At 36.5% G+C, this 144,179-nt stretch overlaps 1 protein-coding gene and 2 long non-coding RNA genes across 3 annotated transcripts; 1 reads left to right on the forward strand and 2 right to left on the reverse strand.

Moving 5' to 3' along the window:
- The first annotated feature begins 25,303 nt into the window (after positions 1-25,303).
- LOC135153496 (uncharacterized) lies at positions 25,304-44,157 on the forward strand. Its single transcript, XR_010292871.1, has 5 exons — positions 25,304-25,548; positions 31,944-32,143; positions 34,310-34,429; positions 37,976-38,118; positions 40,788-44,157. It is a non-coding gene; the product is annotated as an uncharacterized LOC135153496 (long non-coding RNA).
- A 9,003-nt stretch (positions 44,158-53,160) lies between these two features.
- Positions 53,161-61,269, reverse strand: LOC135153497 (uncharacterized). Its single transcript, XR_010292872.1, has 3 exons — positions 61,011-61,269; positions 55,290-58,244; positions 53,161-54,328 (listed from the first exon to the last, which is right to left on the reverse strand). It is a non-coding gene; the product is annotated as an uncharacterized LOC135153497 (long non-coding RNA).
- Positions 61,270-63,679: 2,410 nt separating this feature from the next.
- Positions 63,680-117,218, reverse strand: LOC129257961 (plexin-A4-like). Its single transcript, XM_064097899.1, has 31 exons — positions 117,205-117,218; positions 116,558-116,663; positions 107,535-107,639; positions 106,371-106,472; positions 103,065-103,158; positions 102,174-102,364; positions 100,315-100,469; positions 98,977-99,094; positions 98,185-98,318; positions 97,139-97,306; positions 89,078-89,180; positions 88,342-88,575; positions 87,563-87,730; positions 86,664-86,895; positions 85,913-86,055; positions 85,259-85,380; positions 83,803-83,868; positions 82,987-83,058; positions 82,297-82,363; positions 81,061-81,207; positions 80,134-80,287; positions 79,409-79,512; positions 78,224-78,326; positions 76,748-76,822; positions 72,359-72,453; positions 71,455-71,571; positions 71,009-71,178; positions 70,049-70,196; positions 69,190-69,330; positions 68,393-68,467; positions 63,680-67,311 (listed from the first exon to the last, which is right to left on the reverse strand). Exons 1-31 carry the CDS (start codon positions 117,216-117,218, stop codon positions 67,270-67,272), a joined length of 3,765 nt encoding a protein of 1,254 aa, XP_063953969.1. The 3' UTR covers positions 63,680-67,269.
- Positions 117,219-144,179: the final 26,961 nt, after the last annotated feature.

Here is a 144,179-nt window from a genome sequence, read left to right on the forward strand (position 1 = left end):
TGACAGAAATATTCAGTCAAAAGCGGTTTCTAACATAACAATGTCTTTAGTTTGATAGGATTATCATTATCATCAGCCAAATAAAGTGATTGAAGAAGTCAAAGAGACATAAAGTAAGAAAGTTCGGCTTCAATTTAGAGATGTCCCGTACGACACATTTTGAGTGTCCCGTACGCCACAATGTTCTCGAAAATTGTAATTTGCTTTATTTATTTATGAATGTTTATTTTGCTTTCTTTTATAGATGTGTTTGTTCTTGGGTAATTGAATATCAATTTGAGTTCAGTTTCTATGAAAATTATCTGCCCAACTCACAGACTTTAGAGTACAAACTTGAGGTTTCTAAAAAAGCCACTTTTTCTGCGTCCGTACGACACATTACTATTTTAAATCTGTATTATACAGGATGTGAATTCAAGTCATGTTAAGTCTTGGTTTTCCTAACACTCTGGTAGTACTTGATGATCACCTTTAGTTACTGGAATATTTTTTGTTTTTCTTGTCAAAAAACTGTCAAATGTTCTCTAAATGTCCCGTACGACACGTATGGAATCACCCCTTAGAAGATGTTATGCTCATGAATGATTCAAAGGCATCATTTGCATTTTCTATAGTGTAGATTCCAGACCAGTCTGTGTTTTCTAGCTCTTGCATAAAATGTTCTATATTGTTTTCAGAAAAATCACGTTGTATGTGAAAAGAAGCCGAGTTTGCCGAGAAACCATTATTGAGTTGGAAATGGAGGAATATTGGAAAATGGTCAGATAGATCGGAAAGAATTATGCCAGATGACAGTGCAAGTCGTACATTTGTAAAGACATTATCAATAAGACTGGCCGAGTTGGTAGAAATTCTGGTAGGTTTAGTAATTGCTGGTAAAAAACCCGCAGTAAGAAATGAATCCATTAATTTTTGTATGAATGCATCTGAATCATATTTTAAGAGGTCTACATTAAAATCCCCTAGTAAAAAGCAGTTTTTATGAAGCATGATGGGGTGATTTAGTAATTCATTGAAATTGTTCAAAAAGCCATCACGAAGATAGTTCGGAGGTCTGTAAATAACCCCAATTACAATGTTTTTATCATTTGGAAGAACTACTTCAATAAATAAACTTTCTATAGAGTTATTCATGCGGTTCAATTCTGTCCTCAGTCTATACTCGTACCGTTCAGAAATATACAAACATATACCGCCACCTGTTTTTTTCTGTCCTATTATTCGTAATCAAATTATAACCAGGAAGTGAAAAAAATGTTAAATCAGTTTCAGAAGTAAACCAGGTTTCTGACAAACCTATAACTGAACAATTGAGTTTCGAATTAAGTAAAAGGGAATGCAAAGCATCAACATTTTTATTGGCACTGCGAATATTGCAATGTAACATCAAAAAATCATCTTTACTGTTGTTTAAATGTTTACTTGCAACTTGACTTGTCCTATATCAAACTATATTTTTTTATAACTTCGTATTTATTTTGTGAGTATTATTTCTCTCTCATTTTTTTTCTCATTTGATTACATATATCGGTATTTGTACTTTGTTATTTGTTGTGTTATCTATTATTGTACAAGCATTGCTTTTTAGTGGGTCCCTCCATTTCCATCTTAATTTAAATTCTATTGAAAAAAGTATACATATTTGAATCCTACAATGTGTTGCCCAAATTGTCTTTTTTTTTACTTAACATATGTATTATATATTTTTTTTTGCAACGGATACAAATATTTATGTTTATATATGGTATACAATTTGTTTTTGTTTGATGGAAGTGAAATAAATAAATTTGAATTTGAATTTAAAATTTGAATGTTGAGTGTGACTCGAAACACGGGATCTCGGAGTGTCAGATGGTATTAAACTCCCAGCTCCAAATAGATCACGTATACCAACAACGCCCAGTTTTATATGTAAAAAAAAGATAAGAAAAGTAATGTTATCACATTAAAGTCAAATATATACTTACGAATTCGAGTTCGTCATTTTGATGTTCTGGCTTTCGACAAAAAGATTTTTAAGAAATGCAGTGTTTAACTGAGAAAATGATTACAAACGTATTTTTCCACCTGATTGCAATGGTGTTGATCAGCGATGGAATGAACAAAAGGCACTTGCCAGAAAATTCTCGATCAGACTAAAAAGGTAGATCACTTCAAACGGGAGCAGTAAACGGTAGTTAGCAGTATACGGTATTTCGCAACAAAACAGTAGTTCACGACTAACATGTACGGTAGCGCAAAAGGTTAGTTATAGGACCAGTATCACTGACCTTTGCTCAGTAACCAGGTGACCACTCCAGTATATAAAGCTGATACAAAGCTACTTTGAGGTAAATTAGTAGTTGTAGTAGTTGAGTATGATGGCGCTCTTTCAACTGCGTAGCCAGGGTTTAATTTTGGAGGGGGCGGTAAGGGCGCACACCACTAATAGGATCCGGCAATTTCGGGAATCCCCTTTGATGACGTAATGGTTGGAAAAATATTCATATAAAATCAACGGTGCATATCTGAACAATTTTTTTCATATGGGCATAGAGAGGGATTACTACTGGATCTGTTCAGTCCCATTAGAGCAGTAATTTGTCAATGCTGGGTTTTATGGGAACTTAGTTAGTTGCCCAAGAAACCCTGTGAGCACTGTGACTGCAACCAAGTTTGCATGTAGTCTTGGTTTGAGCCCCTGTAGCGCGAAAAATGTTGAAAAACACCTTTTCATATCTTTAGCGTTTGAAGGATATTAGATGAACTACCAAATGATAAAGGCCCGGGATAAAGGTGTGGATGATGTCATTATCAAGACTTATTTTTGGCGATTTTTCAAATCTCATTTTTAACACATGAGTCTATGGGAAAATAGTTAGTGGTGTGTGCCCGTAAGTGCACGCGAAACGTGCCAACACTTCACAGCACGCGAAGCGGGCTCCCAAGGGGGGAGGGGGGAGCTAGAGGAATTTTCCCCCCTCCCGCGCGGAGCGCGAAGTTTTAGATATCTCATCAAATTGAAATTTTAAAAAAGACGTCTCTTGCGTCTCTAATACCCTTATCAACACGAATTCAATTGACTTGCTGTGATTAAAAACAAAACATGTTTTCAAAAGAAACGATGAGCGCCCCCAAAATGCGAAAAGATTGAGGAATTCAAAATAATTCCTCTTACCGCGCGAAGCACTAAAGCTAAAACGTTTAAAAAAATGAGAACACAGAAATGGTATGAAATGCCTACCTTATTCACATGCATCAGATTTTATTGTAAAAACTTTAGCCACATTAAAGTTCTTTACCTTGCAAAACAGAGTAGAAAGCGGGTATATGCACGGAGGAAATATTTCTTCCCGCGAATGGCGTTCAAGCTCAGAATTTTATAAATTTCTTTGAAACTTTAACCTGCTCTTATTTTGATATTTCTTAGATAATACGGAGAAAAATATAGCTCAAGATGTGAAAGGGATCAGTGGCGTAACTACGGGGGGCATGGGGGGCACGTGCCCCCCCCCCCCCCATCGGCTGGCCAAAAAAAAAAAAAAACGGGGGAAAGGAGAATAAGAGGGAGAAAGAAAGAGAAACGTATAGTGGAGGAAGAAGAAATTATTGTATATTTTATTACGTAATATCATATTACATAATAAATATTTTTTTCATAACTTTATGAAACATAATTTGCGTAGGCCATATGGCCTATATATGTGTTCATCATTCCTGGTGCTTGCATTGTCAGTTTAAGATAAATATAACCCTGTTAACCTAAAACATCCCGTTTTCAAGTCAGTATACACCATTATATTTCCTCACACTTCGAGTCATTATTGCTTTATTTAGTGACATATGCTTCTTTTTCATGACTAGGCCTACTTAAAGTAAATGGCCCCGGCTTTTTAAGGCCAGTCCTCGCTTACGTTCGCATCAGTGGATTGGTGAGATATGTCTGCTCTTCATGATTTCCTAAAAACAGTCAAAATTTCCATTTTTTCTGGTCTGAATATCAAAAATTTTCAGCTCGCACTTCGCGCTCGCATCATTTAGTTGGTGAAATACTTGGTCTTAGTGGGATCCCACAAACAAGCCTTAGAATGCCCCTCTTTAGTTCTGAATTTCAAAAATTTTCAGCCCTCGCATTATTTAAAGGTCAAGTCCACTCCAACAAAGAGTTGATTTGAATAAAAAGAGAAAAATCAAACAAGCATTAGGCTGAAAATTTCATCAAAATCGCCGGGATGTAAAATAAGGAAGTTATAACATTTTAAAGTTTCGCTTATTTTTCACAAAATGCAAATGAGACAGTCGATGATATCCCACACTCACTATTTCTTTTGTTTTGTATTGTTTGAATTATACAATATTCAATTTTTTACATGTTTGACAATGAGGACCAACTCGATTGAACCATATAGTATTAAACTATGCTCATTTACATGTCCAGGGAGGAATTAATCGTTGTTTCATACAACAACATGGAGTAAATGGGAATATTTCATATTTCACATAATAAAATACAAAATAAATAGTGAGTGATGTCGTCAGTCTCCTCATTTGCATACCGACAAGGATGTGAATATAACTGTTTTGTGAAATTAAGCGAAACTTTAAAATGTCATAACTTTCTTATTTTACATCCGATTTTGATGAATTTTCAGTGTTATGTTTGTTGGATTTTTCTCTTTTTATTCAAATCAACTTTTTGTTGGGGTGGACTTGTCTTTTAATGAGATACGTATCATGTTCATGATTAAAATGACTACAAAAAGTGTTTCATGTGTTTAGGTTGATTTTTCATTAAAATCAGCAAGTACCTCGTAGGCCTGATTGCACATGAGTCCCATAAGCTTGAGTCTAAAAGGCGATCCTATTCCTACACAGATATAGCATATGGCTTTCAATATTCAAATACCAAATAGCATAATTGTATACTCGGGTCCCATATAAGCTTGTGCACATCCTACCCATAGGTTTGAATATGCAGCCTAAAGCTTTTGTCAATTACTTTGTAGAGAGTGTCCTATTAATCCAGTGCTATAATCTTTTGTAAAATAAGAAAGTTATGACATTTTAAAGTTTCGCTTAATTTCACAAAACAGTTATATGCACATCCTGGTCGGTATGCAAATGGTTGAGTCAAGTTGGTCCTTATTGTCAAATCTGTAAAAAATGAAATATTGTATAATTCAAACAATAAAAAACAAAAGAAATAGTGAAATTAGAGATTTGCCTTTGCCCAACGATCTGCCTGAGCTGAGTGAATGCAGTTTCGCTTGACAGCTTCCAAAAGCTTCTGCAAAATCACCTTGAAAATATTCCTCACTCCTCCTCATAATAACGTGCATCCAAGTTTAATTTCATTTTCGAGATAGGCTGCAGAGCCCTTTGAAGATTACAGCAGATGATGATGATGATGATGATGATGATGGACATCATCGGCTGACTCATCTGCATGTCACTGAGTTGTGCATATCGTTTTTTTGTGAAAAATAAGGGAAACTTTAAAATGCCATAACTTTCTTATTGTACATCCGATTTGGATGACATTTTCAGCGTTCTGCTAGTTAGATTTTTCTCTATTTATTCAAATCAACATTCTTCTGGGGTGGACTTATCCTTTAAAGTTCACTAAGTATGTGCCAGCAGACAAATATCACAAGTACAGTACCGCAACAAGCAAGGGGGGGGGGGGGCACTCAGTATATAATGCATAGTGGGTATGTGCCGCGGAGGGGACCCCCATTTTTACACTCAAATTTCCGTTCCGAGGCATAGCATTTTTGTCTTATTGAGAAAAAGAACAAAGAAAGCCGCTCCAGAGCATAGCACTTTCTTCTTCTCGAGAAAAAAGAGAAAAAAAATCCGCTCCAGGGCTTCGCATATTTTCTGTTACGCCGTTCCGGTCGCAATTTTGGTGAAAAGCGGCCGCAGCTCGCTGTCTGACCATCGCCTCTGCGCTAGTGCGCCCGTCAGTCGTGCCACCGAGCTTGCTGCAAGTACGTTCCATAGGGTTGCATACGCACTCGCACGCAGGCGACCCGTTCCAAGGACCCCCGTTTTCACAAACATTTGTAGTTCCGAAGCCCGTTCCGAGGACCCTCCTTTTTACAATCAGCCCGCTCCAAGGCCCCCGTTTTTTGTCTCGCCCGCGGCACACCCCTACCACTTTTTTGGTCGAGTGCCCCCCCCCCCCGGGCAAACACGCTTCGTTTCTACAGATGCTAGATGCGACCCCCAAAACCCGGATAATCTTCCTCAGAAGACGGGATTATTAGTAAACTTGTTAACTGCAAAAAAAGGGGTGAACGCTGCATTTTTTTAGTACAAACGTGCCTCTTGGCATGTATATTCCTTGAACTCAATGGAAAATTGTTATTCAAAGAGACACTCTGTATCTATGCAAATTAACCCTAATTAGCATAAATTATGTAAATTAGCCTCTAAAATGAGTAATTTACTAAAAACACTTGTAAAAATGTAAAGCTACTTCATAGAAATGTCAAATTTGATGCAAAGCGTTTATGGAAGTAGCAAAAGAAAACTAATGAAAAAAAGAATGCGGTAACCATACATTTCATTACCTAATTTGCATAAATTATACACATTTTCAATAAAAAGTGCCTCTTTTTCAAATGGTCCTGGTTAATCTAAATTGAATACAAGTATCAATAAATGTGGTATGTAAATAATAAATAATAGAAATGTGTCTAAGGGTTTGGGAAAGACATTGGACAAACAAACTTTTTTTTTAATATGCAAATAATCCCTAATTACCATAATTTATGCATAAAACTGCAAAATGCTCTGAACATTAGAAAAACCGCTTTAATAGTAAAACATGTCTCACTCGGGGCAATCTAATGATGATGAAAGGAAAAGAAACTATATATGAGAAAACTATATCTTTTTAATACTCAATATTTAGGTTAAATTCATTTGTTTGTGATATAGTGCATAATTTGCATAAATTATGCAAATTAGTACTATATTAAGCTTTTTTGTGATTTTGAATAATCTAAACTTAATAAATAATGATATATGTGTTAAATAGGGTTATTAGAAAGTATTCGGGCACAAGGAATTCACTACATCTATGCAAATGACCACTTATTACCATAAATGCATATTAATGAGTTTACTTATACTAATTCCCTGAATAGTGTAAAAAACTTCAATCACCAAAATTAGGCATTTTAAACAGTATTAATGTTCTATGGATGGAGGAAAAGAAAACATTTATCCATCCATATTGTCGTCTAATTTGCATAAATTATGTATATGAAAGCATGCATAAATTATCATACATTATGCAAATTCGAACATAAAATGGCTAATTTTCGCGGTTTATACCGGATTCCCAATTAAAATTGTGGCACAATTAAAACTAACGTTCATTATGACATAAAGAGAAAAGTAAATACACATAGCACACTTTGTTGGGTGTAGAACTACACAACTTTTCATATTAAGCTAATTACAATTGGTATAATTATATAGTTCCAGACAGTATTATTTAATTGCTTGTATCAACTAAATTGATTCTCTTCTAACATATACATGGGGGTCATATTTACAAAAGTAGGTCCCACATGCAGTGAAAAGAAACTTTTAGAGTCTTAGAGTTCACAGTCTGAAACTTTTTAGAGTTTCATAAACGCTGCGATAGTTAGCAAAACAACTTTTATATTTATGAAACGTCCTCTGCTCTTGGTAAAATTAGAGAAAGACGGAAAAGGGCATTATTGTTCAATTCGATTCAATTCAAAATGGTTTATTTAGATAAAAACTTCCATTGCAACACAGAGCCGAATTACAAAAAGTTTTTACAATATAAAAGATTGAAATCATAAGGAATAAGCATAGTGTGGAATATAACAACATAAACATAACACAATAAAGCAACAAATATGGTACATAACATAAAATATATAAAAATTATCACAAGACAAGATGTGTTCAATTACAAGAATCACAGAACTAAAACAAAAAAAATACAAAGTCAGAGAATCAATGTGAGAAAAAAAATGAGACATACAAATTATGCAAAAAAGTACCATATCGTGTACAATTAAGGATTAAATTAACTTAATTCAATTTTTGGTCTGGCTTCTGGGAATGCGTATTTTAAGCCATGTTTTTGTCAAATGAATCACTTACATACGATGTTATATAAGGAACTCTGCACTTCAAACATTTTCTTGTTTATGCTTAGTTTCTACTTTGTATTATATGTAACACTATATTTTGTCAATTTATTTCTTGTTATGCATGGAGAAAAATAAAACATTGCTATGCATTTTACATGCAATGACGTTCTGGTAACCAAAGCCTAACCGCATGGGAGCCTCTGGAAGGTACTCCCCACCCGTTTCTCAATATCAAGAGTTATATAATTTTTATTCGAAATTATCGCTATCATTTCCACTGATCTTTTGGAAAAAAGACAGAGGATACATTGTTCTAAAGGTTGCATTTAATGACGTCCTGGTACATTGAAGCCTATACCCTTTACTATTTTATGTTGCTTGTCAAAGTAGAGCCCCGTCACTTCGTTTGACTATATTAAAATATCCATTTAATAACGCCCCTTCTGTAATAGGGGCGCTTTTGCTGAATATTAAATCAGCTTCTATTTTCATTAACGTCCTAAGATAAAGGAGGCATAGAGATTACATGAAGAAAAATCCTGACAAATTAAAGCCTATCCCCATCGAAACATATAAGAAGTTACACGACTAATTATCTTATTAATTAAATTTCTGCAAAATTTCTGTAAAAACCACTTCAATAATTATTGTTCTCTTGGATAAGAAGACCCTACTCTACTAGTTACATTAGCATTTGGAACATCAAAGCCTTTCCCAATGGGAGCCCCCATGGCATTTCAAGTACACGAGCACATCAAAATATATTATTGTTCGTAACATAGACTTGTATTCTTTCATTTATAGGGGTATTGGTACATTTTCCACTATCTTCTTGTAATGTAATACTAAATATGAAGAGGTTCCATTGGAAAAGGTGCCTTTACTATCATTAGCTAGCCATGGTAACTATTAAAAAGTAAGAGGAATGCTTTTTGCCCCAAAGGGGTTTAAAAAGTGTATATGGAAAGGAGTGGGGAACCATGAAGGTACGCTCTGTACCATGAATAAAATATTTTATAAATGCAACTTGTGAAATTTATAAAATCCTATATTATCTAATATGTAATGTAATTATGTAGAATATTGTGTGTGGGGGGATACTTCGACAGGCACACAATGTTGGATATGCTTCAATGTGCCAGATTTTCTCTACCTGTATCTTGCAGACAGGCAGAGTGTCCCCTTTATGTTTTTTAAGAAATCAATAAAAAATGGAAGTGACTTTTCCTTTTCATGTAGAAAAAAAATGACGTTTTGTCCCGAATGAGAGTTCCAAAAGGACGCTGGTTCAAACATAGAGTCAAATGCGGAATAAGATGTGATACTTTCGACATGCAGGCTCCTTTGTGGTATAGGATCTAATGAACTTAATAACATGAAATCGACAGAGCAACATCTCCTCTATCTATTAAACAGAGGTTAAAACTGAAATTTGCTTCACTAGGTGTTAAAGACGCATTTTTGCCACCGTGGGGGCTACATAAACATGAAATATTTCAATATAGTCAAAATATGGAAAGGGATGGGGAACTAGCTCCCTTAGAAGTAAGCTTTAATTTTCCAGAATTTCTTATTAATATGACCTGTGCACAAGAACAATGCCTCCTCCAGGGCACTGTGAACGATTTTTACAGGGGGTGCTGATGTAAATTTGAAAAGCAAAAAAGGTTCAATATAAAATGCAGTTCTTTTTGGTCCCAAGAAATATACAAGCAAGGAAACAAAAAGGATTGCACTACAAAATGAAGGTTATTTTGGTAACGTTTAATTTTTTTTGGTTTTGTCACATCTGCCGGAATTTCAGGGGGTGCTTTCGATGGAGAATAATACACGCAGCACCCCCCCCCCCCCCCGAAAATCTTGGGGGTGCTTCAGCCCCCGATTCCCAGTGCCAGGGCCTCCTCTATAATATGTAGATGCTGCTTTTAATAAGTGCCCTTTTCCAGATGAGGGCTTCATTTAGACGATATTCTCAATATACATGTATATTGTCAAAACAAAATAAAGAGTGGGGCAACTTCGACAGGCCCCGTCATATACACCGGTCATGCGATATAAAACAATGCCTTCTCTGTTTTTTTCCAAGAGGAGAATGTAAAGTGGCTTTACTGTGTAGTAGAAATGCATCTTTCTTCCGATGGGGCACTAAAAATATTTCATTTTAACATAGAGTGGAATCAATAAAGGGGTTTGGGTAGTTTAGAGCTTACGTGTGGCTGTTCTTCAATGTACCACAGCTCCTCTACATGTCACTTGTAGAGTATCTTCTCCTCAATCTATTCCAAGATATCAATACAAACAAAAGTAATCTTTTTGGGAGTTCTAAAGACAATAAATTATTTTTGAATACATAAAACCAAAAGGTGGCTTTAAAATACTATATTTTTTATAGAGTGTCGACATACGGAGAGGGGTGGGATAAATTCGGAGGGCTCCCGTGGGCGTAGGCTTAAATAACAAACTCTCTACCAGAGTCTATCAAGAAATGTTCATCAGTCTCTTTACTCATTCAAGGCAAATGTTAAATCCATGTTATTATTAGAATATTTAAAGTAAATTTTCTGTGTCAGTATTTCAGTTAATCATTAAATCACTTTTCCTGTGATTTAATCATCACCAAACACTCTCCCATGACCATCATCATCAACTCCATCTCCATCATGGTCTTCATTTTCACCATTATCACCATCATCCTCATTCATCTCCATCTTCATCTTTATAAAATTATGAACAAAATAACATTTCCATTCTGCTTTATAAATGTATGTATTAATTTAATGAGTTTTATTCCGGGGTTGTCATTTTTTTTAAGCAGTCTGCTTATAATGACAATCCTTCTCCTGCATATGCAAACTGTAAATGTTAAATTTTCTTTGTTGGTAGTAGATCATATTTTGTATAAAATAACTTCTTTATTTTTATTTTTTTTCTTTATGATTAATACCAACATCAATTACTGATATATTATGTTTGTTACGCAATGAAAATTGTATTGTATATCATTGTTATGAATGCAGAAGAAAAATAAATCAAATCAAATCAAATCAAAAACTTTCTTCAGGAAACATGTTGACTGATGTCTCATACATCTGTGTTTTCCAAGTCGATAATACAAGTCAAACTGGTTTTGTAAAGTAGCGGGAATGCAGTTTTGCCACTTCGGGGTCTCCAAAAGTTAGATATTTTAATAAAGTTAAAATGTATGGATTGAGGTGGGGTACATTCATCATGATTCATCATGTGTTTATATTTTTGATGTGCCAGAGCTTCATTAAAGTAAACTGCAAAGTAATGTCTCCTCTAAATTTTCCAAATTAAAGAAACAAATTAGAAAAAAAACAAATGGTGTTAACTGATACCGAAATGCATTTTGCCCGTATATACCATACATTCAGACACACCAACAAAAGCGATACGAGAAGCCGATGGAAGCTGTTGACATATATATATTTGCCCTCTTTCTATATAAGCAAATTAATTAAGACATTAATACTGTCATGAAGCATATCGATGTTTTCGCTAATATATTATATTTCATGTAGAATGTTGACATTGTGCATTAATGGCTGTTATCTATAAGACAGTTCAGGATTCATGAAAAATTACTCTGTTTTTAATTATGATTTGCATAATTAATGTAAATTAGGTAATAGTAAACAAGGATATCCCAATCATATATGACATTTTTCTTCCCTTTCTTACCCTACTAGTCTTTGTTTCCAATTTTACAGCAGTTCTTGTTAAATTGAATATATAGTCTTAAATACTGTTTTTCACTATATCGACATAATATGCACATTTATGCAAATTACTTGCTTATTTGCATAGATACAGCGTGTCTCTTTAGCTTTAGCTTTGGATGAATTTTTTTCTTTTGACTCAAGGAACATTTGTGCCAAGTGGGACATTTGTACTGAAAAATGCAGCGTTCAACCTCTTAACGAGTCTACTATATGACAGAACTGGGCATTATCGTGGTCACGATAAAGGCCCAGAACTGCAGAGGACAAGGATGATGTGCTACTGCTAGTTATTTGACTCTAAACAGGAATTTGCAGCCACTCATACTGATAATTTCTGATGGAACCAAGAAGGTATCGTACGATTTTCTTTAACCCACTCATTCAATGCTTTAACCCACGGCCACGCCAAAGGGATGACAGGGCGGCTTTATTGGCGCGTACGATTTTTTGTACGTGCAAGTGTACGGAATTTGACACGTTTCCGTGATGGATTTATCCGTCTTGGAATGGAGTGACCATTTGGAGCACTCACACATTCTCGAGGTCGGACATCCTGGGATTTTCACACGCTAAAGTAACTTCCGCATAGCAACCGATCGCTTAGACAGGAATAACCGTCGTTTCTGGGGATTTATTCAACAATTTCTGACATTTTACTAGTATCATCCCCATTCACCGATGGTAGCACTTGTTCACTGCAACCATCCTGCGCGCCTGTGGGGAATCTACAGGCAGGACTATGGCATGCCAATGCTGTACAGAGCACACACTTTAAAAAATCATTAAAATATCACTTTTGTGACCAAAATTACTAATTTCCATACAGTTGCAATTTATTTTTCATTAGTAACTTGGGAATAATTTTTGTATTCACTAGAGCGCTCAAAAACTTGAATTTTGGGCATATTTTTGTGTACGCCCTCTATTGGTGGAAAGTAATATGGCAAGAAAATTTTCATTATTTAATCTCTATATTTAATTAAGAAAAAAATAATTTAAAGAATCAAATTTACTTAAGCCGCCAAGTTGTATGACGAATAGGTGTAATGGAAACTGCCAGTGTAAAAATATCAAGCATTTGTCCCAGAGAAAAATAGAAAATAAGCCAAACATTGCCACCCTTATTTTGCCACACATGGAGATATAACTGAGAACAAGGTTATATCATAACCTTGTTCATTGAATGAGTGGATGGTAGTGTGTTTACTTAAGTTTAGTGTTAGTGCGAGTCTGCATGTGTAATCATTTCTTCCAATTCGGGTGACCGGGTTTATAGATTTTTAATTTTTTCAAATTCAAAATGACATTACCGTATGAGCACTAGTATTCAACCCGGCATAATTCAAAGATTTTGACAAATTCCCCCAAATATTTAGAAATCAGGAATTTATCTCAACTTCATCATACCTTTGTCATGTTTGTTATTTCCAGGGTTAATTAAGTTATATACAAATAATGCGTGCAGCCAAGTGCGTTAGTGGAAATGCAGAGCACGCGAGGTTTCTTTAGATAGGTGCCGCACTGTGCACGAGCCGCTGGCGGCGAGTGCCCAGTGATGTGCACCATCTGAAGAAACCGAGCTTTCTCTGCATTTACTTTTACGCACGACAGAGCAAGTGCATTATTTGTTTTATAAAATAGCAACACAGAAACAAAAGTTACAGTATGATGGGGTGTCCAAACTTCGCGCACTTTTCAAAAATATTCATCAGGCTTAATTTTGTTCACAAAATATTCATAATTTATACAAAACCAATTCAAGAAATAGTTACCACATTGACGGCAAGATCGTAAACTATAAAATCATGGACGAAAATGTAAAGTAGGTCAAGTGGTTTCGCCGGTATCGCGATCTCAAAATTCTATTCCGATCGGCGAATGCGGGCTGTGCTGGAAAACAGTTCAGAAAAGTGTGACCTAACTTCGCGCACCAAAGCTTTTGTGGAGATTTAAACAAAAACTCAAGTTCAAAAAGTGAAAAATTAAATCAGATTGATGGCAAAATGCTATGGAATCGGTTAGTACCACATTTAACTCACATTTTTGATGATTTCTGCTTGCAAAATGGTGATATCGTGATGCTTATGATTTCTTCAAAACGGGCGCTAGCGGTGACAAATTTGCCGATCTTTTGCCAATATTTTCATGAATATTGAACTCATCCTAAAGAAATTTTCATTAAACGGTAATTTTAGGTCGCTTTTCACGTTGATGATGTCAGATTTTAAGGATATTGGCTAGTTTTTTAGATAAGGACCGTCCGCGAAGTATGGACACGCGCGAAGTTTGGACACACTGCCATACAGTTTTGTTGGACTTCTACCGCACTGGTTTGCTTGAGCGTGCAATGTCAATTTTTGTTACGCACATTTTGCACTGCCGTGCAGTGCACCAAAATAATTGGATGTCATATGATGCGTATTGGCCAATCGCGATGCTTGAAATAATACACCTATTTTATAAAATCTGTTGTCAGTATTTTCTTTTTCAATCTGTCAACTGTATGCGCGGAGGATCGAATTATGCGGCGATGACCTTTTGGAGTTTTGCATTGAATTGCACTAGTATTCAACCTAGTGATGATAGATAGCGAATCTCAAAATGGTTTAGATTGCTAACTAGATCTAGATCTATGTAAGTCTCTGGCTTTGACTAACTTAATTCCCTGTTTGGTCTCATCTCAAATGGTCTAGTCCATACTCGGATGGGACAAGGGCAGATTGAGAGACGGGGCCATCTTTAATTGCTAGGTTGAATACTAGTGCCGTCAGGTTGAATACTAGTGCCAAAAACCATCGCCGTATAATTCAATCGCCCGCGCACACAGTCGACGGGTTGAAGAAAAAATTAAGGCAAAAGAATAACTAGACCAAAAGCTTCGGACTCTGTTATGTTGGTTGTTCCGCTTAACTCCGTTGGCTCTACTCACCAAATACAGAGACCGAAGTTCTAGCGCGATCTGTACAGGGGCTCAATGGCCATATGTTTAATGTATTAAAGGGTAATCCAACCCAAATAAAAATTTGTTTTTATAAGAAAAAAAAAATCAGACAAGTTGATAGGTGAAAGTTTGAACAATATTGGACAAACAACAAGAAAGTAATGAATTTTTAAAAGTTGTAAATATTGGTAATCACTATATTCATGGAGACTTCAAATTGGCCGTATATGGGATGTCATAGTGATGTAAGGCAAGGACTACTCTTCTATGTACTCCAATACATATTATGGCTAAAATGTCATTTTTCCCCAAAGTTGTATTTCAAATTATATTTTTCTTTCATGAGGACATAAAACAATATACTACCTGGGTTATATTTAGATTACTGCCCCAGGGGAATGGGTACTTAGGAGAAAACCACAAATCCCTGATAATAAAGTACATGGCCTATGGGAAAGTTGTCCTTGCCCCTTGTCATAATTTACTTAGGCGTGTTGTCAAAAGTGTGTGTGCGTCTTTTCCTTTATATTCCACAGCGAAACCGCTGAGCGTGACATTGTCCTTTTATCTTACCTACGGGTCAGTGCTCTTGCCATTCAAGACGCCAGCGTGCCCTTTTGCAGCGAAAACGGAAGCGTTCGCTTTTATCTTTTCTTTTGACGCCCCCGGTTGGCTCTCCGATAAGATGTTTTTGCATGAGCGCCCTCTATGTCCACGATATCGGCGTTTTAGGCAAACTATTGAACGCCCGATCTCTAGTCACTGATCTGAATATCGTTGTGTCCTTGTGTCGGTGTGCCTAGTCGCAGTGGGGTATATATTTTCCAAAGTTACGCTTTCACAATTTCTTTTGATGATTTTTCGTTTCGGGTTTCAGTATATGACAAAGTTCAATTAAATTTAGATTTCATTTCTTTAATAGAACAATAAAGCTTTAGCCCTTTAGCACGAGTATGTTGCTTTATTTTGAAGAATATACCGTTAGATATTGACTTTCTAAAAGTAAGTATTCAGGCGCGGGTAAGATTTTTTTAAATCACCCTGAGCCCACACTGTTAGCATTGTCGGGTGGAAAAATTGTCCTTCATCTTTGTAAACGAAATGCAAATCCCCTCGTAAATGATGCAATATAAATCATACCTGGGTCCAAAAATGATGGCATTTAAATTTATACATTGAAAAGCTACTGTGACAAAAAAAAACAATACATCCACAAAATGCAAGCGTTTTTTGTGGAAAAAAGGATGAAAACTAAGGCCATCGTTTAAATTCAAATTTGAGCTAAACAAAGGCCTATGTCTAATTTAGCCAAAGTGCACATCAATTTTACTCTTATTATACACATGTTTAAACATTGACATGTTGGAAACTTATATATTCACACATAATACAGATGCCGTGCAAAACAAACGAATAAAGTATCATTAATTTGAACTTTAAAAATTTAATTGGATGCTCAAGCAGTCACATCGGTCATTGTAGCTTAAGTGCACAATTCTTGAATTTCATTGCCCGAAATTCAGAACAAAAAGTACTTTCGTTACTTTGAAGGACCATTACAAACATCTTTGCCTTCGAACGAAATCAAAAGCACTTAAAAAATAAATATTGAAATTATCAAAGAAGTTGAGGTAGTCTTGACCATGAATTGAGTTGAGTGTTTATAAAGGAATTACAGCGTCTTCTAAACTTTGAATGACCGATGAAAAATGTCGCGTGAATTAAAATGCAAATGAACACATTTAAGTGACTCCGACATGATATTGGACAGGAAAACCTATATTATCTTTTTACCTGGGATCCGTCTTTATTCCCTTATATAAATTTCCCCTGTGATCTAGAGTATTATGTGACCTAGTGTTCTTGATTACCACCCAGGAGCCACAGAACCGAAGGGGGTCTGGGGCTGAGGCCTCCACAAGTACCATGATTTTATGCATGGTGACCCCCACCCCCCTCAAACCAGTCCGCTGGGGGGGGGGAACTTAATTATTTCTTTTAATTTTCCAGTTCTACTTACAATATCCAATTTTGTCAACTTAATTCTAATGGTTCCTTTTTTCATCCAACTTCATTTCTTCCTTGAATTTTTCTAAATCTTTTCTATACCTATTCTTTTTTTAACCTTCACGTTTGACTTGTACAATACGTGTATATTGCCGTTGATTTCTTCTTCCTATCAAATATCTGAATTAATCTGCAATGTGTGTATGTCAAATTATTGCAAATTAGATTCCCAGTGTCTAAGGTAAACATAGTAATACGAAAGCCTCTTTGGCCTAGTTTCCCTTCCAACTTTGTACTTCACCTCTTAATCGTATAGCTGCATTCTGTAAAGCTTGCATGTTTGAATATGCACAAAAAATCAATAAACGTACAGGAAATGGTAATAACTCGGTCACATTTGCTCTATACGGCGGCCATACGGCGAGTCGAAAACAGCCGTTTTATTCATTTTATTCAAACCTCCTATATTTAGCTGGTACAAAAACTGTTAAAACGACTGTTTTCGACTCGCCTTAAAACAAATGTGACCGAGGTATTTGGCATACTAGATCAACAAGGATGGGGTGCATGCTGGTGCGGATCCTGCCGGAGTAACACAATACAATCCAATAGGCGCCGTATTTATTTTGAACAATAGTTGGGCTCTCAAAAGTATTGTGGTCTATTTTGTGACCTCTACTAAAAGAAGTCAGTGGTTGTATATTCTGCACCTGGAGGGTACAGTTATGTAGTGAATCCCGCCCCCCCCCCCCCCTATGAGAGCCATTATCAATTTTGTTGATATAAATATGCCATTTTTACACAAGTGTGCCCCCTATAAAACTCACAGCATGTATTTTAATGAGAATATGTCGTTCATAGACAGGTGAGGACCTTCACTTTAGCCTGATAAACACCCCTTTTCCAAATATATTTGGTTATTAAAATGCACAGAGAGATGGTAGGCAAAGAATATAACTCGAATGTTCATATTAAGAGGAGACCTATATAGAGGGAAGTTACATGGTTAATTAAAAATGTGTTGATAAAATATCAGTCGAATGTTATGTTATAATCTGCTTCGCCAAACAGGTTTTATGTAATATTGCTCTTTATAAAGGCAAGTATTAATTAAACTACATTAAATGTCGAAATGTTGAGAAATATAATGGAAACCATATTAAAATGCACATTACGAAAAGAAACAAAATCAAGGTTCTAGTATGGGGACAAAACGAGAACAAGAAAACTACCCATTTGATGCTTATTTTAATTCCCCGAAAGCCGGACGTTGAAAATGACATGGGCCAGCGCATTGCAAGCTGTATTTAACGGCTTACCCCATTGTCAAGGTAGACCCCATTCTTGATTGGGGAGATTACCCTTTATTCTTGAACATAGAGGTGGTCTGACTGGTGGCGGATTTCAATAGAAAGATGACCTCTTGATTGGTGGGGTATTTCAATCGGAGATTATCACTTTGTCAGCGCTGATGACTGTCTTGATACTTTGATGTTCCCCGATGTGTCTTCTCATCGAAAACCGTGTTTGCAACTAATCCCAATTATGAGACTATTTGGCATCAAAATGAAAGCCGAACTGTACCCTTTTTATAGATTTCTTTTGAAAATAAGATATTTACGTTTAAGGTAAAATTGGAATATGAGAAGGCGCTTTATAATATGTAAACCAATATGATTTGTTCATAAGCATCTTTATAATAAATGTTACAAAATCAAGTTTCATAGAACAGATGTTATACTCGATTTAGTTACAGCCAAAATATTTCAAAGTCATCGAGAGGGTAAGTATCAGACTAAATAATGCAAGCGTGAATGACGAGCTTGAAAAGGGATCATTTTTATCAGGGCGGATCCAGCTTTCGTCAATACAGAGAGAGGACGCAAAATCCCCCCCTAAGCTTATTTTTGTTGGTTTCCTCAAGGGGGAGTCCAAACAGTGAAAATGTTTGGAAGTTTCCTTTTTTGGGCTCTGGAAATTAAACTATATTTCAAAGTGAGTTTGTGAAAAAAAAAGATATGCGTATACATAATTTTCTTTTATTGGCATGATCGTTGGCATGACCCGTTTGGCACTGGTATGCGAGCGCGCAGCGCTTACGGTTTAGATTTCTAAAAAGTTTAGACTTGCAGTAAAGCGCTGTAATAATACGCCGCATGTGAAGCCCCTCTATTATTTACAGCCTACTGTGAACTGTGCAACTATTTCAATTTTGGGTGAAATTCCTTCTCACTTTCTATTTTTTCCTTAGCGTTTAGATACATATTTTGCGCTTCACTTGTAAGTGGTATACAAATAATGTAAATTACTATTAATCGCGTGCGTTCCCGATCTCCTTATCGAAATCAATATTAATGAGCTGAAAGCACGATATTGTTCTCGCTCTAATGGAGGCGGGGGGGGTCAGTGTTCTATCAAGCAAAAGACGTAGGCCTATATGCGCATACGTTCATATCATTGGTGTAATGATAAAGAACCTGATGAATTCTGTTTTTGTATGTCGACGTTATTATAAAGTTAATACAAATGACAATCAATATGATTCAGGCGTACACCGGTTTAACTGCAAGGTAACATGCATCCAGAAATCGAAATATCCGATGAATTCAAAACGTACGTAGCCGGAATGGCATGTAGTTCGGATGTTCCAGACTCTAACTAAGAATAATCTCGTATTACAAATGTTAATCTTGCTAAAAATGCACACAAACTCACAACGTGATAGACTCTGGGGATGATGTCGTTGATATAAAATTCACATCGACCTCGACATGCAATCATTTTTTATACTGCATCGGACTTGACAACTCGCAAAATCTTTTCCAAAATTAGATGGCCATCCATTCTCTCTCTTTTTAATCTTAATATAATCTTTGTATTTCAGGATCATGATATGAAAACCCTTTAAAACAAACATGATAAAGGAAAAACGCGTCTCAAGTTATACATGGTTCATTGCCGCAAATATACAAATCATCTTCATTTGTTGATTTTAAATCATCAACATTATCACTGATATTATTATTCGTATTATCATGTCCGTTAATATCACTTCAAAGTTATGATTATCACTTTCATCATCACCATCATTCATTATCTATTTCCAGTCGTTCTCCAGTATTAATTTTATATTCTATATAATTAAAAATATATGAAAGATAATGGTAATGATCATGGTGATGCTGGTAATCATGAACATTAGATCCGTTATGTGAGATAATTAATGCGATTTTACACGCTAATCGCTATTTGATGATGGTGAAAGAAATCTTTTAAATGGCACAAAAGAAGTCGGGACGGTAGTTCTGCATACACGTACTTTAATACACTATATATTACAAAAGATTCCCCATCGGACGGGCCAACGGTCTTTTGAAGTAGGTTCATCTATTGAAATTACGACAATAATCACGACAGCGGATATGCGGGGAATTAAAGTCTGTGAGCGTCTTTCTGTGGCACATGCTATTGTGAATGATTCTCTACTATACGGGTGAGTGATCTTGCTTTTTCATGATCATAGGCCTGGGCAATGACTAAGAACAGTTCGATGAGTATCAATGCCAAGCAATCCTGAAAGGTCAATAATGTTCAATTCTCTTGATAGAGGAGACTATATCATGGCCCTATTTGCTTTTGCTTTTAGGCCAGTAAGTGTATAAACTAACATAGATAATAAATAATTATTACATTCCATCTATTTTAGAGTAATGATCTAATGTTAATATTATTATACATATCTTACGGCCCCATATCTTCACCCGTGATCGATACTGAATTTTGAAGCTTAAATTATTGAACATCTTGGCATCCTAGTATTGTAATGATGTTTACCATCACTGCAATGTAGATAAAAACATTAATTTAATTCTACTCACATTGATTTTACTTTAGAACAAACTCACACCCCACCCCTTCCCGCTACAACCTTTCTCTCATTTTCATTATTTCCTTACCAAAATTATCAAAATTTCAATAACTACGATAATGACATAGATGGTTCTGCTGACATCACTAGCGTACCTACGGGGGGGGGGGGGGGCAGGGTGGGCACTCTGTCCCCCCTGACGAGTCAAAACCCATGGAAAAACGTATCTTTGCCCCCCCCTGACGGGCTTGAAAAACCTTTTTTGCCCCCCCCCCCCCTGACGACCTTTAAGACCTTCAATGCCCCCCTGAAGAGCTTGAAAAAAACTTTTTTTTTTTTTTTTTTTTTTTTTGCTTGTCAATTTTTTTATGGTACGAAATCATTAATTTGTGATCGAAGCTTTTTTTTTTTTTTTTTTTTTTTTTGTTTGCTTGTCAATTTTTTTCTGGTACAAAAACCTTTATTTGTGATCGAAGACCTTTTTTTTTTTTTTTTTTTTTTTTTGCTTGTCAATATTTTTCTGGTACAAAATCCTTTATTTGTGATCGAAGACCTTTTTTTTTTTTTTTTTTTTTTTTGCTTGTCAATTTTTTTGGCGGACGGTTTTGCCCCCCCTGTGGAAAATCCTAGGTACGCCACTGGTTGACATGATTGACTATAATGATCCTACTGATGATATTGACGAAAATTAACACTGATGATGATGGTGGTGGTGGTAGTGAATGTGGTAGCGGTAGCCTTGATGATTATAATAAATGAAAATACTGAAAGTTACGAAAGTCACACATTCAGTGAATAATACCAAGAAACATACTTTTTGATGAAATAAAATTCACACACACTTTATGCTTCTTGTAGGCCTCCTATTTAATTTATTCTTATTTTCTGAACTGCAGTGTGTCCGCTTATATTCATTTTGTATGATTTACAGCTTTTAAGTTTAGAATTATATTGGTAAATCCCGGTCAGAAAAGTTCATGTCACCATTCCATTCCAGATTACTATATTATATGAGCATGGCCCTAAAATGAATATGATGTGATAGGTATGAAATCAAATGTGTTTTATTGGAAAATTTAGCCCTTTTACACATCCTTTTTTCCAGCGATTTGGCGACCGATCAAAATTTACGCGTATTTTGTATTGGAAACCATCTATCGGGACAGACTAACATTGCAACATACTTCGTTTGGTGCTCAAAAGGTTATTTCTAAAATAGAACATCATCGAGAAATGGTGCTTCATTCATGACATCTGAAAAAAATTCCGATGACCACTGCACTGTTGTAAACAATTTAGAATGCTTGTTAATACTCGACAAAATTCAAAAGACAAAATTACGTATTATTTACCAAAGTTAATCGAAGAGTTTTAACATGACAATTAGAACATTTTGGGGTGGGGTGACAAAAATGTATTTAGGAAGAAAGTATGAGCGTCAAAAAATTGGAAAAGATTGAGTAATTTGAAATAAGCCCTCTTCAGGAAATGGAATTCATTGAGTGGTATAAAATGCCAATCTTGGGCGGATCAGATTTTATATCAAAATAATTTAGCCTTATTAATAATCTTTAACTCGCAAAACAGAGTTGAAAACGTGTGCATGTATGCAGAAAAAACACTCCTTCCTGCAAACAATGTTGGATCTCTGAATTTTCGAAATTATTCTGAAACCTTAACCTGCTCTAATTAATCAGATTTTTCTGATGTACAAGGAAAGGACAGAATCATCTGTTTTATTATTTTTTTGTGGGGGGGGGGTGAATATTCGAATTTGCTAATATTAAGAGCTTCCTATTGTATGATTAAAGAAACTTGAGCGATATTCAAAATTAAGTTAATACTCTACAAAATTCACATTATTTACTACAAACTAAAGTTAATCGCAGAGTTTTAACATTTAGATTCATTTATTTCCGTTCAACAAATGATATAATCGAAGTAACAGGGTAAATACATGTACACAATAATACATACAGTTCAACGACATTTTATAACAACCAGTATTTTCAAAAGCAGAGGGGGGGGGGAGGGGCCAAGTCAGAAAATTGTGGAGGCAAAACATGGTTTTTCGGAAAAAAATTATGAGCGTCAAAAAATGGGAAAAGATTGAGGAATTTGAAATTATCCCTCTTCAGACAGGGGCATTCATTGGAGAACATCTTTTCAATTGGCGAAACGCTATGAAGCACCGCCTTCTGGTGGCAACGGCATGGTCTTCTGTTTCGTGTGAAATGAAATCGACGGGTTGGTTCTCCCACAGTCATTCCAATCAGGCGGAACGGGTAAATATATCATACATTTGTAGGTCCGAGATCTCATGAGCAATGACAGAGCTAGGGAAGCGATCTGCACATGAAACAGGGTTTCCTATTTGCAATTCTCCATCTCCATTTTTGTCACCTGTCTTTCTTTTTAATCTTTTCACCTCCTCATTTCTTTATCCCTTCCCCTTGTCATGTTTCCTTGTATTAATTCTTCTTCCTTTTATCTTTTAATCCTTAATCCATTTTTTCGCCGCAAATAGGAGCCCATTCAACACCTATAATCATTTTGCTTTTGTTATCTTTCCTATCCTGATAATTACTGATGTGGTATAAGTGCTTTAGGTTCCTACATTAACAATTCGATAAATACATTTCTTCGATACACGATTTTCCCTTTCTCTTTCTCATGATTTTTCTGAAATCTTCTAGTTATTTATTTCGTTTTCTCTCAATTTCTTTTCACTCATTTTCCTTCTATCTTTCCTTTTTTATTGAAAGGTTTTACCGTAAAACCTTTCAATATTCTCTCCACCATGGAAACCTTCAAAGGTCATCTTTCCTTTTTTATTCACTTATTTTGCTCTGTATATCTTTTAATGAAATATTGGTAGAAGGGGTTCGCAATCAGATTAAAGTTGCGGCCAATTTAACTCCGAGTTTTGGGGTTTCATTTTTTCTTCATTCTCTTGTTGTTACCTGAATGAACATTTGAACAATGAACAAAAAATAAAGAACCGTTTCAGCATGGCCATTGCATGTCTTTCCCTCTGTTCCCCTTTCACTCTTCCCCCACCCCCTTTATATCTCCCCTCATCGTCCACCAGCTCTCTCTTCTTCTTTCCCCTTATTTTCTGTCTCTATCCATTTCCATATTCCAATTCCCCCCCCCCCTCTACCGTTGATTCTCGATCCTAAATTTCTTCCCCTCTCAAATTTCCTATTTTTTTTCTCTTTCAACTGTTTTTCCTCCATATTTTTTTCACCCTTCCTCTTCTTCCATCGCAATATTATTTTCTTATTTTCTCTCTGTTCCCCCTTCCTTTACTCTCCCTATGAATTCTTAGTTTTCTTCTTCCTCTTGTCACCTTACCTTTCGGTCCCGCTTCTTTAAAACAAGGAGATAAAGAAAATTAAGAGACAATATGTTATCCTGGGGAAATGGTTGCCCGTCCAAAAATTGAACAAACTGTTTAAAACAGCTTCTAATAAATCTTTTATCTATCTATGCCTAATAGTGTCGAGCTGTTCCAGTCATATTTATTTTTATCATTCTATTTCCTTCTATTTTTTAGGGGGGGGGGTGAAGGGGGGGGGCTCCCGACACTTGTTTCAGATGTGAGTAATAATGAATATTCCAAGTTGACGTGAATTCTACGAATGGCTTGGGCCTACGAAACGAAAATGTATGGAATCTTATTTTCCCACCTAAAACATCATGAATTGACTCTCTTCCAATTGCAAAAAAGAGGTTTTCATGGTTATTGCAGTAAATTCGAAAGATCAGCAACGATTTATGACACGTGCGTGATTTTTTATTAAGCCACCGCTTTATGAATGCACCCGAACTTCCATTATAGATGCGAACCACAGTTCAGAACAGTAACCCGAACTCTCCGATCCGACAGTCAATATGAAGGCACGCATTTGTTTTGGTCGTAGAGGGAGCTATTTAGAATAGTTTCTTCGGTCTTTCGACAGAACTTAAGACATGCAGGAAAGACGAACAAAAGAACGGTGGCGTCAATGGGCCTTTGATGGCGGCCGTTCCTTTGAAGACAAGGGAACGTTGGGCGGGAAAGCTGAAGCGAAAACCCGGATGCGGTAAAGACGCTATAGAACGGTACATGGACTTTTGACAAGCTCCCTTACCCAGTTGCCAATTTGAAATCTACATACAATTAGTGATCTAATTTTAAAGCAGCTATAACTTTCTTATTGCTTGTCTGATTTCTTTCAAACTTTCACCATTCTGTTTAAATTATTTTTTTCCTTCCCAACACAACATTTTATGGCCAAGGCTGGATTCCCCTTTAATTAAGTTCGGATAAAAAGGGGAAGTGAAGTTGCGCGACAGCCAAAGTAAGTCACTTTTTTTCCCCTTTTAAGTTTATTTTTCCCCGTTTTGATGCATTTCATGCCAAAACGGAATAATCTTTAGTTTGGTACAGTTCTATTTATATATTTTTATGAAATAAAGACAAAAATCGACGAGCCCCGACGGGGGGATTTTGCATAATAAATCCAGTGCTCGTTAACAGAAATTTTGTGCAGTCAAGTATGTAACTGTCAGACTACATGTATGGCACACAAATTACAAAAAGTTACGATCAATAATTCCCTTTATGATACCCCCCCCCAGGTTTAACAAGTTCAAATCAACGATCAGGCAGTGGAGCAGTTGGTACGAGTTCAGATGTCCGCAGGGACGACGGTCACCACGATAGATGCTGCAACGGCCGAGAGGCTGGTGAAGTTGGGAGAAGACCTCATCAAATTCTCTGCTGATCAGGGCATGGCACAAGTTGAGATGATGGCCACCAAACCGTCATTACCGCATTGCAACCTCTTCAATTGTAAGCAGTTTGAGACGATAACTCACCAGGTTTGTGTTTCCTTTTGGATTATGAAATGATAATATTGTTGGTCAGATCAGTTGGGACATCTTTCTCAGACCAGGAGGCCGTTTCATAAAGCTGTTTGTAAGTTAAGAGCAACTTTAAGAACGACTGGTGAACCTTTCTTATGCGCTTAACCATCGCCAATGAACATTTTGGTGTACGGTATGCCATTTACAAGAAAGGATCACCAGTCGTTCTTAAAGTCGCTCTTAACTTACAAACAGCTTTATGAAACACCCACAGGTTCATAATGCCATTTTCCTCCTTACTGCCTCATTACCCCCTTTTCCCGCCTTATTATAGGACTTATAACCAGTTTTGTCTCACCTGCATTAGCAGAGTGAGACTATAGGCGCCGCTTTTCCGACGGCGGCGGCGGCGTCAACACCAAATCTTAGCCGAAGATTAAGTTTTTGAAATGACAGCATAACTTAGAAAGTATATGGATCTAGTTCATGAAACTTCGCCATAAGGTTAATCAAGTATTACTGAACATCCTGCCTGAGTTTCATGTCACATGACCAAGGTCAAAGGTCATTTAGGGTCAATGAACTTAGACCATGTTGGGGGAATCAACATCAAAATCTTAACCTAAGGTTAAGTTTTTCAAATGTCATCATAACTTAGAAAATATATGGACCTAGTTCACAAAACTTGGACATAAGGTTAATCAAGTATCACTGAACATCCTGCATGAGTTTCATGTCACATGACCAAGGTCAAAGGTCATTTTATAGGGTCAATGAACTTTGGCCGAATTGGGGATATCTGTTGATTTACCATCATAACTTTTAAAGTTTATGGATCTGATTCATGAAACTTGGACATAATAGTAATCAAGTATCATTGAATATCCTGTGCAAGTTTCAGGTCACATGATTAAGGTCAAAGGTCATTTAGGGTCAATGAACTTTGGCCAAATTGGGGGTATCTGTTGAATTACCATCATAACTTTGAAAGTATATTGGTCTAGTTCATAAAACTTGGACATAAGAGTAATCAAGTATCACTGAACATCATGTGCACATTTCAGGTCGATTGACCAAGGTCAGAGGTCAATGAACTTTGGCCATAATGGGGGTATTTGTTGAATTACCATCATATCTCTGTAAGTATATCGGTCTAGTTCATAAAACGTGGACATAAGAGAAACCAAGTATCACTCAACATCTTGTGCGAGTTATAGTAGTTTTCAAAGTCAGCACTGCTGCTATATTGAATTGCGTGATGCAGGTGAGACCGCCAGAGGCATTCCACTTGTTATATTTTTTGTTCCCTCTTCACTGCTAGTTTGTTGTACAAACCCTTCACAAAAGATAAGTGGTCTAAATTTGTATTCTGAGGTCTCTTCCAACTTTTGCACAGAAATAATTGTAACAGCAAGTTTTACTTGTGCTAGTCTTGTGTAAAAACCCACTTGTTGATTAAGACTTTATCAAACCGGGCGGTCCACTGGTGCATGCCCGATGATGGTGGTTACCGGGGCAAATTTGTGGAGACCGATGCGCCGTCAAAGTAAAGAAATAAATTCACTGTCACCAAAGACTGAGAATGTCAACCACTTTAAGACTTATATATTTCCTTATCTAGATCTATATACAGTCAAACCTGTCTTAGCGGCCACCTGTCTATAGTGGCCACCTGCTTATAGTGGCCAAATTCCCCCCCCCCCCCCCCGCAGGAAATTTATGTGTTGTAGACCCTGTCTTAGAAGCCGCCTGTCTAATGCGGCCACTCATTTTGCGTCCCTTGGTCAATATCCCCCCCACCCTCTATAGTGGCCTCTAAAAATCAGCTTCACTTTTGACCCCGACAGTAGTTGAATAGCTATTTCTTGCACTTGAAGCTGCATCTAAACATGAATCTTACTCAGAAAATAATGATCATACAATCAACCCAAGTATCTGATGTTTTGAAATAGATACTTCTATGTAGGCCTATGCACTACTATAAAAAAAAATAACTCATTAAAAACACATACTGTATGATCAGTACATTGTACAGTATATACAATATATAAATTCAAAATGGCCGCCAACCTGTCTATAGTGGCCAGCTTACTGTTTCCCTTTGGTGACCACTATACACAGGTTTGACTGTATCTTTACTTTCACATGATACTATATTTCCATATCTTTAATCAACTAATTAGAGCTATGCAGATAATAGTACAAAGTATGATTTCTCAATTTTCTTGCTTGAATTTATCAGCCTGGACATTTATAATCCCGGTGCGTGTATGCAGCCGTATTATTTTCTTTGCGACCAATGAACGTAGAGGGCGTTGACACTTTGCAGAGTTATGAGACCAACGTTCTCGCCAGGTTTACTCTGACGCTTGGCGGCGCGAAGCGACGCAAGCCGCGCAGCGGCCTCAGTGCGTGCAAAGCACGCACGGGGGGAGGGTTCGGGAGGGGGGTGTCCCCCCTCCCGCAAAGCGCGGTAGCTATCGAAAATATCAATATCGACGAGCTTAGATTGCTGCTAAATGCACCACATTTTATGTCTATTTAAATCAAATTAAATTAGTTTTGGATCCCATCTAATTTTGGAAGACTATCGGATCCCCGGATCAAGGATTTTGATGCCATGTGCGATTTGTATTATGAATGTGACCGTTGCGAGCGCAAGTGCAGTGGCACAGAACTTGGTAGACACGCCGTCGCGAAATTAATCAACAGTTTCAAAAGATCGATGTAGAGATCAAGACTTTGGAAATAACGGCGTAAAATCGGAATTTAAATGTGAATAAATCATTTTGATGTAAGTAAATGAGTTGGACATTATATCAATCCATTCCATTGGCTTTGTCATTATTAATGTGATCTTTGAATAGTTTTCTCAATTCGCTCTACGGCAGTGTCATCAGAAATGCATTCAATGAATTCATGTAGATGTAGCTATAAAGGCTGGGGCCTGGGACGAGATAAAACTATATTTCGATCGAATTTTGATAGTAATTTTGACACACTTTATTTTTGACATAATAAGTGACAATATCAACTGAAATTTGTAATAATCTAAATTACATTGCCCAAGCCAGTAACCCACGATACCCCTCTCCCCTCACTTGTTTTTGAGCGTATTTACTACCATTTTAAAGACGTAAATAATGTGAGCAATGCAATACGCAAATGCGAAGTAAACATCTTCGCGCTTCCCACAAAAGAGATTGGGCCTCGAGTCGAGGTCGTATCGTATATAGCGCACTAGTAGTAGTGAGTGAGTCAAAGAAATCGTGGACGAAATAATCGACAAGTTTATTTTAGGATCTGAAAAGCAGATTATTTTTTAAATATATTATTCAGTTTTTGTGTAGATCTAGGCCTGCTTTACAGTTGTCGGCCATGGTTGTCGGGGAAGTTCACGGTTGGCGGATTTGCCCTGAAAATTTTCAGGGTTGGCGGCGCCCGCCAACTGTGACGCGTGGTAGCGAGAACGTTGTATGAGACCAAACAAAGCTCAGAGGACAAAATGGCTGCTAAAAATCATAATATACTTTGTGTCGAAAGGTGTAACAATTAAAACTGCCTATCTTGACTTGACAACCACATCTGTCAATCTGCCATTTTAACAAACTCATTGCAGACATAAAATCTGCCGTTTAAGCAGATAATGGAGAAATTGATATCAATTTTCAAACATGATCATCTTGTTTTTGTCTCGCCTGCATAGCGGAGCGAGACATACGTATCACTATTTCCAACAATTTGTCAACAATTGTGTTGTACACCCAATAACTTTCTATAGCTTCGAGGTGGGATCACCAAATTCATACCAGAGGTCCATCTCCTGAAGGCACAGGTCAAGTTCGAATATGAGTCGAAATGTGAATAAGGTCAAAGGTCAATGAACTTTCCATGACTGGCACTGTGCTGTGTTGTACACACAATAACTTTCTATAGCTTCGAGTTGGGATCGCCAAATTCATACCAGAGGTCCATCTCCTGAAGGCACAGGTCAAGTTCGAATATTAGTCGAATGTGAATAAGGTCAAAGGTCAATGAACTTTCCATGACTGGCACTGTGCTGTGTTGTACACACAATAACTTTCTATAGCTTCGAGGTGAGATCGCCATATTCATAACAGAGGTCCATCTCTTGAAGGTGCAGGTCAAGTTCAAATGTGAGCCGAATTTGAATAAGGTCAAAGGTCAATGAACTTTCCATGACTGGCACTGTGCTGTGCTGTACACACAATAACTTTCTATATCTTCGAGGTAGGATTGCCAAATTCATACAAGAGGTCCATCTTTTGAAGGTGCAGGTCAAGTTCAAATGTGAGTTGAATTTGATTAAGGTCAAAGGTCAATGAACTTTCCATGACTGGCACTGTGCTATTTTGTACACACAATAACTTTCTATAAGCTTCGAGGTGGGATCGCCAAACTCGTAACAGAGGTCCATCTCTTGAAGGTGCAGGTCAGGTTCGAATGTGAGTTGAATTTGATTAAGGTCAAAGGTCAATGAACTTTCACACTAGGGTCATTCCATCTGGATTCACCCAGTGGTTGCACCCGACCGTCTCAGAATTGGTTGTAATTTGGTACACATAAAATTCACCATGGCCCACGTACAAAACAAAAAAAATAAGTCCAATTTGTCCTTCGATTCTCGCGCTACGGCCCGCCCTTTTCTCCTTGTTTTGACAAAAATGGGCGTGACCTTCAACTTTAAATGGCCACTGCGTCGTAATGTGTTGACCAATTTTCATGAAACTGGTACCATTTATTAGGAAATTTAGAGAGGAATCCAAAACATGCATCAAATAATGTATTGGAGCGATTTATAAGGTCGTGACCTTTGACCTTGAGTTTGACCCCCGGACAAATAATTTTTTAACTTGATTTTCGTGTATGTTAATTATTTGTATGATATTGGCAAAATATGTTAAAACCAATGATGATATTTTATTTCTTCACCTATTAAAACTCTTCCAAAGATACCATGAAATTTCACTCAAGTCCCACATACTAATATTCATGTTAGTAAAAGTGTTAACCAGTTACATGATTTCTTCCAATCTTAAGTTACAGTATGCAAACACATGAAAAGAAATTAAGCTCATCAGTTCACAAATGAAACATTAAACATTTATGCTCATCTGTTTAGGCATTTTTATGTTCAGCAATATATATCATATATATATATATATATATATATATATATATATTCTTGTTAGTAAATAGGCATATATACTCAACAATTTGATGATAAAACACTTTACTAACAAGAATATATATATATATATGATATATATTGCTGAACATCAAAATGCCTAAACAGATACCTATTCATGAGCATAAATGTTTAATGTTTCATGTGTCAACTGATGAGCTTAATTTCTTTTCATGTGCATGCATACTGTAACTTAAGATTGGAAGAAATCATGTAACTGGTAAACACTTTACTAACATGAATATCAGTATGTAGGACTAGAGTGAAATTTCATGGTATCTTTGGAAGAGTTTTAAAAGGTGAAGAAATAAAATATCATCATTGATTTTAACATATTTTGTCAGTATCATACTAATAATTAACATACACGAAAATCAAGTTAAAAAATTATTTGTCCGGGGGTCAAACTCAAGGTCAAAGTAAAGGTCAAAGGTCACGACCTTATAAATCGCTCCAATACATTATTTGATGCATGTTTTGGATTCCACTCTGAATTTCCTAATAAATGGTACCAGTTTCATGAAAATTGGTCAACACGTTACGACGCAGTGGCCATTGAAAGTTGAAGGTCACGCCCATTTTTGTCAAAACAAGGAGAAAAGGGTGGGCCGTAGCGCGAGAACCGACGGACCTATTGGACAAATTTTTATGTTTTGTGCGTGGGCCATGGTCAATTTTATGTGTACCAATTTACAACGAATTCCGAGAGGGTCGGGTGCAAAATTGCACATTCATTGGGTGAATTGGCATACTTTGTTCCTCTAGTGACATGAACTTTATAATTTTATACTTTTTAACACTAACATTTTACTTGTTTATTCTTTAAAAACTGTTATTTATTTAATGAGCTATAGTTCTTGGCACCATTTATAATATTCACACAAATTTGCCAATGGTACAATAGAAAAGCTGTCAAAGTTTCTAAAATGTTACCCTTCAGATTTGACATGCAGTCTCTTCATGACTGCAATATGCAGGCGAGACAACGCTTGGCGTTTGCCTTGTTTTGTATTCAGAATCTGTTTTCTTTTGTTTTAAGTGTCCCCAATTATATTTCCTGTTCTGAGAATTTCAGAGTGGACGTGTAGGTTTAGTCTCTTAGCTGAGCACCACATCATTGTATCACTTATTTTCAGTGTATTTAGATGCTTCAGGAACTTGTTTTATCTTTTTATCTCTCCATTGTCTTGTGTCTCATTAGGTGATATGAAGAGTCCACAGAGCACATGGCAAGGTCTCTTTGATCTAGGCATCCTCTTGAATGTTCAGACTACCCCTACAACGTCACTGTGGGCTTCAAACTTGGATTCGACCATGGATCTCAGCACTTTGGCCAGTGTCGTCAGATCCTTAGCCAATTTGAGCAAGAAGACGGTAGAGGGCCCTAATCATTCACAACAGGTGAGATGATATACCGCCCTTTCACACAGTAAAAAAAATTACAATTTGAATGATTCCAGTGAAAAATATGGCTAATGACGAATTTTTAGCATGTGTGAAACCATGGACCTATTACAAATGGACATTCAACGAGAGCATTTTATGGCCACCACCTGTTTCCAGCTGTCAAAATTGCTGTCACACAGTAAACTTTCTCTTTGCGCTTTTTTTACGATGAGCACCCGGGGCGATTGTTTACTCAATCCCTTCTCGGCCCATGACAGTCACCGCTCGATCTCTGGCCCTCTTTCGACCAGATGCGGTCATGTAAGCTCGATATCTGCGATCAGGGAAAGTCCCTGCATTACCTATAATGCACTGGGCAATTTATTTCCGGTTTTCAATACATTATTTCATGCTGTCAATATTGTGCAATTGTCGTCTGATCATCAGAAAAAAATCCTATTAAATTTCGCGAATCCTCTGGAATTTTACGCCCAAATGAAAATCAACTTCTGACCGAAGGTAAGCGCGACTATAGACATCAATACTGTCCAAAAAAGATGCATTTCTAACGTCTTTCCACATATTTCTCCCTCAAATTTTAACTGCTTTTTTGCTGTAGATATACTGATCTGCAGACGGTGATGTCAATGCATTTTGTGAGCGGTTGTTAGCGATGTACGTAAAAAATATGTTTATGCACGCCTGTTTTCTTGTTTCTGCGATCATTTTCATAGCGCTAACGTTCGCTGCTTTGTGTTGCTTTTGATAAAGTGAACGAACAACATAGCAATGTGTAGGAGCAGCGCACAATTGATTTCCGCTGTCCATCAGTGACAACGTGTTTTATGACCGGCTTGATGGGCGTGAGCTGCCAGCGCTGTTTATAAAAGGATTAGCCGTGGACGGTCTTGGAGGTGATTCGTTGAATGTCCAGTCGCCACTGGTGCCACAGCCGCCACACGTGAAGAAAAGGAACAGAACAACAATGTGATGACAATAATGAAAGAGCCCTCTATCGGGGTGGAACTGTTTTGTGAAATAGATTTAAAAATCCCTCGTCAACCGCCACAGATGCCACAGCCGCCGCAGCATTTTGAAGAAAAAGGGAGAGAACAAAAATGTAACAAAAATGAAAGAGCCCGGCCTCTATCGGGGTGGGACAGGTTTACCTCGTTAGTCGCCACGGCATTTTTGAACATAGTTAGAATAATTGCCTTTGGCTTTGCAGGATAACAAAATTAAACTAGTATATCCTTCAGTAGGGAAAATGCCTTGCAAATTCAGAATTTTGTGCTTGCTTACACTAAGGATGAACCGCCTTACATGTAGTTCTGCTAGTGCGCTTGCGCAGTACGAGCCGATTTTGATCGCTAATTTAAGTATTTGCGAAATCTGGTTGGAATCAGTTTGTGGACCAACGCACTGTAGATGCGCAGCACGGCCAGTGCATTCGCATTCCCAGCTGATCAAACCCATGCAAGCGTAAGATTTGTAGGCGTTAAGTGTATGTGCGCGTCATGCATGATGCGCGGTAACAATTTACGTCACAATAATATTGCTTAGCAAGGTTTACTTCGCCAAGTTTGTGAATAACCTGACATCAGAAGTAGTGATAAGCTGAGCAAACAGGCATCTAAATTATTCCAAATAAGAATAGCTTAAATTACACATTTTACAGCTGTAGGTAATAATAATAATGATATTGACTGGCTCTTCTTTCGGGAAACATCAAATCTATTGCCCTTAAAAGAACCATATTGCCCTCGTCTAAAGACTTGGGCCAATATGATTCTGTTGTGGGCAACTATTTGATGTTCCCCTCAAGGCCATACAAAATTATATAAATATTAACATATTTACTGAGAAATAATTTCTTTGGTGTGGACACTTTAGATGCTATTCTTCGGGAATTTTTTAACTCGGGGGTTTCAAGTAATAATAATAATAATAATATAGAGTATTTCTAAAGTGCCAAATCCACATTGATTATGTACTCGCGGTGCTGAGAAGAGGAAATAAGAAAGATTACATGGGGCATGCAAAGACAAAAGAATAAAGAAACACAATCATGACAATGCGAGGAAACTACTTGAAGGCAATTTTAAACAAATGAGTTGTTTTGGTACTGCATTAATGCACCTGACTCGTCATGTATTCCATTGAACCTGCTTTTCTTTTTAGGGCCTACATGTATCAATTCAGATCTAATCGGATGTGTGGAGGTTTTTCAACTTACTCTACTGAAATATGGTCATGAAAATTCTGAAGAAGACAGAAGAGGGCGCTAGTCATTCACAGCAGGTAAGGGATCATGGTGCCTACATGTATGAAGAGAAAAGATGCATATATTAGGCCTGTCGATACTTGACAGGAATTTAATTAGTGACCTGCCTGAAAGCTGTTTTGTTTTTACGTTAGCTTTCTCACAATATTGAAATTCATAATTAATATAGACATCACAATGATGAAATTTTATCATTAAACTTGGTTCAGCATGTTATACATGTATATCCTTGTCTAGGTTTGTTGAGCGGGCACAATACAAGAAATCTCCATCATGGTCATGGACTTTAATTTTTTTCTTGCCTGCGTAGCAGAGCAAGACAAAAGGCCCCGCTTTTCCGACTGTTGCGTTGGCGGTGTCAACATTGATCAACATTGTATCACTGATCACCTTGCATGAGTGTTAGGTTACATAAGTAAGGTCAGAGGTCATTAGGGTAAATTTTAATTTCGACCATGTTGGGGATATTTTTGAAATGTCGATCATCTTAACTTTGAAAGCTTGATATGGATGTAGTTCATGAACCTTGGACATATTTAGGGTAATCAGGTATCACTGATCAACTTGCACAAGTTTTATATCGTAACCATGCAAGGTTGAGTTTTTGAAATAGTGGGAGTATGAACTATTGCATAAAGGGTAATCAGGTATCACTATTATTATGTGGGGGCGTTGTTGTCTAGTGGTTAAAGGGGTACTGCAGGCTGAAATAAATATGATTCGAACAGGTAAAGAAAAATCAGACCAACAAAACACTGAAAATTTGATCAAAATCTGACTAGGAACTAAATAACAAAGTTATGACATTTTAAACTTTTAAATTTTCCGGTGAAACAGTTCTGGGCATGTCTTTAATGAATATTCAATGAGCAAACTGATGATGTCATATCCCCATTTGTTCTTTTTTATTTTATTATATGAAATTAGGTTTATTCAAAAAAATTTCCTCCATGAACTAAAAAAATTGGATTGACAACTGATTTAGTGCATTAGATATTCATTGCTGCAACTTATTTGATGTAATAACATAAGAAAAAGGAAAGTGGGGATGTGACATCATCAGCCCACCTAATGAATATTCATGACGACGTGCATAGAGCTGCATGATTTCACAAAATGTTGCTAAACATTAAAATTCAATAACTTTGTTATTTGTTATCCGATTTTGATGAAATTATCACCATTTTCCTTTGTGAATTTTACTCTATTTATTCAGATGTAAAATATTTTCAGCCCGGAGTTCCCCTTTAAGACGCTTGTCTTTCAATCTGAAGGACGTGGATTCAATTCCAAGCCATGATGTGTTTTCATTTAGCAAGAACTTTACCCACATTGTGCTGCACTCAACCCAGATGAGGTAATGGGTACCGGCAGGAAGTACATGTAATTCCTCATTGAGGTTTGGTGTCCCACCATTATTAGACAAATTCCTGAATGCACTTATCCATTGTTCAGCATTTGTTTTGAGAACTTTTAATAGTAGACAATTATGAATGGTGGAATATGCCAACCATCGAAATTCAACTTACAACTTTTAAATACCTTTGTAAACTGGTCACCATGGATCTGAGTACAATTGAAGAGAGATTTATGTCATGAATTCCTTATTTGTACCACCATGAATGCATGACAAAAGTTTATCACCTCTCTGCCTATTGGATGATAGGTCTAACCAAGGAGGTTTCAAATGAGATAGAGTAACAGCAAATAAAATCTCTTTGAACAAGGTTAAAAGCCGCCAGCAGAAAGTTTGTCAGGCATGCACTTTGCTCAACATCTCTTGCAATTGTGTAGACAAATGATTCCCGCATGACTCCGCAGCTATAGGTCATACATAAAGGGAAATATGCTTTTGTGATGATAATTACTTTTTCGCCGCATCTTGGTCTGGTTATATGTGTAGTACATAATTCGGAGGCATGCGAAAATAAACTATGCAATATGTCCTGAAATATGACTCAAATTTGCTCGACTGGGCATGTGCGGGCACTCATCTGGCATATACAGTAATGAACAACAATATTCTACAGACCACATTTGAAATTTTCATTCGCCGCAAACGATCGGAAAAGTGTTAAAATCTGGTTTCAGTAAAGGTCAAATTCTTTCTTTTTTCACTAATTACAGGTTAATTGATATAATCTGGGCAAATATCTCGTCGTAATAGTGCTTGGTTATTGATGTTTTGTCATGCATTCAAATTTCAGTTTGTTTATTAATATGAAAGATGGAAAATTGATACAAATGGATATTCGTAAAATTTCACCCCTCTGATTTCTTTACTGAAACTGGCGGCTTCGAAGGCGGACATCAAAAGGTCCTTATTGCCGTTCTTTCTTTTGTGCTTCTTTAGAAATGAACAGCTGCTTGAATAAATTTGTTGCCTGTTGGAACTCCAGTCATAGAATTTTCTTGGTCTAACGTCAATTGTCAAATATTATGTTTATCATGAGACTTGAGAAGTTAAAACCATGAAGTGGTGGTTTCTTCACTAACCATCAAAAAGTTGGCTTATTATTGACTGGTGTATATACACTGTAAGAAAGGCCTTGCTTGCTTGCTCATTAACTGGGTCAAGGGTCATTTGAGGTCATCAAACCAAGAAGATTCTATGACTGGAGTTCTAACAGGCAACAAATTTATTCAAGCAGCTGTTCATTTCTAAAGAAGCACAAAAGAAAGAACGGCAATAAGGACCTTTTTGATGTCCGCCTTCGAAGCCGCCAGTTTCAATGAAGAAATCCGAGGGGTGAAATTTTAAGAATATTCATTTGTATCAATTTTTCATGTTTCATATTAATAAACAAACTGAAGTTTGAATGCATGACAAAACATCATTAATCAAGCACTATTACGACGAGATATTTGCCCATATATCAATTAACCTTTAATTAGTGAAAAAAGAAAGAATTTGACCTTTACTGAAACCAGATTTTAACACTTTTCCGATCGTTTACGGCGAATGAAAATTTCAAATGTGGTCGGTGGAATATTGTTATTCATTAATGTATACGCCAGATGAGTGCCCGCACATGCCCAGTCGAGCAAATTTGAGTCATATTTCAGAACATATTGCATAGTTTATTTTCGCATGCCTCTGAATTATGTACTACACATATAACCAGATCAAGATGCGGCGAAAAAGTAATTATCATCACAAAAGCATATTTCCCTTTATGTATGACCTATAGCTGCGGAGTCATGCGGGAATCATTTGTCTACACAATTGCAAGAGATCTTGAGCAAAGTGCATGCCTGACATACTTTCTGCTGGCGGTTTTTAACCTTGTTCAAAGAGATTTTATTTGCTGTTACTCTATCTCATTTGAAACCTCCTTGATCAAACCAAGGATATTATCAAATGAATGTTTTTTTTGTTGTATTTCTCAAAGAAAAAATGTTCCTCTTGTTTAGATAAATGGTGCATCATATGGTGACCTCCATTGTAGACTTTAGCTGTTTTGGACCATTGGAAGCTACTTGTATTTTTCTTTACCAATGTTTTCTCTCCAAATCTTGCTCTTAATTGTTTGTTTCTATTTTTGACAATTCTTCTCCTGCAGATAATATATTCTCCATCTCAGACCCTACAAATTGTATAAATTGGTGACCAGGATGTTCAAGGAGGGGACAATGTCTCAAAGGCTTTTGATGCTCTTACCAAGGGACTCAATACATCAGGGGACTCGGAAGCAGGGGGTTTAAGGTAAGACCTTCATTAAAGCAACTATGCCACACCCACTTTAAACAGCACCATCTCAAGGTCTCCACTACCAATACACTATCAATAAAATCAGAAGTAATCTCTTATTTGTGAATTTTAGCTGAAAACACATTTTGTAATCATGTTTTTGAGCAATTTTGGGTCTGAAGCACGGGTGCAAAAGAAGTCACACTTTTATAATGTTCCCAAATTAAGAAAAAGTATGATGCTGCAAAATGTGTATATGTCTGAGTATGTAATTTAATTAAACCTTCAAAACACACCCAAAAAAATATAAAATTTTCATGCTTCGGCAAGCGCTGCTCACTGTTAAGTAATGAAAAATTGCATTTGGATTAGCCTCCTGGGCCCTGTCTTACAAAGAGTTATGATTGATCCAATCAATCGTAACTCTAATGGAAATCCATCAGTGTCATAATTTTTTCTACAGGAAATTTGCACAATGTCCCTTGTAAACAAAGAGAAGCACAGTGAATTTTCAAGAAAAAAATGGAATGCATGAATATACATCATAGTTAGAAAATACTTTGAACAAACATGCATAATAGATGTTGACGTTGCTGGCCGTCCATAGTTGTGATTGATTGGATCAATCGCAACTCTTTGTAAGACGGGGCCCTGGTTGGTGAGAGATGAATCCTGTGAAGCTTGAAAAATTGAGGGTGATATGATACATTCATGATCAATAAATCTGGGTTTTCTGAGGGAATTTTCTGGTGTCTTAAATAAATACATAAGTATAGATAAATATAAGTGATCAGGAATTTGCATTTATTGTTGTAGCTTTCCCTGGTAGACTCAGTGGTGTGTTCATAGGAGTCAGGATGGGGTGATAGTACATTCATGTTGTATTGTGGATCAAGCATTGTGGATTTTATTAAGTTAAGATATTCTTTTATTTGATTTTTCCATTGACATCAACGTTTACAAACATAGAAGTCAAATTATTATACAATCATAAACTGACAAATAATTTCATATGCATCAAGGAACCAGTAAAATCAAAGAATTTCTTATAAAACAGATAAATCAGATAACAAAATTTCTTTAAACATAATCAGTGAATAAAGCTGGTACTTTTTTGGGGTTTTCACTGCAAGAAAGAAAAAAAGCCAGACATCTGAAACACATTATTTAATTCATCTCCTTCTGTGCCCATTCCTTTTCATTTTCTTTTGAAAAATGCCACAATTTTTGCTCACCCTCTTTTGATATTTTTTGTGTGTGACAATTCCCCCTGTACGCCATGTGTTGCTCCTTCTAAATGTTTGGCTGACTATCCACTAAACAAAGTCCTACAAAAAGAAATGAGATCTGAGGCCTGTAACGTCAAAGTTTAGCAATGATCGTACATCATTTTTCTATGATTGATTGCATCGACTACAATGTACAATTAATTGTGAAAATCAAGTGTATGATTAATCGCTAACCCTTGTGTTACGGGACCCTGATGACTGGTCCTCACCTCCTCTGCATCACGTAACATCACCCTCCCATGATTCGAATGAACAACACAGAGTGCAAACCTACATGACACATAAAAAATTTTGATTTAATAAAGCATTTTGTTCAGCAAATCCATAGTGATGATATCAATCACAACTTTGTAAGGAAAGGACTCACCTGTCACAAACTGGAAAGCCCTTTACAAAAGTGAGCAGTATTCACTCAAGCGTGAACAATTTTCTGACCTTTTGGTATCATATGAAATTGAAGTCCATGAGCTGTTAATGCACATTTATCCTATTCAATTCAATTCAATTCAATTCGGTTTATTAGATATAAAACAGAATACAATGCTGTAGTCCGAAGACTAATTGTGCAATGTTTACATTGATTATTATTTACATTTGAAGATTGTATATACACTTAAAAAAATTATTCACATATAAATGAGAAACAGCAAGGGATTCTGATAATTGTGTATTGGGGAAAAACCTGTTTTAAACTTACAATTATACAACAAAAAGGTCAGAAAATATAATTCAGATTTGATATTCATTATGAAGAGATTTAGAATCAAGTTATTGCAACAGGATTAATCATAGTTATAGAACATTTAAATAATAATAATAACCTTTGAGATATGAAATCCATTAAAGATGGAACCAAGATTACATTGAGATATGCGATTGAGGCTGATAAAATAATTCATAATAATTTTAAAGAAAATCAAAATTAACAATTAATGAGAACAAATACATGCATATAAATATAAACAAATCATTCATATATAGCTAAACATTTACAACTGAGCATTGACCAGTTTGACAAGTGAGGGTACACTTGATTTCCTATATCGTTCAGTTCTAGTATAAGGAAGGTCCAAGTGATGGGAATTCCTCAGTCTACCTCGCGAGACATGCTGCCGTTCAGCAGGTAGCAAATGACGATGTCGCGATGAGACAAGGATTATCATATATTTGTTGTGTGTGTATTTGAGTTTTGTCAGACGTGTATCAATCAGATATGATTATTTACGTCTGGGACCGACCTTTAACGTCACCATCCGAAAGACGTGACCAGGGCTCGAACCTCTGCATCAATTTATAACTTCCCCACAGCTTGGATTACAGGCGCACGCCACAACGCCCAGTTGGCAAAGTGGCAGCCTATTTCAAAGTGTTTTTGTTTTTTCTTTCAACCTGCAGTTTTGGCCCAGCATGAACGAGACATTGGTCGATATAAACAAGCCATAATGACATGATGCAACTTCTTTCAACCTGCAGTCTTGGCCCAGCTTGAAGGAGACATTGGAGCAAGCCAGGATGATATGATCAGAGGTATGCAACTTCTTTCAAACTGCAGTCTTTGCCCAGCTTGAAGGAGACATTGGAACAAGCCAGAATGACATGATCAGAGGTATGCAACTTCTTTCAACCTGCAGTCTTGGCCCAGCTTGAAGGAGACATTGGAGCAAGCCAGGATGATATGATCAGAGGTATGCAACTTCTTTCAAACTGCAGTCTTTGCCCAGCTTGAAGGAGACATTGGAGCAAGCCAGGATGATATGATCAGAGGTATGCAACTTCTTTCAACCTGCAGTCTTGGTCCAGCTTGAAGGAGACATTGGAGCAAGCCAGGATGATATGATCAGAGGTATGCAACTTCTTTCAACCAGCAGTCTTGGCCCAGCGTGAAGGAGACGTAAACAAGCCAGGATGATGTGATCAGACGGATGCAACTTCTTTCAACCTGCAGTCTTGGTCGAGCTTGAAGGAGACATTGGAAAAAGCCAGGATGATGTGATCAGAGGGATGCATTTTCTTTTTACCTGCAGACTTGGCCCGGCTTGAAAGAGAGATTGGTTTGTACAAACAAGCCAGGATGACGTGATCGGAGGGACGCAGCTTCTTTCAACCTGCAGACTTGGCCCGACATGGAGAGAAAAACTTGAGGGGGTATCTCACTGAGCGGCAAATGCTTCTGAATGTTGTGAATTTGTGATTCACCAGCTTTTCTGATGAGTGATGCAAACTCTTACAAATGTCTGTTTGTGATATCAATATTTATATTTACAAACTGCTTCAAAACAATGTGGTTGCTAGCATATGCGAATCAAAATTACAACTGTTTTGCAAAACATCTTCAAAATTTCTTTTTGACAAGAAAAACTGTTCGCAACAATGAAAAAATGTTTACAAACTTTCTTGCAATCTTTTACAAGCCCTGGTAAAATCTCAATTTCGATACGTTTGCAAGCATTCGCTGCTCAGTGAGATACGCCCTTTATTGAGTGCATTCAAGATAATATGTGACCTGCCACCACAAAAACCCAATATGAATTTTGAGAATTTTCTCAAGCTCGGAAAAGCACATTCAAAACTTTGATATGATCTATAACTTATCAAAATTGATCAAGAATAACCCTTACAAGTACTTTAGTATAGGAGAAGTTCATTGAGAGCTTCCAAATATAAGGGGAAAAAAGGGTTTGAAGTTCAGGATTCACTCAAGCAAGCATGTTACAATCTTGGGTAAACTTCATGGTAAAAACTTTACAATTTCAAAATTTGACAGGATGAACAAGAATTACTTTTCAGATACGCCAATTCTTCAGTATTTACTTTTTTAAGACCAAATTATTATTTTAGCTATATACAGAGAACTTTCCCTTGTGACATATTTTTGGTTTTTTGGTTGGCTGGTCATATATTATGTCTGGGCCCATTTACTCTGCCATTATGGTAACTACCATGGTAACTTTGATTATGATTGGCTGTTGAGCCCTATTACCATGGTAGTTGGCGTAATAACAAAGTTTCCATGGTTTAATTCTTTATGAAATGGGCCTTTCAATTATTTTACTTTACCCTCACTTGTCATATGTATTATCCCATTTGCACAATTTATGACGTGTGAAAATATGCGTTTTGATTATATTGGTTTTTTTTTTCTTTAATAGAAAGATTTTATTCAAAATCAGACACGAAAGCGATTCAATTGACAGAAAATCATGAAGCGAACCATGTTTACAACAACTGTAAATGCGTACTATTATCTATTGATAAAACAAAATTATGATGTTTTTGACTAAGAACCCTTCCAATTTTACAATAGCGTTTCAATACGTTCTTAAAAGAACTAAAACACAACAGTATTGAGCGTCAGGGCAACCAAACAAAAATAAATTCTTATTCAAATACATGTCATTGTTCAGATAAGAGGTTTGGAAGTTTTGAATGAATTGTTGAGTTACAGGGCAGTCCCAAAACAGATGTGAAATGCTTTCAACAGATGAAGAACAAAATGTGCATAGAGTAGATTCAGACAAGCCAATATCGTAAGGATGTTTGTTCACCCCCATTATCCGATTGAAAAGTTTATATTGAAAGTAGCGGAGTTTTGTTGAAAGACAGCATTTGAAGGGAATCATATACAATCTATTCCAATTATTAACCGGTTCATTTAAATGGATGCCCATTTTGTTTGCGAAGTAGGGGACTTTAAGATTTTATCAACAGAAATTCTATGGATAAACTTGACTATATTGTATATGATTTGAGAAAGTGGGTATTTTCCACCTCCCTTTTATACTGAAATTATGGCCACATTTGAAGGATTCAAAACAGAATGCTGCAACAACAAAAAATTTCATTTACCAAAAATCAGTGATTCGTGTAAATAGGACAATATACATGGCAAGGGAGGATTTTTTTTTTTATGATGACTCTTGTGTAGCTCCAAGGAGCAGGTCCAAGCTATCTGTTTGCTGACAGTTCAAAAGTATCTGTATAATATGTTGTTTCATTAATAGATGCATACTACATGTATGTAGGGCATAGATACTAGGAGTAAAATTTAATTTGTACACAAGATTCGAAATATTTTGGAAATATTTTGAGGCTTAGAATTACGATGGTGTGGTAATTACTCCTAGTAGATATTTGAGGATTCGACTTAGTGTGCATTTTATCATGATGAATATAGTGTTTTTGTTAACTTTGTGTTGAGCTATTCTGCAAAAGTGGATCCAAAGGTTTTCCAGAGTTTTTGCCAATTGAGTTTTATCTCTGGTTTTTTACCCTGGACCTACTTGTCGTAGAATTGTTCAACACAAAAGTTTACCCCCCCCCCAACATTTTCCGATAGTTCTGCAGCGCGAAATTGTTTTTACCATTGTGATATACTCAGTAAATCAGACACACATTTAATGCATTGTACAGTTCACAGCAACACAACTTGCTCGTTTAATCATGACTCTGACATGTTCGGTGATGTGGTCAATAGTATGGTCGTTTGTTACGACCTTACAACCATGCATAATTTTTACTGAATTTTTTATTCAAAAACTTGCACATCTTTTTCGAGACCAAATTTACTATCCTCTGGTACGTGATTCCGAAATTATACAATATTTTTTAAGTGCGCATCAGACAAAATTGCTCAAAACCTGATTTTGAATACAAATTCAATGCTTAAGGAATCTTCTTACCTTATTAATTAAGATGCGATTACATTCACTTTCATTAGCTGAAATTGATTTAGCATCATACACATCAAAGTGTTTCTGCACGAGACAAAAAAAATTAATGAAATGATATGCTGGCTGCGTTTTCATTGCAACTATATTTGCAAAATGTTGAGGGGGGTTCAGTGGTCATTCAATGACTGATGAGGCTTAGTTTTCTGCACCGCCAAATTATCCCGTTTTTGTTGTCGCAATAACTTGACAATGGATCAACTTGAAACTTGGTTAAAGTATGGATATGGGAGTGATGATGGTCAGAGTAACTTTTGGGGTCAAAGGTCACAGAGGTCATTTTATCCATTAAAAGAAAAACAAATATTTAGGGATCATCTTCATACTTTAATACATCATGTAAGTATAATTGAGGGACATTATTTCGATTAGATGTTTGGGTCACAAGTTGGAAGATCACAAAGGTCTTCTTCTTTTTTACCTGAAAATATCTTGTTCTCTCAATTAGAACCATTTGATGGTTCACCTTCAATCTTTTTTGTTTGTGAAAATGCACGTGACAAAGATCTGATTGGATTTGTAGGTCATGAGGTCAAAGGTCAGAGAATTTGAATATCTTGTTCTCAAAATGATTGAAGAGCGTATTTCCTGTATGCATATTGGAAGTACAATATGAGGGATCGATTTCAAACTTGGCTCAAATGTGCATTTATAAGTAAGGGTCTGATCAGGTTCAAGGTCATGCAGGTCATAAATTGAAATTTTAGAAGTTAGATCTGTAATATGTTCTTGGTCAGGCATGATGGAGGCATAAATTTTTACTGCCTGCAATAAGAATCTATCTAGTTTCCCTCAAATTTTCCATAGCCCCAGTAATAAGTGGTGCCAGTCAGGTGTTTCTCTTTTTTATTAAGAAAATATATCCACAGTGTATAGGCCTAGTGTTAGAAGGTGTTTGAAAGTGCTGTGATACTGTCAGATTGTTTAAGATTTTTGAAAAAGTTTATAAATCTAGCAAAACGAATCTGGGAAGTGTTTCACAAATAGATCAAACATTTAGTCGTTGATGCACACATGATGCGCGTGTAGTCTCATTGACTCATACGCAATTTAGCACGTCTTCTGAGCATGATCCAACCAATAATATGGTGATCCAATATTTTTCACATGCTATTAGAAATTTAAGAGCGATCTTTAGTCACTCTTGAAATCTTTGTGAAACACTTCTGTGATATGTCTCTTACGGTACTTGTAATGTCTGATAGCTTGGACCTGCCCTATAATATATTATTGTCTGTACTATACACTTGTTTTGTATTCATAATTGTATTTTTATTTTTTGAACAAATTGTAAGACCAGCAGCCAAGAAGATTCATTCAAGTTGGAGGACCATAGCAGCTGACCTCATCCCATTGATGGCAGTAGGCCCTGATCACCTCACAAACGTGGCTTCCCGTCTGGTTTGAGCTGGGATCTTCCTGCCAGAATCACACAATAAGTGACGTCACTGCCAAGAGTTTTATTTTTGAGTGTGCAGAGAAGGGCACTGGACACTGCTGTGCATGATATACAACTTCCATAATGTAAGTGCTTTATTGATGATTTCAATGATATCTTGGGTAGCCTAGAGTATGTGAGACAATGCAAGCGGTTTTCCAGCAATTATAGAATTCTGAGGGCAACTACTATTTTGGAAATATTGGGCAGAAATATTTAAATTGCACTTTTTAAATTCATGACATTTTCTTTTTGGAATGAAATTCTTTTCATGAAAATCCATCAAAACAATACCATTACTCCACCCTCCTACCCTCAGGTTTCACTTTCCTCTTTGGTTTCTCCTAGAGAATACTAGCATTATCTGTTTATCCATGAATTGCAGTCTCTCTTTTACCTCCCTGTCCTATCCACTCTAGCTGTCACTCTGAATTCATCTTTTTTACACCCTCTCAACATGATATTCACCATGACTGATATAATAATGTGCTATAAATACATATGAACATTCTTTAAAAAGGCAATTTGTGATTATATTTACATATTTCAATCACATTATTTGTTAATTGCAGTACCACATGAGAAAGTGGTAATCATTTTACATTATAATTCCCTTTTCTGTACATGTTAATTTTTTGGGACGTACTAATTGGAATGAATTTTGTCGATCCTCTCCCTGTTTGCTATAAACCTCATGTTTTTGCAAGCTTGTATTCATCACGTTATCACACAATGTGTAGAGATAATGGACTGCTGCTTGGAATGATGTGATTTGTGACCCAATATCGGTTCGTCTGCCCAAAAATATGTATTCACTCAAAATCAAAAGTAAAGCATTGAGTTTTCACCCATTGTTATGAGGATTGTGCACTTCAATGGTTGTTCCACAATGTGTAAAAAGGGGGGACAAAATGCTAAATCAACCATACCAATACATGTTAGTCTTGAATCTAGTTTCAAGAGCACAATGTCAACTTGTCAGATGCTTTTCAAGGAATTATACAGGAGTGTTGCTTATTCAGTATTTCGTGCTCACCCTCATCGATATTCGCAATTGGTCTTTTACATGTTTGTCAAGTTTCATCAATGGAGCAGTTTAGCCAAGACGACTTTGGGGCTCGGAGGCATTGATCAAGACTGATGAACCCTAAAAGAACTGGGGGGAGCATGATGGCCCTCCTCAACGCTTCGCGCGATATTTCCAAAACACAAAAAAATAATGGCGCAGAATTTTTTTTTTTTTTTTCTCGCGCAACTTTTCAGACCAAATTAGCAGCATACGGGTATAGCATCATGACTTTTTACGAGACAATGTCATGCCGAAAATGGCTTATTTGTACACTTTGTGTACAAAGTCAATGGGAGATGAAATTCATAAGAGGATGATTATTTTTCATTCTAATTGGTCGTCGTAATTAATTTCAGATTTCCTTTAGTTGTTAAATGGTCTGTAATAATTTCCATTGAAAAAAAAAGATGAAGAACAAAGAAATACATAAATTCTTAAAACAAAGAAATACTTGTACATCAGGAAAAATTGGCTTTTGCAATATTTCTTTATGGAAACCTTTAAATTAGATTACAAAGATGACATCTGAAAAAAAGAAAATTTGAAGGGAAATACTGGCTTGTACTTTAATGTGGTAAAGAATGTGCGTGCCAAATTTTGGCGCAATCGCGCAAACGGCAGCCGAGATCAGAGGAGGGGCCATCATATGCCCCCACTCCCCCCCCCCCCCCCCCCGTCCTTATAGGGTTATGGACTGGTTGCACTTTGAATTGACCCAGGTCTAGTCAACCATTTGTGTCTGTCTGCACAAAGAAGGGCAGAAAGAAAATGTTTGATGAGTTCTTGAAAAGAGCATACCTGAATTCTGAAAATGTGTTTCAGCCGCATGTGAAATATTATCTTGTGTCTGGTAATGTGAAAATCACCAAGTACTGACTGAAGGAATGGAGTTTTTCCAGCTCATGCTTAACATTTTTTCTATTGGTCATTCGAATGGTAATATTTCATGAGTTGTCTGTGTATTTGATTGTTGTGCCGTTACAAGTGGTCTGAATAATAATTGAGACATGATGGTTCTCTGACATATATGGCTCATGCCATCTAATCTTTTGTCTTCTGGAATTGACTTCTTTGCTATTATAATAATAATAATAACGGTATATTTACCCAGGGTAGCCACTTCAGTTCAGAAAACTGTTCTCCCAGCGGGCCCTGCTATTATTATTACCCCACTAAGCTAGGCTACCTATTCAGGTGCACACAGCTTTTTGAAGAATTATTTCCTGCCAGTACCCATTTACCTCACCTGGGTCGAGTGCAGCACACTGGATGAATTCCTTGCTGAAGGAAATTACGCCATGGCTGGAATTTGAACCCACGACCCTCTGTTTCAAAGTCCGAAGACTAATCCACTGGACCATGACGCTGTTCTTCTTGTACGATTGTTTTGGCCCATTTGATGTGTCATTAGAAAAAATTTTGGTGGATCTAGATCTAGTTGATCATTTCTAGTCTCATCCCCAATTTTGACCTCACATTGAAACGATCCAGTACGACATCTGTATCCCATCATCTAAAAATCTTTCATGGGAACTTGCATGTCTTTCACCTCAAGGAAGTTGGAGTTTCTTAACCAGGTCCTGGGGCTTGACTTGAGATGGTGTTTGGCTATTATTTTGCCTTTTGTATGTGGATAGGGCAGTGATCTACCTGATAGTCAGCCTTCTGAATTCTCCAATTTATGTTTTGTCCACGTGTTACTCAATCATTGCTCGTCTGGTACTTTTTTAATCGGAACATTTAATGTCATATCCTGTGTCGAGAATTTAGATTTATTCACTTGGTTAGAGTAGTTGCTTTATTTTGGAAGGCATTTGATGTGGAAGCGCCGTGGTGTAGCGGTTCTGACTCTCGCCTTGTAATCAGAGGGTCGTGTGTTCGAATCCCACCATGGCCTAGCGCCCTTTGGCAAGGCGTCAATCCACACTTTGCCACTCTCACCCAGGTGCTAATTGGGTACCGGTAGGAAACAATCGTCATTGTTGTTGGTTTAGCAGGTTTGCGCCTAACCGGCTGCTTAGAATGCTATGAATCCAGTGACCGGGTAATAATAATTGTGAAGCGTTTTAAACAGTCGTAGATTGATAAAGCGCTATATAAATGCCAATTATTATTATTATTATGTAACTTGGCATGTCTGATTTGGGTAATCAAGGTGTCTTTCAAATTTACACAAGTTCTCTACTGGGCTTAGATCACTTATTTCATCCAAAATGGCTCTGTTTTATGGAGAAACCTAAACAAATTGGTTCTAGTTAGGGATTCACTCACTGTGAATAAAGGATGGTGACATTTCCTACGAGGAGCCAGAGTGGGAGGTTTCTCTGAGCATCAACAGTATCCTCACATAGATTGAAAGTGTCGCATGGTATTCTAGCCTATTGTTTTTGTAGATAAGGAGTGTAATTGGATGACCTCTCCGTGCAGATTGTTCCAACTGTCATTGTCCCATTTGCAAAAGAAATTGTTTCCTTACATCCATTCAGAACCAGTCTTGGAAATTTTATAGGGCGCTGTCTCTGAAAGTTGATATTGCTTCTCAATGACCCTTTTGCCAAAGACGTGGTTTTCTACATCCCAGTGTGAAAGGAAAGGACTTTTTATTATGTCATTTTTGAAATGTGACATTGCTTTTTATTGACCCTTTGGCTGAAGGAATGATTTCCTACATTGGAAAGAATGTAGACATTTTATTAGGTGGCGTCTCTGAAATTTGACATTGTGCTTCACAACTAGAATACATGCATTGTATTGTTATGATTGATGGGCCATTATTAAACCATTGTGGGATTATTAAGTGCACATCCTCTGGATGAGCCTATGTTGAGGATTAACCCATTATGTCTAGATTCACAAGCCATGTCTTTCCAACTGCCCCTTGCCTTATCTCTCAGAGTTGTGTGAAATACGTGATGAATACTGTAAGTACAAACATTAGGTGTCCCTTGACAAAAAAACAAAGAAAAAAAAATATCAAATTGTTCTCCCTTTTGGTTTCTTTCTTTTCACCAAAATGAAGTTCATACGAACACAATTGCATCATGTACAGAAAAGTGTATTTATTTGTAAAATTGTAAATTAGCTCAATTGAAAAGAACCCCCCCCCCAAAAAAAAAAAAAAAGTAAATAAATAGATCAAAAAGAATCATGAATAAATAAAAAATTATAAAACTTAGACAAAGATTAATCATATTCATCTTTTTTTATAAATTTAATAGAATTACTTAGAACATATCAGTCATGGAGAATAAATGTTGAAAGGATGTGAAATGAAGAAAGATTCACAGGATATGGAGAGCATTTCATGAAGAGTTTTTGTCAGTGATTATCACTAATTTGCTCTCAGCCAATCAGATGCATTGATTTTCAGTAGCTTATAACATCTGACTGTGAAATTCACTGATATGAATATTCGTGAAATGCATCCCTTGATGGATAGTACAGGGAGGTATGTAGAGAGAATACAATTAACTGGATTAACTGAAATGCCTGTAGAAAGGAGAAGAGGGGGAGAGGAGACGGTAGTGAGGAAGGGAGTAGCCTATAATCTAGGCAGGGGCTACGACTTTTGTCTTTGCCTTTACAAGTCTGTACATCGGCAATACTGTATACGTCTGATGTGGAAGATAAAGCACGTAAGCGCCTTTACACTCTGGTCGTACGTTAGTTATTGCAGTTTTTAATCGACAGATGTCCGGTGACAGTAGGGAATTTTTGCGCTGTGACGCAGAACAATTTCAAGAACATAGAAAATGTATTGTCACATCCCTTCATGACAAAGAGCAACCAAGAAGTCTTTCTCGAAAATTAGTGAATCAAAACAGCAGTTTTGTCCTGGACTCTGGACAAATGACATATTTGCAATATTTTTGTCAGCTCAGGAACTGCTGTTCTGGTTCACGAATTTTCGACAAAGACCTCCCAGCTGTTCATTGTCATTTGACGGGCATTTTCAATACATTTACTGTGCTTTTGAATTTGTTCTGCTTTGCGGTGCAAAAAATCCCTAGTGTTTCAAACCGAACAACCTTCTGCAAATCCTAGTCGATTAAAAAAAAGGCAAGAACAAACGCAAGACTGGAGTGTCAAGGTGGTGACGTGCATAGTCTTCCACATCAGACGCATTGCTGTTCTTTAGCGTTAAAGCATCAGACTCGTAAAGGTAAAGACAAAAGCTGCAGCCTCTGCCTAGATTATAGGCTAGGAAGGGAGTAGATTGTTCAAGGATTAAATAAGAAGACTACAAAGGAAGAACAAAGGGGGAGGGGTTTAGGCGAAAAAGGAAGTGGGATAAACCTTGCATTGTCTTGCTACACAAAGCTACACAAAGTCTCATTGAAGTTGCAAATAAAGCACCTGCATTACAGATGTGGTACTTCATGCATGGCAGTGTCAAGTGCCCCACCCTGTACATTGAGAAATAGGACTCTTGGTGGTGGCGTCACATGTGTGATTTTGTCAAGAAGGCCTCAGCTCAGATCAGACTGGAAGTCATTTTGTGAGGGTTAGGGTTTGCTCCATTGAATGGAGGTCAGTTGCGATGGTATCCTTCCAACTTGGATGAATCTTCTTGGCTGCTGGTCATTTTTTTTTAAATTGTATTTTTTACAGAAAAGGCAGTTAAATAAATCCCTTGAAAATTAAAACGATCTTTCAGTTTCCTAATTTTGCACATGGAGTACCTATGTCGATGAAAAGAACTTGCACTGTCCCTGTGTTATCTATGATACCCCGCCAGCCCCCCCCCCCCCCCCTCCTTGCATTTTTCCCGAAACCTGTCATGGGGAATAAACAATGTGTAGAAAGCCGACATTTATTATTGTACAATTCCCATTGCTTTGACAAGGGGAAAATATCTGGAATATGTGCTTTTATTAACCCTCTTTTTTCACTGTTCAAGCTAAATAATTAAGCACATACAATGTTAAAAAATTGTACAATTATAAATGTCAGCCCTACACATTGTATATGTAGGTTATTGAGAGTTGCACATCAACAAAGGAATACAAAATTAACCCAAGCCAGGTTTACCCCCCCCCCCTTGAATATTGCAAATTGTTTGAATATATCATAAGTTTCTTTTAAATGATGGGTTATCTGCCTTTTCACTCAACTTTATATCCCTTTGTTGATGCATGCCTCACAATTAACCATTTCCCCTAATCAAGTTTCAGGACTTGGTAAAATGTTGCAAAATGGATTGATATTTAGGGCAAAGTTCTCCTCAAAAATGGGTCAATTAATACCATAACAGCCAGTAGTGCCTTATTCTTGTTATTTTGAGATGGAATATTTGAATCTCCTTCCAAATGATTTTTTTTTCCATGAAATGAAAATTTTTATTCAAAGTTGATAACTAAATAACAATGCACTTTGCAACATTTGAAATTTTTTTATTAGTGAACTTCATAAAATGAAAATAATTTTGTTCAATAACCTTTTAAATCTGTTTGAAGAATAATTTCTGACAATGTTATTTTGTCACACATTCAAAATGTGATTTTTGATTTCTTTTGCAATAATCATTAATGCAATAGAGAATTAAATTTACAAAAGCAAAAAAAAATTACTTCAAAATTGGAAATATGAATGGTGTTATTTCTACCTTGGATAAAGTTAGATTTTAAAAATGTTTCTTACATCTGCCACAATAGGCTGTGGATCTGAGGATAATTAGAAGTTAATTATATTCTATTGTTGAAATGATTGGATCAGGTTTATTTGCATTTCATGAAGTTCACTTTATTTTCCAATATAAAGGGGCTTTCACATTTGGTTGCTTGACTGTGAGCATTGCTATCGTGTGCAATATATATACTGTAACCAAATGAGGCTCGGGGGAGGGGCGGAAGGTGCACGGTGCCTGTAAAATTGAAACGTTATCTTTCTTTTTTTTTTGTCATTTTCTTCTGGAGACCAAACATCCCATATTTTTGAGTGATGACCCTTTTGTTCTTTTGATATGCTCTTGGCTTGTCAAATATTTAAATAGGACAAAATGCACTTCTTTCAGAAAAATCATGGATCTGCACAACCAATTTTGAAAGTCCCTCCATTGATCACTTTTCTCTGCTAATGTACAAAGAAGGACCACACGGGTGGGGGTAGAAGAGAAAGCGTGAAGGAAAGAGGGAGAGACAAAGGAAGAAAGTGGAGGAGGGAGAAGAAAGTGAGGAAAGAGGTGATAATTTAAAAAAAAGGAGGAAGGGTGATAGAGAAGTGAGAAGAGATGAGGAGGTTGAGAGGAATGATCATCTTATGAAAAGGAGAGGTGGGCGTTTGTGATGGGTCGAGAAAGAAATTTTGAAAGTTTAAAGTAGGAAAGTGTTAAGATGAATGAAAATTAACAGAGAGATAAACGATTAAGCAATATAAGTAAGCGATGAATGATGATGATGAACATGATGGTGTAGTAATTCAGAGAGAGAGAGAAGATGGAAGGGAGAGAAAAAAAAGTTGAGGGTGAGAGGGGAATGAAAGAAGAACAAGTCAAATATGAAACTGATACGAGAATAAACACAAGTAGTCAAAAAGGAGGAGTAACAACAGATCATTTAATGGTCCACTCTCTAAATACAAAACAAAGCTAACCTGGTCCCAAATCACACTCCTCGAAATAATCACTCTCTTTTGGAGTGAGATTGGCATCTTTTTGAGAGTGGATTTTACTTTGGCAAGTGAAAATGTCTTTATAAAATACACAATTTATTCCACAAAGAGCTATAATACACTCTATAAGGATGTACAGGGATTGGTACCTCGCATCACCCCCAAGAAGAGTGAGATTAGGAACCAGCGGCCGGTTTCATGTAACGTTGCCTTTATGTCAACTACCATGGTAACGGGGCTCAACAGCCAATCACTATCAAGATTTCCAAGGTAGTTGCCATAATGATAAAGATATAATAGATAATAACTCTTGATGAAATGGGCCCAAGATTAGCTCTTTTGCATTGAGAGAGAAGACAAAATTAACTAATTCTAAACTAATTCTAAAACTCTGCCCAAATAACATTGTCAGAGGAACTTACAATTCGTATAATTTACCAAGTGCACTTCAGAAAAAAAAATTGGCCTACCACTTTCACTTTTAAAAAAAGGTTTCTGGGGAATACATTGGAAGCATATGATGAAAACAGAAGATACTACTGGGCAATTCCATGGGCCTTTTCACACGTGAATCTTGAATCATTGTAATGATGCTATTGTAATACTGGCTGTGATTAGCGTTCGTAATTCTAATCATTTTTTAGTTTTGTTTCACACGTGCTAAATATTCGTCATTGGCTTTGTTTTTCACTGGAATCATCATTCAAATTACGATTTTTTACCGTGTGAAAGGGCGACATAAGATATGTACGTCAGACCCCATGTATGTGAGACCTTCATGAAATTTTCTGTCTGCGAATTCTGGTTCCTCAATGACAGGCTGCAGTGCTCTCAAATGACCTTGATTTAGTTAAGTCAGTTTGTAAAGTGAAGTAAAATTCGAAAAAATGGGGGTCGGATTATCTTACGGAATTGCCCTACTTATATTATTACGGTATGCTGTTTATTAAATAAGCTATGGGAAATGATAGTATCCTAAAATCAAATTAACTACATTGTACATTTGAAACGGTAAAATTTGAATTTGGCGTTGTTTCAGCCATCAACTTTCAAATATGGAATTTATTTTTGTCCTCCATTTGTCGTTTTTTGTCTCACCTGCATAGCAGAGTGAGACTATAGGCGCCGCTTTTCCGACGGCGACGGCGGCGGCGGCGGCGGCGACGGCGGCGTCAACACCAAATCTTAACCTGAGGTTAAGTTTTTGAAATGACAGCATAACTTAGAAAGTATATGGACCTAGTTCATGAAACTTGGCCATAAGGTTAATCAAGTATTACTGAACATCCTGCCTGAGTTTCATGTCACATGACTAAGGTCAAAGGTCATTTAGGGTCAATTAACTTAGACCATGTTGGGGGAATCAACATCAAAATCTTAACCTAAGGTTAAGTTTTTGAAATGTCATCATAACTTAGAAAATATATGGACCTAGTTCATGAAACTTATACATAAGGTTAATCAAGTATCACTGAACATCCTGCATGAGTTTCACGTCACATGACCAAGGTCAAAGGTCATTTAGGGTCAATGAACTTTGGCCGAATTGGGGGTATCTGTTGAATTACCATCATAACTTTGAAAGTTTATGGATCTGATTCATGAAACTTGGACATAATAGTAATCAAGTATTACTGAACATCCTGTGCAAGTTTCAGGTCACATGATCAAGGTCAAAGGTCATTTAGGGTCAATGAACTTTGGCCAAATTGGGGTATTTGTTGAATTACAGCCATAAATTTGAAAGTGTGTTGGTCTAGTTCATAAAACTTGGACATAATAGTAATCAAGTATCACTGAACATCCTGTGCGAGTTTCAGGTCACATGATCAAGGTCAAAGGTCATGTAAGGTCAAAGAACTTTGGCCACGTTGGGGGTATTTTTTGAATTGCCATCATATCTCTATTTGTGTATTGGTCTAGTTCATAAAACGTGGAAATAAGAGTAACCAAGTATCACTGAACATCTTGTGCGAGTTATAGTAGTTTTCAAAATCAGCACTGCTGCTATATTGAATCGCGTGATGCAGGTGAGACGGCCAGAGGCATTCCACTTGTTTAAATCTAAAAATAACTCCTTTAGAATATTAGAAAGATACAGGGAAAAATTTATAGGACACGCATTGAAAGTAATTTTGGGATATTCACATCCTAACCGTCCATTTCTCGTGCATTTACTTTTTGTATTACAAAAATTCTGACTTTTCTTTTTTGTGATTTTGAGGGAATTATTTTTGCGAGGATCGAAGTTTTTCGAGCTTTGCTTTAAAGACTAGATTTGAAACATTCACCTTCAATGAGTATTCCCTAATTATTTTCACAGGGCTTGCGAACATTTAAGAAGATTTTAAGACGCGAATGCAAAATCGCAAGCATTTTTTCTATTAACATTTCTAGCAAATAACAAGATAAGATTCCAAGTGACTTCCGCGAACGATTTGCGAGCTTAATTAATCGCGCTCGTTTGGCGCACAATTAATTTGAACGAAATTTCCCGCATTCCGGAAGATTTGGAGTTTAGATTCGGGAAATTTGGTTTTAAGTTGTGGAAGCACCGATGCAAATGATGACATTCGTTTCCTTGCAAAAACCCCCGCAAAAAGTCCATAAGATCCCTGTGAAAATAGGTCTTTATGAGAAAGGCCACAACTTGTGTTTCTGCCCAAACTAAAAATATAAGCCTTAAACGATAATATGTTTGACGTGGAAAATGACTGAATATCTCCCCCTTATAAGGAACATTAGGTTAAACCATACTAAAAGAATGCAAATTTTCCCTAAAGGCCACCGCACACCTGACGATTGGTCTGCGACCCGATTTTGGAATAAAACGTAGTAAAATTTGATGCTGATATTGAGACATGAAATATCTTACTAGCTGTGTAATGTTCGCAATCATCGTACGAATAGCTATGTTCAAATCTGTGACTATGCTATCATCCTTATTAGAATAAAAGCGAAATTTTAACATCTAGTCGTAATGGCGTCATCACAATCGTACAATTGGCTAGGAATTGAAACTAATTTGGCCTTTAATAAAAATTAAAAAAAGCCTTTCGATCATCCAAAACTGTTATATTAGTATTCTTTCAGTTAATTCGAACCTCAAATAAAAATATATTTTTCATTATATTTTCAGAAAATGAGCAAAAGGCGATTTATTCCAAAATAGGATCTTGGACCAGACCGTAAGGTGTGCGGTGGCCTTAACATGAAAAGTAAAGGAATGTACTGTTACATGTACCTCGCTCTTTATGTTGATTTAAATAACGCAATAAAACAAAATAGATAAGGAGGTTTGTTAACAATATCGCACATGTGAAAAGCGGATCTGACTTAGTTGAAATGTTTTCGATTCCTATTGTAGTACAAGGGGAACATTCCCGTCACATAACGTAAAGTCCATCGGGCTCGATCCGATGGAACCAACTGGATCAACCCCTCAACATGATGGAACTGCAACAGGTGAACTGTCCAACCATGGTATCGGTATGGGAGGGCATTATATTGGTCGACCTAACTCCCATCATACACATTCTAATCCTTCTCATGATAAATGAGAATTGACCGGTCAACACCAGACTTCGTCTCACAGTAAGCATGGCATAAGATCATAATTATAGATGTTATACAATCATCATTGTTCGCCTATCCACCTGACCCGCGCTGTCTGATGAATCCTGAAGCTGATGAATCCAAGCAACATTCTCCTATCCTCCTGATCCACCATCACCTACTGATGAATCTAAGCAACATTCTCCAATCCACCTGATCCGCCATCACCTACTGATGAATCCAAGCAACATTCTCCTATCCTCCTGATCCACCATCACCTACTGATGAATCCAAGCAACATTCTCCAATCCACCTGATCCGCCATCACCTACTGATGAATCCAAGCAACATTCTCCTATCCTCCTGATCCACCATCACCTACTGATGAATCTAAGCAACATTCTCCAATCCACCTGATCCGCCATCACCTACTGATGAATCCAAGCAACATTCTCCTATCCTCCTGATCCACCATCACCTACTGATGAATCCAAGCAACATTCTCCAATCCACCTGATCCGCCATCACCTACTGATGAATCCAAGCAACATTCTCCTATCCTCCTGATCCACCATCACCTACTGATGAATCCAAGCAACATTCTCCAATCCACCTGATCCGCCATCACCTACTGATGAATCCAAGCAACATTCTCCTATCCTCCTGATCCACCATCACCTACTGATGAATCTAAGCAACATTCTCCAATCCACCTGATCCGCCATCACCTACTGATGAATCCAAGCAACATTCTCCTATCCTCCTGATCCGCCATCACCTACTGATGAATCCAAGCAACATTCTCCTATCCACCTGATCCGCCATCACCTACTGATGAATCCAAGCAACATTCTCCTATCCACCTGATCCGCCATCACCTACTGATGAATCCAAGCAACATTCTCCTATCCACCTGACCCGCCATCACCTACTGATGAATCTAAGCAACATTCTCCTATCCACTTGATCCGCCATCACCTACTGATGAATCCAAGCAACATTCTCCTATCCACCTGATCCGTCATCACCTACTGATGAATCCAAGCAACATTCTCCTATCCACTTGATCCGTCATCACCTCCTTATGAATCCTGGGGGTCGTTTCATAAAGCTGTTTGTAAGATAGGAGTGACTTTAAGAAGGATTGGTGATCCTTTCTTGCGGTAAATTATATTATTTAGCGCGTAAAAGTGTTTCACCAGTCGTGCTTAAAATCGCTCTTAACTTACGAACAGCTTTATGAAAACAACCACCCGAAGCAGATGCCATCCAAGCAACAATCCTTTTCAATCCCTCGCTTACCAGGCCGGGTGGATATTGATGTGTACTGAGCGTATAGGCCTATATATATTCCACTTGCAATCATAGCTCAGGATATTTTTGGAATAGGCGGTAGTCGGTCGTGTGGGGTGGGGTACGTACAAGGATTGATCTACATCAGATTAATTATTGCGCTGATGGAGAAAAAAGAAAGAAAATGAAACAAGTTTAACGGTCTATACATACAGTCATGTTCCATTTCTCTTTTATGCCATCCAACAAAATAACAAAGAGCCCGTTTCTTAGAGAGTTGCAATTGTAACTTTTTTCACTCTGACCATGCTGATGACAGAAATCAACAGCCAACTTACGATCAAGATTTCCATGATAATTACAGAGTTAAAGGATCTTTTAAAAGATCCCTGCAAACCAATTGAAATCGATTCCTATGGTACTGCATTGGGGAATACAATTCAAATGCACGAGATTTTTTTCTTGTTGTTGAAAATATCCAAATATTTTGGGACATTTTTTTAACTTGCAAAACTTCATATCCCTTAAACGGCTCCAGATTCCAATCATGCAACGAAATCAGCCGACAATCAGAGTGAACATAACTAACATTTTTATAATAGAAATATGCCTAGCAACATAACCTAAGAATCCTATGCTTTCTATACATTATTTATGCACTTCATTTCCTCTAGCAGCTGAAGCAGCTGATGATGGTTCAGCATGTCTGACATTGCAGCTTTCTGGTGAGATCTTTAAAAAATTGTACAGTGTTTACATAAGATTTTTTGTCACTTTGAAAGACTGAATAAAAATATAAAACACCGGTTCATCCGAATTGAGAGACTTGACGTTTAATACACACTCATTTTATCTTTTTTATTCTGCTGTATGATTCATAACAGAATTGAAATGTCATTGTTTATGAAATAAAAAATGTCACTTTTCAGGGTTTTTGTATATTTCTCTTTTTAATTCAGATCAACGTTTATTTGGATGGACTGCTAAAAACAAAAGCTAAGAGGATATACTTTTAACAAAATGGCGTACAGATGGGGGGGGGGGCTTAAGGTGCTCACCCCTTCCAAAGTTTCATGACCAATAAAAAAAATTAAAAGGGGAAACAGAAAGAAAAGGAAAGCGAAAAGGTGAAATATGATATCAATAGTTCAATATTAGTTTAATTTTCACTTAAGGCAAAAAATTCACTTGCTCGCTTCGCTCCCTTGCAACTTTGTAGAATTTTTTTTTCACATACGCTTTGCTATGCCCCCTCAAGCTTTTGGGTAATTGTGTCACTGTTTTAACCATAACCAGGCTGGGCTTTTGGGACCGGGGAGAGGATTAGATCACCGTTTGAGATCTCAGTCTATCGGGCGAGCGCTAATTGGCATAAGAGAAGTGTGGGATGTAATCTACAAGGCTGCATCTACCCGAAGTTATTAGATTTAAAAAATATTAATTCATTATGCTAATTGGAGAAAATATTGAAGACAATTTTCAAGAAGCTTTGAGCGAGAGAACTGAGGTAGCAAAGGTGTTATTCTTTTTTTTTTACAAGAATATAACTTTGTGATAGAATGTAGCATAATATTTAGAAAAGGATATAAAATTTCACGACCAAGAAAAAAAAAGAAAATTAAAATAGAAAGGGTGGATTATGATACCCTATATATCAAAGTTTATCACAAAATTTGATTTTTTTTTTTTGTATTAAAAAAGGTTTAAATTTTGCCTCAAATATGTCTGGAGCGATGGAGCCCTCAAATTTTTTTGGCTCATTACGCTTCTGTCCATCATCCATCATTATTAATTCAGCTGTCGCATCTTGAGCTCCATTTTTAAGCTAATATTACACAACCTGAAAACATTATCTTGATAGACTTATGGTTTGTTTGAATGTCCAGTCCATCCCAGCAAAAAGCTGATTTGAATAAATAGGGAAATATGAAAATATATAATGCTAACAATTTTATAAAAAATCGGATGTAAATAAAAAGGCATGTGACATTAAAAACTTTTGATTATTTTCACAAAATAGTTAGCAGGTTAGGTTATATATGCACATCAAAATAGATATTGGTGAAGTAAACATTCACAATATTTTGTTGCATGTACACAAGTGCTGTAATAGAACAAAGGACATTATCAATCAGGTAATGTCTAACTCTGCGTAAAAACAACAAATCCGGAGAGTACATTTTTGGCACCTCGTTTTGGAGTTGATAGATATAAAAAAACAAATCATCTTTTCTGTATTTACTAAAGTTTTTATTTTTTGACAATCTAATTTCAATACTCAATTTTGAACGGTTAAAAATACCTACAATTGCTAATTATAAAGATGTGTTGGCTCGGGATGGGGAAGCGGAATGATACAGTTGATAGGGTCCTAAAAGTTTAGATGTGGTCAATTTGAGAAGTAAACGTGAATTTTATTTATATATTTTTTTCACATGTAGGTTGCTCTAACAGTATCCAGTGGCTTGCCAAGTTTATGCCAAATGCTTGCCATTGCCATTCATCCCAAGACCGAGGAGTTAGATTACAGTAGGCCTACACATATTCAACAACAATAACAACAACTACACATATTCATTCAATGATGCACATAATATAGCCTTGAGGACTCCATGTCTGATATTTTTAATATTTTGACATAATTATAAATATCAGACATGGAGTCCTCAAGGCTAGATGCACATGCCGTTTCTGGATGGATAAACAACAATTCCGTATAAAGAGTTATCCTTAATCTCGTTAGATTTTCTCAAAGTTTGAATAATAGAGAAATATACACTTTGAATATATCTTGGTCAACACCAATACCTGTTATGATTTGACTATATATATATGCATTAGCAAACACCCATTTCTTTGAGGCATCAAAAAGAAGTTGAAACTGTTTTCTATATAGCATTTAACATTGAGATGATTATTTCACTTACCTGGTAATGGTTTTCATCACACCAATGTTTGAAATCACTAACTGCAGCTTCCATTGTTTTCTCCCATGTAAGCAGTAATATCAGGAAAGGAAAATCCGTCGGATGTCCAGTTATTTGATAACACAAATCCGTTGTTTATAGATTCTGCTGTCCTCATGGTCGTTGTGGCGCCTTCTCATGTACGCCATTGCTGTTGTCACATGGCCTGCATTCATGTCAGTTAAACGTGCATTCACTCTCGCCTGCCCATCAGCTTTTCAAAAAAATTCCCGCCATTGTTCGCTCGTTCGCCTCAGTGCGTTATCATGAACCTCTACGAGCGGGCATTGTCGTTTTGTTAAGGATTCATTCGTAGTGATTGCCTCTGTCACTGTCGTTTCAATAAATTTCCATGCTGCATGTTTATTTATAGTTTGATAAATGTAAACAGGCCTATTCATCGCGAAGGAGATCTTAATCATTGAAATCATCGAAATTCGATATGTAGTGTGTTGATCAGGGGCGTCGGCCCATGTTTCGGATTGGGGAGGGGGTGGGAAGTGAAAATTGATGTCAAGAATATAATACAGAATTTTGCGCCGAAAAATACAGTTTTGTAAAATTATGTTTAATAGCATTTTTATGCCAGGTTTAATGGCTTTCAAGTATCTTCCGATGCTTTTAAAACATATATTGGCATCACATATCACAAGTTGTCAACATTATTGTGTGTGTGGGGGGGGGGTGGGGTAATCGATATGCTGCCCCCAATATTTTAATAGCTCAGTCTCCAGTCTATTAGGAAAGGGCGGGTTCAGCTTATAATTATGGGGGTTGGTAAACAAAATAGAGAAAGACTGTGACAAAGGGAGGGAGGTGATCGAGAGAAAGGAAAATAGGAAAGAAGAGAAAAGGGGAGGTGTGGATGAGAACACTAGTCTTTCAATGTTCTTTAATTTTCATTCGCACTCATATAATATATATATATATTGTTTCATTTTAAATACTTTATATGCAATGCGCTTTGTATCTTTCCAAGAAGAGGTGCTATATAAATGTTATTATTATTATTATCATTATTATTATTATTATTCTTATTATCATTATTATAATTATTATTATTGTGAGGGAGAGAGAGGGGGATAAAAGAGGAAGAAATAGTTATGAGTTTGTATTTGCATTTAAAGTTTGATTTTTTTTTTTTTTATAAAACTCCACATAATTTTTCGTTTACTTCACGAAATGCCTTTTGTTTATAGCCTCTGTTGTATCAGAAATTATAATTGGAAGCGGATAAGAGGAAAGAGGGAGGGGTGGAAGTCCGTGGAACCCGCGAGGGGCCCCCTCCATGATCTGCCAATACAGAGGCCCGTAACACAAAGCTTAGCAATGATCGTAGATAATTTTTGATTGATTGCATTGACTGCAATGTACAATCATTCGTAAAAATCAAGTGTACGATCAATCGCTAACCTTTGTGTTACGGGAGCCAGGAATCACCTTTCACAACCCCTAGATTTGGCAATATAAATCGTTATGACAATAACTTGGTGTCAGAGTGGCTTGTCATTTTCCATTACAACACACACCCCCACGCACACAAAATGATCATCACAAAAAAATATGTTCTGTAAAGAATGGGAATAAAATGGAATTATTTTCAGGGTGCCGTAACACAAATGTTAACGATCAATCGCAAAATGAAATGGCCTATCTAGATCATCGTTGCATGTGCATTTTGCTCGATAGACTGACTTGGAACCAATCAGAATTGCTCTTTCAAATAAGTGATAAATCATTAACCTTTGTGCTACAGGAACCATGCAGGTCTCAAGCGCAATCACCTCACCAGTTTCTCACACAAATATTGTCAATAGTCAATGTTGGTCTGAAACATGCACACACATTGAATTTTGACATCACTGATCACACACCATTAAAAACAGGTACTTAAAAAAATAAAATACCAATAAAAAACATCCCTAAAACATATTTTGAAGATGGAAAGTCCATGCATCTCCTATCTTATATTTCATGCGATGACTTTGTAAAAAAATAAATAAAAAATAATAAGCCCATGACCCAGCGTGCAAGTCAATATTTTCCAAATATGAAACCAGAATTTTAGGGTAGAAATAACAAAAATAGTAATATATGCAGCATTTATCTGCTTATTTATCCAGTATATCAGATGAAACTCTATCAGCTTTAAAATGATAGGTCTGTCTGTTGTATTTTTGATTAAGTTATATAATTATTATGCAGTGCATCCCTGACTGAGATCCCATATCATATTATATTTATTGAATTAGAAGCATTAACTAACACTTTAATTATGTATGTTAGAGGTATTTTTACTGTGTGAAATTAGATTTTTGTGAAAAAAAAATTCTTCAGAATTTAATCATGATCTGCTTTTTATTATTACTGTAATTAGAAACATCAAGTTTAGAGGGTAATTTGTATGTGGCTATTAGAATGTTGGAATTAAACATCTTGCATACGGTGACCTCCAAAGGACAAGACTTGTTATTACAAATAGCAATTTGATATAAAAATTAAAATGTAAATGTGTAATAAGCAATGAGCAGTATTGGGCATAGCTGAGAAACTGAAAAGGATGAGACTGTCACAGTGATTGCGTCTCTGTGACTCAAAATTAAAAAGGAAATACAGACAATGCAACAATATGATCTGTCCAGTAGTACTGGTATATAGTAATTTATTCTTCTGTACAAATGACAATTTCTGTAATAATATACAGTATTACACAATAAGAATAATAACATCATATCATGTATATCATATCTAAACATGTTCATTATAAAGCCTCTTTTTAGAAAAACAAAAATGATTTCAGTAATATATTAGGTAAATAGGATAAACATAAATATATCATTTCATCTATAACAGGACATTTGAAAAATTTGTGACATGAAAAATACATTGATTTGATCTGTTCACAAAATACCTATAAAACAAGACGTTTTGGTTCTAGAAAGGCCCATGCAGCGTTTGGAGGCTGCATTTTTCAAATAAATAACATTCACCATACAAGATTAATAGACTCATGTACAAAAAGGCTGTTACATTACTATTTACATATACAATGTTTTTTGACAATTTCTTCGAAGATGTCTTAAGTACTATTTTATGTCAAGTACAACAGTCTAAAATAAATGAATTACCTTTCTTATAAGAATAAATGGATTAACTTTTTTATTTTCATATCATGACGATAAATACATTTCTCTAAATCATGCACAACACAGTCTTACCCTACTTTAATAGGTTTATTCCTCTCAGATAACCAACCCATTTTTTCTGCTCTTGAATGAAAAATCAAAGCTCCCACTGTTCCCATTACAATTTTTTCGGGGGGGGGGGTGGGGGGGTTGGGGGTATGTATAAACATATTTTCTAAACAGTTGGGGGTTGAAAAGAAGCAAGTACTGAATCTGAATAATAGATCAACAATTCTCAATAACTTTTACAATTGTGAGTTTAAAAATTTGAACATTATAAGATCTGACAATATAATAATATACTTGTGTGTATATACATATCACTCTTCACAGGGGTTATCATAGAATAGTTAAAATCTGTTGAAGTGAGTTTAAAAATGGAAGATAAGGTACTTGGCAAGAAAGTTCTAATTAGTTTAAGAAGAAAAATCCCAAAAAATATTACATTTGATTCTCAGGGTTTTCACCTCTTGGTCTCGTATTGTATCAAAGTGTAATCGTTGCTAACAAACACTTGAAAATAATTCCAAGAGATCATCATCACCTGTACAGAATACATCCTTTATAAGCTCCAACTTATTTTACACAATCTAACAATCACCTTCATAATTATAGAAAACTACGACTACTCAGATTTTACCTTTTTTATGAAATGAAATTAAGTCTGGACTTCAAGCCTGCCCTTAAAGATTTAATAACTCAAAATCAAGAAATGGAACAGGGGAATAAAATTCAGAATACGATCTTTGTAAATAGTTTATTTTATATACAATCACTACATTAAGTTTGGGTTTGGGTAGGAAGATTTTACATGCTTACAATATGCATATATTCAATGGGAGCAAGGGTTACCCTAGCAAGTGCCCTGTAATTTGTTGTTGTTTTTGTTGTAAACTTTGCCCTAACAACATGTGTGTTTCACAACAGCAGGTTTCTACATTACATCATTATAGAAATGTGAACAATCAATACCTGGCACAACAAAGTGAGTTTTCAATTAAATAAGGATCAGACCACCCAGAAGTAAAATAGAGTAAGAATTGGAAAGGAGGAGTACTGACAATTGGAGTACTGCAATTATAGTTAAGTGTTAGATTTCCAGGGCCCCGTCTTACAAAGAGTTACGATTGATCCGATCAATCTCAAGTATATGGAAATCCACCAATGTCATAATTTTTTTCTTTTGGAAATTTGCTCAATATCCATTGGAAACAAAGAGAGGCGTACTGAATTGTCAAGAAAACAGAGAATGTATGAATATATGTCATCTCTAGAAAAATATTTTGAACAAACATGTATTTCAGATGTTGACGTAGCTGGCTTTCCATAGTTGCAATTGATCGGATCAATTGCAACTCTTTTGTAAGATGGGCCCCAGGTCCCCCATCACATAAAGGTTAGTGATTGATGATGATGAAGGTGATTTCAATGATTGATCACACATAATGATCAATGCAATCAATCGTGAAAATCAGCCCCATTTTTAAAGCTTTATATCACAGGGCCCTAGGTTCAATCCACACGCACACCAAGAAAACCCATTCATCACCAATCTATAATGTGTACTTCAAAGTAACTTTTTGGAATATATTCATTGGTATGACTTAAGAATATCATTTAATCTTAAGGGAGTGTACTGGAAAAAATCCTGTAATAGATTATTGATTTTTATTAAGAAAGTCTGTTATTCCAAAACATGCAAATTGCGTATATACTTCATGAATCGGAAAATGAAAAGGGTCATTGATCAGAACAGTTGGGGCATTATTCCACAAGTTTGTTATTCTGAAAATGAAAAGTGGATTGTTGCTACAAAAATACCTTATGAACTATATAAAAGTTTAGTTCATTTCGACGGTCAAACTTTCAAAATAACTTTTTTCGTTGGTTTTGGATGTAATAAACCTTCCCAGTATTTGAATCTTCAGAAAAACAAGCTACATATACTAGCAACCATTAAAGGCCATCATAAAATCAAAAGAGATGTATACTGGAGTATGTGTCAAAAGGGTATTTGGTACACATGGAATCTAGAAATATAAAATATCATTGTATATTCAAACAGATCAAAGTAAGCAACATTTTGAGTTGAACGAAGGAATAAAAATACTTGGACATACTGATGCGATATTTTCTGATACAATGTTTTGAATTGAGATAAGAAAAGAGTTTAGTCCTTGAATTGAACAAAATATATGGAAATTAATTACTAAAAGTATGATAATTATTGAGTTAAAAATAAACATTGCAGAAAATTATGAAAATATTGTAGAGTTGAATGTTAACAGAGTATCATTTTTCATTAGAATAAAATGTCTTTTTTCAATACAAGTAAATATACATGTAATGGACTTGTTTTAATAAATGAAGATTTAATTTACAAAAATACAAATATCACAAATGTTCACCCTCATGGCTACAAACAGCATATGACAATATTGATAACACTCTCATAAGCTCAACTTCTCTCACTCTTTCTCTTGGCAAGCTCTGTATCTGGACTTAAAATATCAAAATTGAGAAATGCACTCTCGGCAAAATATAGTAATCCACTTAATATTTGGCATGCACATTTCAAAAGTAAATATTTTGGTTAGCAAGACTTCACAAAATGAAGAATAAAAGCAAAGTAATGAATAAATAATTATGCAGGATAAAAGAAGAGGCTTTATATATATCTCAATTGATTTAAAATAAGAGTTGAGGAACAGTTGTAACTACAAAAATTTTAACTAAAGATGAAAGATGCATGCACGCCAACAAAATAAAAAGGCATTGCAGACACTTGGTCCCGATCTCATTCAACAAAGAAATCGTCACAGCATACTCTCATTTTGCCGTCAACGAAAAAAAGATACAAAACTTTCATTTACACTTCAAAATATTGACACTAACAAAAAAGAGCAATGACATAATGTAGTAGCACCAAATTAAAAAATAAAACCAGCATGTCAATCTTGCACATTTTGAAGTTTGGTTGATATTGCCTCTATCTGTCTAACGTACGTTGTCTTCTTACTTGATTTCTCTCTAGTCTAGTCATCTCGTTCTTCAATTATTGCACTGATGTTGTCCAACTAAAAAGAAAACAAAAGAAAAACAAAAAAACTGCTTTACCAAGACCAAGCGATGACAAAAATATCAGTAGAAAACAATTCACAAACTTCCTTTAAATTATTTCCAAATTAGTTCTCATAAACAGCAAAAGAGCCGCCATAGATTGCTATTGGGTTTAACATCATGTTTTGGTGATTTAATGTGATCAACCTGAATATCTCCAATTTCAGATATCTCCATGTCATATAAAAAAAAACTGTTGATATCAATATACAAGGATTCTCCCGATTAGCCAATGGAATCCACCATATGGCAGATTCAGATATATAAATATCAGGTAAAATTAAATTTTATAATAATAATATAGGGTATTTATATTGCGCACATATCCACCTTGTTAGGTGCTCAAGGCGCTCCTATATTACCCGGCTAAGCTAGGCGTTCATAGCGCACACAGCTTTTTAAGGAATTACTTCCTACCTGTACCCATTTACCTCACCTGGGTTGAGTGCAGCACATTGTGGATCAGTTTCTTGCCGAAGGAAATTACGCCATGGCTGAGATTCGAACCCACGACCCTCTGTTTCATAGTCCGAAGACTAATCCACTGGGCCACAATGCTCCAGGTGCAGATTTTTTAATGAACATTGAAAATATTTACATTCAGTAGGTTTTCTTCAATGGACTGCTTTCATAACACCCAAGGTATTCAGGTATTATTTCATTTTTTGTTTGTGATGTTACCTTTACTTATATCAATTTTCAACTATACTTCTAGCATTGTTTATATATATGTTTATATGGAGCATAAAATACTACCTACATCTATTTCTATACTTCATTATATAAAAGTTATAAAACTGAACAAAGAGACTCTATATCTAGTTGTAAATGTTCATTAAAAATTTCATTTTTCTTTTATTTAGCCACATCCGAAAATGCCTTAATCAATGAGGGCAATTTCAGATGGGAAAAGGATCAAGTTCAGATCTTTTCTTATTGTCTCCAAAAACACCTCTGAAAATAATACTGTCAAATCAAAACCTTCCAATGGCAAGAAACAATTATATTCTATTAAGAATGGTTAAGCGGATCACTTACCATATCTGTATGTTCTTTGGTGTACTCGTACAACTGATAAAGCATTCCCAGTCTGCTAAAATGGGTAGAAAATTCCTAAAACAAAAATGGAATAAGACAAATTGACTTATAAATAATATTATTGTAATGAGAGCAATAAATGACAAAAAAGTAGCAAAATGTGACCAGCTACCTCAAATCAAAACAGGCAGTTGACAAAAAATTTAATCTTTTTCTTTTATTGCACTTCTGGAATACAGACTATCAGCTTTCAAATGGTAAATGCCTCACCTAGATTGTTGAACACGTGGATATAGCAAAGTGGAGAGGTATCAAATCTGTAGTCCTACATAAAATCTTTAACCATAATCTTTCTTGAATTATGTGTACATCAGCCTGGGGTAGTTCAGATGTGTGCTCAGGGATTCAGCACTCATAACACAGAAATGCACATAATTTTTTGCGACTGATAATCGCCATCAGGTGAAAGGAGTTCCTATTCATTTGAAGTTCAAAATGTTTTACACCAACATCGGTGGGTGAAATATATTGCATTTTACTGCTACTCATATCCGTCATTAATTGTAGTTACATAATAGCTTCACTTCGAGTAAAAAAAAAAATAGTCATACAAGAGAACATTTCATCATGCATCCTGTCAATGATTTTTTACTGTCAAACTTGCTCTATGCCAATCAGATGCAAGGATTTCAGTAGCTTATAACAGATGTCAGTGAAAATCACTGACACAGCAAGCTTTGATGAAGCTACCCCCCCCCCCCCCTTCCACCCGTGTCCTTTCTATGGCTATAACTTACATTGGTAATTTGCTGGCTTTCTTCTTCAAGCTGAGAAGGGGATACCTCTGGCAAGTCTGCAATGGCATTGAAATATCCTTCGATCATCTCAATATACCTTGGAAGCTCTGGCCTGTACAGGATCCTGTTTAACGACGCATCCTGGGGACGAAAAAAAAAAGAGTTGGGAAATATAAATATTGATGAGAATAGAGGACAATAATAATAATCCACTTTTATATAGCCCTTAATACATCGGAACAATGTCTCTAGCCGGATCGTGGCATGGCCGCACACAAATAGTGCACATTCTCCGCCCCTGGGGAGTATTCCAACATGAGTTCCACACTAATTTGCTAGGCATATACTGCATAGGCTTTTGCATAATACTGGTTACACATTGAACACCCGGGTGGAGAGTGGTAAAGTATGGATTGAAGCCTTGCCAAAGGACGCTAGGCCGTGGTGGGATTCGATCACACGACCCTCTGACTACAAGGCGATCGTCAAAACCACTAGACCACGACGGGCCCTCCAATGCGAGTGGATCCATCATGAAATTTAAACCAGTTCATTGTACATCAATCTTAATTTTTTTTGGGGGGGTGTAATATTTTATTGAGGGTAAAATAAAATAGACTAAGTGGCAAAAAGACCAATTACAAATTAAGCAACAGGTTTAGCATTATGATTGTAAGGCAATAGAATGGATCAATCACTCTCAACCACATAATTCATCCATAAGAAATGATCTGCAATCGCAACATAGGCAATTTTGTATGCATGTTCATATGCACCTGCTCATACACATCACATAGATCTACTGAAGATAGCAGTCTTAACTTCAAAAAAACTATTCAACACAGGTTACATTACTTACCAGATTATAGGTAGGAATGTTCTTTTTGCATGCATTATCTAGCATGTTGGTGAGAACATTGATGCAGTAATCGGTCGTCCGTGATTGTTGCATATCAAAGATGTAAGATGGATGGGAGATGGCCGTTACCCAGAAACGAAGAGCAAGGCTGTGTGTCAGAAAAAAACAGTGTATTACATTTAAGTAAAGATTCAATAAACTGTAGGCTTCAATTAAGCATGAGGTTACATATGACTCTCCAAAATAATTGAAATATGTCAATATATTGTCAAACCAGGTTTCCCAACTGTTTTCATTCACAATACTTGGCCAGGTGACCAGATATCCAATACCATTATTTAGATTTAAGGTTGCTGAGGTAATTACTTTTTTTTGGCTGGGGGGTACTCCATCAAAGTCATCTCAGAAAGCCAAACTATTGAATTGTTTTAAATGTGGCTGCCTTTGATGACTACGTCTACAGATAATAATAAAAGCGGAACAAATATATTGATAAAGGTTTGATAAAAAAATAATTACTGGTGAAGGTTTCATGAAAATCTGTTAATGAATTGTGTGGAGTTATGAATTTTTGAAATTTAGATTTTGTGAGGTCACAAGCGGATATGAATTTTTTTAGATATCAATTTTTCTCAAAAAATTGAAAGTGATTTTATTTGTGCTGGGGATATAACACAAGGCACATCATTTAATACCCCCTTCTATTAGAAAAATATGTTGTATTCCATTAAAAAATTGAATTTATGGAATTTATATTACATGATATACCGGGGAGCTGCTCACATATGACATCACAAATTTAAGTTTTTTAAAATCATCTCTCTCTTATTTTTTGATGGAACTTCATCAAACATTCACCAAGATTTTATCAAAACCAACTTACCATCAGGGTGAACTTCCCCTTTAACCCTTCACTACGACTTGAGGAGTAACACATATCACAAGGAGGGCAAGCCTTACCTATTGGTTTTCCATGCAGCAGCTACATTGTCCTTGAGATTACTGTTCTCTTCGGCTTGAGCGTCGTAGAAATCAAAGAGATACTTGATGTGAACGGGTAAACTAGACTGGCCTGAAGGTAGCGAGAAGGTAGCATCTAAGAACTCATCTAGGAAAGGCTGGACGGCATTCTGAAATCAATTAAAAACACATGAAAAATGGCATGGCCTGTTTTTCGTTCAGCAAGAAATTCGTCCACATTGGGCTGCACAGGACCCAGCTTCATTTTTTTCCTCTGATTTGTGAAAAAAAGCTCACTTTCTAAACATGGATTTTCAAAATTCATTCCCCCTGATTTTACAACAATATATAGATATCGAATCCCTGTTCACCCCATCCCCCCCCCCCTCATCACTACTGTTCAACTTCAAGACTGAACGAAGCAAAGGACATTTCTAAAATCATACCTTGGTTACGAGGAGTCTTGAGGTATAGACTTCTTTTATGAGCTTGGGCTTGTGGTCTATCTTGTGGCCCTTCTTGCTCTTACCATTGCTGTTCATAGCACTACTCTCCTCTTTCACCTGAATTAATAAAACAACATGAAGAATTTAAAGAAGGAATAAAAGGATGAAGAAATTTTTTTTTGGGGGGGGATTACCTGGCAAAATGTCAAAATAGGCCCCATTAACTTCAAAAGAGACCCCCTACATCAATGAATGAAGAGAAGAAGAAACATATAGAAATCATACAGAAAACAGTCATCTTGTTCCTTGGTCTACAATGTGGAGTATACAACTATGTGGTGCATAGAAGTAGAAGAACAAGAAAGGAATGTAAAAAAAAGAACAGAAATTCCACAAATGAAAAGAGAAGAAAAAGAGAAAAAGAAAAGGAAGAATAAAAAGATATGAAAGGAAAATGGAAAGGGAATGAAAAATGGATTGGGAAAGGGAAAAAGAATTGAAAGGAGAAGGGAAGGAATGAATTCAATGAACTGAAAAGAAAAGAGAAGAAAAGAAAAGAGAAAAAAGAAAAGAAAATCTAAAAAGAAACTAAATGAAATGGAAAGAAATGAAAGTGAAAATTAAAGTGAAAAAAAAATAAAAAGATAGATAGATAAATAAATAAGTAAGTAAATAAATAAATAATGGCCAACTGGAAATAGAAAAAAAATGAAGAAAATTGAAAAAAAAAAATGAATTGAATATTCCAAACAATCTTACCAAGTGCCACATGAAATTAAATGAAAATAAGATTTAAAAAAAAATAAGTGGAGAAAAAATGGAAAAAGAAATGAAATGAAGAATAAAGATAATTGAAATAAAATAAAATCTTAAAAAATGAAATGAAAAGTGTGAATGGACTTACCAAGTGCCACATCTGCTTTCCCTCCTCTGGATCTGCATCAATTTGAGTATACTCCCAAGATGTACGAACATTGTTCACAGCTGGGACTGCAAGAGCTGAAGTACAGAAAAGCAGAGAAACACATTATATTATCAGAGACTCCAACTCTCCCGCTTTCGGTGGGAGATCTCCCGCCGAAAGCCCATTTTCCCCAAATCTCGCGCAAATCAAGTTGGAGTCTCCAGTTTGCTTGGGGATCCAGGCGGGAGAATCTCCGATCAGAGGGTGCTTGGGGTTGGAGTCTCTGTATTATAGATTCCTAGCAAACTTCAACTCCATGCATTGTTCATTTAGCTTACAGCACAGGCATTGCAATTCAAAGATTGTTTAATATGGTATTTTTGCTCTTTATATCCTGTTTATTCTTGCAGTACTGGTGACTTTATTAATTTAGCTTGCAAGAAAAGTTCCGTGACATTTGCTCTGGCGATATTTCCCCCGATGGAAAATCTGCACATAATTATAGCCAAACATAACACCTAACCTCCAAAATCAATTTAACCCAAATCATTATCTTTACATTATTCTGAACCAAAAAACACTATTACAATCCTAACCCTATGCCCGCTGAGATACTAAGACTGGAGCAAAAGATGCAGGAGCAAATGTTGTGTCACCGCACAAACACACCTGTTTATACTCAATTCATTATTTTGGGTGAAAGAGTATTTAAATCATGAAAAATATATAAGGCACTGAAATCAATATTTAGGCTTTTAAAATTACTTTTAAAGGATTTTAGGACTGTGCACATCAAGACCAATCACCTTTTGATATATTTTGCTTGCCACTGTTTAATTACTTTTGGAAGATGCATAGAATCAAAAGCATTTAATCAAACCAGTCAAAACTTGATTTCTTATTATCAGTTAGAAGCTTTTTCCTCTCTATTAAAAAACAGAGGAGTATCCATTATGTAATTGTTTGTCATTGACATTGTTAAAAGCTACTGAAATCATGATACACCTTGTATTATAAAAGAAAATCATAAATAAGACGCTGATGTACAGTGCGTCACAGAAAAAACAAAACCAAGATTTATCGATGATTTGTCATAACTTAATCACAAACACAATAGACAAATGACCTATCATTGTAAAGTTGAGAGTCTCCTCTTTCATTTAAAATAACTTAGTATTTATCATTCATGCATGAGAGAGCAAGAACAATTTGAAGAAAGGAAACCAAAAAGTCATTTGGGGGGCGGTATCTGAGTTTCAAAAAGAAAATCACATTTTTAAAAAGTTCAATATCTGCTCTTTAATTTGCTAGCTAAATCGTAGAAAATGGTCAAGAAATAATATATAGCTTTGTTATTTCTTGACCATTTTCTACAATTTAGCTAGCAAATGAAAGAACAGATATTGAACTTTTTAGGAATGTGATTTTCTTTTTGAAACCCCCCGCCAAATAACTTTTTGCTATCCTTTTTTCAAATTGTGTTTACTCACTCATGCGTGGATGAGAAATCTTGTATGTTATACCATCTGAAAGAACATTTTCTAAGCTTTACAATGATAGGTCATTTGTCTATTTTATTTGTGATTAAGTTATGATAAATCATCGCTAAACCTCGGTTTCGTTTTTTGTGGGACGCACTGTATAACGAGCTCCTGTATTCTGATCACCCCCTGTTCATTTTGTTTACGTCTGTTGTATCCCAATGACACATTCTTTATCGTATTTAATGGGAACACAAAACTAAAGCATGAAATAAGTGCACATAATGAACATAATAGCATAAAGAAAATTTGAACTTTTACAACTACCGTAGATAAACCACAGATTTTTGTTTAAGTCTATGCTACATTCATAAATGCTTTTGCGTTGAACATTAATGTCTATAGATGCCGCATGATGCCGAGCAGGAACCCTACTCATGAAAAAGTTTGGGCTTTGTTAAGGTGGCTTTAATATGCCAAAGGTCAGATTATGGGCAGTTTCCTTTTAAAATGTCTGTCCAACATCGGTCAGATTTTATTGAAGAAGAATCATGGACATAGGTCAAAAGAAAGACATGTTCTAATATATTTCAGTTGCTATTTCATTATTCTTGTTTTTTCACTTAATGAAGATATCACAATTCGCAACCAATATTCTGGACTCTGGTCTAATCTCTTGATTTACTATGCATAGCCAGATCTATATGAGTCTACTTTCTGAAAAGTAAATATATAATTAAGTTGATTATCGATTTTGGTACTATAATGGTTCAAGCGTTAAAAAAAATCTTTTTTTTTCCAATGCTAAAAGGTACAAAATAAACAATTTATGATATTTGTCAAAAAAGTTTAACCACAGATTTAAACCAAGGTTTTAGTTACATCACCGTTGAAAATACTGGCCAATGTAATTTACCCGTAAGCAACAAAGCCCCCACCCCCATTTCAGAATTTCAGATTAATATAATCTACAGTATATTCAGATAAATTGATATACAGTTACAAAAACAGAATATTTATATATCAAATGCAGATCATTATAATGTGTCCTGCATACACATACATGTATATTCAGATGCAGAATAAATGGGGAAAATGAAGCATGATTAGAAGTACAATGCAAAAAATGCAACAGAAAAAAAATATTAACACCTGCTTATATGGATAGCATATTAGGAAAACACATCAATTATTGAAAGGTCACAGAAGTAGTTTTAATTGCAATAAAAAAGCTCAAAAACCAAAATAGCAACCCAGTGAGAGATAAGCAATGTGAAGTAGCGTAGAATGACAATTTCACCTTAAAAGCAATGAATTACATAGATAGCAAACTAAAGCCATGTCTACTGGATGGTAAGAAAGGTGAAGTCTGTTATTGGCATTTAATGATCGGGTCAATATGGCAAATTTGAGAGATATTATTATAAAATGAAGGTCTGATCTGAGCAGAAAGTTTAATTTAGTGTTGTTGGTTACCTATTTTATTTGATTTTATTTGTCAAAGTTTCTTTTGTCCTCCCTCCTCTCTTTATCCCTCCTCTTTTTATCTCTCCTCCTCTCTTTCTGTCTCTCTCTTTCACACCTAATCTCACTTACCAATTTCTTTTCTCCTCTCAGTCTCTCGTGTGTCTGTGTTCCCATCTTTATTTCTACCTCTCTGTATCCACCAATCTCTTCACCCTCTCTCTCCCCCTCTCTCTCACACACACTCTCTCTCTCTCCCTCTCTCTCTCTCTGAAGTAAACCTGACTATTTCAAATTCCTATACAAATCAAAACATATATATATATACATATATATATACTAATAAGCCAGTTATCTAGGTTTTAAATCCAGTTTAGTCCCTGACTACGGGGATGGCCAGATTCCCCTCGCACTCACAGAGATCACCCTCACCCCTGCTTTCCGATGCATCCTCCTTTCCTCATCCCAACCTCCCTATTCTAATCCACCATCAATAAAACAAAAATATTGCAGAAATTGAAATGCAACAGAATTTCAATCTAACTAAACATTAATGAGAGTGCAACATTCCACTAAAAAAGATAAATTTTATTTAAATAAGCTTTACTCCTCTATTAAAAGTAATTTTCTATTTGTCTCTAAAACACCCCATCTGCAAGCTATCAAAAGTATGGGGTATAGGCTATCTATTATTAAGAAAAATCAAGTTTTCTTTCTTCGAAATGATAAGGGCTAATAAGCATTGGCTCCCCTGTACATGTATCTACATTGAGTAAGAATACAGTGTCATTGTGTTAGAAGAATATTAATGAAAAATAAATTACATTATATGAATATTTCAATTTGCTAAAATGATATGCCTTCCCGTGTGCAATACTACTACAGAGATCTGCTCAGATCAAAAGGAAATGAGTATAATGTAGCTACATGTTTATATGCTGGGTATTATGGCTGGTTTTCACAGGCGTGTGATAAGGCCAATAGACGTCCAAAGTTTGGGGCGTTCACATTTTAAGCTCAAATAAGTTTGTTAATCATTCTTGCTTGCTGGAAAATGGTTACAAGAAATTACAAACTTATTTGAAATAAAATTCATGCTGAAAGACAGATCTGGGACCAGTTTCATAAAACTTGTTACAATAACAAATTTGCAATAACAGTTTTAAGCTACTGAAATCATTCTGTTTGATTGGCTGAATCAGCTGATAGTAATCTTGTTGCAGAAATTGTGCATTTTTTTGTCATAACAAGTCTTTATGAATAAAGAAACAGGACCCTGTGTAATATATATTTAGCATCTTTTGGAGACATTTTGGCAGTGTGATGCAATTTTTTTCGTGTTGAAAATCAGTTCCGTTCCTAAGCCTGTGAAAAGCAGCCTTTTTAATTATTGATAACTTTTTGATTTATTTGTGGAAGGCTATGATATGGACTGAAGCCTCACCATTTAACTTCACATACTGAGCATGGTTTCTGTCCATAGACAAAGGGGAATAGCATTCTGATAACCTTGGCACATCTGAGGAAAATGAACAGGCAACCATTTGAGTTTCAAACATTTTATACAAAAAATAACAGATATACAATTCAACTGTTTGATTGATCACACACGATGGAAAATACAACAAATACTCTCTCTTATACAGAAAAATGCTGTCTTGATCATTCCGAACTGATATTTAACAATAATTAATTCATTATTTTTAAGCTAAGAGCTGGTTTGTACTATCACTTCATTGAGATAATTTTCCATTGATATAAATAATGAGAAAAGGGGTTAAATGTTTAATATAGTTTGTATATTCCATTCTAGCTTTATTTGTCATAGAAACATAATTTTAGAGGCTGCCAATAGGTGCTTAACTATACTAGCAATCACTGGTGCAAATTAATTCCAAAAAACAACCCATTAATACATCTTAGTGAAGAATCACAAACATGAATTATTTTCCTCCCAAAGAGTATTACTTGCCTCAGAATCAAATGGAAGAAAATATCAATAATGGGACATCATTACTTATTGTCAGGATTTCCAACAAGGCCATTACTGTCATCAGCATTAATGGGCTATAAAAGCATTATTTCAAGTAGCCTAAAAATAATAAACTCTCCAACTAAAAACAAATTGGCAACACAACATAACCACTGGGTATATCAACTAAAATTAATATATAAGAAGAAAACAATTATCTGTCTAAAAAGCATTATTGCAGAAAGCTAAAAATGAATACATTGTATATAAAAAATCAAATCTGACAACACGTCATCAATTGCAATACTGTATGTGATACTAGAATTAAAATGGGCCTATCAACTATATAAGCATAAACATGTATAAGAAAAAGAAACGCCCGACTTTAAAACATTACAGGGAGACAACAAATAAGCTTTACAAACGAACAATCTGAAAAACACAACATGACTTGCAATAATTGGGCCTATTATCTACTTTAAGATATACGAAGAAGAGTATTAGTAGATTTACAAGAAAATAACACAAGAAGCCATCAATCTGAAAGAAAGCACAAAAATTCTGAAGAAAAGTGTCGCAGGGGGCAAAAATAGTGAGTACGAATAGACTTGTGCAACAAATCAGTATGAACAGTAACTTCCCAATTAAGAAAACAGACAATTAAAAAATTGTTAACAAACAGGAATTTTAGTCACATAACTTTCTTTGGCTTTCTAGACAAATTGAATTCCTTTCAATTCAGTGAAACATTTCACTTATTGAAACATCCCAAAAAATAGGAATAAGTAATCTATTGAAATACTGATATCTATTAAATGTATCACATTAGATACATTATTTCATAATCTTCTTAAATTCCACAAGCATCAATGAGCACTATGCTAAACAGTACACCATAAATGCACATATAGATTGAGCTTCTTTAAATATATCAATGCATATACTCACATGAGTAGGCAAGTTCTGCTTTATCCAACACCAGAGGGCCAGAAAACTCTTGATTTGTCCCATCTTGCTTCTTGACAATGGCTACCGAAGAACCATTGGATATCTGCTCAACAAAACACAAAGATTTAACCCATGCTCAAGTGTCAAGCACATGGTTTTTAATATGCAATCCCACTACCGACCTTAAATGCTGTGAATTGGCTGTAAATATATCCATGGTATATTTGATGTATTCTGTCGCACAAAAGACTGATTCGGTCATGCTTTTTTTAGTGTTGTAATCTATCTGTGCTTTTTGTTGTGATCCAGCTATCCTTTATAAACACAACATCAAAAGTAAGTTCCCCCTACAGAACCTCATAAACTCTTCCAGAGTAACAAATCATTCAAGTTTAAACTAAGCATGAGGTATAGCTAGAGTTGTTTGGAAGCAGATTCTCGAAAAATTAGTGACTTCCGTGACTTAATGGCCGAATAAGCACAACAAAAACATACAATGATTATTTTTATTTTTTAATGCAATATCTGCCCTTTAATGACATGTTTTGTGAAAATGGCAAAAATGCTGTATCTGATTGTATCTTGCTTGAATCTGATTGGCTAAAAAACAAGTTTGTCAGTAAAATCACTATTGGCTCTGTGAAACAATTCCCAAATAGCTTTAAATATCCCACCACTGCCACCAAGAATACAAAAGCAAAAATAAAGTAGGTTATCCATTTTCACTTCTGAAACACTTCAGAATATATCTATATCAGGTGTAAATCTTGAAAAATATATGCATGGATTTGAACTTTAAATCAATCATTTATCTCTAGCGTAAACCCTGCATGGGTTAGCACTGACTTGTATGACATACTTTAAGAACCTTAAAATGCATTTCATCCGCAAATCATTTAAAACCAAATTTGAGCAGTCACAGAGAGCGATAATTTCTAAATCAAGCATTCTCAATCAATATTTATTTTGTTGAAGTGAGTCAAATATAGTGAAATAAAACTTGTTAAAAACCATGGATGCTGAAATATCAAAAAGTATAAACATGTGCATTGATTATACCTTTGAAAATGTGTGATCTAATGCATTGGTTATTTTGCTTGATACAGATACGTTTTTAAATTTTTTTCATGCACAAATTGTCATTCTACAAGTAAATGTGACGTTCCAGTGATGTTAGCAACTGACCTTATAAGCTTTGATGGTGTTAGTTTTGATCCAGTGGCCTCTAGTATCAGTAATTGAATCTCTATCTCTCAGAACCAGCTGACCCATACGTCCATTTAGAAGCACTGTATATTGAGAAAAAGTATTAATAAAACAACTTTTACAAATGATGATTAATCATACACATTTAATATGCCAATAAGTTTTATACATATCTCTAAATTGTATCACTATCATCTGTTTTAAGAAAATATTTTGATTGAATTGGCTTCACCTATGCAGAATGTAGCATTTTCTTTTTCCAATTCACCTCTCATCTGTATCTTTTAAACCTTTTTTGCATGCCTGATTTTTTCCTCTCTACAAACTCTTCTTTATTTTAAGCTAAGCAGACTTGAGAATTAGTTTTTTTTTTCATTTATTATATCAAAAACTTGTAATAACCTCTTAAATCCGCAAGGTGGAAGTTTGTAATACTATCACTATACGTACAATGTCTAGTTTCAACCCCTCATACATCTTTTAGCAGCCATAGCAGAAATACCTAATCTGCATAGCAACTTGATGCATATGCAATACAGTCTACTTCACTTGACCTAAGTTGCTGTTCAGTCTGTCGTTTGCAGTTGATAGCATCTAATATTTACTGTTTTCTACTTACCCAAGTCTACTTCATTTGACCTGAGTTGCTGTGCGGTCTGTGGTTTACAGTAGATAGCATTTAATATTTACTGTTTTCTACTTACCCAAGTCTACTTCATTTGACCTGAGCTGCTGTGCTGTCTGTCTTTTGCAGTACATAGCATCTAATATCTTTTGTTTGGCTTGGGTGATAGTATCAACATCCAGTACTTTGACCTGTTCCAAGACCTTGTGTTCCTTGTCTACGATATGCAGGGTCTGTTTATAAATGTCCAAATCAGAACATGAATTAGAATAAGTTTTCATTTTCATATTCTTTGTTCTTCATATCTTGTATATTCTTATTTCTTTCCTTTGTCTTTTCTTAGCACTTTGTGAAAACTTTTAAGGGCATAATGAATTTTGTATATTATTATAATTATCTAACTTCTTGTATGTCTACATTATCACACCATCAAATGACTAGGTTGATGCTTAATTGTGCATTGTAACAGTGAAGAGGACACATATTTTGGAGTGCTACCCCTGTCCCACTCATATGTACAAAGATCACTTCAACAAAGTCAGATCTCCCTTGCATAATAAAATTTGATTAGAATACAACCTTATTGAAGATTGGTACAATAAGTTGAATTCCTGCACAGATTGGTGACAAATGATGATATATGATAAAATGAAGTAGAAGGCTATTGATGTAATAGTCAGCAATTGAAAAATGTGAAACAAATAAAAAGACAGAGGCGGAATATAGGGACGATGAATAGCTTCCTACGCATTAATAAAACAAATTATTACAAAAAATAGGGACACAGCTGTAGGAATCTTTCACCAGAAGTAAAGACGTAAGTCCAATCCTCATTTTCCTCCCTTCTTACTTTATTTCACAAATTGCTCAAGCTATAAAAATTCGACAGCATTACAACTTTTAGAAAACAAATCCAAATCATGTCAGACAGGTCAAATATGTAGGACAAGGTACATATCTTCTGGAATGACCAGTTTCCTGGAAGCCATATTGATTGCTATCTTACCACATCTTCAAATTCCACATCCTCGTCTAGAAGATAGTCAAAGTTGAGAGAGAAATGAGCTTGACCGGTGATAGCATCTACTGGTCCTTTGTCTACTTGACCCTTGATAGCTTGGTACAACACATACAGAGGGTACGCTACTTGTTTCTGAGAAAAACAACGAATGAAAAAGTAATGATGTTGATTTCATCAGTCTTTCAATGGCATAGCATTTGTTTCATCTGAGGAATAGAAATAGCAAAAATGGCAGTAAGGAAAGAAGACCAATTGTCAATTCTAGTAAAATATTCAAGAACTGTAGTTTTATTTAGAAAATCATGAACGGAAAACAAATTGAAGGCAAGAGAGGATGAGGGTGAAAATGGAAAATCTGGATTGAAAATATTGAGGAGATGATGGGCAGAAAGAAAAATGAATGTTGTGAGATTGTACTGGTCAGAGAAAGATGGAAACCCATGACATCCAACCTCTTCAAAGAAAAGAAACAATGGTAAGATAAGGTAAGTTAAGTTAATCTGTTACTAGCAGGTGAAAATAACTGTATTCAAAGGAGCACTTCCATCACTCCAATACACAAAATGCCTAAAGATAAATTTGCTTCAAATTATCTTTTGAACTTTTTCCTCAATATATTCATGTTAATATTATATTTTGATTACTGCTCCAGGAAGATGAAAGGATATCACTATAAATCCTGGTGGGTGTTTCATAAAGCTGTTCGTAAGTTAAGAGCGACTTTAAGAATGACTGGTGATCCTTTCTTGTGGTAAATGATATATTCATTGGCAATGATTAAGCGCGTAAGAAAGGATCACCAGTCGTTCTTAACTTACGAACAGCTTTATGAAACGGCCCCCTGATCTGTGTGCAACCAATGAGAAAGATATTCCTTTAACTTGTCAGATTATGTAATTTCAAATTGCAGTGATCTCATTCTCATAACTGCCGTAACTTTGAATTTCTTTCAAACAATTTTGTTTTTCTTAGATGGGCAACATTGCAAATTGGAGTAAAATATGATCAGATGGATTTTCGACTGTGCACAATAGAAATTTATGCCTCCACCAATGTGTTTGATTTTGTTTAATTTAGTCAGATTTAACTCGCCTAGAATGATTCATTACAAAACATTTAAGTTTTGGAAATATTACTGCAGTGCGTATGGCTACCCCTAATCAACAGGGTCAAAACTGGATTTAATACGTTGGACTAGCGACTGACCATAGACCTACTCACCTGTAGATGCTTATACATACACAGTGCTACCCAGTTTGATAGAAGCTTCTCAAGTATACTCTGCACACTGTAAACAAAGACAATATTACACATTATCATCTATATAGAGCGTTATTAGCGATGCATTAAAAACATGTATTTTGGTCTGCATCAATTGCCCGTGCAGTATCAGAGCTTATCCCTATAAAGTATATTACGAAGGATGAATAATAGGTCAATTATGACTTTTTTTCAATATATTTTTGTAAACAATGTTATAGTTACAGAAAAGGTAAATGGGTTATCTCTAATAACACTAAATCAAGGCTCTATAATGTGAGGCTTAATTGCCGATCCTCAAACTGATTTCTATGATTAATTGTGTATAATTACTCACAAAAATCAGCCTCATATCAATCACTAAGATTTATTCCACGCCCCTGATCTACTAACAGAGAATTTAAGGAGAAAATCAGATAGATTTTCAATAATCAAACCCAATTCTAAGGATGCAATCTGTTATTTACACCACAATATCAAGGAATTATTCTCTCTATCTCTTTTGAATGTTATCAAACAAACAACACAACTGGAGAAGACTTCTTTTTACGACAGTTGTCCTAACATGTAAGGTGTGCTTTATTCCGTTAGCGAGTTTTGGGTGGCTGTCCCAAAAGTAAATTTCCCCTTAACTTTTTAAAAGTTGCTTACCTTTTGAAGAGTTGTTTGAGTCTATTTTCATCTGAATCTTCTATTTTGTCTGCCATCAATGTCAGCGTAACCCTGGAAGTAGTATTGAATATATATAGGTATTTACTATTACCTATTTTATCTTTCTACCTACCTATTTATCTAGTTATTAAGAGAATTCTTTCATTTATGTGAAATGACTTGATTGATTTATTCATGAATTGCTGTTTTCTCCACATTTTTATAGCTGTTCTGTATACATATTGCAGAGTTTTTGAAAATTGGCAAAGAAAATGGCAAATTTAGTCTATTCAATTCTTTAGTACATAAAACAGCTTTAAACTTGTGAATTTTGTCAAATTTGAACAGCTTTGCTCACTATTAGATCACTTCATGCTTATACCATCAAGTTAAATAAACTCAATCTTTTCTGAAATCACATGATTCATTTTTTTTATTTAGATAATTCATTCAACATTATTTTAATAATTCATGTATTCATTTTGGCATTATTCATTGCAATACCTGATTTAATTAAGGTTTGAACATTATACTTCTTTGTTCGAAAATACCTTGAGTAATCACAATGTTACCATGCCTGAGGATGGAGTAGCAGGCACGAGGTATGGCGATATGTTAAGGTTAGTAAAGGCTTAAACTTTGAAGCTTTTAATCCCTCACATAATCTCATTACAAATTCATAATTGGGCAAAAAAAAATTCAAACAAAAATTTTTAAAAAGGACAGAAGTATACAAATACAGTACAATTCTTATGCAAGATTAATCATATGAATATCTAATACATCAGTGTAATTATCGAGTGGAAATGAACTTACTCAGTGAGATAATCAAATCGTCCTTCCGTGGTTAGAATCGTTGAAATTAGTGAAGCAATGTTTACTCTGTAAGTAAGAGAACAAAGCTTGTATGAGAATAGGTGAATACCTGAACGAGACTTAGAATTGAAACTCTGGAAAACAATTGTGGAAGTAAAATATGGTTTCGTATCTTAATTAAATAACATATAGTCCTGATTAATCTAATTCAGAGTGATGTCAAACTCTATTCTTACAAAATGAAATATCAACCAATGTCAAATGCATAATCTCACATTTTGGTGGGAAATACAAAAGATACTATCCTTACAATGAGTAAATTAGCACTAATTGGTTCATACGTAATCTACAATGCAAAGAGTGAACCTCAGTGGACCGACATGACACTTCTTCACTAAATCTCATTCTGAATTTCCCCAATATGATTGTTGTACATCTCAAGATAAATATTTGCAATTTTTTCTGTCATTATTATGCTGTTCAGATAATTATGGCGTAAGGGCTGATTCCTCTTCCCTTTTCCTTATACTTCACCCCCTCTCTACCTCTTTATCTATTTTCCGGCCTTCTCCCGTTTTCCTATTTCTTCTCTTCTTCCAAACCTTTTCTACACCATTTCTTTTCCATCAGCCCTTGCTTCCTCATTCTTCCCACCGTAATTTCTTTTTATTCCAACCATTCTTGTTTCATTTATGTATGCCAGACTGTAATATATCATAATTTGCGGAACAAAATCACATTTGTTATATATACAAAATATAAACTCAAGATCTAGGCTTACTTATGTGAATTTACTCTTTATTTGTTTATATATTTATAATTGCATAATTTATATATTTTTGTAATACCATATGTTAGTACAATGACCTCATTTTAAAATCAGAGCAACCTAAGTTAAACCACAGGATAGCACATCCCCTCCTTCCCCCTTCTCACCACTCTAAGTATAAATTTTGTTTTGAATCGAATTGACGCGTTTGATATGTAAATAATTATCATCTCTTGTTTTATGTTTGTTTATGTATACATATACTGTATTCAAAATATGTTGCCCTGTATTTCGTTCGTTTAGAACTGATAACCTGGGCATATTATTGTATTTGATTCCCTTTTTTACGAATAAAAGGTGATTAATAAAAAAAATATATATCTTTGCTCATTGTTTTATTCTAATCCTGTAGCTTTTTAATGTATAATCTATATTCTAAAATATCAATATGAATTATATATTTTTCATGAGAACTTTTACAACTTTTACTTTTGCAAAGCCATATCAGGCTTTTCCAAGGATATACACATGTATGTAATAATTGTGTGAATATATTTACGAGAATGGAATAAATAATATGATTGAACAATTTAAACCATATGGATGAGGAACTGGGCAATAGCATTTTCATATCGTACAAATAGGTCAGGATACAATTATACAAACAGAAGAGAGATAAGGAATTACCTGTCTTTCTGTTTCAAGCTCTTGGCTTCATCGAGACACTGAATGTAGTCCATGAGAAATTGCTTCTTGTTGAGGAGCTTAGAGAACTCGGACATAGCTTGTTTTATACTCTCCTGGGGTAGCTTAATGGTGGGTAAACAAAGACGACAGATAGAGAAAACACCAATAAACTGATTAGAATTTAAATGACTGATGAATAATGGACCGTATGGGCATCATTTCTACTTTGGCTCTGCTCGTCAGATTGAGCCATGATAAACTGGCATAAAATAATAGGAACTCATTGATTAAAATGCACTAAGAATAAATATAAGGTATAACAGATTTGGAACCCCCAAACTGCACCAAGTGATGCATGTCATAGCTTGCCTCTCGATCTAATGGCCATTCCAACTTAACTGATATATTGTCAATTATTTTATCAAAAGGTATGTGTATCAAGACTAGCTTACAGCACAGGAGTCTATTAAAGAACCTCACAGTGCAACTGACCTCCTCGGAGGACAGTCTCCCTTTAAATGCAGACATGTTGAAGGGATATTGACTAAAGTGAATATACATGGTACTTTAATTTTTCATCAAAAGGTATGTGTATAAAGACTAGTTTACAGCACAGGAGTCTATTCAAGGACCCCCACTGTACAGTGGACTTACCTCAGGATCACTGGTCATTGGCTGGACGTTGAGGCCCCAGAAGAGCATGTTCCTAATGTAGTCTGCTCCGCTGACAAAAGGCATACCAACTCCTTGAAGCTGCTCTTTCAGACCAGACATATCCCGTTGTAGGTCGTGAAATGCTGTAAAAGTAAAAGACAACGATTGTTGACTTAGATTTCTCAAAGAATCCAAACAAGGTTCAAGAAAAATTGGTATTATATCACCAAGTCCTGAATGAAATATTGACGATTCAAAAGTTTGAAGAGATTTGAATAAATCCTTAAAAAGTAAAAAGACATTCCGAAAGAATAAAGTTCAATCAATAATTCAATAAATCTTTGCTTCTTTCTTATCTACCTGAGATGAATCTGTGAAAAATATCAAAATGACAAATTGTCTTCATAAATAAGCTAATCATTAATCTTTCAGTTTTATGAAAAAGAAAAATCCAAATACAACTAAAGGGTTGATAATATTAGCTAGTGCATTTCAAGAAGGGTTTCTTTCTATGATCTTTGAATCATATTTTGTTTGAGCAGGCCAGGCAGGACAAGGTTTTGTCAGAACTGACTAGAAAACTGTTTTTCTTTGTCAAAAATACCTTTCCTTTAAAATCATTGACTACTAAAAGGTTTTGTGCAGGGATCACCAGATACCATAAATTGAAAAGCCAACACCAATAACCTCATAGCAACTGCAAAACCTGTTATGTAAGGTGTTCTACAATATTTTTTTTTCAAAGACTAACCTTCGGTTGCTTTGTCTTTCAGCCGTTCCTCCAATCTGATCAGAGCGCCCTCTGCTGATTTGAGCTTGTGCTGATGAACCCGTCTTCCATAGACCGAGACAGCAATGAGAGTGAAGACCACTGCCACGCCCACCAGAACGGCGATGACTGACACCAAAATAATCCTGAAATCGGAATCATGGAGGTAGCGGACTCGCCCCACGTTGAATTCCAGGGTGCTACCGTGGAAGACCTGTAGTGAAAGAGACGGAACCACGTTATCAATTGTAGCTGTAGCTGTAGCTCTGTGTCTCGAGCCTCCACAGGGAATGGATTGCAAGTTGCTTTGACCCAAACTTTATGAAAGCAATGAAATTAACTGGGTCAGTATTCTGAAAATTGTCAGACAAAAATTCTTGTGTCCTCTTAGTTACACCAAAATCTGTATCCTGAAAATTCTTTTGTCTATTCTTGTAACTTTCCTTGAGCGAGCATGATGTTGGAGCCAAAATATGCCAGAAGCTAAAAATGGGGCAAAAATTCTCTTTTTTTTAATTTCTCATTTGGAAAACACAATAAAATTTACAAGAGGAAGGGGGTTATTGTAACTGAATGTTGCATGCCATATTTCTCAGTCAACAATAATAATTTCTTGCTGGATCCCGCAAGAACATCTTGTTTTTAAAAAGGAGACATTCCAAAGATATTACTGAGATGATTTATAAGACTTATCAGCAATTCAAAGATCTCATTCAGGATGGTGAATCTTTTCAAAGAATATATGACTGGAGAACTGGAGAACATGGAGAACATGGTCGACAAACAAAAATTAATTTCTTTCTTTACAAATATCAATGAAACAGGGGAAACCAAAAAGATAATATTTTGCTTAAAACCTTGATGAAACAGTGGTGACTTACAATGACTGATGGGTAGGTCTGAGAGGTTCCATTTCGCTTGACCTGAGGTGGGGTGGGTGGTAAACGACAGAAGAGTGTCTCTGCTGTAATGCTAAGAACTTCGCAGACTTTATCACCAATCACGACGCGGACATCTGATTTACTCACTGCTAGATTCAAATCTTTGCCCTTTGGTTAAAAAGACAACATAGTATAGGTGAAGAACATTAAACAACTAAGTTAACATCTGTAGAGGGCAATCATTATATTTTAAATTGTGCCATTTTCATAAGAGACTCCCAGAAAGCTCAGTTGTGGGTGTGGGTGTTTCAGATGTAGGTGAATGCATGTGAGTTTGTATCTCTACAGTATACATGTGTTTGCAGAAAGACACAGGAGTTTTTATGATAAAATAAATCCTAAAACCCTCAAAAAAACAGTACAATTGACTGTTATTTGCTACCATTTCCTTTCAATTTTAATAGCCCTTTCATCATGGAACACAAAATGTTTTAAGATTTAAATGAACAAATAATAATAAAAAAACTCTTTTATCTCAACCATGGCATTGTTTGCTTCAGCAATGAATTTATCCACATTGTGCTGCGATCGACCAAAGAGAGGTAAATAGGTATCTCACATGAATACTAATCATTTAACATATTTGCCGCTTTATAATCGTCAGGCTACAGCCACGGAAATAATGACAATTATTGCCTTGAGTACTCTGCAGTGGATACAAGTGCTTTATAAGTTGCATTGTTATTATCATCATTATCATATTAGATATCAATACTCACATTTATCTTGAGTGTATCATTCCCATAGACCTCTTTAACATCAGTGAAGTTTTCATAATAAGGGTCTGGGAAATATTCAAAGGAATCACTGATGTTGACCAGATAATCATCCAGTGACAGCGCAAGGGAGACCTCCTCTGCTTCTCTCCTACGTCTCTTCTGATTGGTCAATTGTAAAGTGGGAAGACGAGGGCTGGGACAACCCATCTCTACATCACTCAGGAGGTGACATTCCTGTAAATGGGGGAGTCAAGCAGAGAAAAAAATTGATATTTTAGTAATGGGAGCTATTTTGTCTACAGGGCAATTTTGCATTAAAAGTAGTAAACTTTCTGTCTGTCCGACCCACATTTTTCTCAAAGTTTAGTTCACTTTACGAATTGCTCAAGCCATAACACTACTAAATCATTGCTAAATCAAATGAATTAATCAAGTAAGTAGGCATAGTGGTAGAAATTGATGGAATGCATTTTTTATGTAGTATAAAAGTGAAAATTGAAAAATTATCTTTCAAAGGTCTTTTAAACGATTTCACTGACATACATTTAGTAGATAACCAATCGAGCGAGGAATGTAATGACCCAATCAACAAATAAGTAGTTAAAAGGGAATGGTCAATCTTTTATTCCAAGGATTCATGTACAAAAAAAGGAATACATAGCTGTTTAATATCGAATCATCTCAGATGGGTAAATATGAAGCAGGTATTTGATTTTGGGTACAATGTCAAACATACCACAGAGGTTGCTCTTGTAGGGTCTCTTATGAGCGCAGCAATCAGTAAGGCTTCTTGGACGGTCTCAAACCCCACACCGTAAATGGTGATATTTACTCCACCCCTAGAAAGAGAAAGAAAGACAGATATATAGTAAGACAAAGAGAGTGTGTGTGGGAGTTGGGGGTAATTGTAAGTGCAAGAGAATAAAACATACAAAAGGAGAAAGGCAGGGAGGTAGGGAGGGAGGGAGGGGGAAAGAAGGAAAGAAAGAAAGAAAGGCAGAAAGGCAGAAAGAAAGAAAGAAAGAAAGAAAGAAAGAAAGAAAGGCAGAAAGGCAGAAAGGCAGAAAGGCAGAAAGAAAGAAAGAAAGAAAGAAAGAAAGAAAGAAAGAAAGAAAGAAAGAAAGAAAGAAAGAAAGAAAGAAAGAAAGAAAGAAAGAAAGAAAGAAAGAAAGAAAGAAAGAAAGAAAGAAAGAAAGAAAGAAAGAAAGAAAGAAAGAAAGAAAGAAAGAAAGAAAGAAAGAAAGAAAGAAAGAAAGAAAGAAAGAAAGAAAGAAAGAAAGAAAGACTTTTTTTTGACTTTTCAAATGAAAACTTTATTTACAAATTATAATCACAAAAGTCAGGTATATAATAAAAGAATAGTTTGACATAAACATTCAAATGAGATCAGGTTGATTACAAGCACAGAGTTATAAAACCAAATGTTAAATGAGCCATGCAATGCTGCCCTCGTTAATTGTAAAAAGTAATCTATTCATACACCATTTACGTAAAAAGGCATCAATATTAGAACATAATTTGTAATAAGTAAATTCATAGAGTATTCTGTTTTTGAGACGATGTAACCAAATAATAAGTGGATCGGTGAAATTTGAGGTACGGTACATAAAATAAATGGTACTTTTTAAACTAATAATAAGAAAATTAGCAAGCCGGATAACCTTTCTGTCACGCCCTCTGGCATGCGGAATGAGTGCCCAGTATAGGTCAAAATTAAGTTTGAGAGAGGGGAGGAGATTGTTCAACAGTCTATGAAGAAGATTGAGAGAAGGTTGGATTCCTTTACATTCGATGAACAGATGTTGAATGGTTCCTAGTTCTCCGCACCATCCGCAAAAAGAAGAAATGTCTGTATTAAGATGATGGAGTATAGTGAGCGACGGTAAAATATTGTGAAGGAGTCTGTATTGAATATCAGCCTCTTTTTTAGGTGTTGGTAATTGATAGATAGATAGCCAGTTCACTTTTGTAGATGGATCGAGAAATCCAGTATCATGCCAATGTGAGCTTGATAAGATTGTCGTATTATCTAGTTCTTTCCTGTAGATTCTGTAGATAGCTTTAGAAGAAGCAATAAGTCCATTTTCGGAAGAAGCCAGAGTGAAGTTGATCGGAGTAACTGGAGCAGACAATAGATCAGAGTATTTGTGTTGACAGCCTGAGTCATTAAAATATGTAGGGAAAACTTTAGAGAGTGCAGTTCGAATGAGTAATGTTTCACGTTCGATGAGACGCGATGATGGTTGTCGAAGTCCTCTTGGAAAGTTCTTTTGGAGACAGCTACTCTCAATCCAAAGACCAGTTGAGTGGTTTATCAAATGGCGAACTAGTTTCACTCCGCATGCCATCAGGCGCGTCGGAAAAAAATTATCAACATCAATTGCATCAATGATATGAAAACTATTTAAGGGCATGTTAATTGCATGGCTGAAAGAGAGGGATTGTGTCACAATTCGAGCTCCAGATGTCAACCAAGCTCGCAGAACTTCACTATAGTAAACTGGAAGACTTGTGTAAAACTTAGGATCAATTCTTGTAAAGAACAATTGGTAATCAAATCCTAATTTACAATACTGTCTCAGAAAATGAGCCATAAAGTCGTTTACTGGATGAGAATTTAAGGAAAGAAACCGTTGAATAATCGAAAATCTGTAAGTTAGAACACGAGCTTGGAGACAAGCTAGCCCCAGCCCTCCTTCGTCAGGTTTTTCATACAACACTTCTTTCTTTAACCAGTGCCGCTTATTTGACCAGATAAAATTCACAATTAAATTCTGAAGTTCGTTTAATACATTTTCAGGAGGAGAAAGAACTGCAAGAACATGAAATATTTTTGATGCAGCGAGCTGGTTTGCAATCAATACCTTGCCTTTAAATGAGAGTGAGTTCGATAAACGAGACCACGAAATGAAAGTCTTATTAAGTCTTTCTTTACATTTAATCCAGTTTTGTTTAGAATAATTAAACGTGTTCCCTAAATGAACTCCTAAAAAGGGGAGACCTTCACTATTCCAAGAAAAGTTGAGGGGTTTATCATTCCGCCCTTTCCAACGGCCGACCCAAAGGCCTTGTGATTTTTTTGTATTTAAACATGCAGCAGAGGCCAGACTAAACATATTGTAAGTTCGTTCAACTAATTCAAAGCCAGCATCGGCTGTGACAAATATCGATACATCGTCTGCATATGCAGATACTACACAAGGTTTGTTAAAAGCAGGGATATTTAATGCATGATTTGACACGTTCTCTCTTAGTGAGTTCAGGAGAGGCTCAATGGCGAGAGTATATAGCAACCCTGATAGAGGGCATCCCTGTCGTATTCCTTTCTCAAAGGGGAAAGGAGCTGTCAGGGATCCACACACTTTAATGAGGCTTTCAGCCCCTTCATACAAAATTCGTATATAGGATATAAAATGACTTCCAAAGCCCATGCGTTTCATAACATTGAATAAATAAACGTGATCTACATTATCAAATGCCTTTTTCTGGTCCAAGTTCAATACAGCCAAAGAAATATTATCAGTGTTTGCATAGAACAAAATATCTCTAATGAGATTAATGTTGTCATAAATAGAACGACCGGGGATACAATAACTTTGGTCTCTTCCAATAACATGATCAATGCATGATTTTAGCCTACTGGCAAGCAGCCTAGCAAAAATTTTATAGTCTGTGTTGAGGAGGGAGACGGGACGCCAATTTGAAATATCAGCGAGGTCTCCTTTTTTGGGGAGTAAAGTAATGACCGCCCTCCTAAAGGAGTATGGTAAAAATCCAGATTCAAGAGAGGAGGTAAGAACTTCGAGAAAATCATCTTTGAGCATGGGCCAAAAGACATGATAAAATTCAGAGGTAAGTCCATCGATACCAGGAGACTTATTTTTACCTAGCTGCTTGACAGCATTATCAAGTTCTTCTACAGATATTGGATTCTCAAGGTCCTTTGATAAGGACGGATCAAGCGTTTTGATATTTACAAGTAAACTATTGATGGCACTTTTGTCAGTTGGCTTTCGAGTGTAAAGAGATTCATAAAAATCCCGAACATGATTTTTTATCTCAGAAGGGTTCTCCGAAATACGTCCCGAAGCGAGCCGAATGCGGGATATACTTTTTGATAAGGAATTCGTTTTTTCTAAGTTAAAGAAAAAATTGGAGCATGAGTCTGTTTCATTTGTGTATTTAAAGCGAGACCTCACAAGAGCTCCGCGTGCTTCATTTTTCAGTAACGAGTTTAATGCATTTCTATGCTCGTCGAGAGTATATTTATCTTGTGGGCTAGATTCTTTTGCGCTCTGAAGTTTATCAATCTCCTTGTTAATTTCTATGAGAGCTTGCCTTTTCCTTTGTACTATTTTTTTACTATACATTTGAGTAATTGATTTTATATGAACCTTTCCGAAATCCCACCAAGATGCAAGATTCGGGAAGTCATTTCTTTCTTTTTGCCAATCTGACCAAAAAAGACGAATAATATCAATGTAACTTTCGTCTTCCAAAAGGGTGTTATTGAAAATCCAATATGCACTTTTTCCTTTAGCCCGTATTGGGAATTTCAAAGTAAGAGAAACTGCAGAGTGGTCAGATAAGGAACAAGGTATAATTTCACACGTATGAATAGAAGAAACTAGACACGATGGTACATAAAATCGATCTAATCTAGACTTTGAAAAGCCATGTGCACTGGCTGGATTGTGCCGTTGCCAGGTAAATTTCTTTTCATTTGGATTTAGAAAACGCCATGCATCGCAAAGAGAAGATTTATTCAGAACATTTTGCAAAGCCGTAACAAGTTTAGGTCTGCGTTCTGTGAGCGTGCACAAACGATCAATGGCAGGATTTTCAGTGCAATTAAAATCACCCACAATCACAATATTATCTTCGCAACAGGTGGAGATATGACAATTAAGGGCATTAATAGCTTTAATTGCCATTTCATCAGATTGAGGAATGAGTGTGTTGTATACATGATAAATACAGTTATTATGGGAGAGCTTGTTATACAATATATAGCCATCAAAAACAATAAAAGTAGATAAAATATCGACTTGAGAATTATTGACCAAAGTTGTCACTCCTGACCCTCGAGTAATACCGGGTGAGCAAAAAGGTTTATGGGACCAGTTGCTCCAGCAAGGATTGCTATCTTTAAGGTGGTAAGTTTCCTGTAAAAATACAACGAGCGGGTTGCATTCAACATAAACTCGGAAGGAGGCGTTTTGAGTTTGGGAGGAGCATCCTCCGGTGTTGAGGGTCAGCATTGACAATGCCATTATGGCTATAGCAACTTGAGCGTACGTAATGAATGGAGAGAAGGTAAAAAGAAATTAGCTCTCCAGAGTGCTGATCAATTTGTATATCCTCTGCTGCATGTTACGTTTTACTAGGGGGCTGTTTTTCAGGGGCTTTAATTGTTTAACTAGCCCTGGAATATTTGATGTATATTTCCGTGCAATCTGGGCAGGCTTTTTCCGCCCTTTCACGTTTGATAGAAATTTCACAATTTGGCCTTGGGAGAGGGGGCCTTGAGTCAATGGGAGTGCATCTTCCTTCGGGATATCTTCATCCGTTTGGGCATCTTCCCAAGTCATGGAGTCAGTGTCTGTAGATGAATCTCCAACTGTGGAGGATGGGGTAGGAGGGATATTGGGGGTTTGGGAGTCAAGGACTTGTGTTAGGGTTGGAGAGTCTACGGTTTCGGTTTGGGAGGAGGGAGCTTTCCTGGCCACTTTCCGAAGAGGAGAGGGGGCCTTCAGTGTAGTAAGAGTAGTATTGTTTTCGTTTGATTCGGGTGTTAGTTGCTTACGTTTTGAAACAACTTCAGAGAAAGTTCGGACAGGTGATGGGGGAGTTTTCCACACAGGCGAAGGGCACGCAGAAATAGATTTGGGGGGAGGGGACTTGGAGGACACGACTATGGGCGTGGTAGTTGAATTGCTGGACGGTTGAGCAGGTGATGTCAGAGGTATGTGCAGTGGGGAGGATTGAGGCTTCCTAATGCGCGAGGGGGTGGCTGAGGTTGAAAAGGGCCCACGATCACGAGGTGGTAAACTAGGGAAATCAAAGGAGGTGGGTACAGGTGGGGCCATTGTAGTTGCCGCCAAGGGGGGAGGTGATGGTGGCATGGGGTCCGAAACCGTAGTGAGAGGCGGGGAGGATCCGCGCTGGCGCACTCTCGTGTCATTTGAAACTGGGGCAGCGTTTGTCTTTGACTGATTAGTATTTGTGCTTGTTTGAGGTTTCTTACAATTGCGGGAAATATGACCAAATTCACCACAGTTAAAACATCTAACTGACTCAGTTTAAATAAATACACGATAGTTCATACCTGAAAACACGAAATTAATGTTATCTGGAAGTGTTGTGTTAGGTTTCACTAACACTTGAACGTGCCTTCTAAAACTCATAATATGGTTTAGACGCTTGTCTTTAAATCCTAGAGGTATTGGTTTGCAGTCGGACACAACTTTGCAAAAAGGTGCTAGATTTTCAGTCAAGACAGAATTCGGTAGTTCTGGGTATACATTAGATAAAATGACTCGAGTAGTGGGCCGTACAAGGGGGGTTAGTTCAAGAAAGGCCCCCTCATACTCAAGGCCTTGTTGTACAGCATTGATAACAGCTTCTTTGGATTTTAGGTACACAGCTATGCGACCATTAGAGATGCGAGAGGCAGATATTACGTCATTAGCGGGTATCGTTGTAGTAAAGACATTGATATAAGATTGTATCGTTACATTTTCAATAGCTTGAAAGCTTACACCATTGTGACGGGTGACATTTTTAAAATGTCCTACATTGTTTAACAAAGGGCCAGCTGCACTTGTGGTACGCTGGCCCTGTACACTACGTTGGTTTGCTTGACTGGCCATGTACGAACCAGTCTAGAAACCTTACAAAAAATAACAGAAAATGTGTTTAAAAAACACTAAAATTGATAAACCTGACGAAGGAGGATCGAGTCTATATTAATCTATAACCCAACACAATTTTAATGGTACAAAATCAAGGACCAAATGGTCATATAAATCAGTGAAAAACCAGAAAAACCGGAGCTCGAAAAAAACACAACTACCTCACGAAAGAAAGAAAGAAAGAAAGAAAGAAAGAAAGGCAGAAAGAAAGAAAGAAAGAAAGTAAACAGAGATAGGAATAGAATAGGAGACAGACAGAAAGAGAGAAAGAAAATATAAATAGGATGGCAGATAGGCAGAAGTGAGACAGAAAGAGAGATATGAATAAAAAGACAGAAAGAAAGAAAAAAGAAATGCAGGAAGTCAGAAAGTGATATAGAAACAGAGAGAGGAGAAAGGGATAAATACAGAGAAAAGATAAGAGAGGAAGAGCAGAAAGTTAGAAAAAAAAAACAAAAGGAGAGGGTAATAGGAAGGTAGACAAAAAGTGAGAAAAGGAGACAAGAAAGAGACAGTCAGAAAGGGAACAAAAAAAGATAGATACAGAGCAAAGGAGAGAGAGATAATAAAGAGGAAGAGGGAAAGAAGGAGCAACAGAAAGGGCAATAACATGGAACATAAAGAAGTAACATGGAACACATGAAAGAAAAGAGAGTGATAAAATCTCTGTAACTTGCATCTTTCATCATGGAAATAGACAAACATCGTTTATCACCCTGCTTTACAGAAATCTGACTGTAAGTAGAGTCATCATTCATCCATCATTTATTCATCACTTTACAGAGTTGGTGCTGAGGTTATGACTGCAAATTTTACAATCTTGTCAGCAAAATTTCACCTTCAACGATGGATGGTGGATTATTCAACAGAGAATATGGTCAAAATCTCTAGGCAAATTTACGAGGCACATTAATAAGTTGACGTGTGAGAAATTATTTACACATCCTTTCCAGCCAGGACATGATTATCATTATGTTTTCATAAAAATTAAATGATAATGAGTAGTTATCGAATAAAAAGTCTCCTTTTTTTCAAATCAACCATCAACACATACTCTATTCGATGAAAAATTCATCAAGATAGATTTAACCACTGAATAAGCTGAATATAAGTGCACATAAAACATGAAATTTGTAACATATCTTTACTTTTTGTTTTATTTGGGGGCTTTTCAGTTGTTCTGTTTTGTTTTTTAGTTTTATATGTATCACCCTCCTTTTCAGGAGCTGGATAACTTTTATTTCGGCCCCCCCCCCCCCTCTACATTTTTCGCGATATATCCACTGCAAGAATTTTTTTGCCTTGCCACTCGCTGATTTTTCACTTTCAAGTCTCAGGCAACGTTTTGAGACCAAATTTGTGACGTCCGGGCATGCGGTTATGAGATTACACAACATTACGTAAGTACACATCAGACCAAAATTGCTCAAAAAAGTTATGTATCATGGACAAAGTCAATTCAAAATCTAAAATTTACAAATGAGTGATTATTCTCACTTTTGTTGACAACAGTTGTTTAATTTGATGCTCTTTATGACTGAAATAATGTCCCCAATGAATTTTATCCAAAAAATAAAATAAAATAAAAAGATTCTCTTTTTACATGGATAAAAGATGGATTTTGGTAGTGGAATTTTTTCCTTGTTGTTAGGAAAGCCATAAAGAATATTTTCACCACAAAGTAGCTTTCTATGAGCTTTATTTAGTGAATTAGAGCAAGGAGTATGATTTCATGAAAAAATGAGCATAATTAATTGAAATTTAGAAAAAATCTGAAAACTATCAATTGCTGAACTTGTCAGATCTGGCAGCTTTCATAAAATAAAACTATCCCCAGTTCCTTTGTAGGCCTGGATCTGAAACAACCGCTTGGTTCTACTTACGATACAATGGACTTGGATGTTGATAATTCCGCGAAGGTGGGGTTTGGTTTGTACGTGTACATCTCCTGTGAATCCCTTTCAGCTCCATCGAATGTCAGAGTCACCAGACTAGACAGGTTCTCTGTTGCCCTACCAGTCTCACAGCTCACGAAGGTATCATTGATAGACCTACAAAGGATTTATTAAAAAAGATTGATAAATTAACACCTACATGTATCATGCCACTGATGACAAATTCCTCCCCAAAAATTGACTGACTTATGTTAGGCTTAGGCTTAAAATGGTTTGATATTTTTTATCTACACAAGTATATAATGACTATCTTAAAAAATATATTTGTGCTCATTTTATCCAGGAAAAAAATATCAAAAGCTAATATTTTTCTTAATGAAAGTTGCATTTCGGACAACTGCTTCAAATGCAATGGCATGGTAGAGATAGAAACGTAGGTGTCTTTCTTTTTTAATGGGGGTTCTATGAGTCATGAGCTAAAAATAATTGGTACAGAAATGGTGCCTTTTCAAAAGACATACATCAAATTTCTTTCTATAAAAAAGAAACATATCTTCGGCTGTTTTCATAAAAAGTTGCAATTAAAGTAACTCTACAATCAATGTATGGTTGGAATGTTATGGTTTTGAGGACATCCTTCTACAAACCCAATAGAATTTCGATAATATGCACACCCGGGCCCGGTTTCATAAAGGCTTACAACTATGGTTACTTTGCCAGTATTGCAACTACCATGGAATCCTTGATTGTGATTGGCTGCTGAGCCCATGCATTACCATTTTAGTTGCCACAATGGCAAAGTTACAATAGTTATGAATCCAGTGACCGGGTAATAGTAATTGTGAAGCGCTTTGAGCAGTCGTACATTGATAAAGCGCTATATAATAAAAGCCAATTATTATTTATATTATTATTATTGTAGATCTTCGTGAAACAGGCCCCAGATTATGATTAGCACTACTTCCTTCATGAGGTATTAAAAGAGTTAGAATATATAGAATTCTATGACAGCTAACACAGCTGTCTTCACTCACATGATATCACAAGGAGCATCACCGATGGATGCTGTGATGTTACTGCCTGTATTGAGGGCGGAGCCCGTTATCATGACGACCGTGCCTCCGTTGGCGATACCCGACGACGGACTGAACCCGGTGATCTCTGGATCCTGTTCAAGACAAGAGAGAGGTGGTGTAAGAGATTGATAGGAATAAGGAAGGAAGTAGGATGAGGGAATGATTACATAATAAAAGAGGATATCTATCCTGGTGAAAATGCCAGTACAAAAATCTAATTTACAGTTTGAGAATTGATCAATTTTCCGAGTTAAAATCAGTCAAATGATTGCACAATCAAAGAGGAATCTATCCTGATAAAATGTTCAGAAAAATTAAATGCAAGAAGACAGGAAATGACCAGCAAGAGAGTGATCAAATTCTCATTCCAATTAATTCAATCCAATCCTCCAATCCAATCCATTCATTGCAGTGAATATACAGGTAGAGAATAAAAGAAAATATAACGTTATAAAGCCCCTTTTTAACCGATCAGAATACAAGATCCTCTACGTAAGGTATATAACCTGACTGAGGGTATTGGGTGAAAATCCCAGCCATGGTGTAATTTCCTTCAGCAAAAAACTGATCCACATGTACTGCATTCAACCCACATGAGTTACATGTGTACACGGCAGGATCAATTCCTTGAATGCACCAAGCACCTTTGAACACCTGAAGGTAAGGCCTAGGCAATATATAGTGCTCAACTGAATAGATATCTTGATAATCAGCACCTCATAAATGCTATAGATTGTTGTTAAGACTTACACGGTATGTAAACCTGACTGATCCTGTACTCTCCAACAAATTATTCTGAGAGTCTCTGACGGTCACTCTCACTAAAACCTCTCCTTCACCAATCCTTGCTGAGGTCAGGCATTTAACTCTGGGATTTGAGAAATATAAGATAAAGAGCAATTTTTCAAAAACAGAAGGATCAGAGCCCTTCAAATGCAAATTATATGTATAGGAACTACTGAAATATAATGACACTGTGTAACATGATTATTCAAAAGTAAATATGAGATTAAATTCTAGCTTAAATCATTGAAAATAAGTTAAATGAAACAAGGTGTTGATATCAGAAACTCAATTCGGTACATAACAATGTAGGTAGTCATTCATTTAAAGGGGAAGTTCACACCGTCATAAGGTTTTTTGAAAAATACCCGAAAAAATTATGTAAAATATTGGTGAAGATTTGAGGAAAATTCATCAAAGATAATGAAAGTTATTAGAATTTTCATTATTGATTTGTGATGCCATATACCCATAGCTGCCCATATGTTATGTGACGTAAAATGCATAAATTTCAATTCTTAATGGTTCGTAATGACATAATTTTGTTTTTCATTCAGGAGTGGGTATTGAAATGATTTATCTGTTGATGCACTGAAGGTACAATAATTTTTTTTTTTCATTTTTTGAGAATATGACATTTCATTGATTTACTTACTACAAGATATGTGGGAAAGCTGCTTAACTCGCATATGACGCCACTAATCAAAAAATGAAAAAATCTTTTTTTTTTAAATCTTTGATGGATTTTTCTGAAACCTTCACAAATAGTTAACGTTTTATTATTTTTTCTGTTATTTTTGCAATAAACTTTTTGTCAGGGTGAACTTTCTTTTAATCATTCACATTTTTGGAATGAAATATATATCTTATTTCCTTATGAAATTTCTAATATTCAAGTGCTTTTTTAACTTCACAAGCAAATGAAGTAATATCAAACATGTCTAATAAAATATCACAGCTGGTCATAGATAAACCATTCACTAAAGGTAGAACTATTTAAACTGGTGTTTTTTAAATCTGATTTTACTTTAATATACAAGAAACAAGTTCAAATCCTATCCATGCTAGACTACTAAAATATTCATTTGAGCAGATAAGAATTGACAAAAGATTTCCATTAACAAATAAAGTTTTACCACGCAAAATCCTCAATATACACATGATTCCCATATAGCTTAACTTTAAAAGCCACATTTTTGTACATAAACTACAGCTTAAAAACATAAATATCTACAGGAAGACATTGAAAGGTTGAATAATAGAACAGGAAAAGGAATGTAACTTTGAGGAAATCTCCCATCTTACCTGGAACCCACCCGGTAGCTATCCTGTAAACCTGCAGGGTTGCAGGAATGCTGACCAAGCATGATAGAAGCAATATCTGAGAAGCTTTGTCCAAGGTCGCTACCGATGATCTCAACCAACGTATTACCCTCTATGGGACCCGACATAGGGAAGATCTGAGGATGGGGCAGATAAAAAGACAATCATTAAAGGTCAAGTCCACCCCAGTATATTGTTGATTGGAAATGATTGAAAAATCAAACAGGCGTAATGCTGAAAATTTCATCAAAATCGGACGTGAAATAAGAAAATTATTACATTTTAAAGTTTCGCTTATTTTTCACATGACAGTGATATGCACAACTCAGTGACATGCAAATGAGACAGCCGATGATGTCCCTCACTCACTTTTTCTTTTGTTTTTTTATTGTTTGAATTATACAATATTTCATTTTTTTCAGATTTGACAGTAAGGACCAAGTTGACTGAACCATATAGTATTTATATTATATTGGATGGCTCAGAATGAAATACAAGAAATATTCCAAGAGTTCGGGAAAATATTCCACGAATCGCAGATGAGTGGAATATTGGCCCTAATGAGTGGGAAATTTCTGGTATTTCATGATATAACGCCATCCAATATAATTATTATCATCTATCCCACCCCACCCCCCCCCCCCAAAAAAAAAGGGAGAAATTTGATTTAACCGAGTCATATCACTTATCACATTATGCCATTATCACTTCATAGGATCAATTTTGGTCGTTGACATGCGACTTGCACGTAGTTCATTATGACGTCATAGAGCGTAGTTGTGCTCTATGCTGCGCATCGCATTGATTTCATTGTTGTTCGCGTTGTATATTTCACGCATTCGCACACTAAACTGTTGAATAAGCTCTCATATTCAATAGCTAATTTTGTAATTATGTGAAATTAACCGAAACTTTAAAATGTCATAACTTTCTTATTTTACATATGAATTTTCAGTGTTATGCTTGTTGGATTTTTTATTTTTTTATTCAAATCAACTTCTTGTTGGGGTGGACTTGTCCTTTAAACAACCACAACTGTATCAATGATGGAAAACCAGAAGGGATGTTGGAATCATCAAAGATTAACTATTTTGTGAATGAAAATATTCAAATTGTTGGCCTACAAATAAAAGCCAAGGTATATTTCAGGTTCTTAATTGAAAATTGGCACCCCTCTAACTAAACTTTTTTTTTTAATTCTGGAAAGCTTTTATTATACCCTAGAGAGATCAACAAATGTATTTGATATTGCAAATTCCCTGATACCACATGAATATGAATACCATTGCCCCATGGCTTAGTGTTACTACTCAAAGGAACGTTTGTGAATTGACCCTTTACTGTATCAATAAAAAATCAAGATTCCCATAGACTCTTGAGAAATCACATACACCATAGGCATCCCCACCTATACCACAATCCAAAGACAGATATAGTCACTCTTGGCAGAACCTGTCAAGAGTAGATCTGTTTAATGATACCACACTATTGATTCAACTGGGTATTCAGAGCAATCCTTGATTTAGGCCCTTGAACAATCTACAAATCTCTTTCAAAATTTGGAGATTAACAGACACCATAGACATTCCTAAATACACTTGCATTATGGGGGTTGTTGCGTGTACCTGTAATCCAAGCTACATGCGGAAAATTCAAAACTGATGCAGAGGTTTGAGGTTCAAGCCCTGGTCACGTCTCCTTTATGATAACATTAAATGTTGTTCCTAGACCAAAATGATTATATCCGACTGATAAACATCTGTAAAAACTCAATTACACATTATGCCAAGTGATATAAAGTCATAACTGACAGAGTCTAGCAAGAATCAAACCAGACTTACCCTTGAGACCACTGGACCAGGACAACTTTGATTGGATCCTTGAGGGATCCAGGAATCTCCTTGACATTCCGGAGATTGGCGGACACCGCAGACAGTCCCGCACCATCCGCATCCTAAACCAACCGGGGTGACCTTGGGAGACAGGCATCGGCTACAGCTATCTCGCTCAAACTCACAATTGTAGAGAGTGACTGTAGAAACAAGCAATGCAAGGAGTTCAGTAGGGTGATTCCTAACAACTAAACTCAATCAATTGTTGGATGCTGTAGACCTATTACATCTCATAAATTGATTTCATCTCACATATTGATGTTGGATATCATTAGAGACACGCACAGCAATCATTTTCAGATCAACCCTTCTACTCTCCTCATCCTCTTGCCTTGACTGTCCTCTCCTCCTTGAACCCCAACCCCCTCCCCCCCCCCCCACCTTGATCTCAAAGGCCCTTCTAAGGTGGGTCCAGTTCAAACCCATAACCGATTAAAAACACTTATTACAGAAACAATAAGTTGAATTATCTGGATATATGATATAATATCAGTTGAAAAAATTATAATGGCTAATCAAAGTAAGGAAAATATAGCATCATTTAAATTTCGAACATGGTTTTTTTTTTCAAAATAAGTATGCTGTTGTAAGAATCCATACCCAGTAAACGTAATAAAAGTGTATAATAGAAAATATTTTCTTTAAAAATCATTTATTACCTGGGACCCTAAAAGCGTTGCAATCAACACATCTTGATTTTCAACAAATCAAAATTATGCATTTGGGACTTGCTCTTGATCATTTTGATTGTGATTCAACACAATCTTTTCTGCAACAGGCCCCTGGTTTGTTACATTTCCCCCACACTTAAACTTTTCTAAAAAATGTGTTGGATCTTACCATTGATATCACTTGGTGAGTCAATGTAGAAATTTCCATTCCAACGGACGGACACAGGCACTTCTAGTTCCAACACATCAGTATTATATGTATACTGCAAAGAAAGATAAATATTGTTGTATATTATATTCATTTTGCCATGGTTTCTCTTATATTTGTTCAATTTATCATTCTTGAAATATGTCAAAGAGAGCACCAACCAGTTTTTACTCAATAAAGCATACTCATTGAATTGCATTAAACACACCATCCTGCACTAAACAGTTTATCATGTGATTGTTTTGCAATAATGATGATAAATTTTCTTGAGTTTTTTTTTCAAAGAAAAGGATCATATTCCACAAACATAACATTTTTAATGTGAATTTGGTAATGTCATAAGAGAGACTTAATTTCTAAACCTCTTCCTTTTCTTCATCAGGAAGTACATCCCACTGCTGCCACCATTATTAGGCATATTCAGAGTCACATCGGTAGTCTAGTTCTAGACGATTTCAATCGAATAATATTTTCGGGAGACAGGTTCTCGGTTTTGCATGCTCACTCGGCTTGGCGTACTCACAGGATAGAGAGGATACACCGGAGAATAGAATTCACACCGGCGATACCTACTCCAGATTGACAAATGCTATTTGTCAGTTTGGAGTCAGTTTCATTGGTGTGACTGTAGCCTAATTCATAACCAGTCAAAGCCACCGAATGGCACCACGTTAATGTGAATAAAAAAACATTGAGCTGTAATATTTCTGGCATGTTATTAAGAGTTAATATTGGAGATATTGACAATAATGGCGACAAGGTTGCATGAATAAATGAGTGTGAACAATAAACATAATTTATATTTGAATTCATTCTACCGTGTGATTTCTCCACACGCCAGAAAATTTATGCATTGGACCTTTCACACAATAGAGAGACACACAATGGCCTTGAATACAAATATGTGATCAAAATAGAGAGAGAGAATGCAGTCACAAGTTTCATTCACCTCCAGGAGGGTGTTTCACAAAGATTTAAGTGTGACTTAAGTTGCACTTAAATGCCGAAGCGTACATGATAGGCAACGCGCGATCTTATTGATAAATACGCATTAGTGCGCATCCTCATGACACGCTCTGACCAATGTCGTCAAGCTTTTCATACCGTACGCAACTCGGTATTTAAGTGCTACTCTAAGTCATACTTAAATCTTTGTGAAACACCCCCCAGGTCATTGAGCGCCTGGCTCCCAGGAGATGGGAGGCTTGAGGGCCCTATAGCGATTCCTCCTTCACATACGGCCATGATCACTGTAGTGGAATGTTAACGAGACTGTAATTACCTCAGCCCCTCGTCCCCCAAGATAGCAAGGGCATTAGACACGCATGAAACAGTCTCGACTCATCCCCATTAAGACATACTTGGGCTATTAGTTGAAATACCCCAATTAGGGGAGTGTAATTAAGGAGGAATGTTTGAACATGCAGGTATAGAACATTCACAGAGCAATAATAAGAAGGAAATGCGAGTAGGAAGATAAATTTGATTTGTTGGTTAGCTTAAGACATGAATGGAGTTTATATCGATGCTAGTCATTTAAAGCATATTTATGGCTTATGGCGACATCCAGAAGCACTTGCTTGGAAAATAAACACAAATACAATAACTTTAACTACAAACTAAATTGTAAAAAAGGCAAGCAGGAACAATTTGCAGGTAATGCCAATGAACTCCACCAAATGCTTTAAGGTTGTCATAATGAAAATAATGTTGGTGGAGTGATCAAAATGATTACTTGAATTACTTGAATTTCTTTGCTATTAAATATCCAGCTGCCTTATTAAGCGAACTGGTGAGACTGAAAAAAAAAACACACCAAAACGTCTGTCCATGGTCAAAATATTATGAAATGAAAGATGAAAAACAATGAATATTCTTAGGTACTCTGATAAAGAGAATCTTCAGTTGAGTTCCACTGGTGAATAGCTAGTCACAAGGGACAATGAATCGTTGAATACAATTGTATTCCAAAAACTATTATTCTATCAAATACACAAGTAATTGCACTCACTTTTTTATGATAATATAAGCATATTTATGGGGGTAATCCAGTGATTGAAAAATGTACAATAGTTTGAACTTGAGAAACAGTAACAGTTTAATCTAATTTTCAAGTAAGAAAACCTTCTATGTAATTCAAGACACTTTTATAATCACCAACAAGTGATATTTTCTAATGTTATTGTATAAAGACATTATTTCTTGATTTAGCTTGGTTCATATAATAGACATGTTTTCACAAAATGAAGGTGACAAAGATATATTACATCCAAAGACCCAATCCAATGAAAAATAAAACTAAAAGAATCAAGGAATCTTTAACTTTGGTATGGTACAAATTAAAATATCAAACCTTGTATTCAATAGGTTATATAAGGGCAAACAATGTGTCCAATTTGATGCATTTGTAGTTTGGATTACAAATAGATTTGAGCCAAATAGCCTTATGATTGTGATTATCATTGTGAAAATGGAGAGTCCCTCAATAATTATTATTATTATTATTATTACCTATCTGGGTATTTTTTGGGGGTGCCTAATTTCAGAATTATTAACAACTGTTTTCCAAGGCTTGAAATTTACATCATACAGCTATAAATCTATAATAAGTACAAGATTCAATTGTAACAACGTGAAAGATTTAATATGATTTACATTAAATAAACAAAATTTAAAAAATCATTAAATAGCACTGTATTATGTACACATACATGGTGACAAAAATATGAAAAAGAAAATTTCAAAAAGAAACAAAGAGAAGGTAGGTGTAACTTGGGTTTAAAAAGTAAGATTACTACAATATCAAATATATCCATTTAATGTGTTACTTCTGAAAGATCTTTAAAATACTGACACATCCTTCTACAAACATTGTGAAATAGAAAGGATATGGGAGCGATAGGAAGGAAATAAAGAAAGGACCAAAACAAAAAAAATCATATTTCTAAATTTTAAAAATAAACTTGTAGTGCAGGTCATGGCTACAGATGGTATAGAGTTTAGTAAACAGATGTCACAATCATTCAATGACTTTCCTGAAAAAAACAAACTAATTATGAAAGTAATCACATGATAAATGCATTTATGAATAATGTACAAAGTATCACAAGAGCAAGAAAGATCATAGTTGGAAACTGAGATAACTGACACAACTTTTGCAACAATTTTTCTGGATATTTAGCGGGTGGGGGGAGGGGTAATAAAGCAATGTTTACATATCTAAAAATGTTTAAAGAAATATTCAATAATGGTATAAAGGAATCTTACCCTCCTGGCTGTGCAGATAACGTCTGTTCTGTTGATGACAACTGCAGATGTGACCTGCTCCCGGCCCTCATCATCGTATACAACACACTCAAAATCTTGAACCTGGATCCCAGCAGAAATGGAGATAACATATGAACAACTGTTATTAAAGGCACTCAAGAAATGCAGCACAGGTTGCCATAAGGAATGAGTGAGAATATAATAATCAAAGGGAAGCCCCATTTTCACGGGCTAAAATTTTGTTTCCAAGATGTCTTCTCACTCTTATCTGAGCTACTACAACACGTGTAAGCTACATTTGATGTTTGCTACATGCAGTACTGTATTGGTGAATATTCTCATAGTTGGGTTTGAAATCTGCAAATTTTGTAAGTCAGTACTCACAAATATTTAAAATTTGATAGTATGCCTATTTATGGGAGTGAAACATCACAGAAATAATATAATCCTCACCTAGAAATTCTCCTTGCTCTGAATCTTCGACATAATATTTTGTGGATTTGAAAAGTCATCTTTGAAAAGACACTGTAGCACTGATAAAGTCCAGATACATTCCATGTTTACACCGGACCTAGGCTCAAAGGGTTCGTCACATGACCCATACGCAGCGCAACAATTTTGACAATTTTAAATCAATCAGTGTGATCCATGTGATGTGTCAAAAATCGCTTTTCAGTCCCGCAGAATCACAGGTTTCAATCCACAAGCTGTGTGGAACTCCTCTATTTTACGTGTGCAAAGAGAAAGCCAAATATGCATGACGTAGGTCAGAATCACTTTACTGTTTAACAATTAATCAACGTATACCTACTTATCTAAATACCTACCTGTCTTGCAAAGATTTCAAGAGAAAATTATCTTCTATCGCTCTTTAGTGTTTGACATCTTACGATGTGAACACTAAAATTATACTCTGAATACAAACCCAGTGGCAAATTTCCCACATTTGCGTCGTCAATTCTACTTCTAATCATAATCTGCAGGTTTTTACGTATTATTTGGGTATAAACACATTCACAGTTGCTCTCCAGCGGTGTTCAACCCTACCTGAAAATAAGACACTCAACCCAAGTTACAGTGAAAACACAGTAACAATTATACAAGCATTGACCCATATTTTTAATTTAAGATCTTATCAGATGTAATTACACATGTATGTCTTACCATAGATGGGAGATTGATAGCTTTCAGCTGAAATTCTCTCTCCAAACCGACGGGAATTTGAATGGCTGATGTTACAGGTAGAAGCTTGGCACAAGATGATGGTCCCTTTACAAAATAAGTATAATAACCATGATTATAATATCAATATTAATCTAAATAATATTAATAATAAAATAATAATCATAATAATAACAATGACAATAATAATAGAAATAAAAAGATCAACAAGAATAAGAACAATACAGTAATGAAAATAATGATGAAGACATATTCAATAATAGATTTCAAATGAGGCAATTTATGATATAAGCATAAGAATGGGAATCATAACAGCCATAATACCTCTTAACGCGCGAAGCGAGTTAACGAGAGGTTATCTCAGGTCAGACTAGCTGGACAACAACATAGCCCGCCAGCGGTACGTAACAGGTGTTTTACAAGGAAGGGGCCTGGTCAGGCGAATTCCTTTGCCCTGGCGGAGATATGTTGCGATGCCAAATATGGTATTTTGTCGGACTTCACGAGGAGGCGTGGCCAAAAAATGTTGCGTTGCGAATTTTTGTATTTTTCGGACATTACAAGGATGCGTGGCTAAAAATGCTACGTCGCATTAGCTGACGTGGTAATTTCGGGAGGGGGCAAAAGCCAATTTCTAACAAGTTAGCATTCTTCTTCGTGGAGTCGATTTGAAGGCATCTTCCATCTCAATTCACCTGTCTTGTGCAACATACTTCCTGTATTTTTGTTATTCGTTCGTTGAACTCTTTAGTTGTGATCCTTCTAATTGTCTTTCTAACCCATTCATATATCTTAAAGAACGCTTCGCAGTTGAGAATTTATTCTTTTATCTGGGAACATACCTGTATATTTGTGTTTATATCCGTTTGTTGGACTTTTGAGCTGTTAGGAGTCACAGTTTGCTCTAAGGACTTTTCAATTTCGCCACCCCTGCATTATTCAATCATGCCCAAGGTTAAGCCAGGCAAAAAGTTAAGTCAGAGGAAGTCTACTCGTCGTTCGGTCCGAGATGCCGCCAGCCAGCCTTCTCCTGTCGACCTCGAGACAGACGTCGGCCAAGTTTTTAGTTCTACGCAGAGCCCAGCTGCTGGAAGTTCGGCGTCGACAACCAACGGTGAGTTCGGGACAATGGGGGGCTCCTGGCCTCTTGTGACTTCTCCACAAGATCCGGTCATTCCCCAAATTCAATCCCAAGCTCCCCCTTCTATCCCTCCTGCCCCTGTAGTTGAGGGGCTTAATAGTCATGATAATTTTACACCAGCCCCCAACCCTCCTTTTCCTACGCTGTCTGCGCAGCCAGATATGCTTAGCTGTGTGTGTGATGATTTGGGCGGGGAGGTGCCTTCCAGTGTTAAGGAGAAGATTTGGAAAGGTGAATTTGTAGAGTTAGGTGGATTACTAAAAAGGGAAAGCTTAAGTGAGGAAAGTTCCCAGTTGCAGGCCTTCAGCCTTTGTGCCACCGGGTCCGCTTTAATGCTTCGCCCCCAAAGCAAGGCTCCGGTGATCGCCAGCATAGAACAGTGGACATCTGCGTTCATTATTTATGCGTCTATATACTTGGAGCGACACTGTATGCGTGCGCGCGAGCTCCTCAAGTATATGGATATCGTTCGCTCTATTGTGTGTTTTGGGGGTTTCAATTGGCGGGCCTATGACATTCAATTTCGGTTACGTCAGGCCCGTCATCCACATCGTTCCTGGGCTGTCATAGACACCGAGCTATGGCTGACAGTAGCTTCGACGCCCGGTCGAGCAGCGTTTTCGTCTTTTGGGGGTAACCAGCCCTTTCGGCCATACGACCGGTCGTTTCGGCGGGGTAGTTTCCCATCCTCAGGATATGCCAACAGACAAGGGGCAATTCGGGCCCCTGGCGCCGCGCCTGCCCCCTTCCGCTCCTCACCAGTTTGTTTCGCCTTTAACGCTGGGTCATGCCAACGCACCGCCTGCCGTTATGCTCACCGGTGCGGAAAATGCTCCTCAGCAGCGCATGGCTCACTCGCCTGCAACTCTGCCGCTGCAATTGCCAAACAGAAGCCTAGCTCCAACTCCAATTAAGCTTGGCAGCATGCTCCCATTTCTTAGACGGCACCATAATCAACATAATGCAGCTTTTCTGATTTCTGGTTTTAGGTTGGGTTTTTCATTGGGTTTCACAGGCGAGCGTCGCTCTGTGTTCTCGCGTAATTTGAAATCTGCTAGGGAGCATAGGGACATGCTGTTGGAGAAAGTTGGTAAGGAAGTTAGTTTAGGGAGAATGTCAGGTCCTTTCCAAGACCCGCCTTTCGATAACTTTCGCTGCTCCCCGGTAGGGCTCGTCCCCAAGCGAAATCCGGGAGAATTCCGTCTAATTCAGCATCTATCTTCTCCTCGGGGGGCTTCGGTTAATGACCACATTGATTCCGATTTATGTTCCGTGAATTACACTTCATTTGACAAGGCGGTTGATCTCGTTGCTCGCTTGGGAGCTAGTGCTCTCATGGGAAAAACCGATATAAAATCCGCTTTTCGCTTACTACCAGTGAATCCCTCCGATTTTGCCCTTCTGGGGTTTTGCATTGATGGCGCGTATTACTTTGATAAATGCTTGCCAATGGGCTGCTCAATTTCATGTGCCCATTTTGAGCGTTTTAGCACTTTTCTTGAGTCATGTTGCCGTGAAATTGCGAATTCAGAGCAAATTTTGCATTATTTGGATGATTTCTTTTTCGTTGGCGCAACATGGCAGGAATGTTGTTCCTTGATGTATCATTTTAAGGCGATGTGCGAGGTTTTTGGCGTCCCGATAGCGGAGGAGAAGACTGAGGGGCCCGTTCCCACTATCATATTTTTAGGGCTTGAAATCGACGCGGCTGAGCAGAGAGTTCGGGTACCCAAGGAGAAAGTAAACGTGTTACAGGCAATGCTCATTGATTTTGTTAAGAAAGATAAGCTCTCGTTGCGGCAGTTGCAGTCGCTAATTGGCAGCCTTAATTTCGTGTGTAAAGCCGTGGCTCCCGGAAGAGCCTTCCTAAGGAGACTTATCGATCTTACTAAAGGGGTCCGCACCCCAAACCACCGGATAAGGCTTTCACGCGGCGCAAAAGAGGACATGCAGGCCTGGCTTACGTTTCTGTCCGATTTCAATGGCACAGTTATGTTTTCACACTCAACATGGGTAACTAATGCTCATTTTCAGTTCTTTACTGACGCTGCGGGTAGCATTGGCTTTGGTATATCCTTCCAGGATAAGTGGGCTCAAGGGAAATGGCCAGCTGAAATACTGGAGAAGAATTATTCCATCGCTTTTCTAGAGCTTTTCCCAATAGTAGTCGGTATACGTATGTGGGGGGCTCTTCTAGCTAATTCTAAGGTCTTATTTTGGTCAGATAATCAAACAGTTGTTCATGTTGTTAATTCCTTAACTTCGAAATGTCCTAGTGTAATGAAACTGGTTCGTTTGATTGTAGTTCTTTGTTTGGAACATAATATTATGTTCAAAGCACGTTACGTGCCAGGCTCTCGCAATGAAAAGGCTGATGCCCTCTCTCGTTTTCAGATGGACAGGTTTCGCAGGTTAGCACCAGGCGCAGATCTGGCTGGCAGCAAGCTTCCCGCCCATCTTTGGAGCAGCTTCATATAGAGAGAGAGCATCTGTTGTTTTCTTCGCGGGCGCCCGGCACTCATCATACTTATAGGAACGCTTGGTCTGTGTTTAAGCAGTTTCGGCTGCAATATCATTATGATATAAGTATACGTCCTGACGTTGAGCAGGTCGCTCAATTTATTGCTTATCTCTCCTGGAATGGGTATGCGGGGGCAACAATAAGTACATATATATCAGGCCTGGCTTTTACGATGCAAACATTGGGTTGGCCTGACGTGACTGACGCGTTTGTAATCCGGCGGCTGGTAGACGGGTGCAGGCGGGAAAATGCTCGCCGTGATACCCGGTGTCCCATAACCCTGCCTATTCTCAAATCCATCCTAAATTCATTGACTCACGTATGCGTTAATACGTATGATCTGGCATTGTTTCGGGCTGCCTTTCTAATCGCTTTCTTTGGTTTTCTTCGAGTAGGGGAGTTCACGTCTCGATCTAGACATGAACCCGTTCCTTTATCAGAAAAAGATGTTATTATTCAAGGGATGGGTAATCAAGCAAAATTGCGCATTGTGATTGCGAGGTCTAAAACAGATCAAACTGGACGTGGATGCTCGATTTTAATTCCACAGAATGTTGTTTCGTATTTATGCCCACTTCGCGCTGTAAATGATTACCTTGCTCTGCGGAGCTCGGTCGGCTCTGCCTTTTTCCGTCACTTTGACTCGTCACCCCTAACGAGGCACCAATTTGGCCAAGTTTTAAAGCGTGCCATTAGTTTTTGCGGGCTACCCGTTGCTCATTTCTCTTCCCATTCTTTCCGTATTGGGGCGGCAACTTCTGCAGCCATGGCAGGTGTTCCCGATGTTTGCATTCAAAATATGGGGCGCTGGGCTTCCAACACACACAGATTGTATATTCGACAACCTCTCCCCCCTTAATTTAAGCAATTTTGCCAGTATGTTTATCACCCTTCTATGTTTAATACCAGTTTGTGCACAATTTAATATCGACCTAATGTTTATTTGTTTTTGTTTTTTGACAACCCCTAACGAGCAGTAAATATTAACCTTACTCTCTCTCTCTCTCTCGCTTGTTGCCATGGTGACGGCGATGGTTATCTTACCCGTTAATAGTTCCATGGGCGCAGGCAGACTTGCTCGCCCACTGCTAGTAGATTGTGGTCTTTGCTACACTTATTGTGTTTATGGTAACTATGTACTCCCCCCCCCCTTTTTAGAATGTACAATTGGTGCCGCTGTTTCTTTCCTTTTCTCTCTTCCATGTGCAGTTATTTGGAGTCTCAACGTGGGTTATGTCAGCATTCCAGGGAATCGTAAGAGAGGAAGGGGACAATTCACGTTTCGCTGACGCGGGCAGTCCCGCTCTAGTTGGGGGCGGGCCCTCACTACTCGGCACGTGGCCGGGTCCTAAAACTCAATACATCCGCGAACAGGAGAACACTTGATTTCTTTGTCGCGGAGCGAAATCACTAGAGTAACAGCTGTTTTACCTCCGTCGAGTACTCGCTGGCTCGGACGTCGCGAACGGTTGGAACTTTTTTTATGAGCAGATGTTATGACCTGAATACCTTATCCAGAACTCACACGTGGTATCATCAGATCTCAAGTCCTTACTACACACTTCACTATTTAGTTACTAAGCCCCGCCCCCCCCCCCCGCCTCTCCTTTATCTTAGGGCACTAGACTCTTCGCAAGTGGACTGAATGAGCATGAATCCTCCTAGATGGTTTAATTGTGCGTCCCTGTTCGTTTAATGCATCCCCCCCCCCTTTTCCCAGCTTCTTAGCGTGGACCTTGTAAATACAGCATGGTTTGAACTATTGGCATCATATTGTGTTGTGGCGGCGGGCTGACGATGAGTCATCCCGTTTGGCGGCATTCCATTTTTTGCCACAACACATTATGATTCTTCACTTATTTTGGGCTTCCTGAGATAATATTTTTCATTTATTTAGACCAATTTCGTATATTCCACTCCTCATGTTATAATGTGAACGGGGCTTGGTTCGTCACCCGATTTGGATGAGGCCACCAGCGAATTCCATTTCGGACCAGACATTAACGTTGCCTCGTTCACATTCTAGTTCAGGGCCGTTGGTGGGGCTTCTGAGCACTAGTTTCTGTTTTAAAAGTTTTCCTGCATAAGCTCGTGTTGCAAACGGGAATCTTTGCTTCGTAGCTTTGCAGATGGAATTTTACGTTGCCCACATTTGGCCAACATGACAAACTGGTGTCTTTGTCATGAATGTGGATGGACTGTTTTAATTGTCAATTGAGGAGATTGGTTTAATAACTTTAATTTTTCGCATATGACACATCTCAGGAGGCTTTACGTTTATATTATTATGTTTTGATTGTTGCATTATATTATGTTGGCTTTATTTGACAACACATCATTTTACATTTTGGTATACATCATTTGGAAGATGCTTTTCAGAAACAATTTTTATTAAACTCCACGGAAAATGCATTTACTCGCCTCTCGTGTATTTTGTCTGGGTTGAGATAATGATAAATATAATAACAATAATGAAAGTGATCATAGTAATAATAATAATTTTGCTTTTCAAGTTTACCCCAAAATCTTGAATATAAATTCTCTTCAAGACAGGTGTTTGGTGACATTCTCTGCAATCTTTACATGGTGGGTTAACTTTAAATATTTCCACTTTTTGTTTAAATTTTGTTCACCCAATTACATTTCAGACACAATAATCCTCGTTTAGTTTGCAGACCTGGTCATAAAAGTGGAAGCGATTATCATCTCCATGAGGGCAGTTACCTACTTAACAAACTTTTTTACAATCTTAAACAAGCTTTGGGCCCCAATGACCCCCCCCCCCAAAAAAAAAAAAAATTATGTTAACTTTGCCATCTAATAGTAACTCCCATGGAATCTGTGATTTTGATTGGCTGTTGAGGATTGTTACCATGGTAATAACCATTCGATGTCAAAGTTACCATTATAATGTTCATTTATGAAATCAGGCCCTGATTATGTAGAAACACGATGATGAACTACAAATGGCACCCAGCATTGGAAACATAAGATCAAGTGGGATTAGGGCATAGACAGATGATATTGTATATCTTGAAATTATGAGACTGTGTCAGCAACAAATAGAGGAGGATTTCATGAAACATAATAGTCACTAATTTTCACTGAAAGCTGTTATAAGCTACTGGAATACTTGCATCTGATTGGCTCAGAACGAATTTGTCAGTGAAAATCACTGACAAGAAGCTCCATGAAAGCATGGACGCTACCAATGACTGAAACACTACTCTTGATAAATAAAAGATCATGTGAGACCTTTCCTGAATAAAACCAGTTCTGGGTCCCATAACACAAAGGTTAGCGATCAATCGTACGCTTGATTTTCATGATCAATTGTTTATTGTAGCCAATGCAATCGATCGTTAAAGAGAAGTTCTACGATGATTGCTAGAGTTTGTGTTACTAGCCCAACCCCAACCACTCCCCCCCCCACCCCCCCCCCCCTGACTCTAATCCTATCAAGCGCATCCATTCTTTCGTGGGCTTCGATGAGATACCTCAAAAAGGGACCCAAGTGGCTTTAATCCCCCACAAATGAAGCGTGTCCAATTTGCCTCGTGATTTCACAGAGAAATCAGGGCTGGGTGGATTCACCGGGATTATGTTCCAACATGGAGGTCACATGATAGCCGTTGACTGGTCATGATGAAATGGCCGGATTAGATTCGGAATGGACCATAAATCATTTGCAACATCCCAAATCGAATGGACGTATCATGTACCTCAGAAGACTTGTATTTGGGTTAAAGTAGGAGAGAGAACAAGCATGATAGCTAACAAATTTAACGAGGACCTTAAAGAAGTGTTATAAAAAGTTCTTTAAATAGAATGTAAGGCTCTCTTCTGTAACAAGTGCATAGCACAGTAACATATTGACATATACTGTACCACAAACATTAAAATTTTAAATAGTTTTAATATTGACAGAGTATTTGACACTTTCAAAGAATATTCCAATATGTCAAAGACAATCTATCAACATGATCGACATTTCAAATTGTAGTCTAACCTTGTTTTCCCATGCTCAATGCATGGATCACAAGTTTAATGATCTGTTTACATGTCCTACTCATATGGGTCCGTATTCTGATAGCAGGTTTAACTTAAACTCAAGTTGAGGTTTAAGTATGGATAGCCAATTGTTACATGAATCACTAACAGTAGAGATATCATACTTCAGCTCATTTGGCTCTCAAATCATTCATAATTGTCTAGGAAGTATATATAAATGATTGTCTTCACCATCGATGAATCAGGAAAGAGTACAGTAAACATAAGAGACATACAACTTAATAAAAATTTTGATAGTTTTGGCTTGCCATACTTAAACCACAACTTTAAACCTGAGTTTAAGTTAAACCTGCTATCAGAATACGGGCCATGCAGTTCAGCTATTAGGTGTGACCTAATTATTTCACTTCACTTCCTGACATTGCGTAGCATTTATTTGTAGAGATTGCATATTTTGGGTATTGTGTATTAGCTCTGCTCTATGAACAGGATGATTTTGTAAACAAATCTTTAGAATTGCTCAACAAATTGGGATAATTGAGGTTTTACTGTGATGAATCAGGTAGATGGAAAATATATGTAAACATACCAACTGCAGGCCTACTGTTGTTCATTGCTATGATACTAATGTGAGTTTTATTAAACACATGATGCAAACAGACTGAAATGTTTACTATGTACTATGTTCTAATCTCTTTTTTTATAATATGGCTTTATGATGCAACTCATCATATTCCTCCATACCAGGAATACATAAAAATACTTTGCCATTTATAGCATTCCATATAAAAATCACTTTTATTCCACTCGCGTATGAAATAGTATGATAAAGATATGGTCAAAGGATATCAATAAATTTATATGATTTTTCAAAAAAAACACTTTATTCAATATTTAAAATCAAACAGAACTTTAGGTTGGTTTGTAAATAACAGAAAAGAAATAAGCGCAGTCCATGGACTAAATAATTGATAAATGCAAGGCAACAAGTGTAAACCAGAGAAAAAAAAATAAAATTTTTGTGAAATGTCCAGTAAAAACATACTGGACACATTTTTGTTTGTTATATATTTGTGTTTTTTTGTTTTTGATGCGCAAAGGAAATGAAATTTACCACTTCTTAATTCAAATGTTTGCAAAAAAAACTTCATAAACCTTATAAGCCTTATGCTTGTCAGTCACTTCCCCCACTGCAAATGCTGCAAATTGGATATCCAATATCACAAAAACTGTCCCTCCGGGTAAACCAAAATCATTATCTCCCAGGAATTTGATACAAAATTGAGCGCTTTTCCTGCAACAAAAGACAGATAATTTGATTCCTTTACTTACATCCATTCCGGTAATTACCGCCGAACAAGAAGAACTGTCATGGGTGCAGGCGTTGTCATGGATACACCAATCACAATCCCACCGACTACTGGAACATTCTGTACAGCTGTAAGACAAAGATTGATGGGTAAAGAGAGTTGGGAATTAACCAACAATGAAGCAAGATGCAGAAGGTGTTGGATAGGTTCAACTACAAGTAAGAGTGGTACTCAATCAAAGAGTACGAAGACCGGTTGTCCTCGAGACGAGCTTTAACAAATTTAGAATGTCAAATTCTTATGAAATCGGTGTGATGGATGACATAGGAATTTTTTATTGAATGTCATTGACAAGTCAACCATTACTATTGAAAAGATTATATGATTACCATTACAGTAACCATGTTACTTTTACAAAACCATTAACGTAACAAAACCGTTACCATAAACTATTACCATATCAAAACCATTACCATTACAAATAAACATTACCATTACAAAAACACATTACCATTCACTAAGAATATGTCTTTTTGGCACAATCAAGAAATTTCACAATTTATGATTTACCATCAAATGGAATTTATTCAGGCATTACATTTACCATTACATTTCAATTAACATTTCCATAACAATCACTGATGCAAATAACCATTGCAATATACTAACATTCCCACTGCCATTTCTAATGTGATAACCATTGCCATTATCATCATAATAATATATGTATATGATAACAAATTTGATGAATACTAGTACACATCAAAAAGTTTATTTTGATGGACAGATGAATGTACTGATGGACAGCATCCCTGCAAACATATTTGCCTCTGGAGCAGTCCAAGGCAAAGGCATAAGACAAAAAAAAACATTATCAAGCAAAAACCATAAAAGCAAACAAAAAAATATAAACCAACCAGTAAAATGTCACTGCATGAATTCATTTTGACCCGAGGTTTATTTTATATTGCATTTCAGGGACGTACTTTGAAGAAGAGATGTTAAAGCGGATGACCTAGGCGGCAGGGCATGAAATGTTCATGCAACATTTGTAATAAATGGGATTAGTCTGTGACTCTGTGCCCTTTCGAGACATTCCATATTTTCTAAATCTCCGAATATCCCAATGATATGGATCAATACAGCTTGGTGCAGGTTTATTGCAGGACCTGAATCTCATCTGATTAGAATTCATACTGGGAATAGAAAATATCTAGGTCAGAAAGTTTCTTATCAATCTATGTATATCATGCCCATAAAACTTTGATAAAATTGAATGGTTCAGTGGTGACGACATAATAAATTAAATATGGGACTGAAATAAGATCTGAATATAGAAGGGGTTTTGGTTATCAACTTATCTTGTTGTTGTCCAAAGATTTAATGCATTTTATTTAGTAAGATCTTACTTTGATTTTTTTTTATGTTTTGAAAGCATTTTTCAATTAAATAAAGCATCACTATCAAGGTTAATACCGATCCTCATCTAAAAAATAGTTCTTAAGATACAATATGTGTATATTTGTTAAAAGGTTTGTTTATTTTTAAGTGAGAGAAATATATACTGATATCACAGAATAGACCATTACCGTCAATGTTCTCTGCACCCTTTATTTAAAATAAAGATTGTTCTCGATCAATGATTCATGCTTGTAAAATTAACATCACTTCATAATGGAGAACCTCATTTTGTCAATTATTAATGAATCCCACTATCTTAGAAGCCTCCATGGGTGTTTTCAGACCAATTAAAAAACTGATCAGGGAATCTACTCGGGTCTACCATGATCAGAAAATAATCAGTATTTTTGGCAGCATGAAAGTAAATTACTCATGATTGCATTATAAGGGGTCTGGTTTTGGTACAATTATTGGGGTTGTAAGGCCTGAACAAGTGCTTTTGAATGTAAAGGTATGTTGGTGATTGAGTCGGTCTGGAAGCAACTTATATTCTAGATGGCATTCAAGAGGTAATTTAAAAACAATCTAACGGAAACACTCATGGAATGATGATGATTATAGGCCTCCTTCAATTTTTAGATGTTCGATCAATGTGTCGTCAATGGGAATTCATCCACCTCTGTGTATCAGAGGATTGGGATTATACATATAGGGCCTAATCCATAGTACTTTGAACTGGCAACTAATTTTTTCTATAAAATAAATATTGCATCTCTAGAAATATTCTATTTTGTTGGATAAGAATGATCTCTGGCAGTTGAGACAAAATTGCCCATTTGAGTGAAAAAAAAATGATTTACAACCTCTCAAATCATTTTTTTGGAGGGGTTATGACAAACGGATTCCAAAAAAGTAAGGGCTTTTCCCATTTGAGCTTTTGTTTCTAAGTAACGGAACAGAGACCTGTCCCACAAGACAAACAATGTTTGAACTTGAAGTGGAAGGCTGATAGGTACTAGCGCAAAGCCAAAGAAAACTACCCAAGGTATATTCGAATCAAAACTGTGTTGTAGTTGGCTGTTCGTTAGTCTTTCAATACAATGGTGACATCATCCATCAACCATCATCATTGCATCATCTATCATTGTATCAGAATGAATGTACTTTTTTTGCAAAAGACTAATGCACTTCTAATATATCTTCAATCATCAACTTTGCAAGCTCTCATACAACAACAATCATATTTTGATTCAAATGTTAATAGTCACACGCCTGCTATATTGACACATGGGGAGAGTGTCATGAGGCATCTTTTCAGTGATTGTCGTCGATCAATTTGTTCTCAGCCAATCAGATACAAGGATTTCAGTAGCTTATAACAATAGTCAGTGGAAATTAGTAACCACTGATATCATGAAATACCATTGAGTGGTAGGAATCGTGTTCTTGATCATATTACCCTTGTCTGTGAGACAATTAACATTCATTCTAACTTTAATTAGACGTCAATGCTACTGTAACATTCGCTTCTATCACTCCCATTGAAATGATCACCGCTCTCAAACACCGAAATAATATCCAGTTGATGAGCAATGATGATGCCAATGGATGAACCAATTTGGAATTCTCATAAAATCAGTTTGCAAGGCAAAGTTGCTGATTTAACCCACTAGCTCCTGAAAATTCTTTCTCACCGGGATTACTCGAACCGGGACTGCATGTGTCAGGTACCTAATGGATTAAATTTTGGGGCCTAAATTACGCTCACTTAAGCAGAGCCAGAGGGGAAACTCAAATTGAAAACAGGACCAAAGAAACGTTTATCGGGAAGTCCCACAACCCTTTTCAATTTCCTGCCTAAATTGAAAGTACAATGCAAAGTTATAATTATATATTTATACCACAAACAAAGCAACATTGGAAAGATCTGATAAGGGATACATTACACCGCATTTTTTAAAAAACGTACTTGATTCATCATACATTTTAAAAAATATTAGGAGAATTCGATCAACATACGGTGTACATCCCAAGTTCAAGACTGTTTCTTGGGCTTTTAATTGATGTTGGGTTGTTTTTTAAGTAGGGAGGGATGAACACACATTTGTGAATAATTTTCTATGCATGTACAGGACTTCACAGTATACGCTGGATTACCCATGATTGAATTACTATACCTGGTGGGTGTTTCATAAAGCTGTTCGTAAGTTAAAAGTGACTTTACGAACGACTGGTGATTCTTTCTTGTGATAAATAGTATTTTCATAGGCACTGCTTTAGCGCGTAAGAAAGGATCACCAGTCATTCTTAAAGTCGCTTTTAACTTACGAACAGCTTTATGAAACAGCCACCTGGGTACTAGCCTCTTGTCGAGGCCCTGTCAGCTGCTTTCCGAGCAAACATGGCAAAGCAAGGGAGAGAGCGAAGCAGAGCGCCGCGAGACAGGGCCTCTTGACATCTGACCCGAATTTCACCGACTTTCTTTTGTTTTTTATTGTTTTTACCAATTCACCGACCAAAAACTGGTCGGTGAAAATCATCCAATGAGAGCGCGAGCTGCTATGACGTCATATTAAATATTCATGAGCTCATCTTGAATGGCGACCCTTGGATTCTTGGCGAAGAGTGACGACGAAATATCAAAGAGCGCTGAATATGACTCTAAAATGCTGAATATTGACCGATTTAAGGATTTGCAAGTCGATGAAATTAACTCTTCACTGAAAGGACGAGATGTCTTTGTAAATCTACCCACAGGATATGGAAAAAATGTAATATTTCATGCGATTCCACCGGTCGAACCGGGGCGTCGATTATCGATCTCCGCTGTGCAGTGCAGTGAGGGAAGCTGGGGTGGAGTTGCTGCGAGTTGACTCGAGTCTGACCAGCGACTGAGCAGTATCTCCCGGGAAGTTTCGGGGCGGTGATGGGTCTGTTACGGCCAGTAGTAGTAGTAGTAGTAGTAGTACCACTACTTGTAGCATTTTGCTGGTTATATCCCCTTTAGTGTCCCCCAATTAAATGAATCCCCTGCAGAAGAATGGACTACTATACTATATAGTATTCCGAACCCAAAACGAAACAGCTCTGACATTTCATTGGTTTACTTGGTGACCGGTAATATCATGACTCATGTATATTCATAAGGAAGACGTTCCTCATGAATATATAATTCAGTTCAGATGTCAAGAGGCCCTGGCTCGCGCCAGGCCTAATTCGCTTCGCGAATTAGGGAATCCCTCGCTTCGCTCGGGAAGCAGCCGCCAGGGCCTCGACAAGAGGCTACCTGGGTACCTGGTAAATGGCCATATGATAAAGCAGCAATTATATAATCATTTCAATCACCCCTATGAATCAGACACATTTATCATGCTACAAAAATTTTCTGCTAAATGACCAAGCAATACTCTAGCAACAGAATTACACACAAATATTGCTCTAATGATTACTCAAAGGATATACTCTATAGAGAGAAATTGTCATCAAAGCAGGGAAGTCCAACTTCCTTGATCAAAGCAACTGTGGTGGAGCAACTGTGGTCACAGCCACCATCATAGTCAGAACTCATGTAGACAAAGTAACTGCCATCCAGAAATTGTGGTCACAGCCACTGTGGTAAGTGCAAACAAGAGACATGACATCTTTGGTCAGATTAACTATGGTAATGACCACTGCACCTGATACCAATACAAATGTGTTCAGCACTTGTCCACAGAAAAACTGTGGGCAGAGCAATTGCAATCACATCAATTTGCATCAAAACATGATAGACTACTAGCACCATCGGAACTGTGGTAAGAGCAACTGTTATATGGACCATCAGTATCACAGTGACTGTGGTAAGAATTATTGTGGTTAGAGAAATTGGTATCACAATAACTGCAATTAGGACCACAGTGGTGAGAGCAACTGGAACTACATCAACTTTGAACAGAGGTACTGTTGTCAGAGCAACTGGTGTTTGAAGAAGTGTGGTCACAGTAACTGTGTACAAACATCTATGATCTGAGCAACTCTAGTCAGACTAATTGGCATCACAACGATTGTGGACTGAGCAACTGTATGCAGAGAAAGCCAGAGATACTATGAGCAGAGATGCTGTTGCCAGAGCAATTATGTTGGAACAAGTCTGGTCAGAGTAATTTCGTACAAACAACTATGATCTGAGCCCCTTTGATCAGATCAATTGGCATCACAGCCACAGTGGTCCACAACAAACACGGTCAATTCATTAAACTTGCTATCCCTATAGATAATTCTGAATACCTTTTTCCCCCACAAAATTTTACTCTATGTCCAATGTAATTCAAACCTAAACAGTGTTTGCTTCTCTGGCATTTCTGTTCTATTTACATTTATTAAAGGTCAAGTCCACCTCAGAAAAATGTTGATTTGAATCAATAGAGAAAAATCAGACAAGCACAATGCTAAAAATTTCATCAAAATCAGATGTAAAATAAGAAAGTTATGACATTTCAAAGTTTTGCTTATTTTTAACAAAATAGTTAAATGAACAAGCCAGTTACATCCAAATTAGAGAGTCGATGATGTCACTCACTCACTATTTCTTTTGTTTTTTATTGTTTGAATTATACAATATTTCAATTTTTACGAATTTGACGATTAGGACCTCATTGCCTGAACCACAAAATGTTAAAATAATGGAATTCTACGAGTTCAGGGAGGAATGAAACTTCATTTCTTATGACAATGACGAGAAAATCAAAATATTTCATATTTCATATAATAAAATACAAAAGAAATAGTGAGTGAGTGATGTCATCGGTTCCCTCATTTGCATACCGACCGGGATGCGCATATAACTGTTTTGTGAAATGAAGCGAAACTTTAAAATGTCATAACTTTCTTATTTTACATCCGATTTTGATGAAATTTTCAGTGTTATGCTCGTTGAATTTTTCTCTTTTTATTCAAATCAAGTTTTTGTTGGGGTGGACTTGTCCTTTAACGGGTGGGGATTGTATTTTCTTGAAGTCCCAGGTAATTTCAAACACTGATTACCAGATGATAAAGTTTTCTACACATTAAATGCGATTCATGAATTAAGTATTGGGAAGTTACTAACTTAATACTTTGTAAGTTACAATGCTTTCCTAATGCTTATCTCAAAATCTTGCCTCTGGGATACACAAGATATACACAGCCAACCTACAATAGGATACTCACAAAAAAGCATTACTGACAACATGGCTGCTTTGAAAAGCATATATTCAAGAATATATAAAAGCATCCGACTGCCCCGTGTATCACGAGTGAATAAAGAAGAGGAGGCCCTAAGCCCGCTTTATCCCAAACACACAATTTAATGACAAGCGATTAGTGGTACAGTCAAAATACAGCTACAGGTATCCCTTCCAGATATGCACATTATGTGGAAAACCATTGAGCATTGTGAAAGGGAAAAAATCCTATTGTTGGGGTAAATGACAGCTACCTTTCGCCACCCTTTGAAAGGTATTACCGAAATGAATGCATTCTGTCATACAAATCGGTTGTTTCCTTCTTTCTCTATCTCTCTTTCGGAACCACATGTGAAAAGCTCAATAAAATAAACTTGCAAGGTAACAAATATTTACACCGCAAATAGACCATCATTGAATGGTATTTGCAAGAAAAAACGGGACAAAAATAAGACAAAACTAGTACAGAGCTATGACGATTCAGCTATAGTATACTCGTACATGTTACATCAGTGCACATCATTAAATATTGGATATTATAAATCTACTGTATGCTACATTCTTTATTATTTAGATGCAGGGTTTTAGTAGTCTGCTATGCAGACTCTGAATGGCTCGTGAAGGGCGAGCGAAGCGAGCCACTTCTGCAGCCTCAGTAGACCTAGTCTGCTATGCAGACTCCTTGAATCAGCTGTGATACACACACTGCAGATGTGGGTCTACAGTTGTAGACTAGGGTTTTAGAGGCGCAGATATTTGTTGACGTCTTGCGGGGTAGTTTCAAAGAGACAAAATATTAAAACTGATTTTTAACGTGCATGCCTATGAAAACCATCCAATATTGAAAATATTGGACGAAATGAATATTTTGCCCCGCCCACAAGATTATCATCGGTTAATAAATGATTGTGCGCATGAAGCTATTGTTAGGCCACAATTAAATTGCACTGCGTATTAGTTGCCAGGAGGTGTGGTAAAGGAGCGTCGATTTATTGAATTCAAATGTGCTTGCACTATACGTTAGCGCATCTTTACTTTATTACAGAGATTTCTTTTTTTTAAATGGCAATATTCAGGCGCCATGCTCATGATCTACAGGATTGCTATAAATGATGGTTACTAATAACGTTTTTTTTTTGCTTCATTACTTTATGTTTAGCTTTGTGGTGGTATCTAAATAATGGATGACCAATTTTCGTGGGATGTGTAGAAATATTGTTACTCGCTGAAGAACAATATTGTTCTTCAGCTCGTACAATATTTCTTCGCATCCCACTCAAGGCCATCCAATATTCCCTAAATATCCCTTAGACTTTGTACAAGGACCACCTAGGGCTCATTTCATAAAACTTGTCAAAAATATAATAACAAATTTGCAATAATACTTCAAAGCTATTGAAATCCTCCAATCCAATTGGCCGATATAGAAATTGTGCATTTGTTCAGGGATGCCACTAGGTGTCCTCCAAAAATACTGAAACTTATCGCGGGCCGGGATAGTGTCCAAGAAATTTTTTTTTTAGGGGGGTCCACCTTTAATTTTGGGATGGACACATGTCACAGGTAAAAAATTGGACAAGCAAAAAAAAAAAAAAAAAAAAAAAATTAGGAGGGGGGGGGTCCGCCCCCACCTCAAATTTAGGGGAGGGGGGAGGACCAAGTGGTTTCTTACCTTCTTGTGATCGATGACTTTGAAGTCAATTAGGTTTGAAAAACTGCCGGTAGTTAGTTGTGTGTTTCTCATAGAACGCTAGACCAAAAGCTTCAGTCTCTGTATTTTGGTTGTTCAGCTGAACCGCGTTGGCTCCACTCACCAATAGTTAGACTGAAGAGTTGTTGGCCCGTACATAAAGACTACGTATCAGCTAACCCAGGGAGCTCCCGGCCGGGGCTAGCTGATACATAACCCAAGGAGCTCCGGCCCGGAAAGCGGGCCGGACAGCATGCAGCAGTAACGTTAGATCTAACATTCGGCGGAAACCCGATTTTCGGATCGTTTTTGGTACATAAAATGTCACATTTTAAAAAGATAATTACATCCAAACTTACGAGAACATATATAAAATTCAGAAACATCGTACCTTAGACCGCAGTTACCGCTAATTCCTTTCAAATGATGATCAAAACTTAGTCATCCTCGATTCCTTCGTTGGTCATCGTAAGTTGCCATCTTGGACGACGTCATCATCTGTACAGACGTATTCACCAGTCGCTATTATACCGTGATTCGTGCCGCTACTTTGTGCTTGTCTATGAGCGTGCGTTTGGAATTTGTCGCTCGCATTGATTGGCCAGGATATCGATAATTCTAATCAGAAAGCCTTGATAAAAGCATAACTCAATGAACGTAGTAGGCAGTGCGCGCGTTTATAATTTATGTACTGTATAAAAGCAAATATCTCGGGGAAATATCTCTCACTCGGTCGATCGACATGCATCGCAATCGGAAGAAATAGGGGGAAAAAAGGAGGACTTTCGGTTTTTTTTAATACACAGAAAACAGGAAAAGTCGGAAATACGGAAATAAGACAGATAGCAGGAAAAAAGCCGGAATTCCGTATAAATACGGAAAAGTGGCATCCCTGATTTGTTATAATAACAAGTCGTTATGAAATGGACCCCTGGTTCTCACTTGGTTCCTGCGGGCAATGAGTTTGTAAACAAGTGGAATGCCTCTGACGGTCTCACCTGCATCACGCGATTCAATATAGCAGCAGTGCTGACTTTGAAAACTACTATCAAATAATTATTCACAAAAAACACCATTCATATAATGAAACAATACTACGTTCATTGACATCTGACCTTGATCATGTGACCTAAATCTTGTCAGTGAAACTTGATTACCCCTATATCCACATTTTATACACTATATCTACAAAATTTGAAAGTAATGACAGCAATCTAATAATTACCTCTAAAATGGCCAAAGTTCAATGATCTTACATGACCTTTGACCTTGATCATGTGATGCAAAACTAGCACAGGATGTTCAGTGATACTTGATTACTCGTATGTCCAAGTTTCATGAATCAGATCCATAAACTTTCAAAGTTATGATGGTAATTCAACAGATGTACCCCCATTATGGCCAAAGCTCATTGACCTTTGACCTTGGTCATGTGACCTGAAATGCGCACAGGATGATCAGTGATACTTGATTACTCTTATGTCCAAGTTTTATGAACTAGACCAATAAACATTCAAAGTTATATGATGGTAATTCAACAAATACCCCCAACTTGGCCAAAGTTCATTGACCTTAAATGACCTTTGACCTTAATCATGTGACCTGAAACTTGCACAGGATGTTCAGCGATACTTGATTACTCTTAGGTCCAAGTTTCATGAATCAGATCCATAAACTTTCAAAGTCATGATAGTAATTCAAGAGATACCCCCAATTTGGCCAAAGTTCATTGACCCTAAATGACCTTTGACCTTGGTCATGTGACGTGAAACTCAAGCAGGATGTTCAGTAATACCTGATCAACCTTATGTCCAAGTTTCATGAACTAGGTCCATATACTAAATAGGTTCATTATTGCGGACTGAAATAATCGCTAGAGGGTATTCATTTGTCTCGCAATCACTTGATAAAGAGTTGAAGTGGCACTCGAAAGCTCCTTGTAAACTAGTGAACACTTCTTGCGAGAGTGATCACGAATTTCCTTGTTGACCATAGTAGATTGCGAGACAAATGAATACCCTCTAGCATTTAGGTCCATATACTTTCTAAGTTATGCTGTCATTTCAAAAACCTAACCTTAGGTTAAGATTTGGTGTTGACGCCGCCGCCGCCACCGCCGTCGGAAAAGCGGCGCCTATAGTCTCACTCTGCTATGCAGGTGAGACAAAAACATTGCGGGGGCGTCGTGGTCTAGTGGTTAAGACTCCCGTCTTTCAATCTGAAGGACGTAGGTTCGATTCCAAGCCATGGCGTGTTTTCCTTTGGCAAGAAATTTATCAACATTGTGCTGCACTCAACCCAGGTGAGGCAAATGGGTACCGGCAGGAAGTAATTCCTCAAAAAAAAAGAGTAGGTAGACTAGCTTAGCCAGGGTAATATAGAAGCAACCTTGAGCACCTAGCAAGGTGGATACATGTGCTATACAAATCCTGTATTATTTTATTTATTAATTAACATCAAATGTTAAAGAGGAACAAAATTCTGTTGAATTTCAGAGGTAGAATAAGACAAGGGCATGTCTTACTCTCCTTTTTCTATGATTATCCAAGTTCGAATTCAAACATACATTTCTATGCTGATATATAACATTTGCTGCGCCATCTCACAAAAAAATTACAATAGGTACGATCGATACAAATCACCTATGAAAGGGCAGCCACATAAACATCAAGAATGCGTATGTCCACACAAAGAGCTTCCTAAATGCGATGTATAGTCATGAACGTCATTGTCTTGATAAATCAGTGAGCTCCTTTTTTTATTTCCAAAGGGACGTTGTGTATATTTCCGATATGAAGAAATATTAGAACATTTATAGATTTCAATAGTTGGAAAGTTGTGATTGGATGAATCACATCTCTTTGTGAGACTGGCCCTGGTATCTTCGAAGCAGTCCAATAATTTGAATTATGGACGCAATTTTGTTTTCAATTACTGACGAACATATACATACCTTGTGATTCTGCTGCAGTCATAGAAGAAATAATCGGTGCTGATGATTTCCACATTGGATTGATCAATGAACAGGGACAGCTTCAGTGCAACATGATCTAAAATGAATGAAGTAAGAAAATAAAAAAGAAATCAATATTACAATCTGGATTTGTTAAAATAAATGTGACTAAATAGATCTATACCAACACCAAGCAATATCATGCAAAAGAAAATAAATAGCATCGCATCAGCAAAATAATTAAAAATTTAATGGCACATATCTTTGTCAAATTTCATGCACACTTTGTTCAAAACTAAAGCATTCATGGTTCATGTTCATAACATATTGTTCCTTACGGAATGAAATCTCATGTTTTATTTTCCGCCTGGTTGCTGGTTTGGGACAAAATACAGGGCACAATATATTTTAGGCTGGGGGCTATGAAATTTGCATATCCAATGAAATATAAATGTCAATGTAGGATTTATTTCATAAACTGTCGTCTATTCAGAGTCGGGTCACTGACTCATGTAATTTCATACAGAGGATGCTTTCACACCGTCACTGAAGCACTTTTTCAGGAAATTATTTCAGGAAATTTTCCAGGAATGGAATGCATGCTCAACATAGAAAGAGCTTTTGCAAAATATGTATTTTTTGCATTGAAGTAACATTTTAAATTAAGATCCCGTCACTTTCATTTATGAAATCCTTGAGACTGCAAAGCCAACAATAGTGTACAAAGCAAAGTGATGGAAATTAAGTTGACACAAGTCTTTTCCGAAATAATTAAAATATCAGAGCAATGGTTATTCACAAGTACATGATTAAGCACTATAGTGTTTTTTTAATATCAAAGAAATGTACTTTGATCCTTTTTCATAAATTTCAACACTTATATTTCCATTGTTTTTAATTGCATTAGGCAATGTTGATGATTTGCAATTTTTATAACGGTAGTAAAACAGCCATAAGTTCATTACCCCTTCTTGGCTCCAAAATAGACAATACAGAATGCAGACTCTAATTCCACAAACAAAAGGAAACAAAACCTACAATTTCTTCCTGGACAGCAGTTATTGGGCTTTTTGACATCACCATCCCACGCATCAAACATATAAAAAAAACATATTCCCTACATGTCTGTATTAAACACGGTGAAAACCAGTTTTTATTGGAATTTCAAATTCAAAGGTCAACACAGTTTCTAATACATGGCATTTTGTTTCTCCATAGCAATCCTGCTATTTTTCTTTTATATCTCATTGTATCTTTCTCTTTCCGCTACTGTTGAAGGCAATCAAAACAGCTCAAAATATTTCACTTATGAAACATAATTCCCATTGATATGTGTACAACTTCTGATTTTCACAATTTAACTTCTATTGTCTGTAGCCTACCATCTTCAGGAATTAGAATTAGAATTTTAATAACTAAAAATGTTATCTATTCACTTTTGACAGTGGGATTTTTTAAATACCAGTTATGGTATTCATACTAGTCTCTATAGGCCTATGTATCATTTCCTCTCTTATTCAATTCTGTATATCCATATCTCTTTCATATCTCTCCCCCCTCTCTTCTTTCTTTTGATTGACCGATTCATTCTCTTCTCTCCATCTCATCATAATATGCATGTGTATAAATTGCTATCCCATTTGCCACTCCCGTCTTCACATACAAACAGGCAATTTGCAGCACCCCATCGCCCCAATACTTCCCATGTGCATTTGACTGTCATATCCCATCAAATTCACAAATCCTGTAGTAATGTAAAACCCCCAAGCTGCGGAAAAACATTTTCTGATAGTTAGGAGAGACATGGATATTGGGGGGGGACTAAATTTAGAGAATATACTCTAAACAGATCCGGCAACATCTTAATCACGAAGATTAAGGAGAAAAGATGCGGATGAAAGTGGGATGCAATTTGGAAGAGGAAATGAATATTTGGGATCATATTTTCGAGAGTGATGATCCGTAGAAGTGACTCAGTCTCTCTCATTTTCTTGCCCAGACACATCAAGTCTGCAGATGTTCCATATATAGTGTGGTCTCCCACCAGTCTTGGGCATTACCACAATACATATATATGAAAATAATAAAGCCTCGTAAATGACCGACTTAATCACAGATATATTTTTCCCAGTTCAATATCCGCATTTTTCTACTGCAGCTCTATCAATTTTAGCACACTCAACTGAAAAATAGCTTCAAGCACATTGGAATATGCTGCATCCGCTGTTGCTTTTTTGGTTTTCGTTCTTCACCATCGCGCCCTCATTTCGACCATAAGAGCCATGAATTCAACCGCCATGCCTGGAAGCAGTAACCAGGAATTATCTTTATCATATTCCATCATATGACACCGTCATGTGCCTCAAGTGGAATTTGCAACATTCTCACTTTCTTTTCCATTTGGTATCTTCATGCTCTCTCTAGATGACGCCAGAGGTTGGCAAATACTGCAGCTTAAGCATCCTCTACAGGACTCATTTAATATCTCAAGTGCGCATGAGTATATTTTTAACAATGAAAGAAAAGTGTTTCATTTATCCACCAAGCACAGGTTACATAATCAGGTTATGAGTGCCCTCCACGTGAGGACACGAATACTGACGGGAAGAGATTAATAAATCATTAAACCCTTTTAGTTAGACACGTAGCCAAATATGAATCGATGGATGCAATTAAATGACAAGCGGAAATGTAAACCACACAGGGATATTATAAAATAATTAGCGACAGTTTCAGTAATTGTACATGGGTAAGCGAGTATTCCATTAAGGTCCACAGCTGTTATGTTAATTGAATAATACATCAATAAAACAAAATTTAAAAAGAACTTAATAAATGAACACATACATGACTAAGCAGGACTTTTAATACATAACAAAATAAAATGAATTACATAAATAAGTAAAATATTGAATAGATAAATGACAAAAAAATAGATAGGTAATGATGAGTGACAGATAATAATTAAAAAGTGTATAAAGAAAAAATAGCTAAGATTATTACATACTAGGTATTTATCACACCTGTCATTTGTTTCAGATAAGGTAACTGCCAACTATAAATAAAAAAAACATTCAATATCCTTTGATAAAAACATTAATACAAGCAGTAACAACTATATCCACTATGCAATTTAAGGAAGCAATTTCGGATTGTGTTAATGTTTAGGGGCTATAACTTAACACCATTTCATTTTTGTCTTGTCATCTGTTAGCATGAAATATTTCTTTCCAAATCAAGGTGCTCGATCGGTTGCTGACAAAGCGTAGGTGTATTGTCTTGTATCATTCCACTTATTAGTTTGGACATCCAGGATGAAAGACAAATCACCCCTGTCCTCATCCATGATTCACGCCCGAAGCCTTATTACTCCAAATCGCCATTCATTTTTAAAGAGCCTTCGTTGACCTCAACACCCCAAAGACGGCCTGCAGCCACAGACTAGTCACCTCTACGACTCACCTCTCGCCAAGACCAGACATTAATAGATTCTGTCACAACCTTTTTATAGATGAGGACTTTCCTCTAGAGGACGAACCCATGAATCAATGGCTAATTACGACACACGTGTCCGCGACTCCTACGATCCCCCCTGTCAACGACCGACCCAATGGAAGTGTTCCACCCAAACTAAGGATATCCCAAGCCCTGGTCTCTTTAATCCCCCGCGCGGATTTAAATGTTATCTTACCGCTGCCTGACTGTATCGCTGGTAGTTCATTGGACGCTGGTGACAGACACGTTACGTTGTTGCCGACAGAAGAGGTGAGCCGGGAAGTGATGTCATCAAAGCGGCACGAGTAGGACTCAGTATCAAGGATCGGCAGGTGAGCAACGGAAAAAGAGATGTCCGACTGCAAAGACAAAGACAAAAATGGAAGTATGACATGATATTGTAAAAAGCATCAACATAATCATTAAAGCTGTGGAGGAAGTCATTAAAGCTGTGGAGGAAGTCATTAAAAGCCTTAGACTTTTCTGAGGAGACAACTTGACTTAAAAGCACTTAACATTTACATGGCATAAATATACAAAATTATATTAATCGAGAAGGAGTATAATGTACGCTATGGATAGTACAGAGCAAACTATAGGAAGGAAAAAGGGGGAAAGATAATGCAATATCATAGAATTTCAAGATATAATGTTGGTCATTAAGGTGATCCTTGAAATAAAAAGTCGAAATATTGAATATAGGCCTATATATATATATATATGATTTTAGGTAATTATTGGTATGCTGTTCCTACATTGAAAGGAGAGAAGAGTGTGATTGTACATGTATGAGAAGTGAAGTAATATTATTTTGATATGCCTGATGAGAAGACAGACTGGAATCTAGAATTACCAACTTTATCTCCCTCAAAATGTCATTTCCGGAATAGAACATAACCTGAATCTGTTTTCTTCACCAACAGATTTGATAAAGATATGAAATACTTCACAGGAAATAGTCCTACTACTGTACTTGATGAACATGTGTTACATGATGATATTAACATAGTAAGGAAAGACATACTTCTCAATTATGAGAATCAAGATAGTTAGTTACCTTTAATAATGAAAAATAAATGAGAGATTCCTCTACTTTTAATTCAAAATATAATACAAATTAGTCTGTTGTTTTCTTTTAATCCTGCTTTTTCTTATTATGCCATTGATAATATATTGAATATTCTGATAAATTTCACTTTACGAACCATATCTGTTCATTGAAAGAGAAAATTTTAATTGTACAGGTGTACCATATTGCGACATTGATAAGCAAGGGTGAACAATTCTGAAAAGACAAGCTCGTATGACTACATACACATGTTCCACAAAGACACCACAGTCAAAAGAGATCAAAGATATCAGAATTTTTAGATAGAGGCATATCACTTCTACAATATGATCCTATGAATATCAGTCTCTGCAATCAAAATTTGTTATAAATTGATCTTCAAAGACTCAGTGGTGTGAAATACCATTTAGTGTGCTTCAACTTCAAAAATGTATATTTTTACAAAGAGTATAGATAAAAACAGTAGGAGACTTTTATGATTTACACCTACATGTATCATACAAACATTCATATGGTACATTATAGTTATGGATGAAAACTATCAAAAATATTGTTGTTTTGCCAACTATGCCGCTTTCAAAGCACTTTCCGGTTGCACAGTCACTCCCAGGCACAAGTCTGGAAAAAAATCACGAATGTCAGTACCATGCAAATCATAGAAGGGGGAAAGGACCGATAGCGTTGCACTGCGACATTCCTGATTATCCTCAAGAGTTCTGTACGCAGTCTGGAAGGTTGTGATATAGAGGCTGTTCTCATTATGCTTTCTAAAACTAGTTTACTGGAAACCAATTCAGGAAACTAGTTTGGAAGATCGCTTTGCTAGCGTTCCCACTTGATCACACGAAAGTGGTTTTCAAAATCACTTCACGTAAAGCGATCTTGTTGTTATGGAAACGCTCTCAGTGGGAGACACGTTTCGTGCGAAATTCGAAACCGCAGCGTACAAATTCTTCACCTGTCGTATAGAGTGCTCAAAATGTGCGAAAATCGCTTCCCGAAGAACGGTTGTGTCCTCACTTACGTTAAAACTAGTTTAATGAGGCAAAGCGATCTTGAGAACTACATCGCGTGGTTTTCTGAAGCGGTTTGGAAGATCACTTCAACCGTTCTCACTACACGTTAAACTAGTTTCCAGTAAACTAGTTTTAGGAAGGTAGTGAGAACGGTGTCATATTCTGGAGAATAGAATTAGAACTTCTAGGACAGCAGATGGCTGTAAATCCAATTATACCTTATTCACCTTTTTTTTCTTGGGTAATACAAATTTCATGGTTGCACTTCATTAATCATGAAAGCTCCCATGATTCTCCCGTCACAGTTTCAGCTGCTCGATATACACTTACAGTGATGAGCACTTGAATTCAACTAATGATGCTCATTAATTACTCTCAAACAGCTTATTCCATAAATCAGGGTGGCAATGTGTGACTTTTTTGTGCTCCAATCACAAAAGAAATTTCAGCTATAGAAGAGGACATTGAAATTGTAGTGAAACTAGTTAGATCTCAGTTGACTTCCAAACATTGAACAGTCAGCCTGATGTGATCTATTCATTATATCCAAAATGAGACATCACGCTAGTTTTGTGATGGTTTGGATATGTACAAATGTGAACCAGTCCCAAGCCAACCGAGCAGCGCCTTTATATACATGGGACACCTAAAGTAATAACTACTTGGCACACTACTTCAAGGAATTGCCCAAATACTCAACATCAGGGCCGTCTGCACCATCCCGAGTTTTCAAATTAGCGCGCTATTTCTGATCCGGCAAATTATCCCGATCTGAAAAATCTCGAGATATTTTGCAGTGGAGACGCAATTATCGCGCTAGTTCGTAGGATTAATCTCGAGATTGCAATCCCAAGTCAACTCGGGTTTATTTGCAAAATAGCGCGCTATTTTACGAATTATCCCGCTAATTCGTAGGTGCAGAGGCACTCGAGATTGGACTCGGGGTAATTTATTCATGACGTCAGTCCATAATGCAATTCGCGTTCCACTTCCGCCTTGGTCAAAACATAAACACGTGCGAAAGTCAACTTTATACATGCGAATAGCGTTCATCAATTGCCTAATCAACAACGATGGTGTCCCACCAGTGAATGGATTTTGGGAGAGACCAGACCGAAGGGGGAGGCGCTCATCGACGATGGTCATATTAAATAACAACACTGACAGCAGTGTCGTCTTATTCCTTCGCAAAATGTGAGCAAATAGCATTTCTTTCCTCCTTCTCTCCCTCTCTCTCTCTCTCTCTGTCGTTGCCTCCTACTCCGCCATCATATTTAACGAAGAATACATCACTTCTTCACTCGCTGAGCTGAGAGGATTGTTGCATAACACCGGTCGAATTCGGCGAAAGTGCTAGTGAAAGGAGTACATTGCTTGCATATCGCGGGAAGTTATTCAAAAGTGCGGGCCGTTGAAACTCCAAGATCCGAAAGTGCGCATGCTCGGAATATCGGGTTTGTTGCCTCGCTCGAGCAGGAATCGCTGTCTTGCGATGGTGCAGACGGGGTTTCTTGAATCTTGAGATTAATCGCGAAGTGGGCCGATCGGGCTAAAATCTCGAGATTGAGCAAACTCGGGATGGTGCAGCACCGCCTATCCATTCCCTTCAGCCTAAAAAGATCCCTTCTCATCCACTGTACAAACTATGTATTCACTTCAGCTTTAAAACGGCTTAAGAAAAAAAAGTAAGGCCCTACAAATTTAATAATCAACAGCCTTGAATGTGCACATTATTTCATATCCAGGTTATATTTTTTTCAACGTATAATTCTCTGAGTGATACCTTTGCTCTGTTCTTTAATCATCAAACTTTTTACAGTTCAAAGAAAGGGATGTTGCAATTGGTCTCTTATATGACATAATGCAAAACAAAAAAATATTAGAATGTGGAAATAGATGCCGGTGATCATGAAATTTTCAATTAATTTTCAGAGAAGTTGTCCATATGAACTTTGTTCATTATTTTAACTTACAGTTAGAATGCATCCATAGTTGTTTATTGGTAATCCTTGTTAAACTTAAATAATGTAATATGAAAGTGAAAATACCAGTGCGGGTTTATCCTATTTAGCATTAGCAGTGATTTCCAATCTCCTTTCATTTTATACCATGAACACATCGTTGTTAAATAAAAGCTTGAAACTGAAGTTTGCAAAATCTAATTTAGAGTACACCATCTGGCGAAATCATCAGCGTTTTCCCCTGGTCCGCAGGTTAATGCCTTCTGCACATTTTCTTTCGCTAACTTCAGCAGGCCCCTCTCCATTACACGCATGGCCTCTGATTGCTGAAATTATCAAATAACTCTGCATAATTTATCAGACTGCCTCAAGCCAATACCCTATATCCTTCAAGAATGAATTCCACATTGGTAGATACACATGAATATAAACCTAGTTATCTTCTGGAATGGTCTCCACGAAAGCAGAGAGTTTTCACACTGATATTTAAGAATCATTCAATATCAAATTAGACATACCTTGAATGACTGCATTTGAGAATGAGATGCATAGGCCTGTACACGATACTGGTAATTGAATTGTATCAGTTTATATCGAAAACAAAACTGGGCCCACAATAGACCCCTGGGGCACACCACACTTAATTGGAATCAGTATTGCTGACTGTGACAAAGCGTTGACTTTGAATCCTCCTAAACAAACATGTGGGTAGCTGGCACACCCAGGAGATCAAACAGAAAACAAGGAAATATGGGCAGAAATAGTTGGAAGGTTGCTTTCAGTAAGGTTTTGCATACAAATTTGAGAGTTGCTTCACTGGTAAAAACATTGTCACATCGTCATTTACTGTAAAACAGTGCGTATCGAAAAAAAGTTTACACTTAGAAAAAATGCTGTAAAATTATACATTTGTAAAATCCTGAAAGATTTTTCCACATTTTAACATTGGTACAGACCCATTTAAGCAAATGACGAAATAACTGTCGAAAAATATTTCCGCTTGAGTGAGCACCACTTACTTTTGAAAGTTAGTGAAAAATGATTTGCGCAGAACTTTGAAATAGTTATGCGAATAAAAGTAGCCCTTAATCATGAAGAACACGTGTAATTTAGCAAGTAAAATTGATTTTACCATTTTAACCTCTTTCCTTGCCCAAAACACTTCGAAGAGTACATTTCGCCCCACCCCACTCCCCCAAACACCGAGGCCATCGTAACGATATTTGCTTTACACTGAGCTGTGATTATATGAAATGGCTTTGGCTTGATTTTCAATTTGTTAATCATTGTCAAGCTTGGGAAAAATGTGGAGAAACAAGTATTAAATGAAATGTAAACCCACTTTAAATGATAAAAACTTTAGTGAAAAATGCTGGAGATGTCTGATATAAACTTTTGTTCAGATTCAGTTATGTCCTCAGATCCAGCTGGCACAAAAAGGGTAAAGGTTATGCTTACTAAGTGTTGAAATTTAAATTTGGGTGGCAAAATTGTTACACAATGTTTGAATGTATCCGTTTTATTTCAATTGACTAAAAGTGCAAGGGAAATGTATGAGAAATGTTTCGCAGGGTAAGATAAGATTGATTTCTCCCTTTCCCCTTGACAAAGCGTGAAAATGAGCATTTCTGCGCAAACAGATTTCTGCGAGCTTTACAAAAATGGACAGTGCTCACTCAAGTGTAACATTCTGTCACAACTTTTACTTTCATTGGATAGATGAGACCCAAACCCAAGAATATATGTGAAAAAATTACCCACATGTTGTATATTTTTTAATTCCCAGGGCTTTTTCAAAGTGTAAACTTTTTTTTTATATGCACTGTATATTGTGAAATTAAACTGATATAGATGTTCAAACTAATTTGCTTTCACACACACAAAGATTTGTTTTCTCACAATACTCATTTGCTTTCACACACAGGAACAATTACTTTTATTCTTAATTGTTCTCACTTGCCTTCAATATTTTAGTTTTTAGAGTCAATTTTTGTTTTGCACCCAAAATTACTTTCATTTGTTATTCTTATAATTTATAAAAAATAATCATCATCATCATCTATATTTGTTATCATTCCAATCTATGTCCATTTATAAACAGGATAATGTCTTTTATTCTCCATCACTTTTCAATCTTTTTTTCATATACATACACATGTGTACCAAAAGAAAGAATTTTCATTTAAAATCTAATACTAGAAACATTTGTATGAAAAGGCTCTAAATCTAGTTATCTGTTGGAATGGTCTCCAAGTGGAAGCTCAGTCAAACTCTATTGCCCTTCGGTGGTGGGGGGAAATGCTGTTTGTGAAACCATCATGAAATTGGGAAGTATGGTTTGTTAAATACATGCATGTAGCAATTCATAATCAATAAGACATCATAAAAGCACGATGAGAGCTGTAATGAGCTTCCAAACCACAGGCTGTCAGTCTGGGAGAGTTAAATGGTAAAAGTACACTCAATTATCCCAGTGCCTTGGCTACTTGAAATAGAAAAAAAAGATACTGCATAAAACTGAGGTACAAGAACAAGATGCAAAATAAATAAAAAATGTTTGCATTTACCTTGTTAATCGATAAATTCGTAATGTAGCACAAACCCTGAAATATGTTCAAGTCTTTTTTTTTTGCAGTTACAAAATTTTCTTACCACGGTCTAATATTTCACCAAATTTTGTTATCTTATTCTTTCTAAAGAAAAAGGCCATTCAACTGCAAAATCAGCATCGATCTGATTATCCCAAAGAAACATAAATCACGAGCCAGTCGGTACAAGGCATGCTTTTTTTTCACAGACTGAATTTATTCATCAGAAATCTCAATAGGGCATGAGTTTCATGGATGATTGCATTCATGAATTCACTCTTTGAGGAGTAAAAATTACCCATGCTAAAGTAATAACAACTTGGCCCCCTATTTCAGGGAATTGCCCAAATACTCAACATCCAATCCCTTCACCCTAAAAAGATCCCTTCTCATCCACTGTACAAACTTATGTATTAACTTCAGCTTTAAAACAGCTTAAGAAAAAAAGTAAGGCCCTACAAATTTAATAATCAACAGCCTTGAATGTGCACATTATTTCATTTCCAGGTTATATCTTTTTCCAACAAGGACGTTATTACTTGAAACCGCACCAGTTCCTATCCGAGATGCCATGTCACTGATCTCAAAATTCTAAAACGTTAGTCAACTAATTCCTGTCGAGAACTAGGAAATAGAAGGTTGCTAGTTAGCGTATGTCATAACTCTTTAATATAGAATCTTTTCTGAGCTGTGCTCAAAATTGTTAAATTTTGATATACAAGGTTTTCTCAGCCCACCGAGGATACCCAGATCAGCGATGCTAAATTCAGTTCGACCCATCCATCTTCTCAGATATCCCTTTAAGTATAATGCACAGCCTAAATGGATTTTCATTTGATTATTTCTGGCAAATGTGGTGATTATCCGTATCACATCTTGGGATGCATCTACATCCGAAGGTCTTCCCTTTCACCCTCTTCGTGGATAAATTACATTTGCTATGCGATAGTCACCTCTACCATACGTCTCCATGTATGTGTTGGATGAATGGATTTCCGAATGTTCTCCTATCATTTCCCTTGATGAAAAGTTCATGGTTTATTTTACTTACTATGGAAATGCAATTAAGGAATTTGATTGCCTCCAGAAATTTCTTTTATTATTCATATGATTTACCCAGGGTTGAAATTTCAAAGTAAAGGACGTTACAGCACAACACCACAAACGCAGACAATGATCAGAAAACAGATGTTTGCACATTAATGTAAATTTTATGGCTTATTTATCGTTTGCCAAAAAATACAGAAAATTTCATGTTTCGAACTAGCCAAACAGGGAGGACAAGAAAACATGCCGATGGGGATGATGCAAGACAGATATGGGAAAGATTAGGCAAAGAGACTTTCTTTATCAATAAAAATAATCATTAGAAATGTAACACAACCACAAAAAAGTGCATAATCAATGGAGGCAGACGTGTCTTTAAAAACAATACTTATTGCTTCTATCATGAAAACGGCTTGAGGAAAAGAACACGGAGATGATCATTGCTTGAGAAATGCCATTAATGATTGAAGTTTTCCTTCAGCAGTCAGACCGCAGGTCCCTATGCTAATGAGCAAAAAGGCCAGATTCATCCAAATCATCTCGTGGCTGAATCCTCCTCCTTGCAAAATCTCGTGATTCGTGAGATTTTCTTTCTCTAAGAATTTACCTGTTTTAACCTCAAGTTAAATGAAATATTATTGCACTATCAGATAGAGTAAAAGTTACTCTTTCATATTGGTCATTTATTTTGTATACAATATTTTGTTAAATAAGTAAATTTCTGGCCCGAAAATGTGCCTCAAAACTGAATTTTCTTCCCCTGTTTTCTTTTGCAAATTGTGCAAAACTTTTTATTTTGAGCCTCAATAATATCTCTATCACCATAAAGCTGAATTTCTGTACTTTCTCACAATGCCACTCTTGATATATGCGGCACCTTTTAATCGGGTCAAGATCACACTTTTCCCACCAAGGTACAAGACGAGATTTCTGAAATTTTGTACTTGCATGAAATCCAAAGTTCTGATTGGCTGGATAAGGTTCACAGAACTACAGGCGCGGGGTATTTGAGGAGATTACCACATGGGAAGTGCGACCTTCCCACAAACCCAGGCACTGGGACCGTTGGAATTTGCCATTGTGTGGTCTCTTTGACCAATCAGAGTGCAGTATTCTTGTTTTCAAACTGCTTTATGTACTTGGCAAATGAAAAGTGTGATCTTGACCCGATTAAACCGATTCTTATTTTGAAACCTATATCATTTCAAAGCATATATATTCAGCTTTATCATGATATAAAAATCATTTGGGCTCAAACAAAAATAAAGTGTGAAAATAGCAGCTTTTGTCAGGTGAAAATATTTATTTTGTAGCATATTTTAGATCAAAATTTTAACCTATATTACAAAATCTTTGAATAAATCCAAACACATGACCTGAAGGAATTATTCTTCCTCTTTACAATGGTACCAAATTCATGAAATTCGATGCACAATTAGAGCAGCAATGACCGAATGAAAAGAGGTGTTTTGGTCCGCATCAAGCTCATTAAATATGCAAAACATCTCAAGTCATGAATATCACTTGGATGAAAGAAGCCACTTTCTTCGGACCTGCAGTCTGACTGTCAGGCAGCAGAGCATACCGGACCTGTCCATCTCTCATTTCAGCTATCTCCTGTATTGAATTCAGAAGTTTATTTACATACCACTAGATAACAAACATGGGTTTATAATCTGATAAGATTGTTATCCTAAACCCAAGGTAAGCTTGTAATAGGATGGGTAACATGAGGGAGATAACCCCATTATCATCTCTACTTTAGACACAGGTACAGATGTTTCACGAAGCACCTTTATCATCAGTGATTTTCAATGACAAATTTGCTCTGAGCCAATCAGATGCAAGGATTTCAGTAGCCTGTAACATATAAGTCTGTGAAATCCTTTTCTGTTTTGCATCGTGAAAAGCCTACCAGGGAATGACAAGCATGTAATGTGATTCCCTCCGAGAATCCACCTGAGAGTAAATCAATCTCGTTATTTTCCTCTTTCATATCGTGTGATATTGTAATGTGAATGCTTCTTTAAGTGATTGAATAAGAGCAATGATAATTCAGATTGACATTGTAAATAGGATCAACCATTGCACAGGGAGTTTGAGCAAAATAGGCGATATATCTCTATTATGCTTTTCACACTGCACTTTTTTCCCTTAACCCACTTCGTTTTCACACTACGTTTTAGCAAAGTGGGCTAGCACGGTAAATGGTACGGTACTATCTGGCCCTGCAAAAAAGCAGGGTTAGCCGGCTCATTGTGGTGCTAGCACCGCGATTGCGGTGCTAAGAGATGCAGTGTGAAACGAAACAGGGCTAAGCATTAGCCAATCACAGAAGTCGAAATTGCATGTTAATCGCGCTCTGTATGGTAAAATCATCAATATTTATGAGCTGTGTGATTGCCCAGGGTTAAGGCGTTAACCCTGGCTAAGCAAATAGTACGGGTTAAAGAAAGACAGTGTGAATCCAAAAAAAGATAGTATGGGGTTAAGGATAGTCCGGGGTTAAGGATAGTATGAGGTGAAGGAAATGCAGTGTGAAAAGCATATATTTGAAAATAGAAATGCCAAGACAGAAAACTGATTATATAGATATGCTGAGAGAGAAAACTGAATTATCGACAAGGAACATATAAAAAAAGGAGAGAAAAAACAGCTAAGGTCAATTGCTCATACAAAGATGTCATAGTCATAAATATACTCCTAAATCATTGATCAAGTCCAAATGCAAGCTAAATGTTACATTAATTCCTCTAGTAACGTGATATTTTGCTTCCTTTTGACTTGTTTTTTCGACATACGACCATAGAGAATATACCCGTATATATCAAAGATATGATTTACAATTAGGGTTATAAAAAAATAAGCATTTTTCATAATTTCATAATTTCTTCAAGTACTTGCTGGTATGTTTATAATATGTTGGGTCTGTAACAACCAAATATAAGGTGGCGGCGGTAGGATGTGTATGGATAAATCTATTTTTTGTGTGATATCAAAAACACTTCTACAATTGCCATAGGTCCACAGCAAAAATTAAATGATTTTGTAAGGTGATTGGAATTAAGTGTGTACATATTAAAAAATTTTGAAATTATATATCATGACACAAATTTTAAAGTGGGATCTGCTTCAAAAGAAAAGCTTGAGTACATGTAAGTAAGTTTAAGATGTTTTGCTGTATCCCAATTCCCAAACTTATTTAGATCCAAGATTGTTGTATTTGAATAGCGGTTTATGAATTAAATGTATTCTTCCCCATAGATGCTGTAAATGTTATTTCAGAGACATTGCATTCTATTCTTTGGAGTAAAAACACAACAACCTCACTTTAGACATGAATGCCATATATTTGAAATTTTCTGGGAGATAATATTTAATTATATTGTTACAAGACATGAATGTTCAGAAAATTTCAAACACATTGAAAATTGATAAAGGCATTTGTAAAAACAATCAACTAAAACTTGAATTCATATCCCTCATGACAAAAAGAACTTGATATTTTCATATTAAGTATTCTACTCTGATAAAAAAATGCCATGTATTTGGGCGGTGTAAAAGTAAATTACTCATAGTTTCCCCCCCCCAAAAAAAAAAAAAGTACCTGCAAGTTGATTAGTAAATTTCATTTTTACAGGAACTTCCACACAGATTTCTTTCTCCCAATTATTTTGGTGCCTAAATATATTCTTGAAAAAACAGGTATTTTTTTTATCAAGGGAATGTAAATGCATGTATAGCCTATTAAAATAATCCAATGTTCCAGTCATCCAGTGAAAAAAAAAGATCCTACTGATTTCCTTCAAAATTGAAACCCACATCGCCCCCATTCAGACTTTGAAATAAATGAGTTTTTAAATTCACAATTAACACTTGTAATACGTGTGGTAAAAGCTAGTGGGAATGAATCCTACATTGCCTCACCGACATTCATATTTTGAAGGAAGATAAAAAAAGGAGTTTTCAAATTCATATTTGCTACTTGTAATAATAAGGTATTGTGAATGATTCCTACATTACCTGGCCAGCATTTGATGTGACTTCCTCATCCCACTTTAAAAAACTATAATAAAAGTTGCATATCTTCCTGACCAGAAGTCAATATGAACATGAACTGAACAGGTGAAATCTGTCTAAAGGTCGTAGTTTCAATTCCTCTACACCTCCAGGGCATGGTGGCTCAATGGTAGAGGCCTTGCTGATGGAAAGGAGGTAATGGGTTCAATCCCCGACCAAGTTATACCAAAAACTTTACATATTCTGCCTCCCTGTCAGGCACTTGATGAATTAGATTGGAGAAGGGTAATGATCACATATCTTCGTGTCGGTGCAAGAACGCCCTAAGCAAAACATTTTTCATGCACCGAATCAGCACAGAAACATCCCGGGGGGGGGGGGCCAGTCAAATGATTTCCAAACACCCCCTAAACAAGTTTTTTGCGGGCTTCATTTACACATTTTGGCCACTAAACAAGTTGTCGCCAGAATATGACCCCGATGCAAGAAAGTGTGGTGTTAAGGGAGTTCTTGCATAGTTCTTGATGATATTTTTGCAGGGTCCACTGGAAGATCAACTATTAATATTAATATTTGGTGTGGCTACCCGGATAAATAAGAATTATTACTATCATTATTCTCCTATTGAGAATAATTCTGTGGCGCCGAGTTGGTCTATAAATCATTGAAAGGTAGATGATGGTTGAAGTGGTAATTCAAAGTTATAGCCATGGAAATTCTATCTCCATGTTTAAACTGTGGAAACAAATGCTGAAATAAAAGAGCGAGTAGAGTTGTATAACTAAGTAGGATCAATTGTTCCGCACAACCCGCACCAGATACCCTCACAGCGGTGAATATGAACGGGTTAGATGTCACACTTCTCCCATCCTGCGTCTACAGGAAGTCCGGTCTTTCAACCAGTGTTCGATCATTGATACCACTGTTTACCATCAAGTATCGACCAGGTATGTGCAAGCTACTGCTTCATGATGAGGTGCACAGCCAATACTTTCGACCGCAATCTTCCTCACTCAAGCACTGGCACTCAGCAGAATGCTGAAAGGTGCGGCAGTACGCTTGAATCTTCACATTAATGACAAGAACGATCGATAACTTTGTCTCCAAAGTTGCATTCAACTTCAATCATCTTGTTTGGTTTGGCGAGAATCATGGTTTGCAAAAAGTTTAATAGCTGATATCACAACGGTTTTTAAACAATTT

The sequence above is a fragment of the Lytechinus pictus genome, chromosome 3 (genome assembly GCF_037042905.1).
Source record: "Lytechinus pictus isolate F3 Inbred chromosome 3, Lp3.0, whole genome shotgun sequence".
In the NCBI taxonomy this organism is placed as follows: domain Eukaryota; kingdom Metazoa; phylum Echinodermata; class Echinoidea; order Temnopleuroida; family Toxopneustidae; genus Lytechinus; species Lytechinus pictus.

Bases quoted from the DNA above. Each gene is read 5' to 3' on its own strand.
- LOC129257961 (XM_064097899.1), bottom strand. The intron at 85,381-85,912 runs GTAAGTCCACTG...CCCACCATTAAG, and splicing joins CAATGACCAGTGATCCTGAG to CTACCCCAGGAGAGTATAAA. The intron at 71,572-72,358 runs GTAAGTCCATTC...TTATTAATTCAG, and splicing joins GAAAGCAGATGTGGCACTTG to GTGAAAGAGGAGAGTAGTGC.